Source organism: Urocitellus parryii, chromosome X, assembly GCF_045843805.1.
Source record: "Urocitellus parryii isolate mUroPar1 chromosome X, mUroPar1.hap1, whole genome shotgun sequence".
Classification (NCBI taxonomy): Eukaryota; Metazoa; Chordata; class Mammalia; order Rodentia; family Sciuridae; genus Urocitellus; species Urocitellus parryii.
The window spans coordinates 18127880-18272058 of record NC_135547.1 but is presented as its reverse complement, the minus strand read 5'-3'; the positions used below and the strand labels follow the sequence as shown (position 1 = coordinate 18272058).

At 37.5% G+C, this 144179-nt stretch overlaps 1 protein-coding gene across 1 annotated transcript in view; it reads left to right on the top strand.

Annotated features, from left to right (window-relative positions):
• Positions 1 to 140596: 140596 nt before the first annotated feature.
• Ccdc160 (coiled-coil domain containing 160) overlaps positions 140597 to 144179 on the top strand; it is a 10009-nt gene continuing 6426 nt past the window's right edge. Inside the window, exon 1 of the mRNA XM_026405598.1 lies at positions 140597 to 140647. The gene's annotated coding sequence lies outside the window, so the exon portion shown is untranslated. The remainder of the gene's footprint in view (positions 140648 to 144179) is intronic.

Sequence of the window (144179 nt, the reverse complement as noted above, 5' to 3'; positions counted from 1 at the left end):
TATATATAACTGAAGAAGTGTTAAAAGTATTTCTTTGAATTGTGTTCACATCCTCTGCAACACTGTTGCTCTCTGTTACCAGAGACACCTCCAGTTCACCAAACAGCCGCCCAAGAAGGGGATAAGTAAGGAGAAAGCAAATGATTACAAGAGTCACTCATAACAGTGCGCCCTCTTCTGGAGAAATGAAGGGACCTCATCTTTACAGGCCTGGTACTGTGGCACTCTGAAAATATTGAACTTCGGATACAAAAATTCCCCTTCCAGTGACTAGTGCAAGAAATCCTTTGGCGCTTCAAAACAGATCTGCACTTCCAGAGCATAGCTATTGGTGTTTTGCAGGAGGCAAGTGTGGCCTATCTGGTTGATCTCTCTGAAGACAACAATCTGTGTGCCAAACATAGCAACTATGATGAAAGACATCTGACTAGCACAGCACATATGTGGAGAATGTGCTTCAGAATGCACTATTATGTGAGTCTAATGGGATTAGTGTCTTTATAGCAGAGTGCCAAGGGAACCATATCAGGACACAGCTATGAGATGCCATCTATGAACCAGAGAGTACACTCTTATCAGACACCAGATCTAGTGATTTGGACATCCCAGTCCTTATTGTGAGAAATATATTTCTATTGTTTATAAGCAACCAAACTTAAAGTATTTTTTATTTACTTATTTAAAAAATTTTTGGTAGTGGGGAATGAACCCAAGGAAACTTAATAGCTTAACAACTAAGCTACTTCCCCAGCCCTTTTTATTTATTCACTTTTAATAAGAGACAGGATCTCAATAAGGTGCTTAAGGCCCTCACTAAGTTGCTGAGGCTGGCCTCTAACTTGTGATCTTTCTGCCTCAGCCTCCCAAGTTGCTGGGATTATAGGAGTATGCCACCATGCCCAGCTTATAGTATTTTTTGTAGCAGACCAAATGGAGATATGTTTTTCAAATGGTTTATTTTTAAAAATCTGTTACATCTGTTAAAAAATGATGCACTATGATGGTAAACATTTCATTCTCAAATTTTTTTTGTCTTTTCTTTCTGTTTTTGGTAGGGCTGAACATGGCATGTGTATTCCCCCTGGAGCCAAATGTAGCTAGATATGATTGCAATATTAAAATAGAGAATGCAAATCAGGTATTGGAAGTTTTCCATTTCCCTTTGCATATTAATTTTTAATATAAATGTGGGTAGGACTGGATGAGGTGGCACACGCTTGTAATTCCAGTGATTCAGGAGGTAGGAGGATTGCAATTTCGAGGCCAGCCTCAGCAATTTAGCAAGGCTCTAAGTAACTTAGTGAGAACCTGTCTCAAAATAAAACATAATAAAAAGTTAGGGATGTATCTCAGTATCCCTAGTATCAAAAACAATAAAAAATAAATAAATGTGGGGTAGGTAAAGCATTAATGCAAGTCAAAATGTTTCAGTTCAACTTTATAACAATTGTAAATAACCATATTACATTTTTGTGGACAATGCCAACATTTGCATTTTTTAAAAACAAGCAAATTTCCAAATGGTGTCATCTTCATCATGCTAGGTAAGTGCTACATCCCCAGGCCTAAAACAATCTCCAAAGGACAGACAAGAATTAAGGGTCCCAAGTTTGGTTTAATTAACAAAGGTAGAAGTTTTCCTTTTGGAATATATGAAAGATGAAATTGTTGAAAAAAATATATGCCATATTCATAGATGAGACTGCTAAATATTAAGGATATCAGTTCACCTTGACTGGACATATCATTTTAGCATCAAATCTCAGGACAAATATAACTCCAGAGATGCAGGGAATCTAGGTTAAATATGAAAATAATATCTTTGGATAGTATTTATTAACATATATTTCTCAACACCCTTAAGATGGATACCTCAAAATCCAGTAGGGGTGTTGTATGCAAATCCTGTCCAAAGTATGGAGAGTTCTATAACTCTAGTTTCTCCCCTGGTAACTTCATGCTACAACTTTTCAGAACAGAGCAAGATCCTTACACTTGGCTGGGTTAGCCTTCTCTCCCACATCTCAGCTCCTTTCTCCCTAAGAGATAGGGATGTAATCCAAAACTTCACATGTAGGGCTAGGGGTGTACTTCAGTGACAGAGTGCAAGCTTAGCATAGAAGACCCTGGGTTCCATCCTCAGCACCAAAACCAAAACAAAATGAAAAATCAAAACAAAAACAATAACAACAAAAACCCTTTGCGTGTTTTGATTCCATCTCTTTCAAGGTTTTCTCTTCTTGAAAACCATTTCCCCCTTTCTCTAATTACTTTTAACAGTCACACTCTTTTAATTTGCTTTATAACCCAGGTACTTTTCTACTGATGGGTGCTATAGAAGATAAATTACCCCAAATCATTTCCCTTCCACATTTTGGGCTTCTACAAGGTCAGAAGGGGTTCACAAATAAAACTGATAAGGCATAAAAAGCATAGGCTGGTCTAGTGATCATGAATTTCATCCTGGAATCGGTTTGGGAGTATAGAGATAAAATTGTTCTCCACTGGGGAATCTAAAAAAGATAGAGACAGACAGGCAGACAGACAAATGTGTGGTGGGGTAGCAAAATTAGCTTCTACTCAAAGAATTCCAAGGAGCTCAAAGCATTCTGTACACAAAATGAATCCTCATACACTAAACAGAATAATGGCAGCAAAAGAAAAGTTTTGGCATTGGGATGAAGTCAAAATACTGCTGTGTCTGGGCACAGTGGCACATGCCTTTAATCCCAGTGACTGAGGAGACTGGGGCAGAAGGATCACAAGTTCAAAGCCAACCTCGGAAATTTAGGCCCTATGCAAAGTTACCAGATCCTTTTTCAAAATTAAAAAAAAAAAAATTGAAAGGGCTGGAGATGTATCTCAGTGGTTAAGTAACCCTGGGTTCAGCCCCTGCTGCTACTGCTACTACTTACTACTACTACTAATAATAATACTGCTGTAACTCTTTTACATGGATTGAAAAAGACTGTGTAGAGTAATTATTAGGAGCACGGACTCAACACCAGACCTCCTGTACTTGAATCCTGGTTCTGCCACTCACTAGCTGGGTAACTTGGAAAAATTACTTAAGTTTTCTAAACAGTTTCCTTATTTGTAAAATGGGGTGATACTGGTAATTATCTTATAGAGTTGGTGTGAGGATTAAATGAATAATATACCTATAAGGTGGTTCAAACACTATTTGCAATTATTATATATTAATAAACTCAGCCTCCTCTACCAAGACACAATAGTTGCTTCTTCTGTCATTTTTTTTCACACAGATCCAATTTCTTAACTTTTTTTTATCACAAGCAATTCCACTGCTGATTTCTACCCATCTTTCCTTCTTCTTTGACTTTCCTATATCTTCTTCAAATAATCCCTCCCTGCAAAATGCCCTTTTGCAAGCTGCTGTTGAAGCATCCAAGTGTCAAGGCTCAATACTCTTTCCTATCCCAAGACCCAAGATTGCTTTTTTTTCCAGGAGCTCCAGCCTTATTAATGAAAAATAGCCAAATCCAGGGCACAGGGTTTGTTCTGTAGAGATTCCCAGATGTAAAATAACAGCTGTTCTACCACAACTGTTGTTTTTGAGAAATCCAAACTGCTCAGATTAGACCCATGCCAAAAGGAATTCTTTCAAACCGCTGAATATGGCCTAATTAATTTCCAGACTGAGTCCAACTCCATCAGTGACCTGGAGGATTATAAAATCTTCATTTACCTTACACTTTGTTGCCATCTTCTCCCAACCTTCCTATGTCCTCATAACAACTATCACTACATACTGCTGCCATCTGTTCTTCAAGTTCCTTCCATAAGCCTTTGAATATTTGCATTTTGTCCTTTGTTTTCAGCTACTCCCAAGTCCCAGAGCACATAAAAATAGCCAATCAAGAGTATCAGAATAAAATCAAATATCAAAACCAGTTAGGGAAAACATAACAGGAAATTCACGTTAAACAAGTTCCAAAAGCCTCATATGACTGACAACACTGCCCAAGTCACTGAGTATGGGATCCCCAAAACACTTCTAAGGCCAAATAAGAAACCCATTCCTCTCAGAATCAAGATCTATGGGTATAGTTGCAATCCAGGTGCAGGGGTAGCATATTTTAATGACAGTTCCATGTTCACATTACATTCTGGATATCACCCAATATCATTACAAGTCATTCCCAGCCACAGTTGGCAAAAATTCAGAATCAGATCTGACTAAAGCAGAAGAACGCATACTAAATTACAGACAAGCAATCTTCAAGCATTTTTTAGTAAAATATACTACAGTCCGGGAGTAAATGTTTCAGTTAACATTGATCATTAAACACTCCATTATGAGACTGTAAGTTTGAGAGTCCCAAGTGTGAGGATTTTTGTCTGTTTTGTTCACTGTTTGGTTCCTGGAACTTAGCATAAATAAGAGGCATTCAACAAATATTTGTTAAGCCAATGAATGATGGCAAACTCAATTTTACATTCTAGGTTATTGTACACTCTCCTGTTACTAACTCCCACGGAAATTAAGACAAAATACTTGCTACTCATTCAAAAAATTAGAATTCCAAAATTGCATGTAAGTTAATGGATACTGACCAATTTTCACAAAAACCAAAGTCACCATTTGAATAAATCACCAAATCAAAGAAGAATTTAATTAGACATATATTAACACATCTAAAAGCATATTTCCTATTGTAGATTATTCCTCAATTATAATATATCAAGTTCAATAAATGCTTAATCTAAATCCCAATGTTTGCTATAACATTCAACCAAATAATTGTAAAATTCACTGGGAAAAAAGTCAATATCAAAATAATTTTTGACACAGGAGGAAAATGAAGGTGGTACTAACAAATCTTACCAAATATTGGAACAAAATATAAAATATTAATAATCAAAACAGTATGATACTGGTTTTAAAAACAGAAATAAGGAGCAGCAGCAGAAAAGAAAAGTGATTCAGAAAGAAATCATTTATGTATAAGAACTACTATGTCATATAATGTAAGTACCATCAAACATGAAGAAATATTTACTTAATAGTTTTAGAATAACTACAAGCACCTTGAGAGAAAAATGGTTTGAATATATACTTTACATTACACACCATATATTCTGGATGGACTAAAACGTTAAGTATTAGAAGCTGAGTTAATTAAAAACAAACAGAAACTAGAAGAGAATATGTATTATTATGTATCATCTTTGGGTAGATGATATCTTTCAGGAAATGAAATTCAAAAAGAAATGATAAAGTGTTCTGGTTATACTGTTTAAACAAGTAAACTTCTGTACAATAAAATTTAAAGTATTTTTTCTTTTTGGTACTAGGGATTGAACCAAGAGGCACTTTGCCACTGAGTTGTATCCCCTGTCCTTTTTTTTTTTTTAAAGAGAGAGTGAGAGAGAAGAGAGAGAGAGAGAGAGAATTTTTAATATTTATTTTTTAGTTCTCGGCGGACACAACATCTTTGTTGGTATGTGGTGCTGAGGATCGAACCCGGGCCGCACGCATGCCAGGCGAGCGCGCTACCGCTGAGCCACATCCCCAGCCCCTCCCCTGTTCTTTTTATTTTACTTTTAGACAGTGTCCTGCTAAGTTGCTTAAGCTGGGCTTGAAATTGAGATCCTTCTACCTCAGCCACCTGAGTCTCTGGGATTACAGGTGTGTGTGTCCATACCCAGCTAAAATCTTTTTGATAGCCTCCAAGATCAATAAAATCTGGATTTCTGATTTCTTTCTGATCATAGGAATGTATAATATGAATAGTCAATTCAGATGAGAAAATAAAAATAAGAAGCAAACATATGGGGTATGTTGGGCAGCTTTTCATCACTATGAGTGAAATACCTGACAAGGACAATTTAGAGGGAAAAATTCTGAGAGGTCTCAGTCCATGTTTGGCAAGCTCTATTGCTCTGGGCCTGAGGTGAGAATGGTGTAGTGCAGAAAATCTGCTCAGCTTGTGGCAGAGAAGAAGCAGAGAGAAGATGCAAGAAACCAAGGAAGAAATCCCCAGGGCACACTCCCAGTGACTTACGTCCAGCCACACCCCATCTGCCTATAGTCACCACCCAATACTCCATTCAAATTATTAATTAAATGAATTAATCCACTGATGAGGTTACAATCTAATCATTTCATCTCTGGACATTCCTGCATTAACACATGAGTTTTTTTGAGGGGGGAGGGGGCACACATCTCATCCAAACCATATTTTTTGTTTACTAAAGTCAAGGTATTGTGAGAAATACACATATGAATTAAAAACTACAGTCTAGAAAAGGTATAGACCATATACACAAATAAATACAATAAAATTATGAAAATAAGTACCATCAATGGGATTAAATGATATGGGAATTCAAAAGCAGACCATTATTTCTAGCTGGTGACATTCAAAGAGGCTTCATAGAGAAGGCAATAGTGTTTCTAAGGCTTGAAAGATATGAAAGGTTTTAGTACACATAGAAAGGGGGAAAAGAATTCCAGCCAGGAGTAACTACATGGGAAAATGCATGGAGGTATACATAAGAATACCAAGTACTGGGCTGGGGATGTGGCTCAAGCGGTAGCGCGCTCGCCTGGCATGCGTGCGGCCCGGGTTCGATCCTCAGCACCACATACCAACAAAGATGTTGTGTCCACCGAGAACTGAAAAATAAATATTAAAAATTCTCTCCCTCTCTCTCCCCTCTCTCACTCTCTCTTTAAAAAAAAAAAAAAAAAAAGAATACCAAGTACTAAATTTCAATGAATCTAAGCCACTCATGATTTTAAGACACATTGCTACTTTATGTAACACTAAAAAAGATGAACACTCTCAATCAGACAGCACAATGCTTTCAATTCACTTGAAATTTTTATTCTGTTTATTGAAAGAGCTCTTTTAGACTTTAGACATAGACAAGGTAAAATAAAATGGTTATGCTATTTCTAAAATTTCTTCTCATTAAGTCCAACTATCTTCAATCTTTTTGTCTTACAGCTATCGAGTCCTGTGATTTCCACAACAGCATCCTCTGTGCCATCAGAGCATTAGAGATGCTAACAGAGTACTTCACTATTTTCTCTAGGATTATCTTTCAAGCTGCTCATACTTATTCTGCAAATCTTGATATTGGTGCTTTCTGGATCTTATCAGAAGGTCCCAGGAAATATTTTTATCAAGTTTACCTTTATATATATATAATGACAACTACATAATAAACACAGCAAGGCTGATAGTGATTGTAAGGCTTATCCCAATTTTGAAGATATTAACTGTAAGGAAAATGTGCATTTTGGAATCAACAAAATATGGAAGTTTATTTAGTGTTTCAAACCCTTCATATATGATTTAGGAAGAAGAATAGTTATTCCTTTCCAAATCATGTTACCTGGAATAAACATCCTAAAAACATATCTCTAGTTATACCATCATCTCAAAACTGCCAATAACTCTTCTATGCCTTCAGACTAAGGTCATACTACTGAAATCTGCCTTTAAGGCCCTTGTAACCTAACTTCAACCTACTTTACCAAAAAAAAAAAAAAAAAAAACCAACCTTATTTTCCATAACTCATACTCCGAACATAGAAATAGGGAGACCAGTTAGAAAACTATTGTAATAGATGTTGGGGGCCTAGTTACAGAAATGAAAGAGAACACACTTGAAATTATTTTAATTTAAAAGAGATAAGGAGTGTAAAGTGATTTGAAAAAGAATCATGTATACTATAGATGCATGAAAAAGATAATAGAATCAAAACTAAAATCACAATTGGTGAATTTGTCAACAGATTACAGATGAATCAGGATCTGGGGCCTGAGTGATGAGAACCCAGGATGAGAGACATTGTCCTTAGAGAAGCTGACTGAAGCAGCACTGGCTATCAGGATACTAAGTCTTCGGTCAAGGCAAGTAGAGACATTTGAGCCTGAATCACTTCAGCTCAGTTGAGATCCAATTGTTCTGGGGCTTTGGTGCATGTACATGTACAAGAAGAAGCATATCTTCTCAGGAGAAAAGTTTCCCAAATTTATGCCTATGGGACTTCCACAGTTTAAGGGCAAGCAGTCAATGAGCTTACAATTAAAATGATGTAGAAATAAACCATATGAATGAAGAACACCTAAACTAAACTAAACCACAAGTAAACTGCATTCTATTTATTCCACAATGATTTAGGGGGAAAATTGGCCAACTTGGTGATTATTAATGGCCAGATGCTCATACTTCAGAGAGGCTGCAGTTGAACTGCAAAATAAAATCCCCAGCAATATAGGAAAGTCAACAAACCTATTCTGTCATCCTAATTGATATTTAAAATACATAAAATTGCTTTTGGAAGAGAATTATTTGGATTTTACAAAATGCATATTTGACTGATCCCTCAAAAATGCTTTTGAAGTTTATAATATGCCCCCCAAATATATACAGCATACAGTTATCAAATATTGCTCAAATTAATGTACCTAACAGCTTTATTTTATGAAACTCGTCGTCTTTTAATCTTAATGTTTACATAAATGAAGTAACAATCCCATAAAAGCAATTTTATGCAATTTAACAAGGTCACAACAATCCTTTGAAAGCGAACAGCTTTTAACTGAGTAGTATAGCTTACCTACTTGGCATACTAAACAAATAATACACTAAAGAGTTTTCCTTACTGCTGAAATTTACTTAAAATAACCAATTATCTTCTTGCCAATACTTTTAATTAAAATTCCGGGAGTTTAAATATATACTAAGGAAGTTTATCTTCTTGACATATGCATATATTGTTCATAAAAATGACACTACTACAACATTATCACTGAGAAGAAATGTATTACAGGATTTAACAAAGGGCTCTGGAAAGTAATAGATTAAAAATAAGGGCAGAAATTATATTAAAATGAACTCACTTTCACTTTTTAAGATTATGATTACATGTATAATTAATCTATATAGAGAATATTCAACATAATACAATATTAAATATGCTGCCACCACCTTACTTACAGGCTGATTAAAGGGCAAATTAAAGTGTCATGAAGTCATCTTGCTAACCTTCAGGCGAGTGCTTTTCAGACTGTAATGTGCATGCCAAACACCTGCAAATCTTGTTAAAATGCAGATTCTGATTCAGCGAGTCTCGATGGGACCCGTGATTCTGCATTTCCAACAGCTTCCCAGGTGGTGCATATGCTGCTGGACTACAATTTGAATAGCAAGGCTTTAGGCTACAAGAAATTGCATTCTGCAACAAATTTTATAACAAATGTGTCTTTAGTCTCACTTCTTTCATTCAGACTACTAACAATTTCTACAAAAATTTAAAATGCTTCCTCTGAATGGAAGTGTTTTCCATTCATATTGCTGTATGCCAGAGAGTGACTTTAAGGACACCAACCTCATATCAAACACAGAAGAGAATACTTCTTGGATGATTGATTGAAAAAAAAAAAAAGCAGGCATGCTAGTGCACACCTGTAATCCCAGCTACACAGGAGGCTGAGGCAGGAGAATCTGAAATTTGAAGTCAGCCTGTGCAAGTTAGTGAGACCCTGTCTCAAAATAATTTTTTTTTAAAAAAAGGGCTGGGGATGTAGCTCAGTTTTCCCAGCATATGTAAGATCCTGTGTTCAATGTCCAGTACACCCCCAACACACACACCAAAAAAAAAAAAAACAGCTATTTTGAAATATAAGTCACATAATATAAAAATATTCACAGAGCTGTGCAACCATCACCACTCTTTAATTCTAGAACAAAAAGAGCCCTGTACTCATTACCAATTACCTCCCATTTTGCCCTGAGGTCTGTGAACCTTAGAGAACCACCAATCTAATTTCTGACTTTATGGATTTGCTTATTTGACATATGACCTTTTGTGACTGACTTCTTTCACATAACATAATGTTTTCAAGGTTTATCAGTGTGGTATGTATTAGTACTTCATTCCTTTTTATGAACAAATATATTTCATTGTATGGATATACCACATTGTGTTTATTCCATCATCAGTTGATAAGTATTGTGTTGTTTTCACTTTTGGGCCATTATGGAGTATCCTGCTATGAACATTTGTGTATAAGTTTTTGGGTGGATATATGCTTTGAATTCTTTTGTGAACATAGCTATTGCTGGGCCATGTTTTAACTTCATGTTTAATTTTTCTCAGGAACAACTTAAAATTCTTTTTTTAATATTTATTTTTTTAATTGTAGTTGGACACAATACCTTTATTTTTAATATGGTGCTAAGGATCGAACTGAGGGCCTTGCATGTGTTAGGCATGTGTTCTACCACTGAGCCACAACCCCAGCCCAACTTAACATTCTTAGCAACTTAATATTCACACCAGCAATGCACAAAGGCTGCAATATCCACATCCTGGATTATGTGATTTTTTTAAAATCACAACCATCCTAATGGGTGCAAAGTGGCATCTCATTTTGACTTTGATTTTCATTTCTCTGATAAATAATGATGTAGAACAGATTTTCATATGCTTTGGTCACTTCTATATCTGATTCTTTTATTTTTTTTTAAGAGAGAGTGAGGGGAGAGAGAGAGAGAGAGAATTTTAATACTTATTTTTTAGTTCTCGGCGGACACAACATCTTTGTTTGTATGTGGTGCTGAGGATCGAACCCGGGCCGCGCGCATGCCAGGCGAGCGCGCTACCGCTTGAGCCACATCCCCAGCCCCTATATCTGATTCTTTTATAATCTACATTATAGAAGTATACACCTGCATATTAAGAGGTATTATACTTTAATACTTCTCCAAACTATAAGGCAAAACAGCACTGAATACCAGCTTTTAAGATCATCCTTGCCAGGCATGGTAGTGTACACCTGTCATCTCAGTGGTTTGGAAGGAGGAAGAGGCAGGAGGATTGTGAGTTCAAAGCCAGCCTCAGGAAAGTGAAGTACTAAGCACCTGAGTGAGACCCTGTGTCTAAATAAAATACAAAATGGGGCTGGGGATGTGGTTCAATGGTAGAGTGCCCCTGAGTTCAATCCCCAGTGCCCCACCCCCCCAAAAAAAAGATCACCCTCAAGATTCCTGCCACATTGTGTCAAACTGTATAATCCCCTCCACTTGAGTATGTGACTGTGGTGATAAAGCAATGCTTCCCTTGTGAATGGGTTCTGTTATAAGGAGAAGGTAAAGGGATTTTTATATGTAATTAAGGTCCCAGGTATTCTTGAATTCATCAAAAGGAAGTTTTCCAACTTCGGAGGCTGAGGCAGGAGGATCATGAGTTCAAATCTAACATCAGCAAATTAGCGAGGCCCTAAGCAATATATTATTTAGAGACCCGGTCTATAAATAAAAATTTGAAAAGGGCTGGGAATGTGGAACAGTGGTTAGAGGCCCCTGGTTTCAATCCCTGGTTATAAAAAAAAAATGGGGAGAGTTTTCAAGTGGACCCAATTTCTTTAGGCAACAGCCATTTAAAAAGGGCATGGGCTTTTCTTAAGGTGAAAAGCACATTAATACTGGCTTTAAAGAAGAAAACAGAATGTTGTGAACTGTGTGTAGAGAAAGGTGATTTTCAGGAGTTGAGGCACAAAGAAATGAATTCTGTCAACAACTCCAGGGAGCTTGGAAACAGATATTTCCCTAGTTATACATTCAAATGAGAATGTAGCCCAATTTACACACTGGTGTCAGCCTTGTGAGACTTTGAACTGTGCCCAGTTTTTTGACTAATGGAAATGGTGAGATAATTAATGGGTGTTGCTTTAAGCCATTAAGTTTATGAATCTATGAAGCATAGCAAACTAATACTATTGTGGTGGGTTTAAGCTTTTGTTGTGCCAGTGTAAGATTAAATTCCTATAGTAGGGACCTGCTATACTTTGAATATTTGTCCCCTCAAAAGCACACATTAATTGTCATTGTAAATAGTATTAAGAGACAGACCTTGAAGACATGATGAGGTCCTAAGGGTTCTGCCATCATGAATGAGATTAATATCTTAAAAAGGGTTTCAGGAGTGGATTATCTCTCTTGGCACTTGGTTCTCCCTCTCTAGAAGGCACAGTAATCAAGGTGCCATCTCAGAAGTGGATTCTGGATACTCATCAAATGCCAAACCTGCCAGTGTCTTGATCTTGGACTTCCCAAGCTCCACAATTGTGAGAAATAAATTTCTGTTCTTTATATATTACCCAGTCGCAGGTGTTCTAAGTAGCACAAAATGGCTAAAACCCCAGTCTCTTTATGTCTCCTTCTATAATCCCTGGCTGTGGAGAATGTTTAGATTGCTTGGCACTAGATTATTTATAGTTGCTATGCCAGCTCTTTTATGGTACAGATCCAGGAAAGCCTGCTACACTATGCCTGGAACTTTGAGAACCATGAGAAAGTGCAGATTTCCCTGACAAAAGAAAAACGTCCTTATTTTGGTCAGTGATTGAGCTTGTGTGAAATCCTCACTCTGGGTGGTGGAAAAAGCAAGTGCTAGGTAGATGATTGTCCAGGAAAGCCTGGATTAATGCCTGAGTAATTTTCATACAACTCTACTTCCTGCATCCCTTTGCCTCCACTGATTTTTTTTTTTTTTTTTTTTTTTTTTTTTTTTTTTTTAGTACCAGGGGTTGAACCCAGTGGTGCTTTACCACTGAGCCACATCCCCAGCCCTTTTCATTTTTTATTTTGAGACAGGGTCTCACTGAGTTGCTTAGGGCCTCACTAAGTTGCTGAAGCTGGCTTCAGCTCCACTGATTTTTTTAAAAAAATATTTTCTTAGTTGTAGATGGACACAATACCTTTAATTATTTATTTCTATGTGGTTCTGAGGATTGAACCAGTGTCTCACACATGCTAGGTGAGTGCCCTGCCACTGAGCAACAACCCTAACCTCTCCACTTATTTTTTAACATTATAATTTATTAACTGCTGACCATGTGCCAGGCCATTTTAATTAACTGTCTCATTTCAACTTATTACCAGCCATATAAAAAGGTACTCTTTTTTAAAACATTATTTTAAAGATATAATTGATATATAATAAGTGCACATATTTCAAATGTAAATCCAATGAGCTTTGACATATGTACCTATGAAACTATTACCACAATCAAGACATGTAACATATCCATCATTTCATAAAGATTCCTAGCCCCTCTTTGTAATCCCTTCTTCTAAACCTTCCAATTCCTCCCACTCCCTCTCACCCCTACTCTAAACAACTAATGATCTGCTTTCTGTAACTATAGATTAGTATGCATTTTCTAGAGTTTTACATAAGTGAAATCATATGGCACATATTCTTTTTCTGTCTGGTTTCTTTCACTCAGCATAATTATTTTGGGATTCATCCAAGTAGTTACATGTATCAAATGTCCACTTTTTAAAACAATTTCATTGAGAGATAATTCATATACCATACAATTTTATTTATTTATATATTGGTGCTGGGGATTGAACCCAGGGCCTTGTGCATGCAGATGCAAGCACTCTACCAACTGAGCTATATCCTCAACCCAAATCTGCCTATTTTAAAATGTAAAATTCAATGGTTTTGTTATATTACATAATTTAAGTTTGGAATTATGCTAAAACATATATAACATAAAATTCCAATTATAGCTCACTCACTCCTTTTTATTGATAAGTAGTATTCCTCTGTATGGATCTACCTCAATTAATTTATCCGGTTAGACAGGTAATATATCTACACTCATTTTAGAAATGGAGAAAAGCTAATTTACTTCTCTGAAATCATGGGCAAATAAGTGATAGCACTGGTATTTAAACTCAGGTGTGCCCAATGCTAGAATCAATGATCTTAATGATTAAGCTATCCTGCTTTTTCCAAACTGACAATACTTAGCTATATTCTTAAACAAACATGCAGTTCCTCCAGCACACATTCAGCCTATATACATAATGTGTGTGTGTCCAACACACACACACACACACACACACACACACACTCACTCACACAGCTAATAACAAATCAGTGCTTGTCAAAGTTTAACTCTGGAGGTGGATCAAGTTTTTTCTCACCTAATAATCTAAAAGATCCTTTAGAAAAAAAAACTAAGGTAAAAGTCGTTATCAATATAAGCCACAGACATGGAGGTGACCATACTATAAACAGTAGGCAGGGTTTCAAAATTAAGGATCTGACGTAGGTCCATAATACTGTACATTAGGCAGGACCAGATTAAGAACAACTGTACTTTGTATAAGAACAAGTGTGCTTTGTCCAATCATCAGGAAATAGATTAGGTGCCTTCCTCAGTCTTGTGTAAAAGTGTTAATTGAATGCAAATCAGAGAAAGAAAAATATTTTTATGTGGTAATAGTCTAGTTGGGACAAATACCCCCCAAAGTCACTTCATCCCTCAAGGAAGTTAATTCACTTATATTTAGTGGTGCCTCAGATAGGGAGCATACTAAGATAAATACTCTTCCTAGAAGGAACTTTGCACTACACTACCTTCATAGGACATAAAGGCTACCATGGGAGAAGTAGTGGCGGTCTCATCTCTATTTTCACTAATTCAGAAAAAGAGGAAACGAGTTGTAGTAGAAATAGAAAGGCATTTCTTGACAATATCATAAAGCACTATAATATAAGCTGTCAAAAGAGGCTGTGGAATGAATCTCCTTCCCTGGAACTCATTAAGAATAAGAGAGATACCTGCTTGGAATAAATCCAGGAGTAGAGTCAGAGGAATGCTACCCAGAGACATAGAGATAAACTAAACATGGTCTGCAGCAAATGCTGGCTGAAGCCAACGAACTGGATCCCAGCCAATTGCATAAGCTAGACATCCAAAGAGTCTGTAGGGATCACTCACTTAACTCCAGTGTGGCCAAATAATAACCAAGAAGTTGTTCCTAGAGAACTGGACTGTCCAGCACTGCTTAATTTCATCTCTTTCTTTCTTTCTTTCTTTCTTTCTTTCTTTCTTTCTTTCTTTCTTTCTTTCTTTCTTTCTTTCTTTCTTTCCTTTCTTCCTTCCTTCCTTCCTTCCTTCCTTCCTTCCTTCCTTCCTTCCTTCCTTCCTTCCTTCCTTCCTTTCTTTCTTTCTTTCTTTCTTTCTTTTCTTTCTTTCTTTCTTTCTTTCTTTCTTTCTTTTTTCTTTCTTTTTGTAAGAACATGGCCACAATAGGACCACTGACATGAAATTGATTGATCTTAAGGCCCCAGGACCTTGGGTTAAAAATTGCATATTAGACACAGAAACAAAAACTGGTGCTTTTAAAAAACTTGAAACACATGAACTCCAGTCACTATATACAATATCCATAAAAATTAGGAGAGGAATGGTGGAATAGCCACAACCCAAGACAAAAGGATACCAATTCCTGGCCTTGACTTCTAAAGTCATTTATAAGGGCCCAATCCAGTCTCTGATTTCCTTTACCCATAGCTGAAGCATCAATTTGATATCAGGTGCTGGCTCAGTGTTAGTCCCAGATATAGGTTTGCAGGGCAGAGTTTTAAGAAATTCTATCCCAACACTCTAAGACTCAACATAAGCTTGCTAAAGGTTCTACACTTACATTGTGTCTTAAATGGAACTCCCTTCCTCATTTCCTTCTTCCTCATGGTCCAGCAATTCATTCCTGGGTTTTTACCCAGGAGAAATGAAAACATATGTGCACAAAAGACCTCTATATCAATTGTTCATAGCACTTCTATTTATTTATTTGGTACTGGGGATTGAACCCAGAAGCACTCAACCACTGAGCCATATCCCCAGCCCTTTTTATATTTTATTTAGATAGAGTCTTGCTAAATTGCGTGTGTAGGGGGCCACCTCTGAGCTATTTGCATAGCCTCCATTGGGCCTTGAAGCCAAGGAGATTTTGGTCTGGCTTTGCAAGTCATTTTGTGGCTTATTATACAAAGCACATGACCTCAGTCTTTGCTTGGCTACGGAGGCTGCTCTGTAGCTCTGGAGTTGGGCATTACCCATTGGGCTTGGACAGCCCACCCCCTGCATTTTTTGGTGAAGAATATTCTATGGAAAAGCCTTTGTGTATCCTCCATATAAAAATAAAAACATGGACTCACTCACTCTCTCCTTCCAGTGTAGAAGCAGGACCCTTAAGGTCGCAAAGCCGATCCACTTTGATTGAAAAATCATTTCTGTGTCTTGTGATTTTTCATTGTATCTCGCAGCTAGCTCACTACACGTAGGGGAACACAACTTATCTTGCCTGCTGCAGGTCACGGTCAAGCGCTGAGGCTGGCTTTGAACTTGTGATCCTTCTACCTCAGCTTCCCAAGCCAATGGAATTCCAGGCATGCATCACCATACACACTCCTGTTTTATTATTTTGTGTGGTGCTGAGGATTGAACTCAAAGCAAGCACTCTATCAACTGAGCTATATCCCCAGCCCTCCAACTTTATTTTTTTTTAAATGGACAGAATGCCTTTATTTTATTTGTTTTTTAATATGGTGCTAAGGATCGAACCTAGTGCCTCACACATGTAGGCAAGCACTCTGCAACTGAGCTACAGCCCCATCCCCTCCAGCTTTATTTTTTTTAAATATTTGTTTTTTAGTTGTAGGTGGACACAATAATCTTTATTTTATTTTTATGTGGTACTGAGGATTGAACTCAGTGCCTCATGCATGCTAGGCAAGGGCTCTACTGCTAAGCCACAATCCCAGCCCCAGCTTTATTTTTAATAGCTAAAAAACTATGAATTATCTTTCAACCCTCAGAAGATTAGATAAACTGTGGTGTATCATACAATGAAATACTAATCAGCAACACAAAGGAAATATAACTTATTAATAGAACTTATTAATGTGGATGAATCTCAACATGCTGAGAGAGAATCTAAACACAAAGCAATATAAACTATCTGGTTCTTTCATGTGAAATTATAGAATGTGCAAAAATCAGATTTGACAGTTGAATCTGACAGTGTGCTATGGGTTAAATTATGTTTCCCCTTGGTACCTATGAATGTGATCTTCTTGAAAAATAGGGCTTTTGAACATGTAGTCAAGTTTAGATGATGTTTTTAGGGTAAACCCTAATCCAATATGCCTGATGTCCTTATAAAAAAAGAGAAGAGACATAGATTTGCACAGTGGGAATGCCACATGATGATAGAGGCAGAGATTGGAGCATGTCTACATGCCAAAGAACACCAAAGATGGCCAGCAATATCAGAAGCTAACAAAAAGATATGGAGCATATCCTTCCCTAGAGCCCTCAGAGAGAGTATGGACATGCAAACATCTTAATTTTGGACTTCTAGCTTTCAGAACTGTGAGAGAATCAATTTCTGTTATTCTGAGTCGTGCAGTTTGTGGTAATTTGTGAGAGTGGCCCTAGGAAAATAATCTAGGGTTGGTGGGATAGACATGGCTGGGAAAGATCAGGAAAATTTCCTGGCATGCAGGAAATATTCTGTATCTTTTTTTTTTTTTTTTTTTGAGAGAGAGAGAGAGAGAGAGAGAGAGAGAGAGAGAATCTTTTTTGTAGATTGACACAACACAATGCCTTTATTTTTATGTCATGCTGAGAATCGAACCCAGGTCCTGAACATGCTAGGTGAGCACTCTACTGCTGAGCCACAATCCCAGCCCAATATTCTGTATCTTGATGGGGGCTTGAGTAACATGAAGGTATGCATTTGTCACAACTCCTCTAATAGCATACTTAGATTTCTGCATGTCACTATGTGTAAGTTTTCTCTCAAAAAAGTACCAAAAATAAATACTAAATTCTGCTTGACAATGTGCATGATAAAACACTTAAGTCTGATGTTGTTTTTAACTTACTGTGATAGAAAGATTACTAGATAAATGATAAAGAAAATGCAGCAAAATATTAACCACTATAGAATCTATGTAGTGGGTGTTTAGTGTTTGCTGTAGACTCCTTTCACTTCTTACATGTTTGGAAAATGTCAGAGGAAAAAATGTGTTTATTATGTAAAAGTATCTTCAAGACAAGTTTCTTAGCCCATTGTACCTCTTCTCTTTCTGATCAGACTAGAAATTTATCCCTGCCTTGGAACATTCTACAATTGTAAAATCTGAGCCAGTGGTTGAATGACACGACATTACAGCTGGTAGAATAACTGAAGACTTTTTTATTCCCCTACTTCACAAGGACTGGAATTATCCTGTTTCAGCCATATTCTCATACCCAGAACCAAACCCAGTGCCTGCACCTAGTACTTGGAGTAAGCCCATGACTACCACTAGATAGGGGAGAACATACTGCTCTACCTTAGCTATGCATAAAGCAGGATAAACAATGTTGACCTCAATCCCTATCCCCAGCTCTGACTCTAATTTAGCAGCACTGAAGGAGAATCTCAAGGAACTGAGTAAAGGACCATGCTAAAGGTGGAAAATAAATAGAGGGCAACCCAAAATTGTTTACTTGGCATAACATAAAACTATTGTCTTAGTGATTGCCCTTAGATTATTACAAATACCTTAATTTATAACAATTTTAGTTTGGATTATTATGAAATTAATTGCAAGTGGACATAAAAATATGACTCTCAGAAAATTCTCCCTTCCTTTATGTTTTACATGTTGTCCATCATATGCCCATGAATACAGACTTGGGATTATTACTTTTATGCAGCTCTTTTTTAAATCAGGTTGAAGAAAAAACAAGTTTCAAACAAAAAATATTTTCACTATCTTTTATGTTTATCTATGTAGCTACCTTTACTGGTGCTCTTTATTTCTTCATATGAATTCAAATTATTGTCTGGTGTCCATTTCATTTTAGCATGAAAGACTCACTTCATAAAAGATATTTTGGAAGGCGTGTCTGCTAGTGAACTCTCTCTTTGTTCATACTGGAATGTCTCAATTTCTTCTTTTGTCAAGAATAGATGTAGTGTATTTATTTTTTTAATAAATATTTTTTAGTTGTAGTTGGACACAATACCTTTATTTTGTTTATTTATTTTTATGTGGTGCTGAGGATCAAACCCAGGACCTCACCCGTGCTAGGCAAATGCTCTACCGGTGAGCCACAACCCCAGCTCTGGTAGGAGTGTTGTATTTAGACTTCTTGTTGGATAGACTCTCTTTTAGTGCTTTGAATATCCTTTTGAACAGACAATATGGCCTCCGTGGTTTCTTATGATGTTAATCTTTAACGTAACCAACAATCCCTTGTATATTTTAAGTTACATTTCTCTGCTGTTTTCAAGATCAGGTCTTAGTCTTTCAGCAGCTAAACATTGATGTACCTAGGCATGGATCTCTTGGATTTATCCCACTTGGAGTTGACAGAGCTTCTCAGGTGTGCAGAGGAATGTTTTTCATTGAATATTGGAAGTTTAGGGCCTTCCTTTCTTTCATCACTTACAGTTTTATTATTATAACTGGGCAAGATCATATCTTAAAAATTCATGTCTTAGTTAATGACTATTTTTATTTGTTCTAATTAGTTATAACTGACAGTAGAAGGCATTTTGACACATATTACATAAATGGAGCATAACTTCTCATTTTTCTGGTTGTACATGATGTAGAGTTACACAGGTCATGTAATTATATATACACATGGGGTAATAATGTCCAATTCATTCTACTATCCTTCCTACCCCTTTGTCCCCTCCCCTACCTTCACTCCCCTATGCCTAATTCAAACTATCTCTATTTTTCCCTAGCCCCACCCTCTTTATAGTGAATTAGCATCCACATAGCAGAGAAAACATTTTGACTTTGGTTTTTTGGAACTGGCTTATTTCACCTAGCATGATATTTTCCAGCTCTATCCATTTACCTGCAAATGCCATAATTTCATTTTTCTTTAAGGCTGAGTAAAATTCCATTGTGTATATATACCATATTTTCTTTATCCATTCATCTGTTAAAGGACATCTAGGTTGGTTCCATAGTTGTGAATTGGGCTGCTATAAACATTGATGTGGCTGCATCACTATAGTAAGCTGATTTTAAGTCATTATTTCTTGAAGTACTCCTTCTCCTTCCTTTATTCCTGTCCCTTTGGGTCTTCCATTTTGGCCATTGTTAATTTGATGGTATATCACAAGTCTCTGAAGCTGTTTTTATTTTGTTTGTTTTATTTTATTTTTTGCACTACTGGGGATTCAATCCAGGGCCTTGTGCATGTTAGACAAGTGCTCTACCCCTGAGTTATATCCTCAGCCCTTTTTATTTTTTTATTTCGAGGTCTTGCTAAGTTGCTGAAGCTGGCCTTGAACTTGTAATCCCCCTGCCTCAGCCTCCTGAATAGCTGGAATCACAGGTGTGGACCATCATTCCCAAGGAGGCTGTCTACTTCTCTTTATTGTTTTTCTTTCTGTTTCCTGAACTAGATAATCTCAATTGACCTATATCAAAGTTCATTGCTCAATTATGTTGTTGAGCCCTTCTAGTAATTTTTCTTTTCATTTCAGTTATTGTCCTTTTCATCTCCAGAATTTCTCTTGGTTCTCTCTCTCTCTCTCTCTCTCTCTCTCTCTCTCTCTCTCTCTCTCTCTCTCTCTCTCTCTCTCTCTCTCTCGGCAGTGCTGGGGATTGAACACCCAGGGCCTTGTGCATGCAAGGAAAGCACTCTACCAACTGAGCTATATTCCCAGCCCCCCTATTTGGTTCTTCTTATAATTTCTATCACCTTATTAATACTTTCTCTGTCAGTGAAACATCATATTATGCTTTCATTTTGTTCTATAGACATACTTTTGTTCTTTGAACATAGTTTAAATGGCTAATTTAAAGTCTATGTAGAGGCTGGGGTTGTGGCTTAGTGGTAGAGTGCTTGCCTAGCACATGCAAGGCCCTGGATTCAATCCCAGCACCACATAAAAATAAATAAAATAAAGGTATTACATCCAACTACAATAAAAACTAAATATTTAAAAAAAGAATATTAGGTTTAGTGCCAGAAGAACCAGGGTCATATTGACTCCAAACCTGGAACTGAGAATGACAGTAACATGCTTCTAGAGTTACTATGTGGTTCAAATAAAATAATGTTAAAAAAATTAAAAAATAAAGTCTATGTATAGTAAGTTTAATATCTGGCTTCCTCAGGAACACTATATTTTTTCTTTTTTACTACTGCAAATTTCATCAATTTTTTATTTTCAAAATATGTTAATTAACATAATATATTTGTGTATACAAGTTAATTAAAACATATAATAGCTGGCTGCAGTGGCACACACTTGTAATCCCAGCAGCTTGGCAGGCTGAGGCAGGAGGATCTTGAGTTCAAGCCAGCCTCACCGACTTAGTGAGGCCCTAATCAACTCAACGAGACACTGTCTCAAAATAACGTATAAAAAAGGGCTGGGGACGTGGTTCAGTGGTTAAGTACCCCTAGGTTCAATCCTCCGCATCAAAACAAAACAACATATATATTTGTGTAAACATATATTTGTATATATGTAGTACTGTTAACTGAAATGCTAACAGCCAGAATCCTTACTAAATAAAATGTGTGCTATAAAAGTTTATAGATTTTAATGAAAATGAATAATCAGCCATATAATATATAACCCAATTTAACTTTATATGTGTGAATATTTATCTGTTTCAAATAGCTCAAAGATTTTACCTGCAATCTTCATTATTAGATATTTTACTTAAATTCAACCATTACCAACACATCTGAGAAATCAACATGAAATTGTTTTTTATGTCAACTGTTTTTATATGATGAAAATAAAAATAAATAATATAAGAATTCCTTTGCATTCAACAATCTAAGTTGATTCATTTGCTTATTCAAATAGTATTTTTAAAGAAACTCTGTAGGACTACTTACATTGAGATCTACTTTCTTAATAAAATTTTAACTGCATAAAACAGGAATACTATACTTTTTCTTTTTTACTACTGAAAATTTCATCAATTTTTTTATTTTAAAAATATGTTAATTAAAACATAATATATTTGTGTAAACAGGTTAATTAAAACATATAATAGCTGGGTGCAATGGCACACACTTGTAATCCCAGCAGCTTGGGAGGCTGAGGCAGGAGAATCTTGAGTTCAAAGCCAGCCTCATCAATTTAGCAAGGCCCTAAGCAACTCAAAGAGACACTGTCTCAAAATAAAATATAAAAAAGGGCTGGGGACATGGTTCAATGATAGTATTACTCTTGGACTATCTGTCTCAAAAAAATCTCCCTCTGTGAACTTTTCATCCTAAAAATTAAGGCAAGTGTCTGGAAGGGAGATGGATCAGGAGTGATACATACCTTTTGAGCAATGAACTTTGATATAGGCCAATTGAGATTATCTAGTTCAGAAAACAGCATAGACAAAATGTTGTATAGCAGATCTCTGGAAATTATTCACCTTACATAACTGACATTTTATTATGACTTTTGACCAGAAAACCCCTGTTTCACTTTCCTCCCCCTCCTTGTCAACCATCACCCAGAGTCTGGAGGTGGACATCACGTCCCAAAGCCACAAAGGCAGGACCACCACCCAAACCCATAGGAGTGACACTACTATTCCAATAAGCCCAGAGGCCGAGCATTAAACCACAAGAGGATTATTATTCTTGAGGTTTAAGATCTAATAAATATTTTCCTTGGCAGATTTGAACTTTGTGATCTGTAACCCCTTTCTTCCTTCTAATTTCTCACTTTGGGAATGAGAATATATATCCTAAGCTTGTCCCAGGACTGTATCTTAGAAGCGCATATTCTATCTTGTTTCACAAATTCATAGCCAGAGAGAAATTTTGCCTCAGAATGATTTATAACTTGAGTCTTATGCATACCTGATTTAGATAATATTTAGATAGACTAGAAGGTGGAGTATTATGTACTGAATTGTGTCCCCTCCCAATTACATATGTTGAAGTCCTAGCTCCCAGTGTGACTTCATTTGAAGATAACTAGTATAGGCAAATAAGATCAAATGAGGTCATAGGGCAGGGCTCTAATCCAACAGGACTATTATCCTTACTAAAAGAAGACTACATCAGGAGTGCATGCACACAAAGAAAAAGTCGTGTGACAGCCATCTGCAAGCCAAAAAGGCCTGTGGAAAAAAATCAAATCTACCAACACCTGACCTTGGACTTCCAGTCACCAGAAGTGTATGAAAATGAATTTTCTGTGGTTTAGACCACCCAGTCTGTAGTATTTTGTTATGGCAGTTAGAAGATAACACAACTGATATCCTGGATGGGATCCTGGAAAAGAAAAAGGATCTGAGGGGGAAAAAATCAATGGAATCTAAATAAAGCATGTACAAGAGTTCTTTGTACTATCTCCACATCTTCTCTGTACATGTGAAACTATTCTTAAATTAAACTTTTATTTTCTCTAAAAAATTGAAGAAGTGGCCAAAGCCTACAGGTACAGAGCAGGAGAAACCTGTAAATGAGGTTCTAGACATCACAGGGCAGCAACATTCCCTTCATCACTACATTCTGTCCTTAGACATATACCAGAGCTCTTTTTAATTCTTCTCTTGGGCTACCTTCCAACATATGAAGCAAGGTATGTATCACTCCTGATCCATCTCCCTTGCAGACACTGCACAAATGTTTCTATTGGAAATAGATCATGCTGCAGGAAAATGGAAAATGTGACGTTATTTCCAGTCCCCAATCTCTGTAAAAACACAAATGCAGCTGTTCTTTTTCCATCTCTCAAAAGGAGAGGAGACAAGGTCTCTCAAATTCACAGATTCAGGGTGGTAGAAACCTATGATGGAGAAGCTAGTGTTAACAGGGAAAGCTTTGCAGTCCATCTGCTCCATACCAAAATAGATAGCATTACTCTTGGAGTATCTGTCTCAAAAAGTCTCCCTCTGTGAACTTTTCATTCTAAAAATTAAGGCAAGATTCAGTCATCCTCAATTCCCTTGTTTAGAGATTTTCTCTGCATGTGACAAGAGGAAAAACAAGGGCTGGGGATGTGGCTCAAGCGGTAGCGCGCTCACCTGGCATGCGTGCGGCCCGGGTTCGATCCTCAGCACCACATACCAACAAAGATGTTGCGTCTGCCAAAAACTGAAAAATAAATATTAAAAATTTTAAAAAAGAGGAAAAACAAACAGAAATGGAAGCTATCAGGAACTCCAGGTCTCTAGCTCTGTAAAGGGGCTACATTGTGAACTAATACAACAGGTCTCTTTCGGTCTGCCCTACACTTTTGTCCTTTAGACTAACTTCCAGCCCAACAGGTTAAGTCTGGATTCTTTGATCTATTTCTTTTACGAACAACAGCATACTTTCCCCTGAAAATCAAGACAACAAAGCAGATATTAGGCACCAGGAGCCCCCTGCTTCTCTGGAGGCACTAACACAATGTGCTAATGAAATGAGAAAGGAAATTGCCATGAGCCAGAGGCACAGAGTAGTACTGGCCTATGAAACAGAAGTTACCATGAACAGCATAGCAAGGCTACCTGTTCATTTGTCCCCTCACTGAATAGAAAGCTGTTAACCTGTGTCCCAAACAGAGTGCTAATAAACAACTTTCCTCATTATTGATCTATTCCCCATACTTTCTTTCCTTCGGGTATAAATAAAATTGAAAGATGGACAACATCAAGGAATCTTAGTTCTTTAGTTTTTTAAAACTCTACTACCCCTACACTGTAGGGAAAATAAGACTGAAACATGTAGAGCTTACAGCCCTTACAGATCATTTTCTAAACACATATAAAGAAAAGCCTAGTGAGCAATTAGAGAAATGCAAATTAAAACCACACTGAGATTCCATCTCACTCCAATCAGAATGACAATTATTAACAATATAAGCAACAATAAATGTTGGCAAGGATGTGGACGGAAAGGTCCACACATACATTGCTGGTGGAACTGCAAATTGGTGCAACCACTCTGGAAAGCAGATTCCTCAGAAAACTTGGAATGGAACCACCATTTGACCCAGCTATTCCACTCCTCAGCATATACCTAAAGACATAAAATCAGCATACTACAGTGACACAGCCACATTAATGTTTAGAGCAACTCAACTCACAATAACTATGGAACTATGGAACCAACCTACATACCCTTCAACAGACGAATGGATAAAGAAAATGTGGTACATATACACAATGGAATATTATTCAGCCTTAAAGATGAATGAGATTATGGCATTTGCAGATAAATGAATGGAACTGGAGACTCTCATGCTAAGTGAAATAAGCAGGGGGCTCCTGGTGCCTAATATCTGCTTTGTTGTCTTGTGGGTGTTAACAGACCATAAGGGGGTGGGAAGGAAGAATAGAAGTTCATTGGATTACACAATAGAGAATGAAGGGAAGGAAGGAGGTGTGGGGATTGGAGAGACAGTGGAATGAATCAGACATAACTTTCCTATGTTCATATATGAGTACATGACCAATGAAACTCCATATCATGTATAACCACAAGAATGCGATCCTAATTACAATAAGTTATGCTACATGTATGTATAATATGTCAGAATACACTCTACTGTCATGTATATCTAAAAAGAAAAAAGAAAAAAAAAACTCTAGTGGGAGTAAGTCAGCAAAGAAAGGATTTTTATTCTCCAGGCCCTTATATTGACTTTCAGAGCTCGTAGTCTTAAAATATATCCAGTGTCTTCCCAGTTAATCTTTTATGCAGCCCTGACTACACCAGCAAGTGGTCATGTGTGTATGACAACAATGTTATATATGCATGTATTTACATGAAAATGGATAGAAGATATTCGTGATCTGTGTTTGTACATTCTTGTGACACAAAAGCAGGTTAATGGATTTCCCACTTGCAAAATGGGAAACCCCTTAGCCACAATTAAAAGAAAGTAGAATACAAATCAAAACCACAGTGAAATATCACCTCACATCCATTAAGATGATTGCTATATAAAAAAGAGAAAATAACATGTTGGCAAAAATGTGGAGAAACTGAAACACTAGCACACTGTTACTGGGAATGCAAAAATGGTGCAGCTGCTATGGAACAGTATGGAGATTCCTCACAAAATTAAACATAGAATTACCATATGCTGCAGCAATCCCATTTCTGGGTATATATCCAAAAAAATTAAAAGCAGAATCTCACAGAGACATTTGCACACCCATGTTAGCAGCATTAATTATAGTACCCAAGAGGTGGAAATGGCCCAAATGTCCATCCACAGACAAATGGAAAAATGCAACGTGATATATGTATGTAATAGAATGTTCTTCAGCCTTAGAAAAGAAAAAACCCACCAGGTGCAGTGTTACACAACTTTAATCCCAGTGACCCAAGAGGTTGAGGGGACCTCAAGTTCAAGGCCCACCTAGGCAACTTAGGGAGACCCTTATTCAAAGTTAAAAATAAAAAGAGCTGGGAGCCAGGCACGGTAGCATATGCCTGTAATCACAGTGGCTCTCGAGGCTGATGCAGGAGGATCGTGAGTTCAAAGCCAGCCTCAGCAACAATGAAGCACTAAGCAACTCAGTGAGATCCTGTCTCTAAATAAAATACAAAATGGGGCTGGGGATGTGGCTCAGTGGTCGGGTGCCCCTGAGTTCAATGCCCAGTACCAAAAAGGGGAAAAAAAAAAAAAAGAAAAAAAAAGACCTTAAAAAGTACAATATTAGTAGAGGTCATGAAAACAAAGTTTTCAAACTTTTGCTGTCCTGATTCCTCTCTTTTCCCTAGTCTCCTTCATATGGACCTTTACTGCATGGCATCTTTGGAGGGGAGATTAGTGAGTAGCTTAGTGACTCATTGTTGCTGAGGTTGCCTTTGAATTCGAGATCCTCCTGCCTCAGCCTCCGGAGCCCTGGAATTACAGCTGTGTGCCACTGAACCCAGTTTAAGGTCTTGATCTCATATCTTTTTAAATATTTTTATTGTGATGAAATACATACAAAATTTTCCATTTTAAATATGTGTTTAATACTTTTATTTAATTAATTAACTCATTTTTTATGTGGTACTGAGGATCGAACTCAGGGCCAAGCATGTGCTAGGCAAGCGCTCTACAACTGAGCCACAACTCTAGCCCCCATTTTAACTATTTTAAGGGTACAATTCAGTGGCATTAATTATATTTACTACTATTTGTTTTCAATAATTCTCCATTTCCTCAATAGAAGCTCTGTAACCATTAGGTAATAACTCTTCTTTCCTCTAACCTGATAACCTCTAATCTATTTTACATCTCTATGAGTTTGCCTATGCAATATGGTTCAAATATGTATTTTCATATAACATCTGTCCTTTGTGTCTCACTTATTTCATTTAGCATTTTTTTTTTCAAGGATCATACATGCTGCAGCATATAGCAGAACTTCATTCCATTTTGTGACTGAATAAAATTCCATTGTTTCAGATATACCACATTTTGTTGTTTCCTCCTTTTGGGTAATGTGAATGATGCAGCAATGAACTTTGTTGTCCTAGTATCTGTGTCAGTTGCTGTTTTTTTATTTTTCAGGATATGTAGCTAGGAGTGGAATTGTTGAATCGTGTTAATTTTGTATTTAGTTTTATAAGAAACTGTCAAACTGTTTGACACAATGGTTGTATCATTTTTCATTATCATCAGCAATGTATGTGGGTTCCAATTTCTTCACATTCTTGGCAATACTTGTTATTTCCTTTCAAATTGTAGCCATCCTAATGTATTTTATTGTGGTTTTGATGTGCATTTTCCTAATAACTAATGATGCTGAGCATCTTTTCACGTACTTATTGAGCATGTTTATATCCTCTTTGGAGAAATAACTATGAAAGACCTTTGCCCATTTCTAGTTACATTGTTTTGTGTTTTGAGTAGTAGGTGTTTTTTACGTATTCTAGATAATAAACCTTCATCAGATATATTATTTTCAACTATTTTTCTGTGGATTTTCTTTTTGCTTTCTTGTTGATACTGCTTGCAACACAAAAGGCTTTGATTTTGACATAGTTTTAACATCTTTTTGTTGCATAATTTAAATTCTTCATAGTTATAATATATTGAACCTCCATGTACTCTGGCAAAAGATTTGAGGATCAGCCCTAGATCATTTATTAGAAACCAACAGATGGTACCCCATTGTCTGTAGAAGATACAGTAACATTACTCTAGCCCTATGAAGGTCCTAACACAGATGTTTAAAGAGGACTAATATGTAGAAACTAAAAAAGTCAATATAAATGTACAATAGTGACTACTAGAGACTAGAAACCTGGGATTATAAATATAAGTTGGATAACAACTTCCAAAAGTGGAACACAGCAAAATAGAATGACTGTAGTTTACAATAACCTGTATTATATTTTATGAGGATATAAAAGAGAGGAGTTTGAAGTTTCCACATATAAAAAAAGGGTAAGAGAGAAATGCTAATTATTGAGATTTGATCAGTGCATAATTTTATGCCTGTGCTAAAATATACTGAATCCCATTCATAATAATTAGATTAAAACATTAATCAAAAAATAGAGACTCAAATGTAGGAAAAAATGGAGTAAAGAAGAGAGCACTAAATATCAAGGTTTGTGAGAGTAAGAGTTTAGAGAATATATCAGCAAACATTTTCTGTAAATGCTAATTAGTAAGTATATTAGGCTATGTGGAATGAGAGATACAATTAAGGATATTAGGTAGGTGCTTATAAAATAAGAGAGAAAATAAATTTCCATAAATTTTTCAACAAACTTTAAAATATAATAATAATTGAGCTATTTTCACAATATACACATTTTAATAAGAAAAATGGAATATTTGGGGGGATAAAAATCCATTTAATTGAAGTTCAAAGTTAGTGTACCCTATCATTAAAATTGAGCACAGGTATCTATCTGTTAATGTTGATCTAAACTGAAATCTTATGTATTTTTGTCTTTGAAAATGTATTTTTAAGAGGTGAAGGACAGAACACTACAGAAAGAAATTGAAGAAGACCTTAGAAGATGGAAAGATGTCCCTTGTTCTTGGATAGGCAGAATTAATATTGTCAAAATGACCATACTACCAAAAGCACTATAGAGATTAAATGCAATTTCAATCAAAATCCCAATGACATTCCTCACAGAAATAGAAAAAACAAAATTTATTTGGAAAAATAAGAGACACAGAATAGCCAAAACAATCCTTAGCAAGAAGAGTGAAACAGGTGGCATCACTATACCAGACCTTAAACTATACCACAGAGCAATAGTAACAAAAACAGCATGCTATTGGCATCGAAATAGACTTGTAGACCATGGTACAGAATACAGGACATAGCAACAAACCCACATAAATACAGTAATCTCATATTAGACAAAGGTGCCAAAAACATACATTAGAGAAAAGATAGTCTCTTGATCAAATGGTGCTGGGAGAACTAGAAATCCATATGTAGCAAAATTAAATTAAACTCCTTTCTTACCCTGCTCAAAACTCAACTCAAAGTGGATTAAGGATTTAGGCACTAGAACAGAGACCCTGCACCTAATAGAAGAAAAAGTAAGCCCAAACCTTCATCATGTTGGATTAGGCCACAACTTCCTTAACAAGACTCCTAAAGCACAAAAAGTAAAATCAAGAATCAATAAATGAGATTGAATCAAACTAAAAAGTTTCTGCACAACAAAGGAATTAACAATGTGAAGAGACAGCCAACAGGATGGGGGAAAATCTTTGCCACATGCATGTCAGATAGAGCATTAATTTCCAGGATGTATAAAGAACTCAAAAAACTTAACACCAAAAAACTAATAACCTAATCAATAAATGGGCAAAGGATCTGAACAGACACTTCACAGAAGAAGAAATAAAATCAGTCAACAAATATATGAAAAAATGTTCAACATTTCTAGCAGTTAGAGAAATGCAAATTAAAACTACACTGAGATTCCATCTAACTCCAGTCAGAATGGTAGCTATTAAGAATACAAGTAACTAGCCAGGTATGGTGGCACACGGCTGTAATCCCAGTGGCATGGGAGGATCACATGTTCAAAGCCAGCCTAGCAACTCATTGAGACCCTGTCTCTAAATAAAATGCAAAATAGGGCTGAGGATGTATATCAGTGCTTGAGTGCCTTGAGTTCAATCCCCAGTACCCCCCTCCAAAAAAATACAAGTAACAATAAATATTGGCAAGGATGTGGGGGGAAATTGCTGGTGGGACTATAAATTGTTGCAACCACTCTGCAAAGCAGTATGGAGATTCCTCGGAAAACTTGGAACATTATCCCATTCTTCAGCATATACCCAAAGGACTTAAGATCAGCATACTACAGTGACACAGCCACATCAATGTTTATAGCAGCTCAATGCACAATAGCTAAACTATGGAACCAACCTAGGTGGCCTTCAACAAATGAATGGATAAAGAAAATGTGGTACATATACACAATGGAATATTATTTAGCCATAAAGAATGGAATTATGGCATTTGCCAATAAATGCATGGAACGGGAGACTCTCATGCTGAATATTTTTCGGATATGCAAATGCTAACTCTCAGTAAGGAGTGGGAGGTACGGAAGAACACAAGTACTTTAGATTCAACAAAGGGGAATGAAAGAAAGGAGAGATATGGGAATAGGAAAGATAGTAGAATGAATGGAACATTACAATCCTATGCACACATATGATTACACAACCAATGTAATTCTACATCATATACAACCAGAAAAATGAGAAGTGATACTCCATATATGTATAATATGTCAAAATACAGTCTACTGTCATGTATCACTAATAAGAACAAATAAAAATTTTTTAAAATAAACTTTTTTCATGAACATGTATTGTCAAGTACTGATATAAATTCATGAGCATATTATTTTGGGGTTTTTTTTTTACACAATTCAGTAGTTTTTACTACATTCTGGAGTCACACAACCATCACTACAACCAATTTTAGAACCTTTTAATACCTCCAAAAGAGACCCATACCCATCAACAGTCATTATTTCCTCCTAGCCTCCCTGTCCCCAGACCTAGGCAATCAAAATATGCCCTCTGTCTCACAGATTTGACTACAGTGAACATTCCATACATTCCTTGGTTACAAATATAAAACTATGATTTCAATTGCATATGTTCTTCACTTGGAAGGCATCTATAGAATTCTGTTAGATTCTTCTCTTGGTATTTGCCTTGTATCAAGTCATTACATTTCAGATTAATCACTTCCAATTGAAGGTTAGGTGGAAGATGCTCAATTGCACAGTTAAATGAATTTTAAAACTAAGCACCAATATGGCAATAAAATTTAACCAATGCTACACCACAGAACTGCTGTGAGGATGTTCAGCTTCTATTTATGACAACAAGTTTATGAAACTGGTGATGATTAAGTTGATGGGAGTGAATGAAGATCACTATTGATATCACTAGTTCAATAACACATGATAGATTCATATATTTTCCTCAAAATACCTCCTAATTAATAATAAAATGAAAATGATAAGCTTTAAACATCTCACATTTTCACAAGTTGCATAAATCTATCCAAATTTTCCTTTCTTTTCTTCACATATATCTTACCACCATCAGTTGTAAAACATCGTAACTGATTCCACTTCATGGTGAATTGCACAGTGATTTCCCCACTTCTTTTAAGATATTATCATCTGTAATTTTCTACACAGAGTATTCATACAGGCGAATTCCTCAGTTGCTTAAAGTTTGGCATTGACTTCTGAAATAAACAACAACAACTGAACAGTACCAGTAACATCTGTCAACTCATCAAAAGCCAAGAAAAACCACTCAATATTGCTTCCCTTGTTTTTAAATTGACTATTAATGTTGCTCCTAATAGCCTCAATTCTTCAAGCAAGTGTTCTTGCCAAAAGGCTAATAGTCTTAAACAAGTTTATTTTCTCTGGACACATTTCTTTAGCTGTTGCAATCAAATACAATTTAATAAACTCACCATTGGTAAATAGCTTTTGTTGCTTGGCTAACAAATGAGCCACTTGGAAACTTACTTTAGACTCATTTTCTTCTGTTTTATTTGTGAAGTTTTACTGTGATGAGATAGTTTGTTTTAAATTTTCTTATTTCTCTGACCATTGCTTTCCTGTGAGTTGAGAACATTGTTATCAGTGCTTAGTGTGGTAATGGCAATGTATATTGCAGCCTTTGAGCATAGTACTATGTTTTTGCATAATAAAAACCATACTTTGCCATATAATCTGTTAAGGAAAGAGTCTACATTTCATTGTGCCTTAAAAGTACAACGTTAAATGTCTGCTTTTCTCTTCTTGTATTGATATGATGAGTATACACTAGATATAGAAAAAAATGTTTCATTCCAGTGAAAACATTCTGCACTAGCAACACTGTCAAGTTATAGTAGTGCCACTGTGATTCACAGTGTACCAACCAACAGAACAAAGCAATGGGAGTGTCATGTATGTCTTCATTGCAACTACTAAACTCCAACAGTCACATGAAAGCAGTCACATTCAATGTGTAAACTAATGAACATGGCTGTGTTCCAGTAAAATTGTTTCTGAATACTGAAATTTGAATTTTATGTGATTTTCCCCTTGTCATAAAATATTCTTTTGATTTTTTCAACTATCTAAAAATGTAAAAGCCATTCTTAGCTCACAGAGCATATGAAAATAGACATGGACTGGATTTCACTCACAGACCACAGTCTGCTAAGCTGTGGTCTAAAGTCTCTAGAGTGGATACCTTGGGAAATTGCCAACATATGCCCCCTTCCATAGTTATTGTTGTTGCAATGACTATCATGGTATAACCTTTTCAAACTCTTTTAAAAGATCATCTTTGAGAATATGTGACTTTGCACATTGAAGTGCCCTCAAACAAGCTGTGGGAGAGATCTATAAAATAGCTCATTTCATTACCACCAGAAATTTCATTTCCATAAGTAGTAGAAAAGAAAAACTATTGAGGAAGGCTTATACACTCTAAAAGCCAAGGGAAATTGGAACTGGGTGTGGGCGGGTGTTGTTTGGCAGCTTTTTCCTCGCTCTGCCTGTTAGCCAACCTCAGGTTCATCTGGGAAGTTCATTCCCCAGCCTCAGGTCCACTGTGGACCCCACTTAACTAAGCACCAAGGGACTCATGCTGGCATCCACGTCCACACACCCTCCTGACTGGTGTGCTATGCATTTCTGGAACAGAGCTGCCTGCTGGGCCTTATACCTCTTGAACACTTGAGTCCAAGCAGGAAGAAGGCTGGAAAGCCTGGGGGTTTCTAACAGCACTCCACTGGGAAGCCATGTCCTGGTGAGGGTGGCTTTGGAGTGATAAAGTCTGGTTGTGCAGTGGACTCTTAGTCCTCACTCTCCCTGACTGCCCCTTGCTGGGGCCGAGGCCATATCCTCCCCACGGGGGACAGACAGGAGCTTGCCTCTTTGCTTTCCATGTGCTAGGCAATGCAGAGAGCTATTCACCACATCACTGGGCTGCAAGGAGAGCTTAGAGGGTGAAAACCAAGGCATCCTGAAAGCAATACAAAAAAAAGAAAATGTGAATTGAAGCACAGTAACATATTCACAATGCCATAGCAGGTCGTATGTGCTATATTTAGCAGAAGCCCACAGTCCCCTCATTGTACTTGTATGCATCATCCAGACCTTCAAACTATCTGTATTATCCACAATTATTATCTCAGCTCATCTCCACATTCATTTTCCCAGGAGGGGGAAAAAACCCTCTCCTGATACTTAAAGTTTTTGAATTCTGGGGAATCTGACTGGGGGAAATGTGGAAAAGCAAACAATTGAAAAGGCACATAATTATCACTTTCAAAGAAAACATTCACCTCCAGCTGGCCTACTTGTGTAGGTTCTAATGCCTGGAAAGAGAATTAATTAAACCAGGCAGGTCTCCAATGCTTGCATGTACTCCTTCAAACCTATTTACAAACCTGCTTAAAAATGCTGGGTTTTTGCAAGCAGAGAGTTCGCTATAAATACAGCTGCAGATGGAATTCTTTGAAAATGGAAATGGAAAATTCTAACAGGAATAACTTGACATTTGATTCTGGAACAATAGTAAAATGTCAACATCTGCCATGAAAATATAGAACGATAAAATAATGATTAAGGGTCCTTTCAGATTTTAAAAATATATAGCCCTGTTTTGGATTGTTGTTTTACAAAGCTCTGGGCACTATCACTTTGCTTCAACAAACTACCATTAAAGTAATACTATTTCTGCAAGTGAATGTTTAAATAAGCATACTCTAGACTTTTAATTTTATTGGAAAATAAGAATAGTCTCATTCTATTGTAACTGTTATTTGCCAGGCCAGAGTCTCTCATTTTCATTTACCGGAAGGTACGTTGTTTGACAGCCTAATGGTTCTCCGTGTAGTGATCCTATTAAAGCTCTCAAGTGTCACCCAAATACCTCGAATTTGGTTAAAAATCCATTTTAATGCTGTCACTCCTAACTTTATTTAGACCATTCTTAAACTTATTTTTAATTTTAATCAATGCCAGCTCTAGTGTGGCTCATTACATCCATGACTTTGCTGCCTCTGGTACAAAAGAGAACCTTGAGATTTTCTTCCTTTAATTTTTTTTTTTCTGTTGGTACTCAGGATTGAACCTAGGGCCTTGCACATGCTACATAAGTGCTCTACCTCTGGGTGACATTCTTAGACTTTTAATTTCTTATTTTGAGACAGGGTCTCACTGAGTTGCTGAGGCTGGCTTTGATGTTGCAAGCCTCCTGCCTTAGCCTCCCAAGTATCTGGGATTACAGAGTTGCACCACTGTGCCTGACTTAAAATTTTTACTTGTGATTAAAACAAACCAAAAACCTTTAACATAAAAGTTGCCATCTTTTAATTTGAATTCACCCTATTTATTGATTCTTGATTTTACTTCTTGTGCTTTAGAAGTCTTATTAAGGACGTCAGGTCCTAAGCCGACACGATGAAGATTTGGGCCTACATCTTCTTCTATTAACTGCAGGGTCTCTGTTGTAGTGCCCAAGTCTTTGATCCACTAACTAAAAAGCTTCTTCTGAGCAAGGAAACAATCTATAATGTGGAGAGCGAGCCTACAGAATGGGAGAAAATCTTTACCTCACGCACCTCAGATAGAGCACTAATCTTCAGGATATAAAAAGAACTCAAAAAACTTAACACCAAAAAAAAAAAAAAACCCAATAAATAAATGGGCCAAGGAACTGAAGAGACACTTTTCAGAAGAAAAAATACAATCAATCAACAAACATGAAAAAACATTTAATGTCTCCATCAATTAGAGAAATGCAAATCAAAACTATTCTAAGATCTCATCTCACTCAGAATGGCAATAATCAAGAATGCAAGCAATAATAAGTGTTGACAAGGATGTGGGGGAAAAGGTACACTCATACATTGCTGTTGGAACTGTAACCACTATGGAAAGCAGTATGGAGATTCCTCAGAAAACTTGGAATGGAACCACCATTTGACCCAGTTATCTGACTTCTTAGCATATACCCAAAGGACTTAAAATCAGCATACTACAGTGACACAGCCACATCAATATTTATAGCAGCTTAACTCACAATAGCTATACTATGGAACCAACCTAGGTGCCCCTCAACAGATGAATGGATAAAGAAAATGTGGAGCTAGGGTTGTGGCTCAGTGGCACAGCGCTCACCTAACATGCATGAAGCACTGGGTTATATCCTCAGCACCACATAAAAATGAAATAAAGATATTTTGTGTCCACCTACAACTAAAAAATAAATATATATTTAAGAAAATGTGGTACATATACACAATGGAATATTACTCAGCCTTAAAGAAGAATGAGATTATGGCATTTGCAGGTAAATGGATGGAATTGGAGAATATCATGTTAAGCAAAATAAGCCAAACACCCAAAAAACAAAGACCGAATGTTTTCTCTAATAAGCATATGCTGATCCATAATGAGGTGGGGGGCGGTTAGGGAAGAATTGAAGGAACTTTAGATGGGCAGAGGGAAGTGAAGGGAGGGGAGGGAGTGTGAGGATGGGAAGGACAATGGAATGAGACGGACATTATTTCCCTATACATGTGATTACACTACTGGAGTGACTCTATAGCAATGTACAGCCAGAGGAATGAGAAGTTGTGCTCCATTTGTGTACAATGTGTCAAAATGCATTCTACTGTCATGTATAACTAATTAGAACAATTTAAAAAATAAAAAGGGAGGAAAAAAGTTACCATCTTAACCCTTTTTAAGTGTACAATTCATCAGCAGAAGTACATTCACACTGCTGTGCAAATAATCTCCAAAACCTTTTCTTCTTGCAAAATTGAATCTCCATTAAACATTTATTCAGTTCCCCTCCTCCAAACCCCTGGCAACCACTGCTCTGTTTCCTCTATGAATTTGACTATTCTAGATACTTCACATAAATGGGATTGTACAGTATTAATCTTCTTATGACTACCTTATTTCACTTAATGTAATGTTTTGAAGGTTAATCCATGTTGTAGCGTGTATTAGTACTTCATTCTTTTTTATGAACCAATAGCATTCCAATGAATAGATATACAATGGTTTGTTTATCCATTTATCCATCAATGTACACTTGGGTTGCTTCCACCTTTCACTACTGTGAATAGTGCTGCTATGAACAGGAGTGCACACATATTTATTCAAGTCTCTGCTTTCAATTCCTTTGGTTATATGTCCAGAAGTTGAATTGATGGATATTATGTTAATTTTGTTTATTTTTTTAGGAACTCAAATACCATTTTCCAGAGAAGCTGCATGATTTTACATTCCCACCAGCAATACATTCCCACCAGCAAAAGGATCCTAATTTCTCTTTATCCTTACATTCTCACCAATACTTATAATTTGGAGAAGCATTTTCTTGCTTTTTCTATTTTTTGGAGGGCATGGTGGGATACTGGAATTGAACTTAACCACTGAGCTACATCCCCAACCCTTTTTATTTTTTCATTTCAAGACAGAGTCTTGCTAAGTTGCACAGCCTGGTTTAGAACTTGCAATCCCCTTGCCTTAGCCTCCTGAATCCCTGGGATTACAGGTGTGCACCACCATGACCAGCCTTGTTTTTTGTTTTTTTGGTTTTTGGTTTTTGTTTTTAACAGCCATGCAGTGAATGTGAAGTGATATTCATTGTGAGTTTGATTTGTATTTCTGTAATAGATAATGATGTTGAACATGTTTTTGCATGCTTATTGATTATTTGCATATTTTATTTGGAGAAATATTTATTGAAGTTGTTGCCCATTTTTAAAATCAGGATGTCTTTGTTGTTGACTATCTACTGGATATTGATTCTTTTTAAAAATATTTAGTTGTGGGGCTGGGGCTGGGGCTCAGTGGTAGAGCACTTGCCTGGCATGTGTGAGGCACTGGGTTCAATTCTCAGAACCACATATAAATAAATGAATAATATAAAGGTCCATCACATCTAAATGTTTTTTTAAAAAATGTTTAGTTATAGATGGACACAATACCTTTATTTTATTTATTTATTTTTATGTGGTGGTGAGGATTGAACCCAGGGCCTCACATGCACTATGCAAGCACTCCACCACTGAGCCACAACCCCAGCTCTGGATATTAATTCTTTAACAGACATATGCTTTTAAAATATTTCCCCATGTTCTATGATTTTACTTTTTATTCTGTTGGTAATGTCCTTTGGTACATAAAAAAATTAATTTTGATGAAATCCTTTTCATCTATTTTTTTTTCTTTAATTGCCTGTGTTCTTGGTGTCATATCCAATAAATTACTGCCAAATCCAATACCACGAACATTTTCTCCTGGTTTCTTCTTAGAGTTTTATAGAATTAGGTCTTATGCTTAGATGCTTGATCTATTTTGAGTTACCTTTTGTACATAATGCAAGGTAAGTGCATGGAGATAGGCCATTCTTTCAATACCATTTGTTGAAGGGACTACCTTTCTCTATTGGACGGATTTGGCACCCTTAATGAAACTTGATTGACCACACATATAAGGACTTACTTTTGGGTCTTCTATTCCTTCCATTGGTCCAAATATCTGTATTTCAGCACCACACTGTTTTGATTACCATAACCTGGCAATAAAGTTTGAAATCAGGCAAGAGGAGATCTCTAGCTTTTTTCTTCTTTTATTCTGGCTATTCAGAGTACATGAGATTTCATATGAATTTTGGGGTGAATTTTTCTTTTTGTGCAAAATATGCCATTGGGATTTTGATAAGGATCATATTAGCTCTGTAGATCACTTTAGCTAATACTGACATTTTAACAATATCAAGTCTGCCACCTCATGAACACAGGGTATCTTTCGATTTCCCACCCCTTGCAGCTTTATGCAAATATTCACATACCATAAATTTCACTCATTTAAAGAGTACAATTGAATGTTTTCTTTTTCAATTTGAATTTATTGAAATATAATAACCACAAAATTCACCCATTTAGAGAGTTGAAAGCACTATTTTAAAATATATTCACAGGATTGTGCAACCATTACCGAGATCTAATTTTAGGATAATTTAAAATCACTTTTAAAAGAAAACCCATATATTAGCAATCATTGCCATTTTCCCTAGAAAGAAGCACCTACTGATCTATGTTCTGTCCCTATAAACCTATTTTGGACACATGGTATTAAAGGACTTGTATAATATGTGGTCTTTTGTGTCTAGTTTCACTTGCAATGTTTTAAAGTAAATATGTGTGTGTGTGTGCGCGCGCATGTGCACATGCGTGCAAGCATGTGTGTCTGTGTGTGTGTGTGTGTGTGTGTGTGTATAGTTCTACGGATTGAGGTTCTCTGTCATGGAGTCACACCCCCAGCCTTTTTATCTCAAAATAAAGAGTCTTGCTAAGTTGTTCAAACTGTCCTGTAACTTGGTATCCTCCTGCTTCACTCAGCCTCTTGAGTTGCTGGGATTTTAGGCATGTGCCACCATGTCTGGCAAGGTTCATCTATTTTGAGCCATGTATCAGAATTCATTTCTTTTTAGTCATCAATAATATTCAATTGCATAGTGTGATACCATGTTTTATCCATCTATCCATTAGGTGATAAGCATTTTGGTTGTTTCTACTTTGGGGCTATTATGAATAATGCTGCTATGAAAATTGTTGTACAAGTTTTTGTTTGGATGTATATTTTCAATCCAATGTTTTTTAGTACATTCACAAGGTTGTGCAAATCAATTCCTAATTCTAAAACATTTTCATCACCCAAAAAGAAACCCCATTCCCATTAGCAGTCATTCCCTATTGCTAACTCTTCCCAGAGACTTTCTGTCTTTCTGGATTTGCCTATTTTGGATAGTTTGCACAAATTGAGTCATACAATATATGGACTTTGTGTCTGGATTATTTTATTTAGCATGTTTTCAAAATTCATTTATGTTATATCATGTATCAGTCCATATTCATTTTTATGGTCAAATAATATTTCTTTTAAAAAATATCTTTATTTATTTATTGTTATGTGGTGCTGAGGATCAAACTCAGTTCCTCACATGTGCAAGGCAAGCGCTCTATCATTGAGCTACAGCCCCAGCCCCCAAATAATATTTCATTGTACAAATACACAATGTTGTTGGAGGACATTTGAGTTGTTTCTGCTTTTAGTTTTTATAAATAATACTGCTATGAACATTCATGTGCAAGTTTTTGTTGTTTGTTGTTCTTTTTAGATATACATGACAGTAGAGTGTATTTGGCATAGTATACATACATGGAGTTTAACACCCCATTCTTGTGGTTGTACATGATATGGACGTGGACAAGTTTTTGTGTGGTTATCTCAGATGGAGGTGTGCTCAAAGTCTTCCTGCTGAGACTGCACTGGAATGAATTCATACATCAGGCTAGAGGAAGAATACATGGTCTGATTAAGGTGTTTGATACACATTTTCTGCTTTCTCTTTAGTTGTCCTCATTTAGGCATTCCCAGAGAAGTAGCCTTCCAGAATGTTTTCATCATCACCTTGTTGTATTATAATCTTTCAAAGGTGAAGGTCTGTTTCACCATACGAATGTTTGCATTTCTCCATAACTTCAATTTATCCTCTACCTATTTTACTGTCCACACTGATCAAAAATTGAAAGGGAAAAAGAGGGATAACATATTACATTTCCTTCCTTTAACTCCAACAGCCTTAGATTCTGTAATGGCCTTTGTAAATTCAAAATATTGTTACCTGGGTAACCGTAATTCTACATAGGAAGCTCCTGTTCTCTCTTTCTATAGTATTCACTCTTCTGTTTCTATTTTCTTTCAAACAATCAACACTTAACATGCAATGACAACACTCAAATAGGTAGGCACTGGTAAATTTTAAGCAATTGCAGCTCTGCTTAAAGTAGCTTTTGTTTATAAAATTTTGACTTTTAAAAAATATATTTTTATTACTTGTTGATGAACGTTTATTTTATTTATTTATATGTGGTGCTGAGGATTGAACCCAGTGCCTCACACATGCTAGGCAAGTGCTCTACCACTGAGCCACAACCCCAACCCCTTGATTTCTATTTGTAGGGAGAATGGTGGTTTTTATTTTTTTTTATTTTTATTAGTCATTTTAATTATAATGAATAATGAGTTTCATTGTAGCATATTTGTACATGCCCATAACACACTTTGATCATATCCACCCATGCATTACATACTTACTTTCCTCCTCCCTTATCCCCTTTTTCTTCTCTAATAGTCTACCTTCCACTTTCATGTCATCTCTTTTACCCTAGATTCCACATATGAGGGAAAACATGGAATACTTGTCTTTCTGAACTAGCTTATTTCCCTTAACATGATGATGTCCAAGTCCATCCATTTTCCTGCAAATGACATGATTTCATTCTTCTTTAGTACTGCATAAAATTCCATTTTGTATATCTACCATATTTTTTTCATCCTTTCACCCACTGATGAATACTTAGGCTGATTCTGTAACTTGATTATTGTGAATTATGCTGCAATAAACATGAGTATGCAAGTATATGCCATGCTGACTTTAATTCCTTAAGTATCAAATTAGTCAGATTTTTGTTGCTGTGCCCAAAATACCTGAGAAAAATAACTAGAAGGAAGAAAGATTTATTTTAGCTCATAGCTTCCGAACTTTCAGTCTATGGTAGACCAGCTCCATTGTTTTGGACCTATGATGAGAAAGAACATCACTGTGGAAGGGCATGGTGGAGGAAAGCTATTCATGTCATGGCAGCTGGGAAACAGAGAAATCAGAAGGGGCTGGGAGAAACATAGAGTTCCCAGGAGCATGCACACTCCCCTCAACTAGATCCTACCACCTACTGTTTCCACCACTTTTCGATAATTCATTCAGCTATGAGTCTGTCAATGGATTGATCTATTGATGAAATCAGAGCCGTAATGATGAAATCACTTCCCCAAATCCCCACCTCTGAATATTAAAAGTCTTGAACACATGAGCCTTTGGGGGTTTATAACCATAATAGTTATAAACCAAGGAGTGATGCTATAGTTAGATCACATAGTAGTTCTAATTTTAGTTATTTTTTTAGGAACCTCCATACTTATTCCCATAGTGGCTGTACTAATTTAATTCCCACCAAGCATAGACAAGGGTTTCTTCTTTCATATATTTGAAATATTTACTGCTTTTTATATTCTTGATGCTAGCCATTTGGACTGGGGTGAGATGGAATCTCAATATAGTTTTGATTTGCATTTCCCTGATGACTAATGATTTTGAACATTTTTTCATATAATAATTGGCCAATCATACTGTTTCAGGTAGCTGCAGTGTTAAACAATATCCACTGATTTTTTAAAAATACCTCTGATGAAAAGACTGTTTACACTGTGGCAAGTTCTGAATCAGGTAAAACAGAAACTTTGTGAGTGGGTTTTCTAGGGAATTGTTAGACAAGTTAAATAAAGACAATTCTATAAAACTTGGCTCTTAAATATACTCCATCCATTCTGATCCCTCCAGTAGCTGTTAATCTTCTGGTTTTCACTGTGATTATAGAGGGTTTCAAGTCTGCTATAGAGCTGGACAGAGAAGTATGGGAATAAGGGAAGTTCAAAGCTCACTGTTCTAAGATTAAGTCATTTTTCTGGAAAAAATGCTCTCTGTACTTTTGGAAGATTTTGGTTAATTTCTATAGCTCTGAAAAAATTGGGTTTTGACATTTTTAATGCTAGTATACTTATTGCTTTTGTGAAGAATAGGTTTTTTTTTTTTTTTTGGAGTTTCTCACCCCACTGTTCTTGAAGTTATCTAGATCTGAGAATTTAAACTCAATTACTATTTCCTTTGCATCAAATTGGTTTGCATGAAATAATATGAGTTTGTTAGGTCAACTCATACTATTTTCTAGAGATTGAATAGATAAAAATATTGCATGTGTTATTTCTCAGCATAAAATGGGATTTCTGGAAAATTAGGCTATATGAGTCAGGATTCATGTCTTTTGTATATTTATGTATATATCTCTTACTCATGAAGCAGAGTGTTAAAAAGGTAATTTTTTTAGTTCCAGGGATTGAACCCAGGGGCAGTTAACCACTGAGCCACATCTCCAACCTTTTTCTATTTTTTTTTATTTTGTGACAGGGTTTTGCCAATTTGCTTAAAGCCTCACAAAATTGCTGAGGCTGGCTTTGAACTTGTGAGCCTCCAAAGCCACTGGGATTATAGGCATGCACCACTATACCCAACAATATATTTATTTTTAAATTTTGATACAGGGTCTCACTAAGTTGCTTAGGGCATTGATAAATTACTGAGGTTGGCTTTGAAGTTGCAATCCTCCTGCTTCAACCTCCTGAGCTGCTGGGATTATAGGTGTGCACCACCATTCCTGCCAAATGGGAATTTCTATCTGAAAATTACTGCTGAAAAATTACAGCAATACTAAATGGAACACCTATCATACTAAATGAAAATGTTAAATGATCTAATGAAGGCCATACTCAATGCATTACAAAATAGGTTCTGCAACCCCTAGCCCACCACCAGCCTCCATTATATACAAAGGAAGATGACATTGATAGGGAAAGATAGCATGAGTGAGGAATACTTTGGATGTTGTCATAACACTGTGTTTTCCCTTCCCCACTTTTCCAATCTGCCAGTCAAATTAAGGGAGCTTCAAATTAAGTAACTACTCTGAGTTTTTATATGTGTCTGAAGTTTGGACAACCCTTAATTTTGTGTGCTTTGAAGAAAACCTAAGTGGTGGGGTGAATGAAGGTTGCCTAAAAATGTAAATTTAAAAACTAGTTGAAGTTGTTTCTGAATACAAAGCAAAGAGAGATGGTTGCAGTGGGAGCATGCTGAACTTGGTGGAGCAAACTATAAGGTATATACTATGGGCCAGAAAGGATTCTATGGAAGATAGCTAAGCTTAAAGCTTCCTGGAAGTTCCCCCCTGAAGAGTTATGTATGCTAAGGCAAAGTGACCCCGACCTTCAGAGTCTGGTAAATTGTGCCATCAGAGTTGAGAGATAAAGAGAAGAACAGCTAGCAAAGACAACTGTGTTATTAACAGAAACAGACAATGAGAGAGAAAATGGGTAGGAAAGAGAAGTTTAAGTGTAAGATTAGGCATTGTTTTCATGATTTAGTATCCTAATGATTATTTCACATCAGTTAAAGGTGTCTCTGCTAGCTTCTTTGTATATACTTAATATTTAGCAGTATTTTCATCAGGCTTGGCATGCTTCATTAAAACTAAGAATCAGAAAGTGTGAATTTTAGTTCTAGCCCCTTAATTAAGTTGTATGGTACCATAAATCTTTGTGTCTCAGTTTCTTCGGCATTAAACATAGATAATAACTGCCCTATCATCTCATATGGTTATGGTGTTGATGGAAGGGGATATAATGTAATTTTTGTTCTTTGAAAAGAACCAAATATAAGATCTATAATGATTTGGCCTAGTCTATTTTCTGCTGCTATAACAAAATACCAGAGACCAGTAGCCTATAAAGAATAGAGGATTATTTGGCTTATAGTTCTGGAGACTGAAAAATCTAAGAGCTGGCACTGTTATCTGCTCAGAATCTTGTGAGAGCCTTTGTGCTGCATCATAACATGGAGAAGAACATCACATGATGAGAAAGAACAAATATGAATCACCTCAGGTCTTTCTTCTCATGAAGCCACCAATCCCATCATGGGGCCTCACTCTGATTACCTTATCTAATCCTAATTATCTCCAAAGGCACCACCTCTAAGTATCATCAATATATGAATTTTAGGGTTAAGATTCCAGTATACGAAATATTTGTGAGACACGCTAAAGTCATAGCACAACTCTGTGTTTTATAATGAGTATATGCAGGTAATCTGGCAGGGTAGGGCAACAAGCTATGGAGCGCCAGTTTGTATTCTAAGAGAGAAACCTAATAGCCTTTGGTAATCTGAAATGAAACAGCACATAAAGGCTATTGTATGGTCAGTACTCACCCAGAACAAAGTGCTTACTGAGATTCAGGCTCTGAAGGACTGTATAGTTTTTGCTCTAGAACATTAAGGAAGGGGAGGACCTAGGAAGAAGAGATGCTGTGCTTCCCAGCATCAGAGAAATAAAAAAAGTAGAACAAACAAAACATTCCTAATTTCTCATTTAAAAGAATGTACTGGAATTCAAAGATTTATTTTACCCTGCTGAATAAATCTCATCCTTGGCCAGAGAAAACAGTTCCTCACTCCATGATTGGTGTCATGAAACTGTTCCTCCTTTCCTGAAGATGTTCCCTTTCCAGAGTAAGACAATTCCTTCATGCTCTACATTAAAAAAAAAAAAAATTAATCTGCTGTTTATTTATTTATTTATCTATTTATTTATTTAAATATTTATTTTTTTAGTTGTAGATGGACACAATACCTTTATTTTATTTATTTATTTTTATGTGGTGCTGAGGATAGAACTCAGGGCCTCGCACATGCTAGGTGAGTGCTCTAGCACTGAGCCACAACCCCAGGCCCTTATTTATTTATTTTTATGTCGTGCTGAGGATTGAACCCCATGCCTCACCCACATCAGCTGAGCACTGTACCAGTGAGCCACAACCCCAGCCACCATGCTCTGTATTTTATTCACAGTAGATCTATAACCAGAATCAAGACTCACCATGTCTTAGGGGAGTAAGCAAAGGCAAAGTTGGTGTCAAATATACTAAAAGATCTGTGGGAATTTGTTAATTTGTATGTATCAGAAACCTGGGTATTAAGGACGCTTTACCAGTAGTGGTGGCATTTTCCCTTATTTTTGCTAGCTAGAGTAACAGGATGTATTTCTATCTATTTACTGGTCTGATTAACACACATTTAAACTAGCTGCAGAGACCTGAGAAATGACCCATCATGATGCAGAGGAAGGAATTGAAAGATTTTGTGAGGGACATATGCTAGTGCACATTTATCACATGTGATTCACTGGTTCACTCCCTAATTGCATTCCCTGAAAGGCCAGCTGACTGTCTCTTCACTAAGGACTTAACACAAATTGGTGAACCCAAGTAGCTTTTCATTTTTGTTGAGAATAACGTAAAACTTTTAGAAGAGTTGCAAAAATAAGAATAACACAAACAACGCTCATATATCTTCTACCAAAATTTATCCATTTGCTTTATCATTCATGCACACACAAAATATAGACAGACACACACTTCTTAGAGAGTAACTTACATACCCCTAAATATTTCATGATATATTTTAATAATAAGTATATTCTCTTACATAACCATAGCACAGTTTACAACTTCATTGAATTTAACATTAATACAAAGCTTTCATCTAATCTAACTTCCACATTTCAATTCTGTGAACTCACCAATGGTGTCATGTTTATAACACTTTTTTATCCTTTAGCACAGGATCTAGAATAGGACCAGGTATTGAAATGAGTTGCCACATCTCTTTAGTCTGCTTTAGTCTGGAACATTTACAGTCTGTCTTTTTTTGACATTGAGATATTTTAAAGAATACAGCCACCCCTTCCTTTTGCTTTAATAAACTCTTCCTTATTTGGAGTTCATCTGATATTTCCTCATATTTAGATTCATGTTATGCATTCCTGGCTAGACAACTGCATAATTGATGCCATGTCCTTCTTAGGACATAGTACTGGGAAGCATAAGATGACTATCTACAACTCCATGGGTGGTATTATTTTTGATCATCCAATCAAGTTGCTTTCTGATTTTTCAACTTTATAGTTGTTATTTTTTTCCTGTGGCAACTAATAAGCAGTCTGTGGGGTGACACTTTAAGAACAACGCTAGTATTTTCTCTGCAGCAGTATTTCCCCTTCATTTTAGCTTTGTTTCCCTTCTGTGTAGTTGGTGATTGCTGCCTAAATCAATCTTTACTATAATGGTTGAAAAATGATCATACCTGAGTCTTCTTATCTTTTAAAACAGATTTATTGGCTGGTTTTCTCCAGCTGTGGATACTAGCATGATATATCATAGCAGAAATGAGCTTGCTAATCTCAATGGGGATCAAAGAGAGCCTGGGATGACACTAGCTAGCGGGGGCCATGACCCAGCATAGACCTGGGATGGATGAGTACTAGGAAAGGCAGCAGGGCCTGTACAGTAATCAGGAATTGTGTTTCACAGGCATCATTGGCATTATAGAATTGAGCAAGATCCCCAGGACATAAATAGCTGGGTATCCTGATGAGATCCTTTTATGACTGAGAAACGTCTTCTTTAGTGAATGAAGGAAGACCTGACTTGATCTACCATAATACAGAGTCATTGCCTTTCACCTAATTTCCAGACCTGAATAAATGAAGGAAAGGCCGGGTATGTCTGTCTGCCTTTTGTTCTTTGTTTTCCCCCCAGTGAGCCTGCAACCATTTTCTGTGGGGAAGAGAAATACAGCGCAATGTATGTATCCATGGGGTTCTACATCTATGAATTCAACAAACTGTGGATCAAATATGCAGTTAGGAAGGACAAAGAAAGTGGACTAAATGAAGGGTGCCATTTCCAGTTGCTCTGTGGTTTGGTCTTCAAGTAGCCAGGAATACTGCTTCCCAGTGAGGCAGAAATTCAGATGCTTTGAGCATAGAACAGGAAAGAATACCTCAGGAATCCAGCCAAAGCCTCAGCTCTGGTCCACTGTGGAGGGGAGGGCCAATCCGGGCACAAAGACGTAGTCTGGGAAGAAAATGTGGCACAGGGGAAGCTGTGTGACAGAAGGGTGGTCTTCGCGGGAGTAACTTAGAGGCAGGGTGGCTGGCTGGCATGAGGGGCACTTTGCAGATCTGATAGGGACACCATCTCTGGGTGGTGGCACAGCAGGTTTCTGATGTGGCAGGAACAGGGTGTTTATAACAAGCATTAGCTGATCTCAAATTATACTACAGAGTTATAGTAACAAAAATAGCATGGTTTTGACATAAAAAAAAACCAGATAAGAAGACCAACGCAATAGACTAGAACATACAGAAACAAATCCACATAAATACAGTCATTTGATCCTTGACAAAGAAGCCAAAAGAATATGTTGGAGAAAAAAATAGCATTTTTAACAAATGGTGCAGAGAAAATTGGATATCCATCGGTAGAAGAATGAAACTAGATTCCCAACCTCTCACCCTGCACAAAATTAACTCAAAGTGGATCAAAGACCTAGGACTTAGACCACAAACTGTAAAATGAATACAAGAAAACAGAGAGAGATCTCTCCAACACATTGGCACAGAAACTTTCTTAATAAGACTTCTAAAGATCAAGAAATAAAGCCAAAAATCAATAGGTGGAGAAGCATTAAATTAAAAAACTTCTTCACAGCAAAGGAAACAATTAAGAGTGTGAAGAGGGCTGGGGATGTGGCTCAAGCGGTAGCGCGCTCGCCTGGCATGCGTGTGGCCGGGGTTCGATCCTCAGCACCACATACAAACAAAGATGTTGTGTCCACCGAGAACTAAAATAAATAAATAAATAAATTTTAAAAAATAAAGTAAAATAAAATATAGTAGGAGTAGAGGAATAACTCTTGGTTCTTCTTTAGCCTAGGAGGGGAACCACTGGCCAGAACAACTTATGATGTATCTCAAAATGACTAGAAAACAAGAGTACATGTTTCCCAACACATAAAAATAATTGATGGTTGAAGGTATACAAATGCTTATTATCCTTGTTTCATTAACACACATTAAATTCATGTATTGAATTACCATAATATACCCCATAAAATGTATAAGTTTTACCAAATAAGTAGATAAAATTTAAAAGCATTTTATCTATATATCAATCAAGACTGGGATGAGGGTGAGGCAAATAAGGCACAAAATTTAAGGGGTGCAAAAAGCTCAATAACCAAAATAAATAATATTTTAATTCACTATTTCATAAAACTGAAATTAATACAAAAACCCATTGTACAGTAAATAGCAAAATTTTAAGTGGAGGATAAGCAAGAAACAGAGAATACCAGAAGCGGAACACTTTTGTTGTCTTGCCATAGTATATGTCAACTCTTCAGCCATGTGCCACAATATGCAGAGAATCTTGATCACCACATTATCTCACAGGATGTCACATGCCACCCTACCATTGATGACATCATGTTGGTTGAATCTAGACGGGAATCATTAGCAGGTACCCATTTTATGCTAGAAAATGGGTGTAATTTTCTAGAACATACAAGAACTTGCTGTCACTTAGATGAAATTTTGGTGGGACAACAAGAGAGGAGACAGACACAATGGGGAAGAGTAAGTATGTTTAGTGATCTATACATCTCTTCCAATGTGAACAAAAAGTTGTATCTTGCATATCTTACCAATAACTGGGCCTCAGTGGGTGCTGAACATAACATACATCATATTTGCCTGGTTGCTGGGTATGTAGCTCAGTTACAGAGTACAAGCTTAGCATGTGTGTGGCCCTTGGTTTGATCCCCATTGCCCCCAACCACAACACACACAACCAAATAACTTAGATTTCACATTTCACTGGTTGCTTCTAGCCCTCATCACCTAATAAATTCAATGGTGCCCAAAAACATTTAAGCAAATTGGGATGTTGTGACAGCTTGAGGAAGGTCTATATGGGAGAATAGCCCCCACAAAACCCCTGGAAGTCTGAAGGCAACCCATAGTACCTTAAGGAAGTAACTTTTAAAAAAAGTCAATTCTAGTCTTGCTTCTAGTTTCTGGTCAACCCTGAATTTCTAATGTAGAACCTCAAGTGACCATGTAATCTAAACTTTGCATCATAAATAGGGCACTGAGACTGAAACTTAATAAACTTATTTGTGTCTTTAATAAACTTATTTTGGCTCTTATTTCCATCTTCAATGGAAGCAGTATAATTTTTGAAAGTGACCAGAGAAATTCTTGAAAGTAGAAGCCCCAGCACACCCACTCTTGCCATACACACATTTTTTCCAATGACTCACAACTACAGCCTCATGGGGAATTCAAACTCAGTTTTTATAATTGGCTCTATACAATATACCTGTGACAGACAGAAATGAAGTATAGACATAAAAATTAAGCTCTTAAACTTTCATAGACCTTTGATAGGGCAATTTTTATGACTATAGAATCTAAAAAAACATTTGGGGATATTGCTTTTCTATACCTTAGTGCTATTTTTAAAGTTGTTTCCAGTAGATCATTTTTATTTTATTTTATAAAATTATTGGTTCACCATGAATGGGAAATTTTTAGAAAAGTTCTTTACCACATACTTTGAGAATCACTGTTTTTTTATACCACTCTATTTTTTTAGATATGAAGCTTTTCTTTTAAAGCTAGTCATTACAATTTAATTAAAAGGAATGAAATACAAGTGACATTTCGGGCAAAATATTATCAATATAGAAAAATAAGTAGTGTATATTATTGAAAATATAAAAAATAAGTAGTGTATATTATTGGTACTATGGCAGACACTGTTAGATATCTTTTACTTCAATTTATTTCAGTTGATGATCTTACAAATTACTTATAAGATATTTTGATTCTAACATGAAAATTTTTCTTTACAAAGAATAAGAAGGGGGCCTGGGGTTGTAGCTCAGTGGTAGAGCACTTGCCTAGCAATATGTGAAGCACTGGATTCGATCTTCAGCACCACACAAAAATAAATAAATAAAATTTTAAAAGTCCATCAACAACTAAAAATAATTATAATAATCTTAATGTTCTATTTGAAGCCTATGCCCTAGAAAAAAGAAAATTCTGAGAACCAAGCATGTCATCTGAAAAAAAGAATGAAATTATGTCTAATAACTAGATTATTAATTCATTCAACATGTATTGGACACTTTTGTGCCAGGAACCCAAAGATAGGCCATGGTATGGAAATGTAATTTTAACTTTCTTGCAACCAGAGATCTTCTTATTTTGTATCCCATTAATAGCCAAGTAGTATACCTTTGAAAAAGCTTTTGTTTGCCTAATATCAGAAGCCTAGTTCTGAATTCATAATTGCTGAAGAATGAGCTATTCTGGTACACTGAGGATTAACCCATTTCCATATTATAATACACTATAAGGTTAAAAAAAGCAGTAGATAAGACTATGTGCACTACAATTACAAAAGAGAAAAGCATGCATATAAAAATAGCCTAGAAGGCAATAAAAATGATAATAGCTATGCTGGAATATGGCATTATGGGTGGCTCATATTTTCTCTGTTTTTCAAGCCTTTTGTAATAGATTACTTTCATAACAAAAAAAATAGGGGCAGTGGAAATGAGCAGACATTTCACAAAAGAAGAAGTTCAACTAATAAGCAACATAGAAAACCATTCATGCTCACTAGTACATGAGTGTTCTCTTTCTCTCTCTCTCTCTCTCTCTCTCTCTCTCTCTCTCTATATATATATATATATATATATATATATATATATACACACACACACACACACACACACATATATGTGTATGTATGTATTTATTAAAACAACATTATGATGTAATTTTTCACCTAATCAGCAAGAAAATTAATAATACTACTAGGTATTATCATTATTTTTAGGAATGGGATGTTGCTATGTTGCCCAGGCTGGCCTTGGACTCCCAGGATCAAGCAGTCCTCCTTGCCTCAGCCTCCCAATTAGCTGGGATTACAAGCATGCACCACTCAGCTCCATTTGGTATTATTTTTGAGAATATAGGAGAATAAACACTCTCATACATTATGTATATGACAATGTAAATTAGATTGACCCTTGTTATGAGTTGAATTGCCTCCTCCCCCAAAACTCATATGTTGAAGTCCTCACCCCTGGTATCTCAGAATGTGACCTTATATGGAAATGGGGTCATTTGCCAATATGATTATTTCAGTTAGGATGAAGTCATACTGAAATAGGTTGGGTCCTTATTAAAAGGAGAAATTGGAGTCAGTTACACACAGGGAGAACATCACATGATATGATGTGAAAACAGGTGATGCTTCTACAAGACATAGAACTCCAAATATTTTTAGCAAACCACAAAGATTTACTAGCAAATTGAAACTTTGATTGTTAGCAAACTCCAAAGACTGTTAGCAAAATTGAGAAACAAGGAACAGATCCTTTCTGACAGGCCTCAGAAGGAACTGATCCTGCCAATGCTTTGATTTTGGATTTCTAGCCTCCAGAACTGAGACAGTAAGTTTGTGTTGCTGAAGCCACCCAGTTTGTAGTAGCTTAAACAACAGAAAAATTTAAGTCAGCCCTAGCAGACCAATACAACCTTTAAGTATTGAAAATATCAAAAAACTAAAACACAAAAAAAGCTCATGAAACTAAGTAGGGCGGCTGGGGTTGTGGCTCAGTGGTAGAGTGTTCACCTAACAAGCATGAGGTACTGGGTTTGATCCTCAGCACCACTTAAAGATAAAATGAAGATATTGTGTCCACCTAAAACTAAAAAAAATATATATTTTTAAAAATGCAAGTAGGTTGGGGCTGTTGCTCAGTGGCAGAGCACTTGTGTAGCACATGTGATGCACTGGGTTCAATCCTCAGCACCACATAAAAATAAACAAACAAAATAATGGTATTATTCATGTACAACTACAAAAAATTTTTAATGCAAGTATATATACAAAACTGCATTAAAATAACATGATAGAACTGTTTTTCTTGTTCTTTTAGCATTTTATTTAATATGCTCATTATTTTTATTGATTGACTGATTGATTACAGTTCTGGGGATGGAATGCAGGGCCTCAAACATGCTTGGCAAGTACTCTACCACTGAGTTGCATCCCTAGACCTAAATTACTTTTATGATAAAAGAAACATTAACAAAATGTTAAAATAAGGATGATTTATTTTGTAATACCCTTGCTGATTTATGGACCAGTAATTAAGATATACATCTATTTAATCTCTAAAGGACATTTCAGTTTTGAAGTGCTTGCTTCTGCAAAACAAACAAGAAAATTTCCCTGTTGGTGTATTTATATTCCTTGAAGGTTAAAAATCCATCTAAGAAACATGATGAAAATTCAATCAGAACCTTATTGGCAAATGGAACTCAAGTCAAATAAATGGCAGTGCAGAAAATGCAGGACTCACTGAATTCCTTGTATCATCCCTAACAGATGCCCATCTGGCTTCTGCCCAAGTGTTTATAATGATATGGAGGTCACTGCTTTCCCAATTAGGCCAAGCAATTGTTGCATAGCAAACATAGTTCAAAGTCCTCAGGATATTGAACTGAATTCTGCTTCCCATTGTTGCATTCAAGGTTCCCTTTGGAGCAACACACAATAAATTTATTACCTAATTCATATGGCTGTCTTCAAAATATATGAAGTCTTTTCTCTTTATAAGTCAAATGCCTCATTCCAGAAAGTATTCTTTATATGATATTGCTTCCAAAGATCCTATTTCCATGCTTCCCCAGTCATTCTGTAGTCTATCAGAATGCTGAAAAATATGATACAAAAATAAAGTTTATTTAGATGTAAGCTGAACAAAGCAGATTATTAAGGAATAGTCACTACCCTTGATTTAAGGCTAAACACTAAATTTATTATTATTGCTACTAAATACAGTTTTAGGCCTTTGCACTTCTTATCCTATTTTGATCCTTTTAATCACTACATACTATATTTTTTAGTTGTTGATGGACCTTTATTTTATTTATTTATTTATATGTGGTGCTGAGAATCAAACTCAGTGCCTCACACATGCTAGGCAAGTGCTCTACCACTGAGCTACAGCCTCAGCCCAGCATGTACTATTATTAGTCATATTTAATCAATAAAAAACCTGAGACACAGAGAAATGAAGTAACATGCCTGAGGTCACAGAGGTTAAGCTGGGGTTAGATGAAATCTAAAGTCCTATGTCTTAACCAACTGCCAACATGCATTTGTTGAATAAGAATTTAATAATTTCTTTTTTAAAGAATTTAATAATTTCTCATTGAATGAAAGAGGATTTATGTATTTATACTTCTAGTAGTATGTTTTAGCTCTGTCCTAACACTGGCACTTATGAAATTAGAAGTTAACTGAGATTTCCAGTGTTATTGCTTGCATCTGGAATGTTCCCGGCCTTCAACTAATGGGAGGTGGTGGAAACTATAGGAGATAGGGCCTAGTAGGAGGAAGTACGCTACTGGGAGCATGTCCTGGAAGTTTATATCTTGTCCCCAGGCCCTTCCTCATGCACTCCCTCTCCTTCTCCCTCTCTTTCTTTTTCCTTCCTGGTACCATGAAGTGAGCATTTTTCCTCTGCCACCATGAAAATTTGTCTCAGAACAAGAAGTAATGGAGTCAGCCACCCATGGACTGAAACCTCTGAAACTGTGAGCCAAAATAAGTCTTTCCTCCTTCAAGTCAATTTTCTCAGATATTTGATTACAGTAACAAAAAGCTGACTAAAGCACCCAGATAACTAATTAACTTCCTTCCTTCCATACTAGGGATTGAACCCAGGACTTTGGGTACTCTATCTCTGAGGTCTACCACCAGCCATTTTATTTTGTTTTATTTTAAGAACAAAGTCTCACTAAGTTGCCCAAGTTGGCCTTGAACTTGCAATTCTGCTGCTTCAGCCTCTCTAGTAGCTTGAATTACAGGTATGCACCATAGAGCCTGAATTCCTGTTTCTTATAAACAGCCTTTGGCCCTCATCCTAAACAGCCTTAACCATGTTCTCTTTAATCTATATGCAAAAGTGCTCATTCCTCTCTTCCATTTCACCTTGTTGTAGGGTCCTCTATCTCTTTTTTTCCTTGGTGGTGCTGGGGATTGAACCCATGGCCTTGGGCATGCAAGGCAACCATTCTACCAACTGAGCTATATCCCCAGCCCTAGGTCCTCTATCTCTTGACTGCCATGTCAATCTTCACTTATCTTTGTGTCATCTGCAAATTTAATAAGCACATTTCTCCAGTAAGTCTTCAGTTAAAGAGAGAAATATTCTGTCCTAATTTTCTATCACATTGACTATTGTTTTTATAACTACACAATTTGTTAATAAAAAATTAAAGTAACAACAGAAATTTTGTTTTACTGAAATTTTCAAAAAAATGTTATTTAACCTATAATCCAGTTTAAATCATTTCTTATTAATATTAAGCCCCAGTGAGGCTAAATCTAAGAAATTTCTGTGTAGGATTAGGAAACTCTGAGAATAGCATCACCAAATGCAACATAGGAACCATGTGCTTTAGGTAGTATATTAGTATGCCTGGATGTAAGTAACGAAAACCCAATCTAAACTGGCTTCAAAATTTAAGTGAGTTTATTAAATCATTATGACAAGGAGAACTAAGATAAAGCACTTTGGTAGTTCACTGGCTCAATAATATTATCAAGGAGTCAAGTTCTTTCCATTTTTCTACTCTGAGGTTCTCACTTTGTCTGCTACTGTCCTCCTGTTGGTAGAATGGCTGCAATAGCTCCAGGGTTCATGTCCTCAAACAATAACTTCAAAGGCCAGAAGAGAAGGCATCCTTTCCTAGGTTCCTTTTCCCAGAAAAAGCCTTCTGAGAAATTCTGCAACACAATTTTCCACATGTATTATTGACCAGAATTTTATTTCATGCTCATGCCTAGGCCAATCATTAACAGCAGTAATAAAATTACCCTTGTTGAATTACCCTGGCTAAGGGTTGGGACTGGGAAGGGGTTATGCCTCTGAAGACCTAGGGTACCTCATATCCATACAAATTGGGGTTTTATTATCATGGAAAAGATCTGTTAGTAGGCAATCAATGGTGTCTGCAACATAACTGGATATGTTCAGCCATTTTCAAATGTGGAATGAATAGATGATAGCCAGACGTAATTGCATAATTATGTATAGAAAAATTAGATACTACTTAGCAGTGGAACAAAGCTGTCAAAATGCAAATCCATTGGAAAAACTAAAATAGTGTAATTCTCTACTTGATGGGTATTATCATAGATGAAAAGCGTGGCTGATCTAAAAATGCTAGAAGTAAAATTACTACATATTTCATCCATTCAACAAGGATGGGATCTAAAAGGAAAAGGAAATGTCTTTCAGAAAATCCAAGCAGAATTCAGTAGATATACAATGAAGTAAAGTGATTTTGCATTTACTCCATAGAAAAATAAGCAATATATTTCAGGCTTCCTTATGTTTATATAAGTACACTCCATAGTTTCTTTGATGTCTTCAATATAAAGACACACTAATACCAGTTTTTAATAAGGGGTAAGAGTAATATAGTGAATATTTCATTTTGAGGAATTGGCAAAAAGATTATTTTTAAGTTTACTTCAAAGGAAAAGGATGAAATAATAAAAGATGAAAGACTGATTCATGCTCTCAGTGCTAGTTAATTCAGAAGACTCCACGGTCCCATTTATCTGCTGACTGCAATCTTTCTAAGATAATTGATCTAGGTTTCTGTTTTATTGCATTTGCTGTCACTCATTGCATTGTTTGCCAGATTAGAAGTGTTTGATATAAGTTTATGTACTATGTATAATTTCAATATGCCATGCAGTCTTTGTTCATCTTTCACTGCCAGTTGATGGCTTAAAATTGGCTCTCCAGGAAATCTTAATTCACTATTATCTAACTGCTGCATTAAAAGATAATGAGGGAGGAACTTCATCACCTGCCATTTCAAACATAATTCTATAAAACCCTATATACTCAGAACTACAGCAAGATTAGTTTGGTTGAATTTTCAATGATTGAGACCAGTTCACAACAATTTTATGAGAATAATATTGCAGGCCCCATGAGTCAGTTTCATTTCCTGGAATTATGAAAACAGGAAGTATTTCTAAAACAATCTAAGGACATCAGTGCTATTCACAGGATCAAATGGATAAGGAGTACAATATTATCAAATCTAAGAATATATAGGAAACTTTTCATTTGGCGATCCAGGTAACTTTATTTTATTTGTGACAAGGTAGAATGGCCCATAAGTAGGAGTCCAAGTACTTGTTACAGAGCTATCAGAAGGGATGTTCGTTCATTCATCCTTCATATGCCTCAACTGGAAATCAGGAGGAAATACTGAAGGGCACAGAAGGAACTTGATTCCAGTTTTCTCTGTGATATTGTTTTTCACATGGTGTGTGTCGGGGGGTGATCAGCAAGAGGGGAAAACACACAGAATTCAAGAAACAGAGCAAAGATACCCCACTTAGGTAATAATTTACTTCAGAAAAAATAATTTACTTCAGAAGAAATTTCTAAGAAGCTGTGATGAGTAATGCATTACTCAAAAGCCATTAACTCACAAGTCCCCCTGAGGGCAAGGCTGCTGGAGCCCACCCCCACCCCCACTCCCACCATCAAGTTCCAGAGGAGGGAACTTTTGTGTTTCAATTCAAACAAGCTTATCAAGACAAATATGGTTCAGGAAATGGACAACAAAGGAAAAGACAATAAATAAAGTGCTCTTCACAAAGAAATTTGTCACAACCTCTTGAGAAAAGTAACTATCAAAAGAATTTTGCATAATACCTTACCCCAGGGGGTTGAAATCAAAGTTTCACAAATTCTTATTCTTCCTACAAGTTAGAAAAGAAAGAATAACACATAATTAATACAAGAAAGCAATGGCATCCAGTTCATTCAGTAAGCATTCATTTAGCACCTACTCTGGGTAAAGCAGAGGATACAAAATCAAGTAAGTCACAGCCTTCAGGTTTCATCTCCAAAAGGAGCACTGGAGAGAAACAGATAAATAAACCAAACCATGATTACCACTGAGCATAGGGAGTTCTAGGATAGGAATCTGTACAGGGCAATTCCCTCTCTCCATTCTATACTTGCCCCCCATCCTTCCTCATCTATCCCCCAAACTGTGTACATGGAAATAAAAAATGGTGGATAAAACGAAGATAGAGCAGAAGACTTCTAAATCAGCTAGAAATCCAGAATGTAGGAAATTGTTCTGATCTGATTTATTCAACAAATGAATTGCAGAGGGAAAAAAGAGTGAAGGAGAAATCTTAGATTCAAAGAGACTTAAGCATAATAACCAAAGGTAATTTGTGAAATTCATTTAGATTCTGAGTCAAAATAACCAAATGCTATAAGACACCTAGAGAATATTGAACACTACCTGGATATGTGATATTAAGAAGTCATTGTTAAATTTTTAGGTGGATAATGGTATTGGTGTTACACCCTGTTTTTCAGAGTCCCTTTATTTTAGAGATATTTATTAAAATAATTGCTTTAATACTGATTAAATATTAAAGAATTTACCAGCTATGAAATATAGGATGGCTGGGATTAGTTTACTAATGTTCCAGTGGGAACAGGAAATGTGTCATGGTAGAGAGGAATCATTGATCATCATTAAAGTTGGGTGACAGTTACATGGTAGTTTATTATATTATTCTCTCTACTTATGTGTACATTTGAAATGTTCTGTATTTAAAAAGTCAGCCTAGGAGTCAGAGAAGGATTCCCAAAAGAAGTTTAAAATGAGCTTTGAAAGAAGATATGGCTATCTGCCCCAAAGTAAGATCCATGTTCTTATCTCAAAGCACTTGGAAGAAATACAGCTTTTTTTTAAAAAAAAAATAACTTTTGAAAATCATGAAGCATACTGTACATGTCATTGTATTTAAAGCAATGACACAGTTTAAAAATCAAATATCCTTCAAACTATTCCCCTCCCTGTGTTTGAAATCCTTAAGAATGAAACTCTGTGAACCCACTGCCCACCTTCAAATGCCTTCAAAAGCCCTCCATACCCCTCTTTCATCTACAATATTCTCTACCTCGCTTAACTACCTGCTCCCCTGAATTTTGTGCAAACTATTCTCTACTTACCTTCCTTTTATAACCTTTATTGCATATGTATTTATCTCTAATGAATATGGTATTACTTAGTTTTACTTGGTTTTGAACTCCACATAAATGGCACTATACTGCATATTTTCTTCTATTTTGTTCAACATTGTCTTTGAGATCTATCCATGGTTTTATGTGTGCCTTCAGATCATCTTTTGTTGTTGAAGGTGTTCTATCATATAAATATACCATAATTTTCTCATCCTTTCTACTCTTTTTTTTTTTGTGGTGCTGGGGATTGAACCAGGGCTTTGTGCATGCAAGGTAAGCACTCTACCAACTGAGCCATATCTCCAGCCCTCTTGATGGGCATTTGAGTTGTGTCCAGTTTGGGGCAGTTTACTACTATAACTAATCTTTCCTATGTCTTTGGAGAACATGCAAAAGAGTTTCCCTGGTGTCTTAAGAGTGAAATTGCTTGGTAAGATCAAGAAATATCAATTTTCATATTCCCATTCTCAGTCATCTATCAGGGTTACACTTCAGTTTGCTACCCAAAATATGGTACTGAGACATTTGAAAAATCAGCAGAAGCAGGAAAGTCACTTTTACCTTCCCCTTCCCTTTCTCCCCTGAAGCAGGTCATAAAACTTAGGGAAGATTTTCTGACCTTTCTATGAAGTAAGTCATAAGACTCTCATCCAAGAAGTTCCATATCTATAACCAGAGGAAAGGAACATCTTTATATCTGAAGACACAAGAACATAGAGAAGAATCGAAACAAGCAGGCATTGTTCTGCCTCCTCTCCCATGCCACCCCACCCCTGCTTCCCAGTTTATTATCGTTAGATCCTATATTTTTATCTAACCATATTACACCACTATTCACTTCTTCATAAAATCTAGCATAGCTAGGTGTGGTGGCACATGCCTGTAATCCCAGCAGCTCAGGAGGCAGAGGCAGGAGGATCATGAGTTCAAAGCCAGCCTCAGCAACTTAGTGAGGCCCTAAGCAACTCAGTGAGACCCTGTCTCTAAATAAAATACAAAATAGGGCTGGGGATGTGGCTCAGTGGTCGAGTGCCCCTGAGTTCAATCCCCAGTACCAAAAAAAATAAATTTGAAGGCATATCAGTAGAGTACAGGAAAGGGACAGGGTGGGAATGGTAAGGGGAAATACTGGGGAATGATATTGACCAAATTATATTATTACATTGTGTGCATGTAGAAACATGTAACAACAAATCCCCCCATTGTGGACAACTATAATGCATCCATAAAAATGGGGAAAAAAGAAAAGGTTTAGAGTAGGACTTCTAGACCAAATCCTGGAGATTCACACAGTAATAAATGAAAAGCCAGTCAATAATAAAACCAATTATTGAGCAGCCATTATGTGTTAGGCAATATGACCAGAACATTGCTATATTGTTTTTAATGTTCACAACAAATTTGGAAGTCGGTTATTATTATTATTCCTATTTTATAGAAAAAGAAACAGATTTAATATGGTAAGTGCTTTGTCCACGGTCACAGAGATGGTAAGTAGGGAATTCAGGATTCAAACTCATGCCCAGCTGATTTCAAAGCTCAGCCCTTTGCCATATATCATGCAGTTGAGGCTTGGCAAGACTTGTAGAAAATTATAACAAAATTAACTTTATGCTTGAGTGTTGGAGGAGTAGAGTTTTCCCATGCATAGGATAGGAGAATTCAGAGTTGTTAGGGCTGGTATGATAAAACAAAAGCTTATTTGAGAAGTAGTACAGCTAAAGGACAGTGTTTGAGGGATGGACAATCATCAAAACACAGAAAGGGATTGAAGTCATGGAAGAGGTAAGATCCAATGAAGAAGGTTGTGATAAAGATAAGAAATTCATTACTTGCAGTGAAATCTTAGAAGATATAATTCCCAAGGCAGGCCATATTAATTTTATACCATCTTAGTCTCCACACATGATTTTTCTCTAACTTAAATACTTTTTGCATCACCCCTGTCCTTGACACCAACCTCACACATACCTTGATATTGCCTGGTTAAATCTTACTTGTCTTGTAGGTATCAAATTTGATGTCCCAATCTGAATCAGCTGCTCCTCATCTTGTCCCCAAGTATGAGTCTGTTTTCCACTGCTATGACAAAATACCTGAGACTGGGTAATTTTTTAAAGGAAATATGTTTATTTAGCCCAGTTTTGAAGGTTGAAATTCCACAATCAGGTTGCCCTTTCCAGTTCAGCCTCTGGTGAGAGCCCCATGTTTCTATATCATATCATGGCAGATGGCATCAATGTGGCAGTATGTGTGCAATGGAAAGATCACATGAGAGGACAAGAAGCCAGAAAGGGTAGGGAGGGGCCAGTCTTGCTCTTTTACAACGACTTACTTAATCTTTTCTGAGGGCAGCACATTGAATGACCTCCCACTGGGATCTACCTTTAAAGATTCCACAACTACTCACACTGCTTCACTGAGGACTAAGCTTCCAACACATGAGTGCATGAGGAACACACATAAACTATGTCCAAACTGTAGTGCCCCATAACCCTCTGTGATTAACTATAACTGCACTAGCTGCCATTCATTATAACTGAGTATGCTTCTCTGTCTCCGTGAATGGACTGTGTGCTCCTTAAGGGCTGGAACAGTTTCTTCCTCATCTCTCTATATTTAATTGTTGGTATAGGATCTGACCTAGAGTAGTTGCTCAATAAGTATGAAGAAGTAATAAGATGCTGGAAACAGTGGCACACCCCTGTAATCCCAGCAGCTTTGGATGCTGAGGCAGGAGGATCTCGAGTTCAAAGCCAGCCTCAGCAACAGTGAGGTGTTAAGCAACTCAGTGAGACCCTGTCTCTAAATAAAATACAAAATAGGGATGTGACTCAGTGGTCGAGTGCCCCTAAGTTCAATCCCCAGTACCCCCGCTCCAAAAAAAAAGAAGCAATAGGTTTACATGTAATGTGGTATCTTGGATTAGATTCTGGAAATATATATTTAAATATGTATATGTATGTGTATATATATATATATATATATATGTATATATATGTATGTATATATATGAAATTCAGAGAAAGTCAGTAGTTCAGTGGACATTTAATAATAATTAATAAGCTATAATTTAGTTAATGCTAACACAGTATCAATGTTAATGACTCACTTGTTTTTTAAACTACTTTATTTTTATATATGATTGACATGTAAAATCTGAACATATTTAATATATATAACTCAAGGGCAAAAGGTGATGGATGTGTTATTACCTTGATTGTGGTGATGGTATTAGGGTGGATGCATATGTCCAAATTCACATGCACTTTAAACATGCCATTTTTGTACATTATCTCAACAAACCTGAAAAGAGTAAACAAAAGAATTTCCTGCTTGTAATAAATATCAGTACTTACTTATATAAGATGTTAACATTAAGCAAAGATGGATACAAGGAATATGAGAATTCTTTGAATTATTTTTGTGATTCTTACCTGAAAACAACAAAAAAAATTATTTAGAATGTAACAAAAGCAGAGGCAATATGTAGAGTGGTTAGGAGGGAAGGTTGTGTGACATTAAGAAACTTTGTCCCCTTCCTGAGCTTCTGTTTCCTAGTCTGTAACATGAGGATAATGATTATCTTCTTGATAGGATTGTGTATGTATATGTGTGTGTGTGTGTGTGTGTGTGTAAGTGTGTATGCTTTTATTTCTATATGTTTATATATAATAAATCTATGTTTGTGTATATACTATACATAATAATTAGAATAGGCACTGTTTTAAATATTTATATATATATGTAAAACACATATATTGGTACCAGGGATTGAACCCAGGGGTACTTAACCACTGAGCCACATCCCCAACCCTTTTGTGTATATATATATATATTTTTAAACAGACACTGAGTTTTTAAAAGTTTTTTTTTTTAGTTGTAGATGGACAAAATACCTTTATTTTATTTGTTTATTTTTATGTGGTGCTGGGGATCAAACCCAGTGGCCCACGCATACTAGGCAAGCACTCTACCACTGAGCTACATCCCCAGCCCTATTTTGTATTTTATTTAGAGACAGGGTCTCACTGAGTTGCTTTGCTTTTGCAGAGGCTGGCTTTGAACTCAAGATCCTCCTGCCTCAGCCTCCCAAGCTTCTGGAATTACGGGCCTGCACCACTGTGCCCAGCACATATATTGTTTTAGTCTTCTTGCATCATTTCTCTGAGGTGGGATTTAGCATCATTTTCATTATCATCCTCCTTTGACAGGTGAATAAGACACAAACTTCTGACTTTCAGTTTCTCACAGTGTGATGGAGAAAACAGAAATGTAAATCAACGTGTGAGAAGTATTCTTGGAGACATGGGTACAAAGTATGGCAGTGACAGCACAGAGAAGGCTTACCAGAGGAGGAGACACTTCAGCTGGGTGCTGCAGGCTGAGAGAATGCAAAGCACAAAGGTGGAACCAAAGGGTGGGAGGCAGCATTCAAGATGAGACTTTCAGACATAGGCCTCCTTAACCACACGCACTGGGCCAGCTGCCCCACGTCTGTCTCTGGGGCTCTAGCATTGCTCAGCTCACTGTTTGAGGCATACTTCTGCCAGGAGACTGGGAGCCCTGTGCCCAGCCCCAGCCTGCCAGTTTACACCATAGCTCTTGGCCCAGGGTTATACTGGCCAGCTTAAGCAAATTAAAATACAGAACATCCAATTAAATTTGAATTCTAGATAAACTGTAAATATTTTTAGTATAAGTATATCCTAAGTATATGCATGGTGTATATTTATACTAAAAATGTGTTGCTTATCTGAATTTCAATCTTAACTCAGCATCCTATACTTTATCTACTTAGAATAAGTGCTCAATAAATATTTGTAGGAGTATGGGAGTGAGAGTGGAAGGAAGGAAATAAGCAAGGAGGGAAAGAAAAGAGCCAGTTCACCCATTGGTGGAGATAAACAGGAAGAACCACACTTGAAGAGAGTGGTAGATTCATCAAGACCTAGAAAATACCCCAAATCTGGCCTTAACATAACTTCTCACTGATTTTCAGTTCTGTAGAGTACAAGATATATGGTCATTTCCCCCTTTTTTTGTTAAAAAGTCTGCCCTCATGTGGTAGAAAAAAAGTATTAGGCCAAGTGCCTTTACTCTGATCTTTCAGTTCATTGGTCATCTGGAAAGAAGGACAGGATGCTAGGAGTTTATTTCTTTGGGTGGGAGGCAAGCTGAATAGGCTCTATGTGTAAGATACCAAAATATTAGTGTTAAATAGGTTTTATAAATTGTTCATTTGTAACTGTGTTCAAGCCAGCAAAATCTGAGACTCCAAGCTGTTTTTATCAGAAAACATAGTAAGATACTCTGCCTAAAATTCTTGCAGTAGAATAGTTAATTGGACACAAACTTTAGAAATGATAAAGTGCTGTTTAAATACTGTTAACTAAAAAGCCACCTTGGATGTGACAAAAGTCTGGACTGCTTCTTATTATGATTCCCTTTGCAGGCACCTGACCCCCATGCTGAATCCACTATTTCCCACGTGAGGTCCCCACCAATGGAAACTGCTTAATCCTCACAACCACCAAGAGACAAGGCCACCACCTGCCTTGGCTCCAAAGCTCATATGCTGGATCATCCTGAGTAACCCCAAAGCTTCCAATGTAGACACTTCTCCAAAACCTAGAGTCCATGGTTCCTTTATCTCTTCACCTCAACAGCCTCACACACATGCCCATAGACAAGACTTTGGACTTGTCATCTCTGGGTACCCCTCTTCCAAAATTTCCCTCTCAAAACCATGACTTTATGGTTTTCCTATTTTCTCACTTTCCTGATGAGTCTATTCCTTAAACCTTCTGCAGACTCTCAGACTCATGAACAGTCCCCATCTGCCCAGCTTCCTTACCCCTTCCTGACTTCACACCCTTCCCTCAGCCGGGGCACCATGTGTAATCAGTTGAACTCCAGCATATGAATGCCTCAGCCTTTCAATCCTGCAAGGCCTGGCCCTCAGCTGTGTGTCATTCTGATTGTCTACTTCTCCCTAGGTTGGGGGGTGACCACAGCTGAAGTAAATGATACAGCTGAGAAGACTGCTACAGTCTTCTCAGTGGGCAGTTAAAATGACCCATCTCAGCTCAGCCTTAGAGGCTTTCCGACAGTTATTTTCTCTGCTCTTACTCAACCACTTCTCCTTTCGATTCTTTAGTTATTCCAAACTTTCTATGCTTCAAAGGACCTCAGTTCCCTCATGTATAAACTAGAGTGACAACACTTACTCCAAGGGCTGTTGTGAAGACTAACCAGGATATGAAAATAAATGGCCTAGTTGATTGCAGACTATGGGTACACATATCTTTTGAATTGCCAATTTCCTCTAGCACCCAGCTTAATCTGTATTCCTCTTGTTCTAAGCAAAAGACCTTGTCTGAGAAAAGAGAAGACCTCAGGGGTAATATGGTGGGAGTCTACTCTTCTCTACAAACTTGACTGATCCCCACTCACCCTTACTAACTTGTTTCTGATCTCAGAGAATGAGGGGGTCCCTCTTCTTCTCCCAGCTAGTCCCTCCTCTAGCACTTTTCTCAGAGATGCTGCTCAATCCATCCCTTCTCTCAATCTTCAGCCTCTCGTACTCCATCTCTCCATCTTCTCATTTCATGACCATGCTCAAATCCCTCCCATCTTAAAACAACAACAACAAAACCCTCTAAATCATCTCTCTCATTCCTTTCACAGTTAAACTTCTTCAAAGAGTTATCTGTATTCATTGTCCCAGTTTCTTCACCTCCTGTTAACTTCTGCTCCGGATGCAATCTGCTCTCTGATCTCACAGCTCTACTGATATAGCTCTCCATGAGGTCACCAGTGACCTCCATATTGCTAGAGACATTTCATATTTTTTGAATTTGACCGTTTGGCACTGTTGATGATTCCCTCTTTTTGACACACTGTCAACTCTTAGCTTCACACCACAAATCTCAAATAGGTGGAAAACGAGTATTCTCAGCCTCCTTTGCTGACCCTGATATGTTGAAGCTTCTGAGGGCTCAATCCTTTACTTTCTACATTCTTCTTTCTGCACTCTGGCTCAGTGAGCTCTCATTTTATCTCAGCTACTTGCTGATCATTCCCAAATATCAATCTGTGGCCCAATCCTCCTTTGAGCTATGGAGCCCTAATCACTGCTGAGACTAAGAGCCTTTTAAGAGAAAACATACATGCCTCTAACAGGAAACAGCCATTTATTTTCATATCTACCTACAAGACAAGGAATATGTCAGGCATCGTGGTGGTAGATCTCCTGCTCCTAACCAGTCCCTCTGCTGAGTTTAAATGTGATCTCTACCACTTTTTAGCTATGTGATCCTTAGTAAAATAGCATTAATAATTGGGTCAATCTCAACAGGTTATAATGAGGATGATCCATGTAAAGTACTTAGTACAGGGTTGGGGTTGTAGCTCAGTGGTAGGGCACTTGCCTGGCATGTGTGAGGCACTGGGTTCAATCCTCAGCACCATGTAAAATAAATAGATAAAATAAAAGTATTGTGTCCATCTACAACTAAAAAATAAAAAAAGTGTTTAGTACATTGCCTAGCACATACATGGTAAAAACTGTGTTTTATAACCTGTTAGTCAGTCTGCCTAGGCCTGAGTTTTGGCTCCTGCTTCCTATTGGTGTGCTCATAAGCATGTTATCTAACTTCTCTAAGCCTCAGTTTCCTCCTTTGCAAAATGGGGATAACCACATGGGACTGAGCTGGGCATTCAGTAAGTGGACATGGGTAACACTTAGAACTGGACTTGTAAAGTATTCAATGTTAGTGTGATTTTTATTCTCTGAGAAACAAAACATGCATTAGTGAGTTTCCCACAGCACAACCATCTGGGTCTCATTCCAGATTTCCCTTGCAATATACTAGATATATGGATACATGCTCCTTCCAGCCAGGAAGGGGAAGCAACATCAAGACAACAAATGTCACCTGGCAGAGCCCAGTGTCAAACTGCTTCAGGGGCAGCTCTTTGTGCAGGGGTAAAAAGCTTGTTTACCAAACTCTGACTATATGATCTCTTACAGCTGGACATTGCTACATGACACTCCCCTGAGGTCCAAGCGGCCTCTCCTAGACTGTCAGTATCTTGTTCTTTCTTATCTTGAAACTGTCTTTGAGGCCCTAAACAAGGATCTGCTGTTATTATTTTGACATTTTTTTTTAAAGAGAGAGTGAGAGAGGAGAGAGAGAGAGAGAGAGAGAGAGAGAGAATTTTTTAATATTTATTCTTTAGTTCTCGGCGGACACAACATCTTTGTTGGTATGTGGTGCTGAGGATCGAACCCGGGCCGCACGCATGCCAGGCGAGCGCGCTACCGCTTGAGCCACATCCCCAGCCCCTTATTTTGACATTTTTAAAAGGACTTTATTAACCCCTAGTAGTCTTATCTTCTGCCACAGCTTTAAATCCAGTTGCTGTCTGCACATCTCAAATAGGTCTTCCAGTCTTCCCTCAACCCTATTCTCTCTCTTTGGTCAACTTGCACTTTTACTTTCTCCAATGCCATTTCCAAGCTTTCTTCCATCTCCTTACATCTCCCACCCTGCCATCTCCCTAACTCTCCCCACTCCAGCCCAGATGACAATGCCTCCTGTGTCACAGATAAAATTAAAACCAAATTGAAGTAAAACAATCATTCAATGTTGCAAAATACACTAATCAGTATGTCCTGTCCTCATTCCTCTGGAAATATCAGCAACATTTGACACAGTCCCTCCCTGCCTGTTACACTTTCTTCCCTTGGCTTTCAGGGATGCCAAGGCCTACTTTTTCCTCGATTAGTAGCTGCTGCTCTTGACTCTCCATTGTTGATTCATCATCAGCTCCACTTTCAACATTGGGGGAGCCCCATAGCTATCTTTTTCTACCTGTCTTATTCCCTTAGTTGAATTCAGTTCATAGCTTTAACTATTGCTTATGTGCTGGTGACTCCCAAATTTAAATCTTCAACCCAGATTTCTCTGGAACTGCAGATTTGAACTCTGCTGCCTAGATAGGTCCACATCCTGGGTGGCTTAAACATTTATTTTCTCACCATCTGGAGACTGGAAGTCCAAGATTGAGATACCATCAGGGTTAGTAGATAATGAAGTCTCTTTTCCAGGCTCGTAAACAGCCACCTTCTTGCTGTGTCCTCAAATGGCCGTTTCTTTGTACATGAAAGAAGGAGTGAACCCTCTTGTCATCAAAAAGGACATAATTTCTATTGGACTAGGGCCCATTCTTATGATCTCATGTAACCTTAGTTACCTCCCCCAAAGGCTCTATCTATAAATACAGTCACATTGGGGATTAGGATTTTAACATGTGAAATTTAGGGGGATACATATCAGTCCATAACAGATGTCTGGTACACACCAGAAAGTTAGCTTGTCCATAGCATAACTTCTGATCAAGGGCAGATCCAAATGTTTGGTTCCTGATAATTATGCAATTTGAGGAACCCTCTTTAGGACAAAACCTTGGGGAAAAAATGATTTATCAATATATTGCTAAACCCAAGCAAATGAGAGAGAGGCCCTGAAACCTAAACTTGGTTAGTTTTATAGTAAACCTGTCTCTGCTCCTAATCTTCATTCCCTTCCCCCTTAGTACACACACCTTTCTCTTCCATAGTCCTCCTTCTCCCTGTCAACAACTCAGCTTTCCGGCTATTCAGGCCTAAACTGTTGGAGTCATTGTTTGCTCTCTCCCCCACCCTACAGGGAGTATGTCAACAACTCTTGCTAGCTACCCCTTTAAATGTATTCCAGAATCTTACTACTTCTTACCACCTCTACCACTATAACCCTATACCAAACTATGATATACTCTTCCTTGGTATATTGCAGGAGCGGGGCTGGGTTGTGGCTCAGAGGTAGAACACTTAACTAGCATGTGTGAGGCACTGGGTTCAATTCTCAGCACCACATACAAATAAGTAAATAAAATAAAGGTTCATCAACTACTAATAAAAATTTTTAAAAGGAATATTGCAGGAGCCTTTAACTGGTATCATTGTTCCCACTGTTGACCCCAAATATGTATTCTCAACACAGTGATTGTTGTTTAAATGTAAATCAAGTCATGTCGCTCTTGAGCCAAAAAAAAATCCTCATTTTTTTTTATTTCATGAAAATAATCAGGGCACCATGCTAAGCCCTAAGGATATAGTGGTAAACAAAACAGATAAAGATTTCTGCCTTCATGGAGCCACATTTGAGTAAGGACTTCCCTGTTCACTCAGAGTAAGATCCATGGTCCTTATTATAATAGATTTTCCTTATTTGTTTGTTTCCTGAATCTCCTCCCACTAGAATATGAATTTCATCATATCAGGAATTTGTTGGTTCTGTTGAGGAAGCCCTTGCCTGTGCCTATATTTTGGAATGTTGACCCTATGTTTTCTTCTAGTAGTTTCACTCTTTCTAATTCCTAGGTCTTTGATCCATCTTGAGTTGATTTGGGGGCAGAATGAGAGGTAGGGTTCTAGTTTCACTCTTCTACATATGGATATCTCCTTTTCCTAGTACCACCACTTTCCTTTCTCCAACATATGGTCTTTGGCAGCTTTGTCAAAAATCAGATGATTTTATCTGTGTGAGTTTGTAGACCTGACCTCTTAAAGGTCAGGCACCTTCCAATAGTGCCTCCCTAGGTACCAAACCTTTAACTCATGGGTCTTTGGGGGACATTCCAGAACCAAAGAACATCAATGTCTTTTGAACTCACATTTCTCCATCTTAGTCCAGGCAACCATTACCTTTCACTTGGGCTACAACAGTAGACTCTTAACTGATATCTCTGCTTCCATTTTTTTAGTTGTAGATGGACAGCATGCATTTATTTTATTTGTTTATTTTTATGTGGTGCTGGGGATTGAACCCAGTGCCTCATACATGCTAGGCAAGAGCTCTGCCACTGAGCCACAACCCTAGCTCCCCCTACTCTGCTTCCTTCCATTTTTGCCCTACTCTCCACCCTCTGACCCAGCAGCCCAAGTGATCTAGCCAAACACAAAAATGACCATGCCCTTCTGCTTACAACCTTCCATGTTGCTCCTTACATCTAAGATAAAGATAAAGCTCCATGTATAGGTGTATAAAGCCCACCAAGCTTGGAGACATTACATATATTTCAGGATCTTTGTGGTCTTTTCCCTGATTTTTCATTTCTGACTCCTACAAATCTCATTTTAGTCTACCTTCAAATCTAAGAATATGCTCTTTCTTCCACTAAGCCCTTTGTTTCCTGGCTTATTAGTGCTTACTTTTAGAAAAAAACCCAAGCGTGATTTTTACATTTCCTACCTCTGTGCTTCCAGATATTCTCATGCTTCCCTATCATGTCACTTACAACTCTGTATTTTAACCATCCATTTTATTTTCTGTTACTCATAAAAATCATGAGTTCCCATAAGACAACTGTGACTTATTTCTTTATCACCAATATTTATCCCAGCTCCTGACACACACACACACACACACACACACACACACACACAGCATTCAATAAATGTCTATTGAATGAGCTATTAATTAACTTATGACTGGTGACCTTCATATAGCAAGTTCAGAAAATACTCTATTTTCAGAAGTTTAAAATAAATTAAGGGGGAGTAAATGAGATGAGTTTTGGCCATACTCTTGAGAAGCTTGGTTATTGATAAAGAGAAAAAATGAAAGAGAGAAAGTTGAAGGAAGGTATTACAGAAATTGTAATTGTCTAACCCAGCATTTGTTCTTTCCCTTGTAGAAGATCAGAGATTTTTTTTAAAATTATACATGATTATATCAAAACGTAATACTCCCAGACAATAACTCAATCAATGAATGGGCAAAAGAATTAAACAGACACTTCTTAAAAGAAGTAATACAAATGGCCAATAAATACATAAAAAAATGTTCAACATCTCTAGCAATCAGGGAAATGCAAATCAAAACTACATTGAGATTTATCTACAGGTAGAATAGCAATCATCAAGAATAAAAATAGGGGCTGGGATTGTAGCTCAGTGGTAGAGCGCTTCCGTAGCCTGTGTGAGGCACTGGGTTCGATCCTCAGCAGTACATAAAAATAAAGAAATAAAATAAAGATATTGTGCCCATCTACAACTAAAGAGTATTTTAAAATGCTGGCAAGGATGTGGGGGGAAAGATGTACTCACACATAGTGGGACTGCAAAATTAGACAAAATTAGACAACAAATTTGGAAAGCAGTATGGAGATTCCTCAAAAGACTAGGAATAAAATCACCATATGACCCAGCTATCACATTCCTTAGTATTTATCCTAAAGAACTAAGATCAGCCTTATAGTGATACAGGCACACCAATGTTTACAGTGCAATTTATTGTGCAATTCACAATAGTCAAGTTATGGAAACAGCCCATGTGCCCATCAACAGATGAATGGATAGAGAATGTAGTATGCACAATGGAATTTTACTCAACCATAAAGAAGAAGGAAATTATGGCATTTGCTGGTAAATGAATGGAACTGGAGAACAGCATGCTAAGTACTCTCATATGTAGAAGCTATACCAAAACAAGGACAAAAAGGGGGGGATTCCATGAAAATGGAAAGGCAATCAGTACAGTACAGGAAGGGTAGGAACAGTAGAATGAAACTGACCAATTATACTAATTTACATATATGAATATACAACAGTGAATTTCACCTTTATGTATATCTATAAAGCACTCATTTAAAAATACACTATAAATAAATAGAAGGAAGACCATTAGAGTTGAGAAGGATGGACAAAGGGAGGGAAAGAGGAAGTACTCAGGACTGAAGTGGAGCAAATTGCTTTCCATGCATGTGTGATTATGTCAAAATGAACCCGAATATTATGCATAACTATCATGCACTAAGAAAAACACAAAAATACACAATTATGAATACAAAATTAAGTAGAGAATCTTGGAACTCACTTGTGAAAAAGAGGGAGCTTGAAGCTAAAGCTTCATTAGCTTGCAAGTAAATCAACCTCTGAATTCCTCAACCCACTTCCAGCCTTACAGCCATGTCCTGAATGTATACAGTCATGACAGGCAGATTGCTCCAGATCTGCCAGCTTCCCCTGTTTCCTGGATAACTTTAGTGCCTTCTTAGAGGTTACAGGAAATATTCAGCTACCCTCCCAAGCCAGCAGTATGAGAAGCTTGGGAAAATCAGGATGTAGACAGTTGAAAAGCAGCAGCATTATGGGTTCCTCACTAGGTTGTATCATGTCCTCTGGCAGTGTTCAGCCACTCAGGTGTAAGAGTAGAGAAAAAGAGGGCTATTATATTGATCCAGAGTTAAGATTTTACAAAATGGGTATGGTATCCTGACAGAGACAGGGAAGCTTGAGTTATGGAAACATAGATGTTGAATGGCTAGACCATGAGCACTAGGCTCAGTGATGAAGGTAGAGACATGACAAAAAAGTGTAGAAATGAGAGCTGGAGTGGACAGGGTTGAAGCAGATTTACTGTGAGGCCCAGTGCCAAGAGGTTCAGCAGTGATTTTCATGGCATCACTATCTCCTAGCCCTCCTCCTACCCTTGTGGCCATTCACTCACAGTCTCCTTTTTTGGACACTGTTTCTTCAACTGTCTCTTAAATATTAGTATTAACTGGCCATGTGGTGCACGCAGTGGGTTGGGACTGTACCTCAGTGGTAGAGCGTTCTCCTCACACATGTGAAGCACTGGGTTTGATCCTCAGCACCATATAAAAATAAATAAAGATATTGTGTCTGTCTGCAACTAAAAAAATATTTTTAAAAAATACCAGCAGCTTGGGAGGCTAAGGCAGGAGGATTGCAAGTTCAAAGCCAGCCTCAGCAAAAGTGAGGTGCTAAGCAACTCAGTGAGACCTTGTCTCTAAATAAAATATTTTAAAAGGGCAGGAATGTGACTCAGTGATAAAGTGTCCCTGAGTGTTCAATCCCTGTTTGTGTGTGTGTGTGTGTGTGTGTGTGTGTGTGTGTAATATATATCTATATAGCCAGGATTCTCTCTATATATTAAATATCCCATAGATATTTCAAATCCAACATAATTGAACCCATTTTCTTCTCCATCCCAGATTTGATGTCCCTATAATTTAAAGAGAACTTACTTTATAAAAGTTTATTTGGTTTCATTTCCATAATAACTCTCTCTCAAGTTTAGAGACAGGGAAACTTATACTCAGTTTAAATAACTTGACCAGTTTCTAGTTCTACTGAAAATGTCTGGGATAGGATTTGAACCCAAATCCAGCTGACTGAAAAACCCATCATGAATTCATAAATACTTTCTGTGTGTTCTATAGTTTTGTATACTTTACTTAAGAGTTACTGTTGTCAGTAAAACTACCATCCATCCTGTTACTTAAGGCAGAAATCTGAAAGTTATCCTTATCTCTTCTTTTTCACCTCCTCTCCACATATACTACCAACCAATCTATAAACCTGCACATTTTAGCTCTTAGCACATTTAGCTCCTTTTGAATCTATTCATTTCTCTCCATCTCTACCACTATCACTCTAGCTTAAACTGTTAGGGTCCGGCAAACGACGGAGGAAGAGACCACCAAGAGACCAACTCATGCAACAGCAAAAGGGGGTTTATTGCAGATCCAGCGTGCTGGGGCTCCAGGCTCACTCAAGAAGGGAGAGCGGCCAAGAGCCCCAAGCAGGGGTTGAGCAGTGCTTAAGTACACTTTTTGGGGAGGGCGGGGGCTTTGCATACATCAGAACAAATCATCATGAGGTGTGAGAAAATCAAACAACAACTCTCAAACATGATTAGTACATTCATTGGCTGGAACAGGTCGCGGACAGGGGTGATAGGTCAGTCCTAAAGCGGGGTGGACATTCAAACTGATTGGTTTAGGCCCTGAGGTGCCTACGTGCTGAGCTGCACTGGGTCCAAGTTATTAAACAACTAAGTGGTCAGGGGGGATTATCTAATGGGCAGTCCCGGGAATTGTCCTAACAGCTAGAGGAATTTTAGGCTTTGAGTGTAGCTTAGAAACTTAACAATACCTGGTCCTTTACATTTTAACTCAGGCTTTGCAGCTTAGAAACTCTACAATACCTGGTCCTTTACATTTTAACTTCAGTTTCATTTATCCTTTCAAAACCACCTGGACTACTACACTGACCTCCATACTTACTTTGGCCTATCCATTCTCCACTTGCAGCAAGGGATGAGTACATCCAGGGATGATGCTGGCAATGCACAAATCTAATCAGATCACTTCCCTTAGTATCTATACAATAAAGCCTGCTTTTCTGTGTGACATAAGTGTCTCTATTAATCCTCAACAACCTCTTCCTCTACTCTGGCCTTTCTTGAATAGGACATTCAAAGGTTAGTTAAAAGATGTTTGACATGTGAAGTATATGTCATTGGGTGAGGCCACTTTAAGAAAAAAACATACCCAATTACAAATACAAAATTAGGTAAGAAGCACTGTAGAAGAGGCCCTGTGAGTTACAAGCCCTGAAGCTTAATTTTTTTTTCATGTTTTTCAACCACAATTTATGAAACTCCTATTATATACTGGGTATCATGAAGCTCAAAACTGTTTAACATCACAATAAATCTGTTTCTAAGAACACTCACCAAACCACAGTACAATTCTCTAAATGCACTGTTACTTCAAATACCTCACTACCTTGAAACACAAGATTCCCTCTATCTGGAATGTATCTTCCCACATTGGGGGGGGGGGGGCGCGGTGAGGGGATGCCAGGGACTGAACTCAAGGCACTCAACCACTGAGCCACATCCCCAGCCCTATTTTGTATTTTATTTAGAGACAGGATCTCACTGAGTTGCTTAGGGCCTCACTAAGTTGCTGAGGCTGGCTTTGAACTCTCAATCCTCCTGTCTCAGCCTCCTGAGACACTGGGATTACACCTCACCTGGCCCTTCCCACTTCTTACCTGCCAATTCATTCTTTGCCAGTGGTGGACTGGAATCAGCTCATGGGCTCTTGAAAGCTGTTAAACACAAATTTTGTGAACCAGCTGTCAAACACAGTCATTATTAAAAGGTAAATCATATAAACTGCAAATTAAGAAAGCTATACTAAATCTAAAAGTAACAAACACTCAAATTCATCCCTTCCTAATAATTTTACTATATTTTATTATGTCTATACTTTTAATGTTGTTTATGCCCATTGTATCTGGGGGATGGGGTGCTGCTGTACATCGTTTCTCAACTCTGCATTTCAAAAATATTTTAGTTGTAGATGGACATATCACCTTTATTTTATTTATTTTTATGTGGTGTTGAGGATCCAACCCAGTGCCTCACACATGCTAGGCAAGTGCTCTACCACTGAGCCACAACCCCAGTCCCTCAACTCTGCATTGAATGTAATCACATCGGTAGCTTGAAATCGGCTATAGCAGGATTATTTTCTCCATGGAAATTGGCAAATGCTGCAGTTGGGACTCTCTTTTCCCTGGAGAGTCTGATATTAAATATTTACCAATCCTTCCGTATTTTATAACCCAATCCAAGGAGCATCTCTGTGAATCCTTCCCTGATTTAACACACTCTAGTTTAATAGTTGATTTAGTTCCAGGAAGGTACTATGTTTCTTCCATCTTTGTATCACAAATACCTCTGACATTGTAAAAAGTCAATAAATGTTTGTTGAAGAACCAAATTCAACCTCCATTGGTTCAGTTCCTCCCTATGTCAAATGAGAATACCTGCTTTCCCTGCCACACACAGACCTTATGAGAACAAATGAAATTCTAGACACGAAAGTACTTTGGGGGAAAATGTAAAAAGTATCATACAAGTGCAAGGTATTATTTTCACACATTCATGTGGTTTAATGAGTTTCCATCATAAAACACCTGTTGAAGCATATAATTCTAGATTTCCTCTGTTCTCTCTCAAGTTGTTCTGGTATTTAACTTCTAGGCTCCTTGGGCCTCTTTGAGCCTTTCTGATATAACAGTAAGGAGAAACCACTTTGTTTTAATAAAACTGGCTGTAAAGCAAGTTTCTGTAAAGTTGTTTTTGGAAACCCATGGGGAAATGACAAAGTCAGAGATACATTGCCTTTGAGAGAAAAATCCCAGTTGACAATTTAAGGACCCAAAATGATGAAATCATTGAGATGGTTCAAAATGCCTCACTTAAAACTCTCCTTCTCTGGACCTTATTTTTATTTGTACTTCTTTAACCATGATATGGCACTTACTATGTGTCAGACACCAGTCTAAGTTTTTACAAATATCAATTCATTTAATCCTCATAAAGCACTTCTAATTCTTATTTTACAGATAAGGAGACTGAGTCACACAAATATTAAATTGCCCAAGATTAGACACCTCCCTTCACTTTAAGCGATTTTTGGACCATAATCTCATGATTCCTATTCTACTCTTGCAGCTCCAAAATTTTACTCTTCTTCTGTATGAATGTTTTTAAGATAATTATCACTTCATATACTACTGTGTTGGGTAACTATAACAAACTATATCAGTATGCACTGTGAACTATACCTGTCTTTTAGCCAAGAAAGCTGAATCTGCTCTACCACTAACCAGTTGTCATTTGAGGGCCTGAAAACCCAGTAGAAGATGGAAGATGTCAGCATAGTACAAAAAAGAATTGCCTTCTTTAGAGAGGAGCTTCTTGAGGAAAGTTGTGGTCACTCCCAGCAGAATGTTACAGAAGGTGGTAAGCCAGGGCTCCTCCCACGTGACAGGTTTCTCACCACTGGAGGGCTGCCTTGACCTCTCTGAGGAACTAGCAAGACATTGGGGGCTGCATTCATTCCTTCATTCGCATCTTTGAGCCCAGATCCTTTGTGCTACTTATTTGATGGTTCTGTAGTAAACCAAAGTATAATCCACTTGGGTTCAGTGTGAGTCTCCATAACCTGTACCATGACCAGACTTTGTAGTCTGACCTGTATTAGGCCTCCTGGACATGTCATTCAACTCAACTGAATCTAAGATTTTTCATCTAAATGTGTTGGTCAATGTTATTTAATGGGAAGATAAGTTTTATGTCAGATAACCTTTTTTTATTCAGTCATTTACTAAAGGAATATATATGGAGTATCTATTATGTGTTGATCACTTACTTGGGTAGTAAGTCATGACTTAATAATGACACAGTAATGAAGATGGCTGATGTTGGGGTAGAACCTGCCTTTATGAAACTTACTTTCTAGACAGGAAAGCAAATAATAGATAGATAAACAAAGAAATAATTATAAATTAGGATAAGTGCCCCAATAGTAAATATTATGATACAAATGGTATATATGTGGGAAAAGGGCTGCTTTCCACAGGGTAACCAAATTGAGTTTCTTTAAGGAAATGGCATTTAAGCCGATTTTTTTTTTTTACTAGCTTTACTAGATTTGACCTTGGACAAAATAAGGAAAAAATTTTAAAATTGTAATGGGTAACTTGTGTGCTTCAATGGACATACCTTCTACCTTTCAGGATCCAGTGGTAATCCAATGAGATGACATGTAAAACATCCAGCACAAAGTAAGCCCTCTGGAAACCTTAATTCCTTTCCCCTTCAAGTACCAGTAGTAAATATTCTCCATCCTGAAAATACCTTAGGTCACATAATCTGGTTTAGTAGTTATTTACCTAGTTAATTAATTCAGTAAGTTGGGAATTGAGGAGACTAATCAAATTACTCCAAAATTAGCAAAAATAATATGTGCTTACACTTTAGGATTGAAACTAGATGCTTTAAATCTAGGATTTCCCCATCATCAAATTTGGTGAAATCTTCCCCTAACTAATCTGTTGACAGGGACTTGGGTTGTGGCTCAGTGGTAGAGCTCCTGCCTAGCATGTATGAGGCACTAGGTTTGATCCTCAGCACTACATATAAATAAATAAATAAATAAATAAATAAATCAAAGGTGATGTGTCCACCTACAATTTAAAAAATAAAATAATAATAATCTGTTGGCAAAGCAGCAAATTAATGTCCTATAATTTTCCAAATTGGTGCCAGCTGGTATCACTGACTCAACTTTCAGTCAAAAGTTACAAAAAAATATCTACTAGGTCTTTATATTAAGGATATGGCATCCTTTTAAAATTTATTTATTTATTTTAATTAGGTATATATGACAGCAGAATGCATTTTGATCCATTGTACACAATTGCAGCACAACTTTACATTTCTCTTGTTGTACATGATGTAATGTTGCACCATATATACAGTCATACATGTACCTAGGGTAATGATGTCCTCCTCATTCCACCATCTTTCCTGCCCCCGTGCACCCTCCTTACCCTCCCTCCCCTTTGCCCAATCAAAGTTCCTCCATTTTTCCAGTTCCCCCTCCCACCCCTGTTATGGATCAGCATCTACTTATCAGAACATTTGGTCTTTGGCTTTGGGGGATTGGCTTGCTTCACTTAGCATTATCTTCTGCAACTCCATCCATTTACCTGAAAATGCCATAATTTTATTCTCTTTTAATGCTGAGTAATATTCCATTCATCTATTTAAGGGCATCTAGGTTGCTTCCACAGTTTAGCAATTGTGAGGATATGGCATCTTCATTTCTCCTTAGGATGGAATAAGGAAACAAACCTTTGATAGGGATAGGTTTCTGTGGTTCTTGCTATTTATAGGTGAGGGACCAGCAGAGTTTAATCTGCATATCCAAGATCACATGGCAAAGCTACTAGCAAGCTTAGACCAGTATTCAAGGCTATGGTCTTCTTTATCACTATTGTCCTGCTTACACCAGTGGTTGCTGGGGGTCATAATTAAAAAATCAATTCAGCAGAACTAAAACTTGATTGGTTATCCTATCATAATCCTTCCATACACATACATATAAATTGATAGAATGAATTATACTATTTTTTAAATATTTATTTTTTAGTTATACACAATACCTATATTTTGTTTATTTATTTTTATTTGGTGCTGAGGAACAAACCCAGGGCCTTGCACATGCTATGTGAGCGCTCTACAGCTGAGCCACAACCCCAGCCCCATGCTAATTTTTTAAATATATATTTTTTAATTGTACATGGACACAACACCTTTATATTTTATTTGTTTTTATTTATTTACTTTTTATGTGGTGCTGGGGATTGAACCCAGGGCCTCACACATGCTAGGCAAGCACTTTACCACTGAGCAACAAACCTAGCCCCAAATTATACTAATTTTGTCAAGCACATGATATCATTTGTGGTTAACATTCACTATTCTATAGAATATATACTTAGCTAAGATAGAGATCATCATATTACAGGCCAGTCCCTAATATCACTTGATGGAACCTCATCTGACTACACTTCACAAGTTCCAGGCCAGCCTGGTCAACTTAGTAAGACCCTATCTCTAAAGAATAAAAAGGGCTAGGGGTGTAGCTCAGTGATAGAGCACCTCTGGGTTCCAAAGCACAATGCCGAACCTAATCCTACACACACACAGGCACAGGCACATAGCACTAAAGTAGTCAAAGTTTCTTTTTAGCGTTTATTGTTAACAATGTACACAAGTGGGCTGGGGATGTGGCTCAAGCGGTAGTGCGCTCGCCTGGCATGCGTGTGGCCCAGGTTCGATCCTCAGCACCACATACAAAACAAAGATGTTGTGTCCGCCGATAACTATAAAATAAATATCAAAATTCTCTCTCTCTCTCTCTCTCCCTCTCTCACTCTTTCTTAAAAAAAAAAAAAAAAAACAATATACACAAGTAAGTTTAAGCTATGTTTCAGCTATGATCTGACATGTGGACAGCATCACACTATTGGGCCAGGAATAAAGGAAATGGGCTAGACATGGTAGTGCACACCTGTAATCCCAACTGCTCAGGAAGTTGAGGCAGGAGGATTGTGAGTTCAAAGCCAGCCTCAGCAACTTCATGAGGCCCTCAGCAACTTAGTGAGACCCTGTCTTTAAATAAAATATTAAAAAAGACTAGGGATGTGGCTCAGTGGTAAAGCACCCTGGGTTCAATCCCTGCTATCAAAAATAGAAAAAAAGAAAGGGAATGGAAGCTGCTCAACTTGATGACACAAAAGCAATTTGTTGGTTTCTGAACTTTGTGTGCTTATGTGTGTGTTGTGTGTGTGTATGGTACTGGGGATGGAACCTAGGGCTTCATGCATATTAGGAAGGCACTCTACAACTGACCTATACCCCAGCCCTCATTTAAGGTATTTTAATAATCAAGAAGGAATCACTATTTATTCAAATAATACTTTCAATTATTAATATTAAATATATATCTAACTTTAATTTTGTATAAACGCACCAGGATATAACATAAATCAGCATGTAAAACCTTTATGAAGATTTTGTCTTTAAAAATTTTTTTCAAAAATACTGTTTCACCCTCAAACAGTATCTATTTATATTCAGTACAGTCAGTACTAACCCCAAAATTGAAGAGCTCTTTCAAAATTAAAACAACATACTTAAGTACAAGTTGAACCATAGTTGTTTTCAAATTATTCAATACAGAAAACCATGAGGTATGCCTGAAATAAATTAGAAGCAATGGATGTAAAAACCATTTCCCAAGTCGATGGTTTTGAGCTGCTCCTATAAAATAGATCCCTGGTTTGGTGGCCAAAGCAATTTCAGCAAATTAGAGATGCTTAAGCCTTTGTCAAATAACTGTACTAAAATCAAATTTTATATACTTTAAAAACCAATATTATAGATAGTAATTATTACTTTTGACAAGTCACTTAAGAAACTATCCTAGACCTCCAACATATACAATGCAGTGTTGTAGTGTTAGGGAGTATCCTTTTAAGCAAAATTCTACATAAATCAAGAAGAAAAAGAATAGGAGCCTCGCCATAAAACAGATACAGTTTGGCAACCTGGTCCTTCTAAAAGTTTATAAGGGCACCGGCATGTACTCAAAGTAATCTAGGGCTGGAAAAATTCTTGGTGAACAAGAGGAATTTCTAAAATATTATAGAAGAAATTTCACTTCATAATGAACAAAAACAATTTTCTCGTTTCCAAAGTTAGTTTTTTTTTTTTTTGTCTAGGTAAAAACATTCATATATGGTTCATTCAATATGGTTAATAATTCATGAAGAATTTTTTTTCATTTTTCCTGTACAAGATAGAATATGTAAAGTTATTTAGGCATAGCAGACATCTTCCAACTCAAAGGCCAGATACATTTTTTAAAATTTTTTTAATATTTATTTTTTTAGTTATAAGTGTATACAATATCTTTTTTGTTTGTTTTAATTAGTTATACATGACAGTACAATGATCTTGACAGTTCATACATTTGAATCAGATGGGGTATAATTTCTCATTTTTCTGAGTGTACAGGTTGCAGAATCACATTGGTTATACAGACAGTATATACATACAGCAATACTAGTGTCTATTTTATTCTGCTGCCCTTCCTATCCCCCCTTCCCCTCCCCTCCCCTCCCATCACTTCTCCCTACCCAATCTAATGTGACACATTTCTTTTTTTCCCCCCTCACATCATCCTACATGTATTTTGTATAACAAAGGGGGTCTCCTTCCATCTTCCGTGCAATTCCCCTCTCCCTCCCTTTCCCTCCCACCTCTCTTCCCTATCTAGAGGTAATTTTCTCCTCATGCTCTTCCTCCCTACCCCATTTTGAGTCACCCCCCCTTATATCAGAGAAGACATTCGGCCTTTGTTTTTTGGGGATTGGCTAACTTCACTTAGCATAATCTGCTCTAATGCCATCCATTTCCATGCAAATGCCATGATCTTGTTATTTTTATTTATTTTATCTTTATGTACTGCTGAAGATCGAACCCAGTGCCTCACGCATGCAAGTCAAGTGCTCCCCTTCTGAGCCACAATCCCAGGCCCCAGATACAATTTTTAAAAATATTTTTTAGGTATAGATGGACGCAAGATCTTTACATTATTTATTTATTTTTATGTGGTGCTGAGAATCTAACCCAGTGCCTCCACATGTGCTAGGCAAGTGTTCTGCCACTGAGCTACAACCCCAGTGCCAAGACCAGATATTCTTAAGTGAAAAAGACATGAAGTTGTGATAATCAACAAACGTTGAGCTCTGTGACATCACTTTCTTCTGCTTTTTCTTCTAACTTCATCTTGGCTGAATATATTTTGTCAGACTTAAAATGAGGTTTCTGTCCTAGGCAAAATTCTGTTCCTCTCATTGTCAAGGCTTCAGTGACCACCCAGAATCAGATCTGGAACTTTGGCTTTAATACCTGATGTCCACATTTCTCAGGGTATCCCCCCAAAACTCCTAAACTTTTATTTACAAAGTGAACTCATCTCCTTCTTTTATTTGTTGTTGTGGTGGTGGGCTAGGAGTTGAACCCAGGACCTTGTGCATGCTAGGCAAATACTCTACCAACTGAGCTAGATCCCCAGTCCTTAACTCATCTCCTTCTATCACCTTCACTGTTCTGTATATCACTTCCCACAACATTCTGTCTATCACTGCCATCTGCTCCCCCTACTCTGTATTCAGCTGTTCTTGACAGAAATTCGGATCTCATTCTAAAAAGACTGCAAAGACTAAGGATAAATTGTGTGTTCTTCACAGTCAGATGACTCCAGGTGCTACTGCCTTCTAATTAAAGGAATTATCAGTAAGATTATCCATCCCAATCTGGGGGATTCCATATACAACTTGGACCCTAGAATCAGACTGCATTCCAGCAATAGCCTGGCTCTCCTACCTGTGGTCTATGTCATTTTGGACAAGTTATTTAATCTTTATGGGCCTCAGTTTCTTCATCTGAAAAAAGAAATATAGAAGTTTTTACCTCAGAGGTTGTTGTATTAAAAGATGTTTTACAGGTGAGAAATGCAGCTCAGTGATTAAGCACCTTTTTACCATACATGAAACCCTGGGTTTCATATTCAGCTCTGCAGAAAAAAAAACAAAAAAACGGACTTTATTTCATGAAAAGCATTAGCACAGTGCCCACCACACAGGAAGCACTGATTAAATTGAGTCATTATTGTAGTTATTTATATTCTTTTTCCTTTTGATGATTTTCTATCAACATTTTATTTATTTTGGGGTACTGGGGATTGAACTCAGGGGCACTCAACCACTGAGCCACATCCCCAGCCCTATTTTGTATTTTATTTAGAGACAGGATCTCACTGAGTTGCTTAGGAAATCACTAAATTGATAAGGCCGGCTTTGAACTCTCAATCCTCCTGGCTCAGCCTCCTGGGCCACTGGGATTATAGGCGTGCACCACAGCACCCAGCTTCTATCAACATTTTATTATAAACATTTCCAAACATACAAAAAGCTGAAGTATGTTGAGAGCCACAGCCGAGTCGGGATGGCACCTGGCATTGCCAGAAGGAGTGGTTGAGAGGTGACGCCAGCAAGCCATTAAGATGAAGATAATTAAGTTAAACTGTGTATAATTGCTGTGACTGGATGATGCTGGATTGAAACAGGCTGTGTATTCAGTTGTATATGGACCCCTGCTGTCCGCTGCCCGCTACTTTTGAGTTCTCCTGGAGTTCCTGTTGAGTTCCTGTTGAGCTCTTGCGGGGATTCCTGGAGAGTTCGCTTTGGTTGGTGAAGTTCTGGTGGAGGGAGTTCCGGTGGGTGGGTAGTGTTGAAGCCAGATTTAAAGTTAGGTAGTCAGTGTAGTTAGGTAAATCGGGTCTAATACCCAGTGAAATCTAAAATGGAGGCCATGCTGAGAATGACTCAGGGAAAACAGGACAACTCATGGAATGTTAATGAAGTCCTGAAGAGGCCCCAGGCCAAAGTCCATCCCAAAGAAGTGATAATGAAGTCCTTCCTGACCAGATTACTTCTTTGGCCCACGGGCCTTCCAACCTACATTCCATCACCAAAACTATAAAAAGGGGAGACAACCGCACTTCCATGGATTCCACCTCTTGGGTCCCCTTCTTCCTCCGGGAGAAGTCTTTTCTGCTGTCCTTTAATAAACTCCTAATCTCTACTCTGACCTTGCCTCGGCGTGCTTCTCTGGTGTGATTCTTCAACATCGGGGAAGCAAGGACTCGTCACCAGTCAACAGCGGTAACAGTGTTCCTGGAAGGGCCGCGCGGAAGTTCGGGCAATAAAGGAGTTTCTGTTTGAACCTACAACCGCCGGCGGTTCGGTTATTTTGTGCCCAGCCAGACTGTGGCAGAAATAATTGTACAGTGAACATGTACAACCCTACCACCTAGATTCTACATTGTTAACTTGTTATATTGGCTTAAGTAATATCTATCCATCCACCTCATAATCCATCCATCAGTGCATCTTATTTTTAAGCATTTATTTTAAAATATTCATTATTAATATTTATTATTAATATTAATTATTAATATTTATTTAATATTGCTTTAGATGAACACAATATCTTTATTTTTTATTTTCCATGTGGTGCTGAGGATTGAACCCAGTGCTTCAAGCATGCTAGGTGAGCACTCTACCACTGAACCACAACCCCAGCCCCCATCTTATTTTTTATGCATATCAAGTGAGTTACAGCAACAGTTCACTTTATCTATAAAGGCTTCAGCATGCTTATAGTTAACTGGAGTTCTATATTTGGGCTTCTTTTTGGGTAAAATCAACATATGGCAAAATGTACAAATTATAGATATACTTTTTGATGAGTTTTGACCAATGCATATACCTCATGTAACCCAAACACCATTAGGATATAAAATATATTTTTTTAAAAAGAGAGAGAGAGAATTTTAATATTTATTTTTTTAGTTTTTGGCGGACACAACATCTTTGTTTGTATGTGGTGCTGAGGATCGAACCCAGGCCGCACACATGCCAGGCAAGCGCGCTACTGCTTGAGCCACATTCCCAGCCCCAGGATATGGAATATTTCCATCACTCCTGAAAGTTTTCCCATGCCCATAGATAGTTACAGTTATGACACTCCCACCTTTCCAAGAGGCAACTACTATTCTGTTTTTTTTCTCCTGCCAGAGATGAGTTTACTTTATTATAGAACTTCATATAGATGGGATTATATGTATGTACTGGTGAAAAATAGCTGTTATTTTAATTTGCACTGATTACTACTAAGGATGAACTTTTAAAAATTTATCACTTAGGAATTCTTTGTGTGTGTGTGTGTGTGTGTGTGTGTGTGTGTGTGTGTGTGTATTGCTAGGGTTACTCTATTACCGAGCTATATATATTCATACGCTTTTTGTTTTTTAATTTTGGGACAAGGTGTCACCAATTCATCAAGGTGATTTAGTCGGCTTTTTTACTGCTGTGACCCAAAGAGCTGACAAGAACAATTTTAGAGGGGGAAAAGTTCATTTGCGAGCTCACAGGTTCAGAGATCAATTCATAGCCAGCTCCATTCTTCAGGGCTCAGGACCAGAAGATCAGGAAGCAGAGACTCCACTGCCTGATATAAAAGATACCCCAAAAACATCCCATCCCATCCACCCCTCACCTCATCCACCCCACCCTCACCCCCGGTCTACCAGCCACAGGCTACCTGCTTTCAGTTACCACTGCTTTCAGTTAATCCCTATCAGGGGGATTAATTCAAAATAATTGGGTTAAGGCTGTCATAACCCAATCATTTCACCCCTGAATATTCTTGCACTTTCTCACACATGAGCTTTTGGGGGACACCTAATATCTAAGCCATAACATTCCATCCAAGCCCCTAAAAGTTCATGGGCTGGGATTGTGGCTTGCCTAGCACGGGTGGGACCCGGGTTCAATTCTCAGCAACACGTAAAAAAATAAAAGGCATCGTGTTGTGTCCATCTACAACTAAAATATAAATTAAAAAAAAAAAAGTTCATGCTCATCCCCCAATGCAAAATACATTTAGTCCATTTTCAAGAGTCCCTATAGTCTCAACAGTTCAAGATTGCCCAAAAATCCAAGTCCAAAGTCTTCACTGAGACTCAAGGCAAACTCTAAAGTGTGAGCCCCTGTAAAAATCAAAAGCAAGTTACATATGTCCGATATATAAAGGTACAGAATAAACATTACCATTCAGAAAAATAGGGGGATAAAAAGAAGAGATAGGACCAAAACAAGACTGAAACCCAGCTGGGCAAACAAGTCCTGTAGTTCCATATCTGGCATCTGGAGCACATGGCATTGTGATGTTCTCTCCAAAAGGCCTGTGTGGCCATGCCCCTCTGCCTTCAGTTGCAACCCACATGGCCTTTCCGTTGGTTTGTCTCTCCCCATTTCCTGCAGTTTTCCTGGGATGATGCCCCATGTTACTGGCATTTCTTACTCTTGGGGGTTTCCTCAGCAGCAGCTTTGGCTTCCTCCACCCATCTCCAGGCATCATTGTCTCAGGGGCTGCCTGCAGGGACTCTGACCCTGCTGCACTTTGCCTGGACTCCAAGACTTTCCTTTGAAGTCTCGGTGGAAGCCTCCATAACCCCTTAATTTCAGCATCCTGCAATCCTGCACCACGTGGCTGATGCCCAGGTGTGCCACCATCTGGAGCAGTAGCCAAGCCTCCAGGGATGCTGGCTACAGAACTCTGTGAGAGCCTGGGTGGCTGAGAAGGTTGAAAAACCTTCCTAGGCTGTGTAGTGCAAGCAGGGTGCCCCACTGTTTTCTTCTCAAAGGATTTCCTCTCTTGAGCTTGGGGTGGGGGTGGTCTTGCGGATTCCTGGGATACTCTCAAGCCATCTTTCTCACCATCTCTGGGAAAAGTCTTTTGCATTTCTTTAGTGGCAGTAAAGTCTTTAAAAACTGCAACTTCCTTAGCCCCAGTTTCACTCTGGCCTTTCAAGTCAACGTTTTTCAAATCTTTTTGCTCTGATTTCTGTTCCTGAATATCACAATAAACTTGGCTAAAAGCTGCCAGCAGTATCCAAGCCACATCCTGAATACTATGTTGCTTAGAAATTTCCTCTGCCAGATTAAGAAGACCATCATTTTTAAAATCAGCCTCATAGAAAGTGTCAGGACATGGGCAAAATGCAGACAATGTCTTAGCCAGAATGTAACAGGCATGGCCTCTAGTCCAATTGCCAATAGAGTCCTCCTTCTCCTCTAAAACCTCAGGAGCCCTGCCTTCGCAGTACACAGTCTTATAGACATTCTGGTCTCCTGAGCTCACACCAGAATCGCCCATTAAGCTCCACTTACAAGAAGCTAAATCTTCTCCAGCTTGCATTGCTGAACTTTCCAAAATTCCACAAATTTCAAAAAACTTCAAAAGCTTCTGAAGCACTCGTTCAGGTTAGACACAGCAATGACCCCACTTCTCAGTACCAATTTCTGTTTCAGTCAGCTTTTTTGCTGCTGTGACTAAAAGACCTGATGAGAACAATTATAGAGGAGGAAAAGTTTCTTTGGGAGCTCACAGTTTCAGAGGTCTCAGTCCATAGATAGCCAGCTGCACTCCTGGGGGCTCCAGGTAAGGCAGAATATCATGGAGGAAGAGTGTGGCAGAAAGAAACAGCTCACACGAGGATCAGGCGGCAGAAGGAGAGGCCCCACTCCCCAGATACAAAATATATACTCTAAAAGGCACGCCCCATGCTCCCTTCCTCCAGGACAGGCTACCAGTTTTCCATCATCACTCACTTAATCCCTATCAGGGGATCAATTCACTGATTGGGTTAAGGCTTTCACAGACCAATCATTTCACCTCAGAAAGTTCTTCCTTTGCTTCACTGGTGAGCCTTTGGGGGACACATTGAATAAGAATAGTCAACAGTCAGCGGTCAGCCTGGAGAAGCGATGGACCCCAACTGAGGTCTTGTTCAAATGCAGAAATCACACCTGCAGACTAACCCCCAGAAATATCCTAAAGCACCAGCAAGGTCTATTTCAAATGTAAGAGACCTTGCACTCACCTGTGGACTCCTCCACCAACTCCTTTGTCTCAGAGGTGGGAAGGTGGGTGTGACACCAGATGGAAGTTTATGCAGGCATTATCCTCATTATTTTTTCAATGCCTGTTTTACACAGTCTTTGATTAATTGGTGCTGTTTCCAGTGCCTGTTTACACAAAAATGTTTTTTTCTGCTGTCTCCTTCTGCATGGTGGCAGTTCTCTCTCTTCTTGCTTAAATAAATCCTACTGCATTTACTTTTCCCTTCTGTGATTGTCCGTGGAGTTTATTCTTCAAAATTTGCAAGACCAGAATCCAGAAGGAAATTGTTGAAGTGGAGAAGTAGTCTCATCTCAAAACTTTGGTTCCAACATCACATCCAAACAGTAACACAAGGCTAGCTTCGAATTTGCAATACTCGAATGGAATCGCTCCTTCGAAGTCATTGGGTTTACAGTGTGTGTCATCCCACCAGTCATCACTTAGGAATTTCTTATTATGTTGTATTGTTTTGGTTCAGTATCTAGAGGCACAAACATATGGACTTGCTTCTGGGCTTACTAGATGCTTAACTTTTCTGAGATTTATTTTCTTCTTCCTTGAAATGGAAAAAAATAATAGGTTAATCTCACCAAAGAGTACTGTCTTACAGCATTGTGAAAATCATGAGATAATGCATGTAAAGCCTTGATTATTGTACTGTCTGAAACATAGCATGTGCTCAATGAATGTTAGCCATTATTATTATTGTTTGGTTCTTATATGTGCTCTTCCTTCAATATCTCATTCCTTTATTAATTTCTCCCCTCTATTCAAACATCACCTTATCAGTGAAATCTTTCTGATCTTCATATTTTAACATAGCCACCAATGCCAGCACTATTTCCCTACCTTGCTATACTGGGTTGAATTTTTTTCCCCTGAGAATATATATTCAAGTCCTAACCCTAGAATCTTGGTAGATAGGATCCAATTAAGATGAAGTCATACAAATTTAATGTAGGCCCTGAATTTAATGATGGGTGTCCTTATAAGAGAGGAAAACAAGAAACACACCCACACACTGAGGGAAAGTGCTTTGTTATGATAGAGGTGGTGACTGGAGTTGATGCATCTACAAGTCAATGAATGCCAAGGAGTGCCTGTAACCACTGAAGGCTAGGAAGATGCAAGGGGGGATAATTGTCTAAAGAATTTAGAGGGAGAGCCAGGGACATGGTTCAGTTGGTACAGTGCTTGTCTGGCATGCACAAGGCTCTGAGTTCAATCCTCAGTACCACCCCTCCACCAAAAAAAAAAAAGAAAAAGAAAAAGAAAAAGAAAAAGAAAAACAAAGAATTTAGAGGGAGCATGGCCAGGTGGATATTTTGATTTTGAATTTTTAGCCCCCAGGACTATGAGAGAATACAAATCTGGTGGGTGTTTTTTGGGGGAGGAGTAGCATACGGGGCACTGAACCACTGAGCTACATCCCCAGCCCTATTTTGTATTTTATTTAGAGTCAGGGTCTCACTGAGTTGCTTAGGGCCTCACTTTTGCTGAGGCTGGATTTGAACTCGTGATCCTCCTACCTCAGCCTCTGGAGAAGCTGGAATTACAGGTGCTCAATGCCATGCTCATCTTGAAATTTATTTTGATGTGTGGAATGAAGGAGAGCTCTAGCTTTTTGCTTCATTTTTTTCCCCAAAATATCTAATCAATTATCCCAGCAACCTTTATTGATTAATCTATCTTTTTTCCAATTTGGAACAGCACCTTAATGATACTCTTAATATTTATATATAATTTAACCAGTAGAAGAGAACAGAAATCTCAGCAAGACATCCAATTTTTTATTAGCATCCTTTTTAAAATTCTACTTTTAATAAGTTTTAATATATATTAATACAACTTTTGTTTATGATTCCTTCTTTTCTCAATTTTGTCTTGACTATTCTTCCCCTGTTATTCTCCCAGTTGAACTTTGAAATTATACTGAAGTTTGGAAACCATCCCTTTGAGATATTGGTTGGAATTGGGTTAAAATGTGCCCATTTGTTTATAGGACCTCATTCTGCTTCTTTCCTGATTCAAATCCCAGCAGGAAAATAGCCCCCTAGCTGGCTTCTGGTTCAGTGTTCTCTAAGCCAGCCTGTTAGAAAGGTCTTATATAAAGGAATACATTTTGGGTTCTTTGCTTGAAAATGTTGACTTCTCTTCCCAGTCAGGACAAGGTTCTGTAATTTGCTCCTAGCTTATGTGGATCTCCTAACAGACATCAAATATTCTGAACCAAATGCAGATCTTTCTTTGTTTTTATGTGGTACTGAGGATCAAACCCAGGGCCTTGTGCATGCCAAGAACACTCTTTATCACTAAGCTAAAAGCAGTTCTTTTGAAAAGCATGTTTTCTTCCTTTGCTTTTCTTTTTAATATTTATTTTTTAGTTTTAGGTGTACACAATATCTTTATTTTATTTTTATGTATTGCTGAGGATCAAACCCAGTGCCTCATGCATGTTAGGCAAGTGATCTATCACTGAGCCACAACCCCAGGCCTTCCCTTGCTTTTTGCAAATAACTCTGCCTAAAACACCCTTCACTGGCCTCTTTGCCTGCCTTAACTCTCCTCAGTCCCCCTCCTCTGACACTGCTTATGAGTATTTCCTGACCTAGTCACAGGCCATTTCCAGCCTGGGTTTCATGCCTTCCTCTCTACCTCCAAACTTCTAGCACAACATTGATCATATTGGTCCCTAGTTATTTATCAAAACTATGAGCAAGTCTCTTCCTGGACCTGTTCTCTCAGCTAATAAAAAATAAAGCTGAAGTAGGACCTAGAAGTAAAGGTTTTTTTAGGAAAATAATTATATAATAGCTTCATCCATTTATGTCCCTTGTTTCAAAGTTAGAATGACTAACAATTGTACCCCAAATTTCTTCCAAGATACCATGATTGGTCTAATGTCACAGTGACTCTTGTGTAGGGGGAATTAATCCCCACACTGATGAGCTTGGAAAATTATGGGATATTAAAGTAAATCAAAGGCAAAAATTATTCCTAGTAGTTCTTCTACTGAATTTATTGTAATTCTTTGAACACAAGTAAGCTATATGCAGTATATGTATTGTTGATTTTGCTCGTATCTGATAGTTTCAATTACTCCATTCCCAAATTTTCTAGTCAAATGACTTAAGTGCAAGACAGTTGTATCTTGCATGCTAGGCAAGTGCTCTATCACTGAGCTACATCCCCCAGTCCCTGGTATGTTTAACAAAAAGAAAATCCAAAATCAGCATACTATGGTGATGCAGCCACATCAATGTTTATAGCAGCTCAATTCACAATAGCTAAAGAAACTGTGGAACCTAGATACCCTTCGATAGATGAATGAATAAAGAAACTGTGACATACATACACAGTGAAATATTACTTAGCATTAAAACAGAATAAAATTATGGCATTTGTAGGTAAATGAATGGAGTTGGAGAATATAATGCCAAGTGAACCAAAGGCCAGATGCTGATCCATAATGGGGGGAGGGCATGGAAAAAATGGAGGCACTTTGGACAAAGGAGAAGGAGAGGTGGGAAGGGGGGCATAGTGGCAGCAAAGATGGCGGAATGAGACAGTAATCATCACCCTAGGTACATGTATGACTGCACATATGGTATGATGCTACATTGTATACAACCAGAGAAATGTAAAGTTTTACTGCAATCGTGTACAATGAATCAAAATGCATTCTGCTGTCATAAATACCTAATTATAATTAATTAATTAATTTAAAAAGGGAAAATGCAAATTTTTGAGGCTAAGAAAGTCCCTGAGATCATCAAGTTTGGCCCTGATTTTAGATGAAGGAATTGGAACTCTACCAAGCAGAACAGCCTCCCCTGAGGAACACAGCCCTTGCACATATGCCTATTAAAAGTGGAAGCTGCAGTAACTGTCTGCATACTAGCCACCTCAGGTAAAGCACCAGTGAACCACACAGACAATAAACTTGTATTATTAAAGCGGAGGTTTGGGGGTGTTAAGGATTATAACAAATAAGCTTTAATCCCCTCTTTTACTGAGCTACTTTATTGGAGGGGAGGGAGACCTTGCTTTGCTGCCACATCAAACTGAACTATGATTAGGTACCAACAAAGTAGTAAGCATTAGACAGCACAGGAAATATCTGTAGAGTTCTTTATGTTTGTATAACTGCCTCAAGCATTAGTCACTTTAAAAAAAAAATCACACACACATACTTAATACTGCAAGACAGAATTTACTACCCTGTCTCTTTTCATTAACATTTCACTTCATCACTAACAACTAAAATCCATCCCCACCCCCCAACCACCACCACTGCCACCAAAGAGAACTTGCTTAACCCACATATCCTTGGGGTAGACCAATGTTATCACTGTTGTTTCTCCTAATGAGGAAATGGGAGCCTTAGGCAACTAGCTGAAGGCTAAAAAAGTGTTAATTCAGTCACATAGCTTCTCTTCCTGATTAATTTGGACCTATGTTATGAGGAAAAATTAAAAGGGTATCAAAATTAGAAAATTCCATAGCACGAGGAAATAAAAATGACACATATTGGTACCATCTTTAGTTTGCCAGCGTCTAGGATGAAAACCCAGTGCTCATGGTGGGAGACACTAAAAACACCACATGCTGGTCTCCCCTCCCTCACCCCTGTCCCCACCAAAGGCATGACAAGTTAGGCTTATGGAGTACACTAAAATATGACACATACAACTATGAAGTGAAGGAAGGCTTGCCTAGAGCTCCTTTAGACCCACTGAAGGATTCAAAGTGCCTTACCTAGATGGCACCAGGCCAAAGAAACTTGAAACACTGTGTTATTAATTCACTTTGTTTCAAACAACTAACTAGCAAGACATGGAATAATTTTGGCTTTAGGTTTCTCACCCTAAATCCCAACAGTAAGCCCATGTCCAGGTTTCCATCTACTGCCCTCCCAAAGCAAGGTGACATCTTTCTCAATGGCCCTTCTATCACTTTTCTCAATCTGGAAATCAAGCTTAAATGGACAAATCCATTCTTCTTTCCTGTTTCATCTCAAAATGTGTCCACCTCCTCAAAGGATTACAACTTTGCATTCCTTCCATAAGAATGAGCATTATTTTGCCCAAATATAACTAATAAAATTAAATTCCCCAAACCAGCTGTTACGGTGCTTTATGTAGAAGCAAACTTAAAACCAGCAAACTTAAAACCCAAGTTTTCTCCAGGATCTCCCCCACCAAGAGATATTTTTAAATTCCTCTAGCATTGTTAATCTTTAAAAAAAAGGAGCACAGTTTTCAAATCTATAAATTTATTTTGCAAATGGGGTCTTTTTACATTCAATAACAATAGATCACTCAAAGTGTCAAAACATTTCTCAATTTCAAATACATTTAAACATTTTTAAAAAATCAAATACCTTTCAAAGCATTTAGCAGCAATAATTAGAGAAAGGATTTTACCATCCTACATTAATACTGGCCAAGAATGTTGCCAACAAAGGTCCTGCGGTTTACAGATGGATACCGTGCAATTTTTCTCCTATTTTACTAATCAAAATTGCATCGTGATCCACCCGACAACAGCAAAACAGGTCACTTTACAATTTGTAAATCAAAACTTACAACTTATACAAATTAAAATAAGGTGATAAAATCCTCCTTTCTTCCACAGGCCGGGACAAGTGCAATACTTTACATATAACACAAGTAATGCAACAAATCCCCACCCATGGATGAATGGGCACAAATGCTGAAGATGCCTGTGAAGGTGTCCACAAAGATGTAAAAAGCACACATCACGGTCAGTTTTGCATGGATTTGCACAGCTATGTATACATATATGCTGAAATGCAAACCTGCAAAACTAATCGTAAGTAGCAGTGTCTGTAAATACTCTCTCCATAAACTAGAGATCCATTATCCAAGAGTACTGAAAGTGCCCACACTACAGTAGAGTGATGCCAAAACTACCTGCACTATGAGCACTTTGGTACTACTAGGACCCAATCTTATCTTTTGTATACAATTGTACACACAGTCCCCACCATCTGTTCCTAACAAACAAAAGAACAAAAACCAAACCTTTGAAAAACATGTCTATTCAAGTTGTTACTCAAAGCACACTTTTTAAACTGTTGTATATTAGGCAGCTTGTGCCAGAAGGGGCATTTAGGGCAGTAGATTCTGAACTGTTTCACTAACTGCACTAGATGCACCTTAGCACAAGAGACACATTATAAGGAGCAGCTCAAAAGCATCCACAACTTAATTATGCACAAACTACAGTCTCTGTAGCCATTGATTAAATCACCATGGTAATGTAAGAAGTGCTTGCATTGCAGTAGATCTCAAAAAGCTACCTGCACTGTAAGCACTTTTACATGGCCAAGGCCTATTCCATAGCATAATTTTTTAAGTCTTCTATGAGCTCTTCTTTTCCATCCGCACAGATCTATGCAGCCTCACCTGGTTGAAAGAAAAACATACACATTAGAAAAAAGTAAACTACTAATATTCTTGACATAAGCTTTCCTTTGGCTTTGAGTCCAGTCTAGATTTTACAGTTTCAACCAAATCCTGAGAAATATTAACAATCTTAATTATTTACACAGAATCAAACACATATAATGCTGGCAATTTAAGAAGTCTGATTCTTAAGTATAAGCAGATTTAGGACTTCATCTAAGAAAACATGTTATCTGCACCCAGCAAATTTGCAGGCCCATTACATCTACCCTGATTTAATTAAAAGGCATATTCAGAGAAAGAAGCATATAAAAATCAGGGTAAGTATTTGAGTCCTCAGCTCATCCAGAGCTTTTGGGATCCATACAGAAAGTGACTGTGTTAGATTAAATGAATATTCCCTGCCCCCACCCCATTAATAGAAAATGAGAGAAATTTTAGAGCTGGTTTAAGAAATACAGCCTTACGCTCTTCACATAATGCACAGATGGCCTAGAGATGTCACATTTTGATCTATTTCAAAGGGCTCTACTTCTGTTTAAACATTTATGGACCCATTTTCTCCATTAAACCCAAAGAAGGCAGATTAGCTCTTCTTTCCTTCATGTCATTATCTTCCATAAGAAAACCTTCTCTCATTTCCAAGTGCTTATTTTACCTAAGAACATGCAGCTAGGAAGGGAGCCTCTATTTGAAAAATGGTCACAAGGTTCCCCTACCTCTTCCATGATGGGGTAAGTGTGGCCAAAAAAAAAAAAAAAAAAAAACAAACCTCTTCAGGGACAAGTAATTTATGTTGGATTTTGGTCACTGTACCCTGTGGCCACTAGCTAGTCTCTTCTAAAAACTCAACTGATTCTTGAAAATTATACATAAATATGAAGTCAGTTTTAGAAGGGAAAATAGATTTACTACACGAGTAAGTATAATATCCTCTTAAAGCGGGTTTCTATTTTATGCCTTTAAAGATTTTTGCCTGTATTAAAAAATTCCAGGGGCTGGGGTTGTGGCTCAGTGGTAGAGCACTCACCTAGCATGTGCGGGGCACTGGGTTCATTCCTCAGCACGTACCTTTATTTTATAAAAATAAAGGTATTGTGTCTAACTACAACTAAAACAAAATATTTTTTAAAAATTCCAAAGTTACCCAAAATGCGTAGCATTTGCCCACTCAACTTGGGAAAACTGAGCCTTGTGCCTGTCCGAGAGCATGCCTTCTAGTTATTACCTTTAATTAACCATTCATCTGTTACACAGTCATGCAGCAGACTCTCCAACCTCTTTAAATTGCAAAAAGAAACGGAAAAAAAAAAAAACCTTTTCATTTTCTCGTTTGTGAATCCTTTGGGTCTCTTCCCATGTCTCACTCACCCTTACCTACCGTTCGGGTTGAAGTCCGGGAGCCGCAGCCGGCGCGTATGGGGTGTGCTCCAGCTGCTCACACCACGCGCTCTGGTCCTCGTGCTGCCGCAGCAGCCGCTGAGATTAAAGAGAAAGACACAAAGCATCATGGGAAACGGAGTTCTCCATTCAAAGCACCAAAAACGCGCCAAGCCCACGCCTCCCTCCCCCTCCATTCTCCGGTTGGTGGGAGAGAAGCCAAGGGGGAGGGGAGTCCTTTTTCCCCCGTCCACGTGCACCCCCCCATTCTGTACCCCACAAAAAAGTCATCCAGGAACCTAAAGGCCAGCGGTGGAGGAGAAAAAGGGGATAATTTCCCGCGCGTTCCCCGCTACCCCTCAACTGCACTGTGGTGCTTTGCTCAAGTCCCGCCCGCTCCGTCCCCTCCCACCCAGCCAGTCAACTCTCCCCGATCACAGCTGCCTCAACGAAGGTCCCCTCTTCAGGCTTGGCTGCCTGCCGGTGCAACCGCGCGAGGGACCTGGCTCCCGCCGGCCCCTCGCAGGTGGCGCGCGCGGCTATCTCGCACCGGCTACCCCTCGCTGAGTACCCTCTCCCCAGACACCCCGGGCCGCACACACCGCCCGAGCGCTTCGGACGGGGAGCGAGCGCAGCCTCCCGCGGAGCCCAAGTAGGAAGAGAAGCGAGAAAAAAGCGTTCAGGAAATTAACCAGGGCCGCGAGCGCACACCTCACTCCGAAGCGTCCCAGTCCAGGACGATGCGGGGCCAAGAACCTCCCTGCCACTACTTGAGGAGCGCTCGGTCACCTCAGCCCTTGGTCCGTAGCTATATCCCTGGGAAAAGCCCGCCCCTCTGCCTTTAATAGCCCAGGGAAAAAAGCCCGCCCCCGCCCACCCGGCCCGCAAAGGAATTAGGAAACGGAACCCCCACCCCGCCAAAGCGAAAACCCCAACGAGCCCCAGTTACCCACGGGCGGAGCGCAGTCGGCCCCTCCTCTCCCTAAAGTGGAGTCCTTAATTAAAGGCGCTCCTGGGATGCCGGCCCGGGCGCGTCCGGTGCTGGAGCGGGTGCCACTGGCGCCCGGCCCAGGATGGCGCACTCGCTACTACCTCGTCCGGTCCCGCTCCTGCGGTGCTCGCCCCATCCCCCACCGGAGATAGACCGCGGGGCCCACGGAGCCGTGGGACCCGGGTGTCCCCCCACCCCGCGCGCGCATGCGCACCACCTCGCCGCTAGATTGAAAGTGTTTCTAAGGCCTGAAAAGGAAAGAAATACATACACAGCATGTTCACTCTATGCATATGTGAAAGTTTTAACCTCTGGCACCTTGTGCTACTGTTAGGAGGGTTTCGCATTTGCCAGGCGCCTCCCTCACCCACTAAATCAGGGTTTCTTGGCAGGTATCCTTAACGGTAGCAGCCACCGAGTATAAGCACAAATGATCAGAAGATAGGGTGCAATTATCTTCCGTTTTCCTCTCATTCCACAGCTAATGAGAACCAATTGAGGGTGGGCTGCTTAAAGGCCAAAGACCAAATGTTCTATGAAATGATGTCTTAAGTCTAAGATGCACAATCAACATGGAACTAAGCACACTCTGCTTTGAAAATTGGACAAAATGAGACAGTGAAGATTATACCTTCTCCACTTTCCTGGCGGACATGAGAACAGGAGGGGTTTGGGGGGACGTGGGGGGTATAGGAGACTAGGTTTACACATCAGAGGCAGTGACGCGCAAGGTCCTGGGGGCGCGGGCAATGGAAAGCAAGAGGGGGTATGGAAGGAGAGGTGGGGTGCAAAATGAAGCCAGACCCCTCCTTCCCTACTATTGTTACAGTGGGTGATTTTGGCAGCTCAAAGCCCAGAAGGGGACAAGGGCGCCATGTGATTCTTAACCTGGTGCATACGTAGTACAAAAAGACTGGCCTCGCCCATCCCTGGCCCGCGATGGAGCCCAACCTGAACAGCCAGCGCTCCTCAGGAGTCAGCGGTGGATTGTAATAAAACTCACATTCATTTCTCCTACAGGAGTTACCCCAACAGGTGGGCTTCCTCTCCTTTTCATAAAACGCACAAAAAGACTTTACAGTCCACTCTGACGCATCTGCCTGTTACTTTCTGGAAACTACGCAGTCCGAAGTTTACTACCCAACCAGATCCCTTCTATGAGACTGCACCGACTGCAATGCAACTTTCGACCTTTAATGGTAACGACCAGCAGTGGAAAGAAAAGGAGGAGGAAGAAAGAGATCTCAGACCCGACTTTAAGAGACACTATATTAAAGCAAGATAAGAACAGTACCTTTGAGCTCAAGCAAAACCTGGAGTTAAAAAAAACGGGGGGGTTGCGAAAGTGGCGCGAAGATAATATCATGTGATCCGACCCCAGGGCGTCTCCTTCCCCTTTTGCCAAACTCCCCTCCCCCCGAAAAAAAGGGTGGGGGTTAGGGAGTTACATCCGCTCCTCACAAACTATTAGCATAATTAATTGTGTCCTGCAGCTGCAGCCAGAGCTCTCTCTTGGTCAATGAGTAAACATATCCTCGTCCTCTTCACCTTCAGAACAAAAAGACCCATTACCCTGATTTTGAAAAATGTTCCCAAATAAATCTCATTATGATCAGAAATCTTAATTTGGCATTCTGACATAACCTTATGTGTCTTGTTTCGAGAGATAGAAGAGAGTTGGAAAACATGAAATTGTCCTATTAAAAGGGAACAAATAGAAGTAGCTCCCTCAAAGTGAAATATTTCAGTAGAGGCTTTCAAATGGAAATACCATGTCTAAGGACTACACCAGCTTAAAATTTCCAAAAGTTTTAACAGTTCATTAAACAAGATATCCTCCCAGAGTCTTCCTAGTCACCCCCCCCCAACTCCCACCCCTCTTCCCACCCCTCCTTCCCCTTTAAAGCCAGAACAATACCCGGAATAAGGTATTTTGAGATTGCTTTACCAGGATATTTTCTTGTTCTTAACTTTTTTAAGGCTTGCAACATATAGAACATCTTGATCAAGTTCCCAACAGGCGAAAATAATTTATTCCATCTCAGTACCTGTGTAGTGCAAGGTAGAATTAAGTACAAGATATAGGTTATAGGAAATTAGGGCATTTTGATGTACTAAGTGATTTATTTTTATCTTTTTCTTTTGGAGAAAAAAGTTTAATCATCAGCTAAAATACCTAGAGAGTCAGGAAAAAAAAAAGCTAAAAGAACAAAGCATTTCACAAACACCACCACCCCCCCCAAAAAAGTCAGAATAACTAACAGCTCAAAGAGAAGCACGTGATCCCTTCATGCTTTAAAACTTGTGGTCATGCTGAGGCTAAAAGCTAAGAGCTTGTGACCCCGCAACCCTGTCCCCTCCCCCAGACCACAGCCCAGGGCTTAAGGCTCCAGGCTCCCACCAGGCTCCTGTTTGCTCCCAGTATTGTGAGACAAACAATACTTCAGCATTCTACAAAATAAAGGAGCCACAACTCCTAGCCCTCAGTCACATTATTTACGCCCAGATTGACCAATGTTTGTATGTGTGTGCGTGTATACATGTATATGTATATATTTATCCTATAGAACACATGCCTACACAGAAGCCCAGATGTTCTCTAAGAACGAGTGAGAAAGGTACAAAAACTGGCCAAAGAAAGGAAGAATGTGTTATCTTTCATGAGCCTAAGAATTCTCATCACAATTTTTAATTCTTGCCACAATTTGAGTTTATGGTGGATTAAAATAAAACAGATACCCAGCAAAGTATCCTACTTAAAATAAAGACACTTTAAGCTTTTATTTTCCTGAAAAGGGAAGGAGGGATTCATCTGCATTGACCTCTAGACTTAATTGTGCTATGTAAAGCAGCAATCTCAAGCAGTTTGGGTTTTAACACCTTTAAAAATACCAGTAATTGACATTTTACCCAGTTGAGAAATCATTTCACTTGATTTAGAAATAATATTAAGTTGCTCTGTTAAACCTAATGATTTGTATCTTAGAACAAAAAGGTCCCCATGGAAACCAGAAAGTAATTTAAGAGTATTATGTTCCTCACACAACCAGAATAGAGCTTTTGTTCTATGTGTATTTACTACTTTAAATTTTTGGACTACACTTTCAGTTAAGGTCTCTTACACTCTCATTTTGTCCAGGATCGAAAATTCAGTATTCTACTGAAATGTGTGTTTTGCTACATTTGTGTAATTCTGTGTTTGTGTGTGCCTGTGTATGCCCAGGAGGCCTAGAACAAAGCCAGCAGATCAGAACACTCACTGAACAAAATGAGGCAGGGGTCCCAAGGAGAAAATATTTCAAATACTGTTTTGCTATTTGATCCTAGAGCAGGAACTGTGATTTCATTAGAATTCTAGAAAGCTCCTCTTCCCTAACTATGGTTTTGTGAAAAACTGAGTATTCTTTCATTTACAAATACTGCATGGTTTTTAAATGAATCAGTCTTGATTTGAATGACTAGAATATTAACACAACTCAACCTGAAACAATTTTTGAGTTTTTTGGTTACCAAGCCTTAATTTGTTTATGAAAACTGATGTGAGCAAAAAGAAAAATTAAAGTTAATAATGAACTACTTAATGTTATTTCTTTGAAAGAGCACATACCAACATAAATCATGTAAATAAACAGAACATCTTCAACTAACTAGTGTCAATGTGAATTAATATCAAAGATTTACCCCTTGATAGGAAGCAGAAAATTTCTGTAATTGAACACACACAATTAGTATAATTTGGCTTAAAATGTAGAAAGTAAAAATATATTTACTACACTCTCAAAATATTTTATGAACAACAAATGACAACAAGAAGTGGAATAACTTTTCTGAAAGATGAATGTGTAAATGCACATTTTATTAAGTTTGAATTGTAAGTAAATTTTTATAAACTTGTCTTTGCAAACTTTGAATTTTTAGAATAACAAGTGTTACATTGCTAACAAACATTTCTTATTTTTATTAATGAATATTTTCATTAATAAATTAATCATATTTTCAGTGGTGAGACTAAATATATTACAATAGAATTAAATTACATCTTGCTCAATTCATATGAGGTGTGTTAGTACTTTAGCACTTATAACATGGAACTAATTTTGTTAATACGTGATGCTTTAGAATTATACTCTTCTGTGGTGCTTTGCTTCTCTTGGTAGTATGTGGAAAAAAATTGTTTTCTGGCACTAAGAACTTTTTTTTAACAGGTTGAATATTTTAAATCAAAATACTTATGCAAATATTAAAAAGATGTAAGAATAACCTGCTTTCCATCAGTAGAAAAAATTTTTCAAATTAATCCTAGTACCTTGAGAATAGACTCAGTAGACATTAAAGTGATTCACTATTAAGATTAAATAGTGTTAAAGGTATTTTTACACTCTGTTTGAAACACTTTGATTTTCTTGTTTATGTGACCTTAGAAGTGGAACTTCTGGTATTACAAACCATAAAATTGCTAGCAGACTGTAATACTATAATCAAAGAAAAAGCTATAAACCAGAAATGTTTTACAAACATCACTTTTTTTGCAATGGCTTTTTTGATTAAATTTGTCCATCTTTGCACCATTATACATTTTTTAAGTGAAAAAAAAAGTCATGGAATATGATAAAAGATATAGTTTTATATTCAAGCTGCAGTCTACAAAATCTTATCACCATAACTTTTTTTCTTCAAAAATAAGCAAATCCTTGTTAGAAATTATCTAATTGTTGAATAATCTTACACCGGTAACTTTGCTATTTGAAAATATTCTGATTAAGAAAGAAAAACATGGGATGACAATCATACCCTTGAAGTTAGGAAACCTTAAGTCATTTTAATATTCTGTGTGCTAGAACTGAAATAAAGCATGGTAATCTTCTATTACCTATGAGGGAAAAGAGCACATTGCCATTTTAAAAACTCTCCCTCTCTCTCTTCCGCCTCAAAGATAACGTTTATCCTCAGCTTGGTAGTTCTCTCTCCTAAGCTTAGAGATTCTCTTTAACTGTCTCCTGACTTGTGATTGCTGAAGGAAGTAGAACTATTGTCTGGCCTTTTTCATGCTGAGGAGGAAGGCGCAGTGAAATGTGTTGAATTATCCAGATGCCTGAAAAGACTGCAATGAAAGCTTGGAACAACCTAAATAACAGGGCTAACACTCACTGTAAAAGGGGATCTTTCAACAGATCCAGCCTACAGAGGACATCTACTTTAAAAATGGAAGTGAGATTTTATTCTCTCAAAACAAATGTAATCTAGTTTACTTTTGGAATTTTTGAAAGGGTGTCTAAATCAACAGGAAGAGTAATGATTTAAAAAATCAAAGATGGAAAGACACAGTTTTATTCTTTAAAATCATGTAATTCATGACCCTCCTTGAACTCTGTATCTATTTTTATTCTTTCAGAAAAGAGTGATCCATCCAGACCACTCTACACATTTTTAAGTCCTAATGAATTTTACTGCTTGAAAATGTATTCTCTAAACTTAAAAAAAAATGATTAACATTAGTAAGACAAATGACTCCTTTATGGCGTTAGTGATCCCATTTCTATAGCTGCTACTTATTAAAGCATCTTTAAGAATTAAAATGGTTTATGTGTGGGAAGATAAAAGCAAGAAGAAAATGTGGAAGTTATGATTCAAGGATGGGTTACATGTTTGTGAAAATGCTTAGGTATCAAATTGATAAACTTGCTAATCTAAATAAAATTATTCTAAGATGGGTTTTAAGTATTTAAGAAATCACGATTAAAGAAGCAACCATGCTATGTTGGTATGTATTAGAAAAAAATACTGTACAGTATGTTAAATCTTTTTATGTTTTTTTTATAATTAATTAACTAGACCAAAGTTCAGTGTTTCCTTGGAGGATATCAAGGCTAATAAACAAAGCCATTTTAAATTTAGAGTCTGCTTGTTGATTTTGGAGAAACAGCAAGACAAATAATCCTAGTGGATATCTAGGGTTAAATTATATTTTCAGAATGTAATACTTGACTAATCTGTAAATCCTTTCATAGTTATTTCATTTGCAACTTTGCTTTCAAGATCATTTTAAACAAAAACATGGAAACCACTAGATCTTGATGAACACAGTGTTTAGTTTCTTTAGAGTAAAATACACACCTTGGAAATGTTAACAATTTACACCCAAACTAACTCAGGTTTTCTTGTTTTCTTGATACTAGGGATTAAACCTAGGGGTGCTTGACCACAGAGCTACATCCTCAACTCTTTTTATTTAATTTTTAAAATTTTGAGGCAGATATTTGCTAAGTTGCTGAGGGTCTCACTAATTTGTTGAAGCTGCTCTCCAACTTGTGATCCTCCTACCTCAGCCTCCCAAGTAACTAGGATTACAAGTGTGTGCCTTCATGCCTGGTTTAGGCTTTCTTTAATTTGTTCTGAAATTTTCCTTTGTGTAGTTTAATAGTGTTTTTTTCCCCCAGTTAGAAATATACTCATTCTTCTGACATTTAATGTATTATCTGGATATGGTATCGTCTATTAGTTATTAAATGTAACTATAACTTTACATTTATTCCTCCACCCAAATTATTTTCTAAAATTAGATGTCTAAAGATAACAAATAAGCTAGAAATTAAATAGACCCAAACAATTTGGTTGATCACCTAACAAAAGCAAGAACCAATTTTTATTTGTTATATTAGTAGAAGTCTTTGTTGTTCCATTCAACTAGTTACCCCTCTTCATTAAGCTTTGTTCTTCTTTAAATAGTACTTCATAACATCCTTAAAATCTGGAGGGGGAAGTTCTACATTTACTTGATTTTTACTTCTGTGTCAGAAATTTAAATATTAAAATTATGAGAATTCATTCTATAATTTGGTTCCTAAACAAAGTGGCCTATTTAGCCTTGTTTTAGTCTACAGGCCCTTTGCTTTCTGCAATTTCAACTATTTCATTTATAATTCAACCCCCCCCATTCTTAAACTAATCTCTACACTTGATTAATTTCTGCAGGCACAGTGCGTGTTTCTTAAACTACAGTAACAGTGTTACCAAGTTTGCCTAAAAGTCTTGAAATGTAAGACCTAAAGCTCTTAGCAAATTAATTTTGCTGACTTTGAACAGTATCCCATATTTGCAGCTACACTTCTAGCATTTGACAGATTAGCACAATTTATGGAAAGAATCCCAAATTCCAATTTGGCTTTTATTTTGCCTGACTCCTGATCAAGTTCTTATGATCTTTCAACATTAAGTTTGTAATGAAATACGGTGCCTAACTGCACTAAACCTGGGAATGACTTAGCAGTTATCTTTTAAAGGGGGTTGGAGCCAGCATTGTAGGTGGGCAAGGACCTTAAAGGGCATGAAATCTAATTGCTTCATTTTACACATGAAGAAACTGAGGCTCCAAAAGAGGACTTGCCAAAATGCTTCCACCAACTGTCACAGTACCAGAATAAAGAAAACCACTGTTATTTGTTTGCTTGTTTTGCAGTGCTATGGATCAAACCCAGGGCCTACAGCATCCTATGCAAGCACTCTTAACACTGAGATATACCCCTAGCCCTATGGTCAATTTTAAAAGAAGCTTTAGATAGTCCTTGACTTATTTTCAAGCTCAATTTTCCTGCAGGGCTGTTGTGAAGGTTGTGAGAAAGCTACAGAATGGTCACAATGCTTTACATTTTAGAATAGTCAATAAATGTTCTTTTCCTTCTTTTCTCTCTCCTTCTGATATCTTATGCCCATTCCTCGGTCTCTTTGCCAAGATCTGCACCTCTTAGTGATAAGGTTTGAGGCACCAGTGGTAAAAGCAAGGCACAGAGAGAGGATCTGATCAAAAAATTTCCTAATCTCGCCATTCTTAAAATTTAACTACAATCTGACTTTACCATCTAAAAAGACACAGAAATTGCCATTTTCCTACCCCAGTGTTCACAGAAACCTGGCTGCTGCATAAGGAAATCAAATGCACTATTTATTGCCCTCAAACCCCCATTTTAGATTGGTATCCCAGATCATGGTATCAAATAATTAACATTTGACCATGGAAATGCAACCTTATGTTCAAATTCATAGCCTGCAGGTTGAGAATTTCCTCACATATTAATCGTTTCTTAGATTTTTCTTTAACTATATGTTTAAGAAGGGGAAGCCTTTATATGTACTAACTTGACATTAAAAGAACTGTTAATATTGTATAAACTGTTATACCATCTGTGTTATAATTCTGCCTCATCAGGTTTGATGGAATGCCCCCTCCATTTCCTTCATTCCACCAGGCATGTCATCAAAGGAGAATAAATTAAGTATTGTGCCAGAAAATGTGGTCTACTTTCTAAAAGGCATCTATCTCTAGCTTTCAGAAATGCCTTTTGGAATGAGCAATGTGGAAACAGTGTCTGCATTGTTGTTTAGGAATGTCATGAATTGGATCCCCACCCCAGCCTTTTATAGGGAAAAAGAATAAAAATCGTTCATCTGAGTTTAAAATTATCATATTTTATAGCATATGCTAACATGCTAATGAGGTGAGGTATTATCACATCTTTGCTAAGGCCATTATGGATAATTGAGCTTTGTCCATCCGCCCAAATAGATTGTAAATTCTGTGATGGTGGAGAGAAATTCAACTTTGTGGTTTTATGAGACTCCGTTCAGAGTGTGTTGACACTTGCATTGTTGGTCTAGTGACTAGGTTGAATATTTGCATTGAGGAATATCAGAAATGCCAGTTCCTCTCTACTTTGTAAATTCTATTTCAACAAAGAGTGTTTACCAGCAACCAGGAACCATATATAAAGTACTAGATAGCATTAGCAATTCTTTAACTCTGTTGAAAAATATGTAACTTAGAGATCAAGCAATGTTCCCTTAGTAAATAGAGATAACTCTAGGGAGTTTCTCTGGAAAGACCTAGAAAGCTTACAGACAAGGTCCTTTTGGTGATTTGGAGCAGAAAAGGGAAGATTAAGGGAAGCCAGTTCAAACTGTTTGTTAGAGAGGTTTTTGCATCTCAAAGAGAGGCAGGGACTGGGAATATAAGACCAAGGCTGAGGAATCTGGACCTTTCCCTTCCCACTGACTGATCAGCCTCCCAGAAAACCACGCCACGGGGACCTGGAGGGAGAATCAGGAGATCTCAGCTTGAGTCTGTGCTCTGTCACTAACTAACTGAATGACATTTAAGCAAATCACTTACTAGATTACCTCTGAGGTCTCTTCCCACTCCATAAATCTTTGCTCTTTATCTCATTCCCCCTCCTTTTTGTTCCTCTTTCTCCCCACCCCCACCCCATCTTCCTGGTCTTCCTTTTAACTTGCAATAATGGTAGTAATGAATTAGTTACCTCTGGAGAGGGAACTGAGATGGTGTGTGGATAATTAATGGAGACTTTGCTTTTTTTTAAAATCTGTGTCATGAACTTTTTTTTATTTCCATGCATTTTCTTTATCGATTCTGTTTAAATTTTAATTTCTCATAAATTTAAGGTGCCTATTTAAATATTCAATAATCTGCCCAAAATGTTCCTCTTTTGTAAATATAAATATTAACCCACAACATTCTGTCACAGAGAGTACAGTCAATCAGGAATTATTCCACATTTACCTATCACAAAAAAAAAATAATCCACAAAAGTAAGCATGAAAGCCTGGCCAGTTTCATTTTACCTCATCTTCTTTGCTGTAAATAAGGATTTACTTTCATGTAACTCAGCAGAAAGAGTTTGAGAATCTCTTGGACTATGATTGTGTCCAAAGGAGATTGAAATTTCACCTCAGGACACAGAGACATAGAGATCTGGGCAGATCAATGGTCTTTCATTCTCTCTCTTTCTATTGTTTAAGGGCCATTACAAGTCACACTTCCCAAAGAAAATCTTCCTTTTTTTAGGGCCATAGCATGGTGATTTTTACCTTCTCTGAACTACCATAGCACCCGAGCTTCATTCTCTTTGAATTGTGTGCTTGCATATTTAAAAAGAGACTAAGGAACTGTGGTTTACATCAGAGCACATCAACATGCATTTTAATCTTGTTTTATATTCACCTGAAACCCATAAAGTTGATGGTTAGAGTTATCTCTATTTTACACTGACAGAAAATGAAGCTCGTTCAAACAAAGACTGAACAAGCAACTCAGGTCTCCAATCGCCTTGGCCTATCTTCCCCTTTTTGGTAACCCTACACACCACAGTTTACCCCTTCAATTAGTTCACATTCGCTCCCACTGAACCCCTAAAAAATAACTTTGTTAGTTCTCCATCAGTTCCCTAAACAAGGGCTACCAGTACCTGAAATCCTAAATCTTTAATGATTTATCATTTATTAGCAGAATAGCTTGGGTAGATTTTTCACGTAAACTCAAAACAGATTTAACAATTCAGAAACACCCCAGGCAAATCTGGGTTTCATACTCTGTAGCATTGACTGAGTATTTTCTATGTGCCAGGCACTGCTCTAAATACTTTACCCAAATATTTCACTTCATGACTCTATTAGATAGATAATTGTTCATGCTACCCTTCTGTTCCAAATCATGAAGGGAGGCTGTGAAAGGATAGACAATGTGACACTGCTAGTACATGATGGAGCCTACTCAAAGTAATGAACTGTCACTCAGCGCTATTCCAGAAATCTTTATTTTCATCAAAAAAGAGGTACAGCAAAGCCATTAGCATTTGGATTAGAACATCGAAGTCAAGTCCAGGGCTAGAATGACTTCCCTCAGACCTTCTGAGAAAAGCTCATGATAAAGACATGTGACACATGGAAAGGAAGATAAAACTTTGTGGGGCAGAGTCATGTAGTGATTTAACTTCCAATGAAGGACTATTGGGGTAAAAGAGTTTTGACATAGGGACAATTGGCTCCTTTAACACTTTAAAGCAGTGCTATCCAATAGAAAGAAGATAATACAATGCGTGCGATTTTAAACTTCCTTATTAGCCATTTTTAAAAAGTAAAAAGAGGGCTGAGATTGTGGCTCAGCGGTAGAGCGCTTGCATAGCATGTGTGAGGCACTGGGTTTGATTCTCAGCACCACATATAAATAAATAAAGGTCCATTGACAACTAAAAATATCTTAAAAAATAAAATAAAAAGGATTAAAAAAAGTAAAAAGTAATAAGCAAAATTAGATATTCTTCAATAGAGTATTTCGTTTAATGCAGTATACCCAAAATATACTCATTGGAACATGTACTCAGTATAAAAATTTCTTGACAAAATATTTTGCCCTCTTTAGGGTACTGGGTCTTTGAAATTCAATGTGCATTTAGTACTTACAGCACATTTCATTTCAGACTGAACATATTTTGAGTGCTGAATAGCACATGTGGCTCATGATGGCCACATTGTATAGCATAGGAGCACAGGAAATTTTGCTGTGTTCTGGCTCAAACCATTTTTATTAATAGCATCAGCTACTTCTCCCTCTTGTTTCTCTTTTTCTTGTTGTGGTGATGGAGAATCAAACATAGGGCCTCACATATTTTAAGCAAGCACTCTATCACTGAGCTACATCCCCTTCTCTCTCTCTTTCTTATTCATCATCCACAGTGTGGCTATTAGTGGTGAATATTGCTTTGTCAATGTGTTCAGGTTATCAACTATCTGTTAATAAAGGGTTCACTCCATATTCACCACATAATAACAGCTAACACTTACTGACTGTTTCTGAGGGCCTTGGATTTCATATATTAAGTCATAAAATTCTCAGAACAATATTATGAACTAAACTTCTCTCTCTCTTTGAGGAAAGTAGAGCTGTTTAACCACCCAAAGAATCTTAGTCCATTTTCTGCTGCAATAACATTTTACAGGAGACTGGGAAATTTATAAAGGAAAGAGCTCTATTTTAGCCCATGATTCTGGAGATCCAAGATCTGGTGCCCATGTCTGTTCAGCCTCATACAACTTCAATTCATGGTAGAAAATGGAAGGAACAAACATGTGAAAAAGAACAAGGGAAGGTGGCAGGCTCACTTTATAACAGCCTGCTCTGGCAGAAACTAAACCATTCCCTGGAGAACAAATTCAGTCTCAAGAGAACTAACTCAGTCTTGTGAAGAAGACCTTAACCCATTTATACGGGTGGAACCTCCATGATGTAATTGCCTCTTGCAGCTCCCATCATCTCTTAACACGATTACGTCAGGAACCAGTCTTCAACGCGTGAATTTGGAGAGACAAACCATATTAGAAGTATATGCCCAAAGCCACATAATGATCTAATGGAGGAACCATGATTCTAACCACACAAGTGGAATCACTTTTCTGCCCACCCTCACTCCTGCAGTGCTCTAAAACCCAGGCCACAAAAAACTGGCTAGTATTTCTTATGAGTCAGTGACAGAGGTACAACTTAGTCTCAGATCCTCCCAGGCCCTCCAGACCTGTGAAAAATTTGGTCACAACTGCTTTCCTTTTCTGTGGTGGTTGCCCATAGCAACTAGTACATAGCACATATGTAGGTTGTGTTATGTCTGTGTGGGGCTGTACCTACACACATGCGTGCACTACCAAGATCAAACAAACTACCAAATGTTCATAAAAACCATAGAATTATAAATCCGGAAGGGCTCTTAGAGACCATTTTCATCAAAAAGTGCAGAGCAGAATATTCAAGAGACTGCTCAAGGTTACATAGCTGACCTAGAACCCAGATAATCTAACTTCAAGTAATTTAATATCTACTTGATACTTCTTATATGTAGCACTTCCTACTTGATAAATGAGAGATGCAACAGTGTAGTGAGTTTTTTTTCGTACTGAATACACTTTATCAAATGTTTATCTTCCCTACCAAAACACCAGTTTCATTGTTTCAGAATTATTTGCAAAAATATGTATGGTTTTTACAAATTGAAAATCACAGAATTCAGAGTTAAAGTGGATTCGCCTTGCCTTACCTTGCCTTGTCAGTGCCTCACTGTTAAACATTTATGTTGTTTTCTAAATGCTTTACCAGGCCAACAACACATAAACTCTTTGAGGGTTAAGATGTGATTCTGCAATCTGTATACGGGGTAAAAATGGGAGTTCATAACCCACTTGAATCAACGTGTGAAATATGATATATCAAGAACTATGTAATGTTTTGAACAACCAACAATAAAAAAAAGGATGTGAAAAAAAGACACTATGTACAATTAAAATTCCTTACTGCCCTAATATTGAGCCTTTGATACATGTGTGTTTTTCAAAAATTGAAATTGCATAATTATCAGTGTAAAGAGGCAGTGTTTAGCACTTTTATTTTACAGATTTAGTTTTTAAAGTAATGTTAGACATACTTCTGGGAAAAGTAGTGTTACCAGCTTGACCTTTAGGATTAGTGCTGGTCGCCATTTCAGCTAAAGGGACAGCAGTAACATCTCACAAAGATTCTTTCTTTCAGCAGCAAACTAGCCTACGCTCTTTATTCAGATCCTTCTATTTCAAAGTAGAGAGCTTGCCTGTGGTTTAAATGTTGAGACATTTCCCACTTAAGCACAAAACACACTTGATTTCTTATTAAAAAAAAAAAACGGCTTTTATATATTATGTTTCAAAGTGGAGATGGCTGTGAAACCTGAGCCCTGACATACAACCTCAACCTGACTTTCTAAAAGTGCTCAGAAAACTTCTTCTAATAAGCATGACAAGAGCCCACTCTTCAATGATATTTCTTGCTGGCCAAATAATTCATTTCAATCATTAAAAAATCAAAACAGTTTACATTAAATAAATCCCAAGTAGAAAGAGGAAGGGTTCACCCCTTGTTGGATAAAGACTGAAAAGCTTTCAAAGCCAGTCCCAGTGCAGAAGTGACTCCATAGTGACAGATTCATTCTTGGGAACTGTTCACAGGACTTTCCAATGAAAAATTATATATTCTTGTATGATTTATAAGATCATAAGGAAACCACTTTCAGGGCCAGGGGAAATTCGTTTTGTTCTCATTTTCAACATTTTCATCGAACAATGTGTGAAGGAAAGAACCAAATGAATTAACTTTTAGGTGGTTGAGTGAGACTCCTGTTTTTTGTTTATTGCTCTTTGATTTTTTTAGTAGCCCATTGTAAAAGCCCCGGGGCACAACTTAAGAATACATAAATTATGTCAGTAATAAGTAATAGAGCCTGCTATGGAAAATACTCTGTTTTCAAAACCACAGGTTAGTTCCTGGAAGTCAGCCTGTTAGAGAAAGGATGTGGTATATAGCAGCACGTTTAAATAGCTTGTGTAACAAAGGGAAGAGAGGTCTATTGACTTCTGCCTCCTGGAGGGTTGAAATTGGAAATAACAATACTTAAATAGCTTATTCCAAAAGTATGGGAGATGGAGAATTCATCACATTTTGAAAAGCTTCGCTAATCACTTTTGGAGAATCAGGTGAGAAAGGACCTTAGGTACTAGGATAATAATGTGATGAAAATAAATGTTAACTTCAGATTCAACAAATCAGTCTAGTTCATTTTGGTTGTGGAGAACATTGACATCATTTTTAAATTTAGCCCCCGAATCCCATTTCTCACTATTGTGAAAGGAAAAAGCCATCATAATTCACCTGGCTTTAAAATTCTGTGTAGCCAGAGCGCTCCATGGCCAAATAAGTTCCACAAAATAAACTCATTGCAGGCGCAGGAAAAGCAGCTCTTTTGAAAATACCTTGTGATCAGGCTCTAGGTCACGACCTGGGTCTTGAGAAACTTGAGTTAGTAGATGTTAGTTTTTCTTAGCTCTTTGTTTACCCTGGACTTAGACATTTTGTATTATTAAAAACCTGTGGCTTATAAGGACATTCTATTTATCTTTCCAGGCTTTTTTGATGGAAATGCCTGGATTTTCTTGGAAACAGGGATTTTATTGTGGATTCCTGGTGCCCCTTGGAGAGGCTTATTTTTCTGGACAATAGTTTTCCTTCGTGTCACTACTCTTTTCATCTCGAATGGTCACAAGCTCCCAAGGTCGAGAAAAGTGCATCCTTTTGTTCTAATGAATCTGAAATTCTATTTTTAAAAGTCTGCAAAAGGGACTCTTGATTAATAAGGCATATTTCCACTGCATGAATTATCCAGAGCAGTTAGCCCTCAAGACACTTGAAAAAAAAAATGAGAGAAAAAGAAAATCTCAGTTAAACTCAAAGAATTTAGCAGCAGTGTTCCTACTTTGATTATGGCCATTTAAAAGTTTTAATCTCTATCTGTGCTTTAAAGTATGTTGTACAGCACAGGCACACTTTCTTTTGTTACAAGAATAGGGTCCAGTAAATATTGCATAAAGAAGCGAATTACCATTGCCTTTGACTGTAAGTGGAATTCTCAGCGTGCGTAAAGTTCTATCACTCCAGACCACATCTCATCCTTGTAGAATAAACATAAAATGCTTTGTGAGTTGGTGCTATATTCGTTGTTGTTATTTTAATAACTCAGTATCCCAGGGAAAAGCAAATGACCATTTTTAGTTAAATGCTAGACCACTACTCACTACCCACATGAGGCTATTTTATATTTAAAATAAGTTCTTCAGTACCATTAGTCACATTTCAAGTGCTCAAAAACCACCAGTAGAGTAGAGAAAGGGGAAAAGGGTGAGGGAGGAGAGGAGAGAAAGGGCAAGTATTTGAGACTGAATTGGACAAATTATATTCCATGCTTGTATGATTTTGTCAAATTGAAGCCCAACATTATGTACAACTATAGTGCACTAATTATAAAAAAAAAGCCACATGTAGCTAGTGGCCTCTGAAGTGGACAGTGAAGCTACAGACATTTTCATTGTGTCGGAAAGCTGTATTGACAATACTACTTCAAAGGATACTAATTCTTTGAAACAAATCTTATTACTGGGCAACATAAAATGCTAATTATTTTTGTAGCTTGCATTCCAAAAAGTCGCAGCTTTCTAAGATGATTGATATCTCTTCTCCCCCATCACACTGAGGAGAAATTCACTTAGGCCATGGAGGTAGTGTGATTATTAAGAATTCTGGGACAGGAGATGTACCTCAGCTGGTAGAGTGCTTGCCTAGCATAAACAAGGACCTGGGTTCTGTTCCCAGCACACACACACACACACACACACACACACACACACACACACAAAATCAAAAAAGAAAAAAAAGAATTCTGAAAATTTCCCTCAAGAGCTGCTTTGTTATTCGAAATTGTTACTTTAAGACGCCATGTGCCTGAATGCCATTTAGTTTTGATTAAGCAAGGAAGAAATGTGGTTTCTTCTATTGTTTTCCTAATCAGGCTGTGTAGAACATTATAGAAACTGTATTACATTGATACTCATTGAATGTACATAAAATTATCATTGAAAATTGCTAAGAAAAGTTATAATGTTAACATGTCACAGTAACAAATGCTATTCAAAAGATCCGTGTGATATTATTATTATTATTTTTTAAAGAGAAAGAGAGAGGGGGAGAGAGAGAATTTTTTATTTTTATTTATTTTTTTAATTTTTATTTATTTATTTTTTTTAAAGAGAGAGTGAGAGAGAGGGAGAGAGAGAGAGAGAGAATTTTTAATATTTATTTTTTAGTTCTCGGCGGACACAACATCTTTGTTTGTATGTGGTGCTGAGGATCGAACCTGGGCCGCACGCATGCCAGGCGAGCATGCTACCGCTTGAGCCACATCCCCAGCCCTGATATTATTTTTTTAAAAAGTACCTATTTGCCCACATTCTTCACCAAAAAGAATTTGTCTGTTTGGACCTTTACTTTTTATAGTAACAATTATTTCCTCTTAATGATTCAAAATGTCGAGTCTCATAAATAACTATGCTAATGAGCTTGGCTTTTCATGCTTCTCAGGCTTGTGGTCCAACCACGTCCTCACAAATCCTTTATCTACTCCACGCTAAAGTGGCTTTCTCAGGATTCCTTGACCTGTATTTTCTTCATTGCTAACCTTGGCTTAAGCCCTTCCTGCTATCCGGAATGTTATCCCTATCTGATAAACCTTTCTGAGACTTATCCATTCTTCAAGGCCCTTTGGAAATACCATGTCCTCCTGATCTCTCCAGCTGAAGTGACCTCTCCCCTCCTCTAAATTTTAACTACAGAATGATTAAATATCTCATCTCCCTTGCTAGGCTGTAAGCTGTTGGCACAAAGACTTCAGTCTTAGACTACACTGTCCAGGCTTGGTATGGAGCTGTGTTCTAGACATTGGTGTCGAAATGAGGAAATTCAACCAATTTACTAACTATACACACAGCATTTCTTTGAGATGCATTTGCCCTGACAAGCCCAAGGCAGTAGCACTCCACACATGCTTTTACACTAAGTTTAAACAGATATTTTACCATGTCAATTTATTTTGTCTTATATAGATAATTTGTGATGTTACCACAGTTACAGAGAATTTTGACCTACAATATTGTACTCAAGTGAGATAATGTAGAAAAAAAATTGGGCTGCAAAATAAAAGAAAAAAAAAAGACAAGACAGAAATTGGGCTGCAGCAATATGAAATCCAGTTCCAGTCAAATATAAATTACATTAGCACTTGACAAGATAACACTTTCACATATCAGATTGGCAAAGACCAAGAAGGACTTGATAAAACAGTGTCAGTATGAGGAAATAGAGACTTGACTTTATTTCAGGTGGGAATATAAGTTGCTACAACTTCTGGATGGGCCTAGTATTTTATACCTGGAATCCCAGCAACTCAGTACGCTGAGAGGCAGTTTGAGGCCAACCTGAGCAACTTAGACAGACCATGTCTCAAAAAAATAAAAATGGCTGGGTATATAGCTCAGTGGTAGAGTATTTGCCTAGCATGTGCAAGGCCCTGGGTTTAATCCCCAGTATTGCAAAAAACTATTTTGAATAGAGAAATTTGGTAATATCTATCAAAATACAAAATGGAACAAGCAAATTAATTTAGACCAACTTATTCTACAGTCACATTCCCACCTTTATATAAGAATTCCTATTATTTTCCTGAAGGGAGTACACATTACCATTTAAGAAGTAACTTAAAAAAGCATTGAGCCTGAATTTGATAAAATCTCTTGCTCAAACCATCAGTTTTTATAACATACAGGGAAGAGAGGAGAACATATTAGACACCGTGCAATGATGCCAGCAAACCTTGGAATTTGGGAAAACTGTAGAACAAACAACACAGTTTTGTCACCAAAAATATTGCAAGGAAAAAAAAAAAAGAGGGAATGTTCATAAATTAAAAGAGATTTGGGCTGGGGATGTGGCTCAAGCCGTAGTGCGCTCGCCTGATATGTGTGCGGCCCAGGTTCGAGCCTCAGCACCACGTATAAACAAAGATGTTGTGTCCACCGAGAACTAAAAAAATAAATATTAAAAAAGATTCTCTCTCTCTATCTCCCTTTAAAAAAATAAATAAATAAAATAAAAGAGATTTAAGGCGGGGCTGGGGATGTGGCTCGAGCGGTAGCGCGCTCGCCTGGCATGCGTGTGGCCCGGGTTCGATCCGCAGCACCACATACCAACAAAGATGTTGTGTCCACTGAGAACTAAAAAATAAATATTAAAAAAAAGGAGACTTAAGGGGCATATCAGTTAAATGCAATGTGTGCATCTTGTTTGGAATCTGATTTTAATAAATAGGCTCTGAACATTAGTCCAAGAGGGCAAATATGAATGCTGACAGAAGGTTATTGATAAGAAATTATTGTTAATATTTTGGTTATGGTAATGGTATATGATTATATATATATATATATATATATATATATATATATATATATGAAATTTACCTCAAAATAATCTGGCAGGGAGAGTGGAGGGGTATGGATGAAACAACTTTGTCCATGAATTAGTTGGTTGTTGTTAAAGTTGAGAGATCATTGTGCTATATCTTTTACGTTTTCCTGTAAAGAGAAGGAAGGAGAGATGTTGGCAATATTCTCGTAATAAGAAAGAAACCTAGAAACAACATATATATTTATACTAAATATTGGCAAATAAATTAATGTGTAGATGCACCATGGAATACTGAAATATCATTAAAATATATATATGTAAATTAATTAAAAATATAAAGATAAAATAAATATTACCCATCTCCTGATATTTAACAGCATTCAAGATACATCAAGTGGAAAATAATGTAGAACAATATGAATGATAAACCCTCATTTATGTAAAAAGGACATAAATTTATGCTATGTATGTGTATTTCTGCAGGTTATTTCTAAAAGTGTTCTTAAGAAATTGCTGGGAGTGGTTGCCCTTGGAGAAGGGCAGGCGTTACAAGAGAATTGATTAAGAGAAACATTAACTACTTTTCTAATTTAAAAATACTTTTCAATGGATTAGCACTTTAAAATATAATAGCCCAGGCCAATAATTAATAACTGAGCTTCTTTAGTTGACTCATACTTATTGCTAGGAATTTTTTTTGCTGACTGGTAAAAGTTTGGGGGTTTGAACACATTTTGAAATTATCGGCAAATTGGCAAGCAATAATGCACTCCTTTGTGTCAAAGGAAATACATGCATTTCTCACTCACAAACAAGAGAAACATTCCCATTTGGAGATTCCCCAGAGGGACTTATGTTTATAACTAAACACATGTTTTCAAGGGCTACTAAGCTGCAGAGGAAATTCGACCCTCTAAGAGCAGTGACAGAGATAATCCAAAACAGCAGATAATCCAAACCTCATAATATTTTGTCTTTAAATGCACAATATTATTTTTAGAAGGAGCCCATTTATGTTTTTAATTATGTTTTGCTGAAGATAATAGACATATTAAAGTGAATTTGTAGTCTCTGTGCACCCACCAACAGAAGGTGGTGGAAGACATGGGCCAGAAATATGCTTTGTGGTAGAGGAGATACTGATAACCTATAACTAGGTCAGGAGGTGGTGACTGTAGATTTTTATTTCACTTCCCACCACCATTTAGACATTCTGCTTTTGCCTTCATATGCCCTTCTCTCTAAAAACTTTCCAAGAGCATTCCTTCTAGTTTTCCTCCCAAACCAAAGTTTAAAATAACAATGCTGATGTGTAAGAAGAGAAGAAATCATTAACATCCTTTCTGTTTATAAAATAAAAAGATTAGGGTACTTTTCAATTAATACATTCCACATGGACAACTCCATTATTCCTGCCTAGTGAATGATGAATGTCCTGTCCACCAATTCCTCCAGGTATACAGTTTACCAAGCAGGGCAGAAGCCTAAGATAGACTGTGTGGAAAGCTGTAGATCCCAGGTAACAGGGCATTGCTCAGTCGTTGTCTCAGGATGCTGTTATTGCTGTTGCTGCTGCCCCCTGGAACAAAAGCTGCTACAAATGGTGACAGAATAAAATCCCTTTGACCACTGCTTGCCCCTTGTAGGCATGTTACCTTGTTTCCTCTTCACAAAGACTCAGTGAAAGGGGTAAGGGAGGGGAGCAGCCCCATGGGGCAGAGAAAGAAATGGTGATGACCCCCAGATTTCTAGCTTGGAGAACTGCGTAGATGTGATGCCTTTAACAGAGATGGGGAACACCACAGGAGCTGCAGATTTGGGCAAAAGTTAGGAGGAGTTAGTGAGTTCCATTTTCCACAGGATAATTGGTGGGTCAGTAGGTCCTGACAGGTCACGTGGTGCACAGTGGGTCATAACCTTCTAGCCAGTGAAAGAAACAAGCCATCCTTTCTATCCCTCTGAAAATCTTAATTCCCACCATATGTTTTACTGCCCATGGCACATTACAGATCATTGGCGTATGTTTTTAAATGACAGAAAACCGTATTTCTATTGTTCTTGTCTTTATACATTTAACACTTCTATGAGCAATAGAAAAGTTTCATCTTTTTAGAGAGCAAGTAACATGGAAATGTATTTATGTACTGTAATAACTCTACTCCTTTTTGGTATGTATATCCACTCATTTTCAGCTCATATTTGCAAAGGAATTCTTTGAAAAAGTACAAATATCCAGTAAAACATTTTTAAAAGTGGAGACTTACTCACAGTTAAAAAATGTACCTTGAAACAGTATTATTTACCTTTCTATGTTGATAAGGGTGTGGAGAAATGGGGTGACCTCTTCTGGGCCATGGTCCATGACTTAACTATTCTATACTATCATGCTATCCTAGCTAGCTTCATGACTTTGTGCAAGTATGCGCCCACAAGTACAACAAACATTAAGAATGTTAATTGTTATATAGAAATAGCAAACAGCTGGAAATAGCCTAAATATCCATGAACAATACACCTGTTAAATAAATGAAGGTACATGAAACAATGGAAGTATACGTGGCTGTTAAAAAGAATAAAGAAGGTCTATTTGTAGTGAACTCTGTTTAGTATGATCCCACTGGTGTCCAAACAAAACAAAATAAACAAAAACATTTCTTTCCCCACCTGTATATTATTATTATTTTTTTTAAAGCTTTTTTTTTGAATTTTTTTTAATATTTATTTTTCAGTTCTCGGCGGACACAACATCTTTGTTGGTATGTGGTGCTGGGGATCGAACCCGGGCCACACGCATGCCAGGCGAGCGCGCTACCGCTGAGCCACATCTCCAGCCCCCACCTGTATATTATTAAAAAATTCAGAAATGAATTCATAAGAATCTGTTTAATGATGGTAACGCCTAGAGGAAAAATTACAAAGGGAAAGAACACACAGAAGCTTTTTTCTTCTTTCACTTTTTACTGCACCCAATTGTTTGACTTTAAAAAAAAAACACGAAGGATTGGGGCTGTGGCTCAGTGATAGAGCACTTGCCTGGCATGTGTGAGGCCCTGAGTTCGATCCTTAGCAGCACATATAAATAAAGAAATGAAGTAAAAAAATCACTGGCAACTAAAAAATAATTTTAAAAAAACGAGTATATATCTAAAATAAAGAAAAAAAGAAGCTGAAAAAGCTCTTTGATATTAAAAATATAAATTTTATATTCTTTAAAAATGCACGTTTCTCTTTGAATTCATGTAAAACTGTCATATCCTCCTTTAGGCTATTTCAAATTTCAAAATAAATTGAATATCGTAACTACAAATGAATCATGGCAATGCAACAAAATTATATTTTATTTTCAAAACACACATGTGGGGGCTGGGGATGTGGCTCAAGTGGTAGCGCACTCGCCTGGCATGCGTGTGGCCCGGGTTCGATCCTCAGCACCACATACCAACAAAGATGTTGTGTCCGCCGAAAACTAAGAAATAAAATGTTAAAATTCTCTCTCTCTCTCTCTCTCTCTCTCTCTCTCTCTCTCTCTCCTCACTCTCTCTTTAAAAAAAAAAAACAAACAAAAACACATGTGCCTGTTAGGGATTCTAATGCTATTTTGCCTACAATCTTCCTTAAGGAAATCAAACTATCCAGACTACTCGATATCTTTAGTACTCCTTGTACAATACTTCTATTTTTAAAAAACATTTTCAGTTGTAGATGGATACAATATCTTTATTTTATTTATTTATATTTTATGTGGTGCTGAGGATCGAATCCAGTGACTCACATGTGCCAGGCAAGGGCTCTACCACTAAGTCCCAGCTCCAGCCCCTATAATACTTAGCATTTTGTAAAACCTTGGTTATCCCTGTATATATGGGTCTATTTCTGTGTCTACCTTGGTAACATCAATGTATATGTTTTTCCACCCATATAACCTTCTTTTGATTACTCTAGCTTTATGACATGTCTTGAAATCAAGTAGTATTAGCTTTGTAACATTGTTCGCTTTTTAAAGTTGTCCTTACTATTCTAGGTCCTTTGTATTTCGCATGAATTTCAGAATTAGTTTATGAATATCTACCCCAAAATCTGTGAGGATTTGGATTAGTAATGTGTTGAAGCTATTGATCAGTTTGGGGAGAACTGATATCTAAAGAATATTGAGTCTTTTAATCCATGCACACACTATATCACTGTTATCTTTCCAAGAATTTGTTCATTTCATCTAAGTATTTAATTGATAAGCATAACATTTTTTTATAATATTCCCTTGTTGTTCTCTTAACATACGGAGATTCTATAGTGGTATCATCTTTCTTATTCTATTTTAGTAATGAGTGTCTTTTTTCTTTTTTTCCTGACCAGTCTGACTAGAAATTTGTCAATATTATTTATGTTCTAATCAAATTTGTTGACTTTCTTTTTTAATATTTTTATTTTATTGATATCTACCTTTACCTTTATTATTTTCTTTCTTCTGCTTACTTCAGATTTTGTTTTCTCTTCCTTTTCTAGGTTTTAAAAAATTTTTTTAGTTATTAGATGGACACAATACCTTTATTATTCTATGTGGTGCTGAGGATTGAACCCAGGGCCCCACAAGTGCTAGGCAAGCACTCTGCTACTGAGTTACAACCCCAGCCAATCTAGATTTTTTAAATGGAAATTGAAGTCATTGATTTGAGAACTTAGAACTCTTTCTCTTTCTCTAACATAGGCATTTAGAGCTCTAGATTTTCCTCTAAACACTGCTTTAGCTGCATATCAAAAATTGTTGATGTGTATGCTTTCATTTAGTTTGAAATACCTTTTTTTTCTGGTAGTGCTGGGGATTGAACCCCAGTCCTCATGTATGTGAGACAAGATCTCTACCAACTGGGCTATATCCCCAGTCCTAGTTTGAAATACTTTTAAAATTCTTTTGAGCTATACTTAGGCTCATTTCTCAATTAGAATTGTGTTATGTAGTTTTCAAACATTTGAGAATTTCCCAGATATCTTTCTGTTATTGATTCCTAACTTAATTCTATTGTAGTCAGAGAACATACATTTTTTAAGTCCTTCAAAATTTATCGAGTTTTCTTTATGCCCCAGAATGTCTTTTTGGTCCCAGGAATTTAACCCAGGAACACTTAACCACTGACCAATCTCCAGCCCATTTTTTGTAAGACAGGGTCTCGCTGAGTTGCTTAGGACCTCACTATGTTGCTGAGGCTGGCTTTGAACTCTCAATCCTCCTGTCTCAGCCTCCTGAGCCACTGGGATTATAGGCATTCACCACCTTCTTATGTCTTCTCTTGAGCAATACATGCACTTGAATAAAATATGTATTCTGCTGCTGCTAGTGGAGCATTCTGTAAATATAGCTGATAGTGTTGTTCAGGCCTTCTATATTCTTAATGACTTACTTATTTTATGAATTATTGAGAAAGGATATTGTAGTCTCTGACTGTAATTGTAGACTTGTCTATTTCTCCTTGTAGTTCTGTCAGTTTTTGCTTTGTGTAATTTTAAGCTCTGTAACTAGGCACATAAGTATTTAAGCTCCTTAGATTCTATTGAAGGATCAACCTCTTTATCATTATGATAATGATGATCTTTATTCCCGATTAGTAGTAGTTTTTAATCTGCAAACTAGTTTGATATTAATATAACCACTCCAGCTTTCTTTTCATTAGTGTTATTATGATATCTGTCTATCTATCATATATATATATATATATATATATATATATATATATATATATTTATACTGAGGATTGAACCCAAGGTCTTGTGCATGTGAGGCAAGCACTCTACCAACTGAGCTATATCCCCAGCCCATATGGTATATCTTGATCCACCCCTTTAGTTTTAACCTAGGAATGTCTTTATATTTAAAGTGAATTCCTTGGGTTGGAGGCATTGCTCAGTCATAGAGTATGTGCTTAGCTTTTGTGAGGTACTGGATTCAGTCCCAAGTTCCAAATAATTAAATAAATGAAGCAAATTTCTTGAAGGAAACACACAGTTGAATCATGTCTTTTAATAGGGATGTTTCTCAATCATTTATTCTTAATATAATTATTGATATGCTGATATTTGAGTGTACCTTCTCACTATGTATCTTTTGATAGTCTCATTACCTCTTTGTCTCTTTTTTTCTGCCTTCTTTCAGATTGAGTATTTCCCCCTTACATTTATTACTCCTCATCTCCTTTATTGACTTATTAATTATAACACTTTATATTGTTATTTTAATGGTTGCTTTTTAGTGTTTATGGTACAGGAAGTTCTCTGTTTGCATGGTAGAACATAAAAATGACCATGCAGGGCTGGGGATGTGGCTCAAGTGGTAGCGCGCTCGCCTGATATTCCTTGACAACTCAGTAGCAGCCACTTTGAGGTCATGATCTTAATTATAAATGGCCTGAGTTCAAGGAACACCCCAGCACTTTCTGAAGAATATATTTTTAAGCTTTTTTTGTAGTTGTAGATGAACAGAATGCCTTTATTTTATTTTTATGTGGTGCTGAGGATTGAACCCAGTGCCTCACGCATGCTAGGCAAGCGCTCTACTACTGAGCTACAGCCCTAGCCCCTGAAGAATATTTTTAATAAGATTGGGAATAAAGATTTAAACCAGGGGCTGGAGATGTGGCTCAAGCGGTAGTGCGCTCACCTGGCATGCGTGCGGCTCGGGTTCGATCCTCAGCACCACATACCAACAAAGATGTTGTGTCTGCCGAGATCTAAAAAATAAATATTAAAAAAATGACCATGCAGGGGCTGGGGTTGTAGCTCAGTGGTAGAGCACTTGCCTTGCACACGTGAGGCCCTGGGTTTGATCCTCAGCACCACGTAAAAATACAACTAAAAAATGACCATGCAAGCTTAACTGTGCAAAAAGATATTAACTTTGAAAATGTTTGCCAAAATAGTAAAAAGTCTTCTTGTAATTTACAAATGTAGAGTGGAATGGAAAACATAATACAGTAAATATGTATTTAGCACACTATAATTTAAAACACTAGAAATATTGAGAATTAAAGTGCTTTGTTTCTTTGTAAAAAAAAAAAAAAAACACATCAAGAAGAGTTTCTCTTCCAAAAATACGGAGTAGACATACTTTTCCCTATTCCTCCCACTAGGTACAACCAAAAATTATGCACATTATACAAAAGAAGACTCTGAATATTGGAGAGACATGATGTTGAGTTCCCCAGGTTTTCTTTTTGCCTTATAAATCCTAGACTTGGTGATGAAGAAACTGGGAACTGAGAAATACCAACAGGAACAGACACCAAAACAAGTCCCAGTAAAAGCCTGTGCTTTCTAGCCAAAGGACTAGGGAAACGTTGGGCTAGAAAGAAAAGGTGAACAAGTACACAAGCTAACCACCACAGCAAAGAAGAATGGTCTCACCCCCAGCAACACCAGCAAATGCACAGTGGGGAATCTGGAATTCCTTATGAGGAAGGCCATGAGGAGGTGCTATAACACCTCCTCTAGCATGGTGTCAGAGAATGTCAAGTCAGGAGCCAGGACTTTCATCTCTGTTGACCCATAATAAGCTCCCTCCCCCGCAGTGTGATATCAGTGAAGACCACAAGGAGAGCCTGAATTTGCCACTTTGGGCAGTAATGACTTCCTTTCCCTGCTGTGGTGCTGTCAGAGGTAATGCTAACTTCGTTAAATTGGGAAGTATTCCTTCCCCTTCCGTTTTCTGGATGGAACTGTACAGATTTAGAGTTAAATCTTTAAGTATTTGGTAGAACTCTCCTGTGAAACAATCTGGGTTTGGTGGTGTCTCTTCTCTCTCTCTCTCTCTCTCTCTCTCTCTCTCTCTCTCTCTCTCTCCCTCTCCTGGTATTAAGGATGGAACCAGGGACACATCCCCAGCCCTTTTTTATTTTGAGACAGGGCCTTGCTAAGTTGCCTAGGCTTGCCTTCAACTTCACTTGCCTCAGCTTTCTGAGTATGAGCTAGGAGTCTCTGGAGGGAATTAAATTACAAATTTATCTTGTATATAGAAAATCCTTAAAATATTTACAGGAGGAAAAAAGCCTCTTCAAGCTAATAAACTAATAGAGAAAGGTTGCATGATACAAGATCAATATATAAAATTTATGTGTTTATCTATACACTAGCAACAACACTCCAGAAATGAAATTAGAAAAACAATCCCATTCACAATAGCACCAAAAAGAATGTAATGTTTGGGAATAAATATGACAAAAAAAGTACAAAACAGAAAATTATATTGTTGAAGTAAATTAAAGGAGCCCGAATAAATGGAAAAGACCTCCCATAAATTCATAAACTGGAAGGCTTAATTTTGTTAAGATGGCAATATTCTCCAAATTGATCTATAGGATCAACCAAATCTCTATGGAAATCCCTGCTGACTTTGCAAAAATGGGCAATTTGGCCCTAAAAAAAATCATATGTAAATGCAAATGTACCAGAATAATCAAACCAATCTTGAAAAAGAACAAAGTTGGAGGACTCACACTTCCTAATTTCAAAATCAGGTGTGTTACTGGTATAAGGATATATAGGTCAACTGAATAACATTAAGAGTCTACAAATAAATCCCTATGTATATCGATTTTTAAAATATTTTTAGTTTTAGATAAACACAATATCTTTAATTAATTAATTAATTAATTGTGACACTGAGGATCAAACCCAGTGCTTCACACATGCTAGGCAAACACTGTACCACTGAGGCACAACTCCAGCCACATCTATTGATTTTTAACTCAGGTTTTGGGCTCATTAACCTGAGATTAAAGGTCATAGCCTGGCAAAGGCAGGAGCTAAGATCAGTTCCCCCAAAATGGAAAAAACAGGGATACTCAAGAAATACAATAAAGCTAATGATTTCAGTGATACAGCAAATTGAGATAACTGATGGGCACTGAATATGAGAGTGTCATCAATCAAGGAAATAACCTCAAAATAGAAAAAGAAGATAAAATTGAATAAAAAGAAGGAATAGTGAGAGCAAAGAAAACTAGGAAACAAAAACTAAATGGCTGTGGTGAAAATATCAGAGGAGATGAAGTACAGCCAACTAAGGAAAGAGAACCAATAAGCACAAGTGGCTACCACTCCACCTTGATGGTGTAAGATCAGAAAATTAAGAAAGACCAGTATTCTGGAATAGTTTATAAGATTCTGGAACCCAAAGAAAATGAATCAGCACATAACAATAGACAAAAAAAGGGAGATGATCAGGTTGATGCTTCCAATATCAGAGGTGAAGGTGGGAAATCCTTTAAAGGCTGAGGAAGAGGCCAACCCAAAGACAGGGAAAAGAGTAGAGCAATTCCTCAAATGAACTTAGATTATTCTCTTTTTTTATTCTTTTTAGATACACATGACAATAGAGTGTATTTTGGCATATCTTACATAGAGTATAACTTATTCTAATTAGGATCACAGTCTTGTGGTTGTACATGATGTGGAGATTCACTGTGGTGTATTCATGTATAAGCATAGGAAAGTTATGTTTGATTCATTCCATTGTCTTTCCTATTCCTATTCCCCCTCCCATGAACTTAGATTATTCATATGGTTATCAAGAACATGTGGAAAGGACGGAACAACCATCTCAAACACAACCGAATACCAGGATGATGTATTGCCATAATGATAGTACAGGCACACAGATATATCTGTGAAGAGGAATTACTTAAAGAGTATATTAAGCTACCAAATTGACTATTTCCTTAGTGTAGAAAATTTGGAGTAGCTTAGGAGAAAGATGTATGAACAAGATCTCTTGTCTATTTCCATGATTGCTGGTTTCTACCAGGTTGAACCTCTCACCATAAATATCAATCTCATTTTTTTTGGTACTGGGAATTAAACCCAGGTGTGCTTAACCACTGGGCAACATCCCCAGACTCCCTTTTATATTTTATTTAGAGACAAGGTCTCGCTAAGTTGCTTAGGGCCTCATTCAATTGCTGAGTCTGGCTTTGAACTTGTGATAGTCCTGCCTCTCCTCCCTAGGCACTATGATTACAGGCATACACCACTGTGCTTGACCTCAGTCTCATTTTAGAGGCACTGAAGGATAACCTTGATGTGGAAATTGCAGATGAAAATATGAGACAGGGGGCTGGGGTTGTGGCTCAGTGGTAGAGCACTCGCCTCGCACTTGCAAGGCCCTGGGTTTGATCCTCAGCACCACATAAAAATAAATAAGTGAAATAAAGGTATTGTGTCCAACTACAACTAAAAATAAATAAATAAAAAGAAAATATGAGACAAAAGATAAAATCAGACAAGACCAATTCCCAGCTCTCCCTTACCAAGTATGGCACAGACTTCTCTCAACTAATTGCTGAGAATTCATACCAGGCCAATATTTTGTCTCACATTGTCCATATTGTCCAAGAATTAGAAGTCCACTCAGTCCAAAAATATTGGAACAAGTAATCTCCAAGCAATGTCTAGAGATTTGTCTACAAGTTTGCCTGATTTGAACCTTGATGTTTGTAATTATGAGCATGTTAAACCATTCAGGATTCTATAACAAAACACTCTATATAACAATAAACTGGGTAGCTTATAAACAATAGAAATTTATTTCTAACAATTGTGGAGGCTAGGAAACCCAAGAGCAAAGCTATGGCAGATTTGATGCCTGTCAAAGACCTACGTGTTCCCTGGTTCCTAGATTACACCTAGTCTCCGTGTCCTCACATGATGGAAGAGGTAGTGACAGGTCTTTCTTCGGCCTCTTTTATAATGAGGGCATTAATCCCATTCATCAGAGTTCTCCTCCATGAATTGATCAACTTCCAAAGTCCCCATCTCCTAATACCATCATTCTGAGGGTTCTGAGGGCTATGATTCTAAAGCATGAATTTGGTTGGAGGGGCACAACATTCAGACCATAGCACAGGGACAGAAGTCAAAAACAGATGTCATCACTCAAACTGGAGGAACCAATGACTATAACTGATGAAATATCAAGTCAGCTACCTTCTCCAAAAGAATAAAAATGAGAACTTAATTTATTATTTGATGAAGAAATAAAATGTATATGAGGATGAGAAACACATTTGCTGATTGGTCTGATAATGATTCAGATTAAGGAATTGATGAGCAGAATTTAAACAAGATTTTGATTATAACTCATACTCCACTTTACACGAGAAAATATCCTTGAGGTTATCAAATAAGCAATGACATGTCTTGGGCAAAAGTTATATCCAAACTTGTTAAAGTCATCAATGGTATTATTGTCATATCTCAATATATGTCAATATATATATATATATATATATATATATATATATATATCTCAATGATAGTATTTTGAATAGAACTTATAAGTTGAAGAAATGTGTTTATAAAAATAAACAAAGGCTGGGGATACAGCTCAGTTGGTAGAGTGCTTGCCTCACATGCACAAGGCCCTGGGTTCTATCCCAGCACCACAAAAAAAAAAAAAAAAAAATTAAGGGTTGGGGTTGTAGCTCAGTGGTAGAGCACTTGCCTAACTTGTGTGAGGCACTGGGTTCGATTCTCAGCACCACATGAAAAGAAATAAAGGTATTGTGTCTATCTACAACTAAAAAAAATTTTAAAAAGTAAAAAAAATTAAAAATTTAAAATTAAAAAAATACAGCCACAAAGGTAATTTTTTTCTGCCAACATCTCTATCTGCTAACATTTAGGTATATGCTACTATGTACATTTTCTTAAACTTGAGGATTTATTCTATAATTTGTGTGTGTGTGTGTGTGTGTAGTGCTGAGAATCCAATCCAGGGCTCTCGCACATGCTAAGCAAGAGCTCATCATTGAGCTACATTCCCAGCCCTGAATTTTTTTTTTTTTTTTTTTTTTTTTTTTGTACTGGGCATTGAACTCAGGGGCACTCAACAATTGAGTCACATCCCCAGCCCTGCATTGTATTTTCTTTAGAGACAGGGTCTCACTGAGTTGCTTAGTGAGTTGCCTCACTTTTGCTGAGGGTGGCTTTGAACTCATGATCCTCCTGCCTCAGTTTCCCAAGCCACTGTGATTACAGGTGTGCACCACTGTGCCCAGTGAATGTTACTATTTTATTTATGACAATGAGGTTTTATAAATACTATCTACCTTAAGTACTTTTTAGGGAATAGTACGGAACAAATAAATTCTACTCACAATAGGGTGAAATGGCAATGCCCCATTCTTTTTCTTTGTACTCTGCTTTGTTTTTTCACTGTGCCATATATCCATTTACCATTTTGTATATTTTACTTGTTTCTTTTCTGTTTAATCACAAGAATATAAGATTCACAGCAATAGAGACTGAATGTTTTGGGTTTTTTTGTTTTTTTCATTTTCACTTTTATTTGTTCTTTTTAGATATACATGAAAATAGAGTGTATTTTGACATATTATGCGTACATGGAGTATGTCTTATTCTGTATATTTTGTTTATTATTGTGTCTTTAGGTATAGAGCATTTGTTAGTATAAAGTACCTTGAAATTTATATTTTTAAAATGGGTACATGGATTACGGATTATTTAATTAACCACAGGAATCCAACTACTGTGTTTGATGTTGGATCTGTGGGAAAATGTTTTTACAGTTCCAAACAACAAATGTCCAAGTCAACATGAAAAAAATAAAGTATTTGTAGGAAATTATTTATTTGCTTTAAGTGAAGTACACATAATAATAATAATAATAATAATACCCTGTATTGTTATTGATGAATATAGTGGTTTTATTCATTAACTGTTTATCAGAAGAATATAAGTGAGGTTATATGGTTTTAAGCATTATGAGTCTATGCACAAATATGTCATGTTATTAGCTTTGTCCCTTTGAGTGTCATTGACATCTAATTCATGCCCCTTGATTCCAATACTGTGATCAACATGTAATAATTGTACTTTTCATGCAGGTCTGCTTAAAGGGAGGGATATTAATCATGTAACATTGAGGGCTGGGGATGTAGCTCAAGCGGTAGCGCGCTCGCCTGGCATGCGTGCGGCCCGGGTTCGATCCTCAGCACCACATACCAACAAAGATGTTGTGTCCGCCAAAAACTAAAAAATAAATGAATAAATATTTAAAAAAAAAAATCATGTAACATTGAACTCTTACTGTGTGCCAAACTTATTGTCCTGGGCATGGAGTGGAAAGATAATCTATAGGTCCTCTATATTCCTGGCATTTACCTATTATTGTGGGAATAGATCCGAAATAAATAAACTCACAATAAATTATCACAAATTATGATAAATTTTCTAAAGGAAAAGGACAAGTTTCTATTGGATTAAGTGATCAAGGAAGGCCTTTGAGGAACTGTCAAAGTGAGATATGAAGTATGAGTAGAGACATAAGGAAACAATATTCCAATCAGAGGCAACAGCAATTCTCAAGGATTTGAAGTAGGAAAGAATTTGTCATTTCTAGGAAATGGGAAAAAAATCATTTTGTGCATAGCATTATACAAGAGGATAATTATAGGTATATCGGCAGCAGTCAGATAATCCAAGGTTGTATGGGCAATATTAAATAGTCTGTAATTTATCTAATGCTTGAATGCAGTGCCTTGAAGGACTTTGCCCTAAAATGACATAATCTAACTTTCTTTTTTGGTGTTACTGGAGATTGAACTCAGAGGCACTCGACCACTGAGCCATATCCCCAGCCCTATTTTGTATTTTATTAAAGACAGGGTCTCACTGAGTTGCTTAGTGCCTTGCTTTTGCTGAAGCTGGCTTTGGACTCGTGATCCTCCTGCCTCAGCCTCACAAGTTGCTGGGGTTACAGGCATGAGCCACCATGTCCAGCTTCTAAATTTCATTTATGAAAGATCAGTTTAGTTGCTGTGAGGAGAATGGATTGGGTGAAGAAAAAAAGATTGGACAGAAACATCCACTGAGGAAGTTATTGAAGTAATACAAGGTAGATAGATCTTGGTAGGTTAAGGCACAGTGGTGGCAGAGCAAGTGTAAAAATGAAAAGATCCAGATATGTTCCCTGAGGAAGGGTCATTTAGGTGTTGTATAGGAATGGAAGGGGGTGTGGAAGCCAAAAACTGGTTCCAAGAGGGAGGGAAGAATCAGGGTGTCAGAAACCATGAGAGGTTGAATTAGATAGGAATGAAAAGTATGTCAAATTGATATGGCAGCTTGGTGATCTTTTCTGACCTCTGTAAGAGAAATTATAGTGGATCCAGAAGTTATGTTGAAGTGGACCATACAGGGAGTATAGGTTTTCTGTTTCTAGTATGTCATCACTCCTGAAAACAACAGAAAATACCGATTAACTGATGAGAAGACCTCTCCTTATGAGCCTCAAAGTTATGCAAGGCAAGGGATTATCAAGATAAAGCCAAAGCCACTGCAAAAACGTAGATGTGAAGCACTGAAATCAGTTTTGTCCTGAAAACAATTGTAGAATTTGAAGAATTTCAAGATTTCTACTTTGCAAAAAAACAACCCAAGCCAGGCATGATGGCACACACCTGTAATCCCAGTGACTCAGGAGGCTGACGCAGGAGGATCACAGGTTCAAGGCCAGCCTCAGCATCTCAGATCCTGTGTCAAAATAAAAAATAAAAGGACTGGAAATGTAGCTCAGTTGTTGAGTGCCCCTGGGTTCAATACCTGGTACCAAAAAAAAAAAAAAAAAAAAAAAGAAAGAAAGAAAAAAAGCCGGGGCTGGGAATGTGGCTCAAGCGGTAGCGCGCTCGCCTGGCATGCGTGCGGCCCGGGTTCGATCCTCAGCACCACATACCAACAAAGATGTTGTGTCCGCCGAGAACTAAGGAACAAATAAATAAATGTTAAAATTCTCTCTCTCTCTCTGTCCCCCTCTCTCTCTCACTCTCTCTTTAAAAAAAATAAAAATTAAAATTAAAAATAAAATAAAAAGTGAAAAGGGCTAGGGATGTAGGACAATTGTAGAGTGACCCTGGTTCAATTCCAAATACAAAAAAAAAAAAAATCAAGAACTATGCTTACTGTGCTTAAAGAAATAAAAATACATGCTGGGAAAAAGAAATTGTAAAGAACACCCATATTTGAAAAATTGCTTCATTGAACTTCTGGAAATAAAAAAAAAATCATGATTAAAATTAAGAACTTAATAAATTCAAGAGATGAGCAGCCAATTAGCCATAATTAATTAGAGAATTAATGAACTGATAGTTCAGAAAAAAAATTAGAAATCAGCATAAAGAGGCAAAGAAATAGAATATGTAAGAAGGTACAAAATTATTTTCTAAACAAAATTTGCTATAATATAGTTAGGTTTCAAATTAAGTTGTATAATATAACATCTAGTAGAGGTTATAATGAAGTGTTTTCTTTATGATCTGAAAAAAAGAGATAATAGAAAGGAAACATGAAAAGAAACAGAATTTAGAGTGATCGTGTCAGAAGCAAAATATACGTTTAATCGGATTTTCAGAAAGAAACGAAAAAGAGAATAGGGCACAGTCAGTACTTTTTTTTTTTTTTGGTATCAGGGATTGAACTGAGGGGCACTCAACCACTGAGCCACATGCCCAGCCCTATTTTGTATTTTATTTAGAGACAGGGTCTCACTCAGTTGCCTAGCACCTCGCTTTTGCTAAGGCTGGCTTTGAACTCACGGTCCACCTGCCTCAGCCTCCCAAGCCGCTGGGATCATAGGACTTTTTGGAACTGAAGTGATACAGCCAAAGGGGGAAAACAAGACAAAGTATCCTCAAAGAAGGGACAGGTACTAGCTCACTAACAGACAGCTGACTGTAAACAGAAAGAGTGGAACCAGCAGACAGAAAGCCAATCCCAATAGGCCACACTCTAAAATGCTAATTGTATAACATTCCTGAAATGAAATGACAGTATTATAGAAATGGAGAACAGATTAGTGGTTCTCAGGAGTGAAGCAGACAAGTGGGGAAAGTGGGTTTAATCCTAGAAAGGCAACATGAGAGATCCTTGTGGTGATGGAGACTGGGGAAGAGGAGAATCTGGGTAAAGCATATATGGGATTCTCTATTTTTTATAACTGCATGTGAATGAACAATTAGGTCAAAGTATAAAAGCTTGATTTAAAAAGTTACAAAAGTAGTTTGAATAATGCTTGCAGATTTATTGTAGAACTCTTGGAGCAAGAGTCTTTTCTATACCCTGGCGAATTGTCATAATACTTTTTTTTCTCCATAGTACTATTTTTCCTTTTTTTTCCCTCCGTGCTGGGGATGGATCCCAGGGCCTTTTTTTTTTTTTTTTTTGTGTGTGTGTGTAGAGGGTATTGAGCCCAGGGTCACTTAACCACTGAGCCACATCCCAGCCCTTTTTGTATTTTATTTAGAGATGGTCTTGTTAATTTGCTGAGGCTGGCTTTGAACTCATGATCTTCCTGCCTCAGCCTCCCAAGCCACTGTACAGGTGTGTGACACCAGGCCTGGTAGTTCCCAGGAACTATTCATGGTAAGCATGCTCTCTACCACAGAGCTCATCCACATTTTTTTTAAATTTTATTTTACATTTTCAGACAGGTCTCACGAACTTGCTTAGGGCCTCACTAAGTTGCTGAAGTTGGCCTCAAACTTTCAATCCTCCTGCCCAACCTCCTAAATCACTGGGATTGTACCACCATGCCCAGCCTTTTCGTAGTACTTTCTAAGTTTAAATACATTCCTAACATTTTATTCATTGTGTTTTGAATGTCATGAAATATCCCCAAGAGCTCCTCTAATGTGAAGAGTTTTTGTTTTACATTTTTTTAGCCTCACTTCTTAAGGAACTTCATACTTTTCATCACAATCACTTTCCTTGCTTATGTTGATAAATTTGCCTTCACTAGCTTCCTCTGGCAGCATATCTAGACTCTATGGAATGTCATCAACATTCCATGATCAAGCGTTTCTTCTATGATTCCATATATGTTCTTTTTCAATTTCACCTCCAATGTTCTCACTTTCCATTTCTTTATTGCACCCTCTTCTTTGTTGGCTACTCCTCTCTTTTTCTTATCAATTTTTGCAAAACATCACTTTTAGGTTTTTATCACTGGGATTCATGGAGTCAACACAACAACATGTTTTGCTGTCTGTGCATCAAATGAATAACAACTGCACAGTGACCAATCACTGACAAGCTTTGAAAGAAGTGGTGGGATTGATCACTGATCAGGATGCACATCTGTTTTTTATGTAGTTATTTGTGGACTCAAAGTCTGTACTTTATGCAATTACTCACAGTTAATATACTGTGACAACTAAAATTCGAACCATGTTGTTGAGGATCTGGTGTTATTTAACCAAAGTGTGTTAACTGAAATTTGTGCATATTGGAATGATGCAAAGTGAGAACTGCCTGTATACATGCTTTACTTATTAGTATACCTTTAAGTGATTGATATTTAACACTTCACACATAGAGACTAAAACTTGGAGTACTATATTTCCTTTCCCTCCTCCCAATATTTGTGCTATATTTTTCATGTATTTTACTTTTGTATATGTTGTTGAAACATAAATTACCTATCATTTAAGTCAGTTGACTAAGACATGTAAATTAAAAATAATTGTCTTGGGCTGGGGATGTGGCTCAAGCAGTAGCGTGCTCGCCTGGCATGCGTGCGGCCTGGGTTTGATCCTCAGCACCACATACAAACAAAGATGTTGTGTCCGCCAAAAACTAAAAAAAAAATAAATAAATAAATATTAAAAATTCTCTTTCTCTCTAAAAAATATAATTGTCTTTATATCTGCCCAAGTATTTTCTATTTCCAAAGCTGCTTTCCTTTATGTAGATCCATACTTTTTAAAATCTGGACTTAGTACTGAAGGACTTCCCCTAACATTTTTGTTTTGGTAAAGGGATTGAACCTAGGGGAGCTTAAACACTGAGCCACATCCCCAGTCCTTTTTTATATTTTATTTAGAAACAGGATCTCACTGAGTTGCTCATGATCTTGCTAAATTGCTGAGGCTGGCTTTGAACTTGTGATTCTCCTGCCTCAGCCTCCCAAACTGCTGGGATTCCAGGCATGCACCATTACGCCCAGCCCCTTTTGCATTTCTTGTAGTACAGGTCTTCTAGTGATGAATTTTATCATTTTTATATATGAAAAAGCATTTTTTATTTATTTTTATTTAAAAAAATGTAGTTGGAAATGGACAGAATGCCTTTATTTATTTTCTTTTTATTTTTATGTGGTGCATATGATCAAGCCCAGTGCCTCACACATGCTAGGCAAGTGCTCTGCCACTGAGCTACAGCCACAGCCTGCTTTTATTTTTCTCTATTTTTGAAAGATATATTTACTGGGTAAAGAAGCCTGGGTTGATATTTTGTTTCCTTCCATTACTCTAAGGATGTAGTACCACTGGCTTCTGATTTGCACTTTTTCTAACAAGAAATCTCTAGTCCTCTGTATGTAATTTATTCCCCCTGCCTCCCAGCTGCTCTTAAGATTTTCTCTATCACTGGTTTTAAGCTACTTATTATGTTCCTTGTGCTTGAGGTTTGTTAATCTTACTAATTTTCAAATGCTCAGTACTTAGCACACAACTTATCAGGTTGTAGATAAATCTATAAATATTTCCTGAATCAAACTGAATAGTTTTGTAAAGTAAATCAACTGAAGGAATGCACCTATTTGCATTTTCAAATATTTTAATTTGTCAAACGAAAATCACTTCACCAACAAGTGGTACCTTTTCCTGTGGACTATCTTTTCCACCTCCTTTCCTTGCACTTTAAGTAAGAGTAAATAGATTTTTTTGACTCAAGCTCCTTTCCCATTTGTAAATATATCATTTGTCACATAATGATGGATACACATCAGCAGAAATGCATCATTAGGCCATTTCATCATTATGTGAACAACATAAAATGTACTTACATAAACCTACATGATATAATCTCCTACATACCCAAGCCATAAAATATATATATGTTGTCCATTGTTGACCAAAGCATTGATATGCTATGCATGACTGCATTTACATCATTTGCCATTAAAGTTCCATCATTGTTTTGAAAGATATATCTCCAAATACAATCCCACTCTGAGGCACTGAGGGTTAGAACCACAATGTAGGAATTTGGGAAGGATGCATTTCAGCCCTTACCAGTGTTGTAAGAATTTACAGAATTTCCACATCATGTACAACCACAAGAATGGGATCCTAATTAGAATAAATTATACAGCATATAATAGGTATAATATGTCAAAATACATTCTACTGTCTTATATATCTACAAAGAACAAATAAAAATAAATAAAGAATTTATAGAATTTGACCTAATTATGGAGTCATGGATTGCTTTGTGAGGAAGTCATGGATTGCTTTGTGAGGGAACTATTGAATGAAGTTAAATGTGAAGGATAGAAGTTAACAACAACAACAAAAAAGATATGGGGGTAGAGTTATGTACTATCAAGGAGGAGAAAACAATGACATCAAAGGCCTGTTGTGGACATGAGGGTACACGGCTGGTTTCCAGAGTACTGGGTGACTGGTGAAGAGATGAACAAGAAGACAATGAAGTAAAGTGTAGGACATGAAACTTTTGCATCAGAATCCCTCCAAATGCTTGTTAAAACACACCAGAAACCTGGCTCCCTTGAAGGTCTCTTCATGAATTCTCTAGGCACTGCAACTGGGAAGAGTGAACTCCTCTCGTTCATCTTTGAACAACTAAATTCAAAGCTCAGAATTCAGGGACAGAAAGTTGAATTGGCTAAGCTTGGGTCACATGCCCACTCCTTGGTTGCAAAGGATGAAGGAGTGGTGATGAGAAGACAGTTTGGCAAGAGGAATCTGTTTGGTTTTTCATAGTGGGAAATCAAGGACTTAGATTTATTGTTTCACAAAATCTGCACAAAAGGAAGAGTAAAGATAATTCCCCAAAATGGATCTGGGATCTGGAAATGTTAGAGACAGAAAATAGATGGTGGAAAAAAATAATAACCCAATCAATAAATGGGCTAAGGAAATGAAGAGACACTTCACAGAAGAAGAAATACAATCGATCAACAAACATGAAAAAATGTTCAACATCTCTAGCAATTAGAGAAATGCAAGCCAAAACTACTCTAAGATCTCATCTCACTCCAGTCGGAATGGCAATTATTAAGAATATAAGCAATAGTAAGTGTTGGTGAGAATGTGGAAGAAAAGGTACACTCATACATTGCTGGTGGGACTGCAAATTGGTGCATCATTATGGAAAGCAGTATGGAGATTCCTCAGAAAACCGGGAATGGAACCACCATTTGACTCACCTATCCCACTCTTCAGTTTATACCCAAAGGACTTAAAAACAGCATACTACAGGGACATATGCACATCAATGTTTATAGTAGCTCAATTCACAATAACTAAACTGTGGAACCAACCTAGATGCCCTTCAACAGATGAATGGATAAAGAAAATGTGGTGCATATACACAATGGAATATTACAGAGCCTTAAAGAAGAATGAAATTATGGCAGTTGCAGGTAAATGGATGGAACTAGAGAATATCATGCTAAGTGAAGTAAGCCAATCCTGCAAACCAAAGGCCAAATGTTTTCTCTGATAAGTGGATGCTGATCCATAGTGTGGGGGTGTAGGGAAGAATGAAGGAACTTTAGATTGTGCAGAGGGGAGAGAGGGGAGGAATGGGGATGTAGGGATGGGAAGGACGGTAGAATGAGACAGACTTATTACCCTATATACATGTATGATTACACTAGTGGTGTGATTCTGCACCATGTACAGCCAGAGGAATGAGAAGTTGTGCTCCATTTGTGTACCATGTGTCAAAAAGCATTCTACTGTCATGTCTTACTAATTAGAACAAATTTAAAATTTTTTTAAAAATCAAAGAGAAATCAGTAGAATAGAGGAAAGAGACCAGGGAGTGGGAGGAAGAAAGGAAAAGGGAACATGCTGGGAAATGATACTAACCAAATAATATTGTTATATTGTATGCATGTACAACTAAATTGTGCAGATAAAAATGTGGGTGGGGATAGATGGTGATAGCAAACAATTAAACAAACAAAACAAAACAAATCACCTATTTTTTTAGGAGAAATAAAGTCAATGGGAGCTTGCTATAAGGACATCATGTGATCTATTTTGTGAGATAGTAAATCATGAGGCCTTCATTCCAGAAAGTTCTGCCCAGAAAGAAGGAATGTCATACAGAGAAGTCAGGAAGAAGTAAACAGACAGACTTGCTATGTTTCTCTCAGTCTATTACCCTTAGCTTCTATCTTTTGGTCCAGTTTTCTATATTATGTCTATGCTTTATGGAATCTAAGCCTAAAGATAGTTTTCTCAGGGTCTTTGGGTCTTCATTTCTGAAGGCTCCTGTGTTATATATAAACGTTTGATTAAATAAATATGTTATGCCTTATGAAAATTTCCATAATTTCTTTTAATACATTTTGTCAATGTGAATACTTCTAGCTCAATATCAGGCACATTGGGATGCTCAGCAAATGTTACTTGAATTATGTGGGAGTATGGGAAAGTTTAAGAAAAAGAATAGAGAAATTTGGAGAAAGCAATTCAGTTGTTTTTAAATAAAATTTTGTATTAAAGTTTTACACAAACAAAAAATGTGCAATTTTAAGCATACATTGCCATGATTTTTCATAAACCAGTGTACAAATCTCTTAAGAAATAGAGTATTGCTAACCCCCCATAAACCTGCCTTGAACTCTTTTGCAGTCACTAACCCCTAACAACTCAACAATTATTCTAACACTAAGGATGGATTTTTCTTGTGTAATAATTTCTATATTCTAGCCAAGACTATTTTGGATCAAAATTTGTTACTTACCCAAGACTACTTAGTACTAATAGTTACGACATATTGAACATTTTCTACGTACCAAGCACTGTTCTAATCGCTTTACACATATTTTTAATATTTGTTTGTTTATTTATTTTTAGTTTTAGATGGATACATTATTTTGTTTTTATGTGGTGCTGAGGATTGAACCCAGTGCCTCATGCATGCTAGATAAGCACTCTACCACTGTGCCACAACCCCAGCCCTGCTTTACACATATTAAGTAATTTATTCTCATAGCCACTTTGTAAAGTAGGTGTAATAATTATTCCCAATTTACCAATGATGAATCTGAAATACAGAAAAATTAAGCAATCTGCTCAAGAACATGTAGCAACTAAGTGGCAGAGTTTGTCAGATGTCTCCAGAGTTAGTGTGATACACTGCACAAACAACATTAAACTGAACCTTAGCAAAATATGACATGTCAGTAGTTTAAAAACACTATTTATGGCCTGTGTTGGTAAATGTGAATGTCAGAATAAAAGATAGGTGGATATAGGGTCTCCTTGACACTAGTTGTCAGACGTCCTTTATATATCATAGCTGAGTAGTCACTGATAGACTCCAGAACCAGACGTGCCTGAGTTTAAACCCCAGCTCCACCACTTACTACCTATGTGACTTTAAGCAGTCAATTCATCTCTGTGTGCCTCTGTTTGCTTTTCTGTAAAATAGAAGCAATAACAGTAAATACATCATAAGATTGTCACAGAGGTTAAATGAAACACTCCTGTCATATGCTATGAGCTCAATTCATTCATTCATTCATCCATCCATCCATTCAACAAATATCTCCTCAGTGTCTACCATGTGCAAAGCACTGTGCTTAGTATTTAAGAAATACCAAGCTTAGTTTGCTGTGTGAACGAAGAGTAAGTCACATTACTTCTCTGGGTCTTAATCTCCTATATGGAAAAATGAGAAGGGGTGGCCTATTATATTTAAAATAGGATTATAGCAAGACCAAGGTAATTCACTGTGACTTTGTTTACTTTGTTCCAGTCTTAGCTTCTTGGTGAGGACTACCCTGACCCTTGTATTTAGTGCTACCAATCTTCAACCTACCAAAAATAAAGGTTTGGAATTCTGAGTCTCAAGATTTCAACCTCCAACCTACCAGAAATAAAGGTTTGGAATTCTGGGTCTCAAGATTTCAGACTCCAGGGCTGGGGTTGTGGCTCAGTGGTAGAACACTTGCCTAGCATGTGTGAGGCACTGGGTTCAATCCCCAGCACCACATAAAACATTAAATGAACAAAAGTACAAATCACAAATTAAAAAAAAAATATTTCAGACTCCATTTTCCAGAGCACACCCTGAATTATCAGTGTTAATGTGTTTTTATTTATATTTTAGGATAGTAATAAATTTACAGAACAAGATAATAATAGTAGTAGCAAACATTTACATAGGTTTAAATCTGTGTCAAGCACTGTTTTAAGGACTTTTTCTTTCTTTCTTCCTTTCTTCCTTCCTTCCTTCCTTCCTTCCTTCCTTCCTTCCTTCCTTCCTTCCTTCCTTCCTTCCTTCCTTCCTTCCTTCCTTCTTGCACTGGGGATTGAACCCAGGGGCTCTAAACGACTGAGCCATATCCCCTATTTAGAGACAGAGTCTCACTAAGTTGCTTAGGGTTTCACTAAATTGCTGATGTTGGCTTTGAACTCCCCATCCTCCTACCTCACCCTCCTGAGCTGCTGGGATTGTGTGCATGCACCACTGCGCCTGGCGTTTTCAAAATATTGACTCTCCCAATCCTCACAAAAGTCTTATGAGCGAGATATAATTATTTACACTGTGCAAATGAGGAAACTGAGGCACAGAGCAATTAGGAAATCTTCTTTAATATATTAATAAGCAAAAACAATTGGAATCCTTTGAGACATTGTGGAAAACACAAGGCAATTTGAAGGTTTAATATCGAGGAAGATGCCTTGTCAGAATACCAAAAACTAATTCTGATGGGTTGCATAATAAAACACATTGACATTAGACCTTTTCCTCTCGCCAACCTTTGTTGACTTTTGTTCTCTAAGAAGGAAAAGGGAGACTGAGAATTGGCCTCAGACACCTGAATGAAACCCTTGCCAGCTCCCTAACACCTGTTAGATCCGGTTCCCAAGAAGTTCTGAAGCTTTGAAATGCATCCTGGTATTGTTCCTAAGTCACTCCTTTGTTAGATCTTGATAATTAGATTGTCACTTTCTAAATGTGCTTAAACCTCCTTTCACTTGAGATCACAGAGCCAATATTTCCTTTCATCCTCACACTTCCTAGAAAAATACTAGCTTTCCCAAGAATCACTCTTATTACTATTTCAGATACCCCAGCCCCACAACTTTGGCCAGGCTCACCGTCATGACCAAAGAATCCATATTAAGTAACCAGGCTAATTAAAGTTAGAGAAGATCATTTATTTAGTCAACAAAATATGACTGAAATGTAGAATACAATGAGAAACGTGGGCTTATCACCCAACGAAATCCTGGAAGTTGAAAGGAAGTTTTAAAGCAAAAAGAGAGTATTCGGGAGGTGGATAAATGGTAACAATTTTACACTGCCAGTAGTTATTTGTTCCCAACAGGTTTAAATTTCAAGTAGGTTCAAGAGTGGTTTACAGACATTCTTGAGTAATAGATGAGAACCATGGACTGAGAAACAAAGCCCCATCTCCCAGAAGGGCACAGTCAGGGGAAAATGCTGTCCTTAGGACCTTGGCCCCAGGCAGAAATCCTGGCTAAGCCACTGCGCACTGACCTGCAAGAGTTTACATGGAGATGGGGGTGGGGTAGAGTGCAATTCCCACATGGTGAGGAATTCTGAACCAAATCCAATTGACCTTCATAATGAGCCTCCATAATGTCACCTTACAAACAAGCCCAGGGATTAACCCTATGCCACTCCCTCTCTGCTCCGCTACAGTCAGCGTCCAGGTGGCTTTGTGAGTCACCCAGACCCTCCGTAATAACCCCACTTGTGGGTGGGGTTGCCTTGTAGTTTCTTGCCCCTTCCCATCCTGACTCAGCTGCCTCTCACGGTGAGTTACTATTTCTTGCCAGGCAGAAGCCGCCGCGGTGCGGGTCCCACCAGGCATGCTCAGTGCTCTGGCTGAGCTTTGACTGCGGGACAGGCAGTACTGGCCTGTGGAGCGCGTCCCCAGTGCCCTGGTCCCTTTAAATCAGGCAGGTTGGTTGCCAGGCAACAGTGCGGTCCGCGCTGGCGCTGCACTGCGGAGACTCTGCCCCGAGCCGGCCCGGCCGGATCGCGGTGGCCGACACCGAACGAGGGGCTGCCGCCTGCTGGTGGTGCCCGGCTTCGGGGAAGAGGGGACAGGACTCCCCAGACCGCACCCACGGTTCCAGGTATGTCTGCGGACGGGAAAGCCCGCCCGGGTTCGCCCCTCTTTTTCTCTGGCTCGGGGTGCAAGAGGGCGGGGAGCCAAGGAAGACCCCGCTGTAGATTTTTTCTCTCTCTCTCTTTAGAGCCCCAGCCAGAGCTGGAGAGCGTTCGGAAGGAAAAGGAACGGGGCGTGGGAGTGGGAATGTGGAAAAAGGAGTGGGGTCAACCGTTTCGGGCCGCCCACCAGCGACAGAGTCGGGACTGGGGAGGTAAAAAGTACCACCTGCAGTGGGGGGTTCCAGTAGCACCCGGATCTGAGCCACCTTCTTTCCGCTGAAAGCAACCATGGCAGGAGTTTCAGTTAACCATTCACATAGAAAACCCCCAAACTATGTATACAAAGATACAGCTTTATAGCAAGAATGTGACTCCCATACTAATAAAGTCTCAGCCTTTGGAATTAAGGTGACTCTGTATCTTTTCTTGCAGAAGGAATAATTTCACACTAACAATAAATAATTGGGGGTTCTAACCGTTCACTGGGCCCAGTTTTCAATGATACTTTGCTTCCCTGTCCTTGTCTACAAACAATAGAGAAGACAATTTGTCCTGGGAAGTGACCACTTGACCCTTATTTTAGGACCCTGAAAGATTAAAGCAAAAATCAGGATCACTTCCCTTTTTAATGTTTGCAAATTAACTGCACTGAGGGAGGCAGGCAAGGCCTAGGCTCCAGCCCTTTGCTAAGGGTAGCTGGTGGCATGCTCATTAATAACAAGCGTGCCACTGCTGTTTCCACCACTGGTGGCTCATTTATTCAATACATGCTGAAGTTGAGGAGGTACTGTGTTGAATAAAATATCACCATGATCTTGTCCCATTTCAAATTTGTGTTGCTTGGAGAAGGAAGATTTAGTAACATAATTGTTGGGGAAATGGGTGGGCAACTTAAAAGGAGAAATTACCTCTAAATGTCTGGCATCACATTGCAGATACGCCAAATGGCATTTTTAGTGGATCACTGGTTACTTTAATATATATCTCAGATATAAACATGGATTTGGGCATTCTGATTAATTATATTTTCTGATGATGCTGACAAGAGTGGAATTTATTTTCCAGTACAAACTGGAGGACAAGGAGGAAATCCAGTAACAGACCTTGGACCTCAAATAGGGTAAGTACAGTTGTGTTGACTGATATGTTGGTATGTGTGTTTGGAAGCACAGACTCTTACCCAACATAAAACTTCAACCTTTTAACCACATCATCAGTCTGCATTGTCAGTACACTTTCAAGAAGGCCTCATAAAAATACAAAAGAAAAAAATGCCCCGAAGACTTTAGCAAAGCCAAATAAACTTCAAGGGAAAAATTAAAGTTCTTTCCCTCTAAAGTCACCCCCAAATGTCATAAGCTAGAGGAGAAATTGTAAGCACTTTAAAAAAAACTCAATTAAAATCAAAGCATTGTAGAATTTTCAGGAAGAATATTAATGAGCATTCCTTCAACAGATATTTATTGAGGGTAACTACAGGGACACAAAATGGATAAGATGTTAGGTGATCCTGTATGGGTATATATAATAAAAGTCTGTAGGAAATGCTTTAAAAACACAGGAAAAACTCAGAGTGCAAAATAATTCTTGCCAACAATCCTCAAATTAATATTCCAATTGTAATATTTTAAAGAAATTATCTGTGGCTCCAAAAAAAAAAAGAGTGGGGGGATTGGAAAGTTCTTGGGGAAAGCAATTGATGGAGAATGTGAATATGTTCGGTTATAGGGAAGACTACCACTTTTCTGCTTAGAATCAATTTAGCTTTAGAAATTTGGAGATGTCAACAACTAACAGAGGAGTTAGGGCTAATTCTTCCATGGGGATGAAAATTAAATTAATTTAAAATTGGATTTTAGGTCCCACTATTTACTTTAATTGTAAGTACATTTTCTGTGTGTTGGTGGGGATTGAACCCAGGGCCTATGGTAATATGCTATTCGTGTGCTCTACCACTGAGCTACACCCCAACCAAGTACCTACATTTTTTCAAACTTTTTTTTCTGAGATTTGGTAGCCTCAGGCTTGGCAACTATGGAACACAAATCTTTGGAGATGTGTTAATTTGCTTAAATGACTGGTTTGTATAGAAGGGAGGGTAAGAAAAAGCTAAAAGAAACAAAATCCATTGTTTACAGTACATTTTTTAAATTCTTTCTATTTTCAAGCCAGGTGCAATGATGCATGCCTATAATCCCAATGGCTGGGGAGGCTGAGGCAGGAGTTCAGAGCAGCAATTTAGCAAGAGCCTAAGAAATTCAGCTCAACCCTGTCTCTAAATAAAATGTTTTAAAAAGGCTGGGGATATGGTTCAGTGGATAGCACCCCTGGGTTCAATCCTAGGTACCAAAAAAAAAAAAAAAAAAACCCACCAAATTCTTTGTATTTTAATTTTTATTCATTTATCTTATTCACCTGTGAAATAAGCATATTGTCCCTATTTTACACCTGAAGAATCTGAGGCTTCCAGTAGGTAGATCTTCACTAGTTTCAAAATGTGAAAGCCAAGATACCTAACCTCTTCTGTCTTTTTGTCCACCACAATCCATTCTCTAACCTTTCTCAAGTATTTCCTTTTCCTTGTCCCCACCATTCTGCCCAAGAAAAAAATGATTTCATAAAAAGTCATTTGGGTGTTCATTTTGGTATTTAATGTTTTTTTTTCAAGTGAGCAGAATAGGGTGAAGAAGGGGGAAGTTCCCCTAGAGGGGCCAGATCAGAATCTTCTGAGGATAGAGGGTAATAATGACACTGTTCTGTACCTGGAAACAGTAGAATCAGGGGAAAAAAGGTTGAGAACCACTGCTTTTAATTAGGAAAAAAAATGAACAACTGAGCAAAGGAACAAGGCTGGTGACTTCATTTGGAGCACAGTTGTGTTTTTTTTTTTTTTTCATATTTTGGCTGAGCAGTTTTTCTGAGGGTGGAGAGAACTGAAACCATCTGAGAATAAAGGAAGAAAGTTTCTTGGGCTGAGAGGAGCCCTTTGTCTTTACCTTATTGCCCCTGGGCAGGGATGAAAGCCAGACCTTAAGTTGAGGGCAGCTGAATAGCTGAGGAGAGTGACAGAAGGTTGCTCAACATGGATTGAAGATGACCTTTTCCAACTATTATTCCCAGTTTACAAAATTTAAGAGGAAGGACCCCTATGAGGTGAGAAAAAAAAAAAAGCCTTTTGTGTTCTTCCAGAGCTGTTTCCCAGTCCCTGCCTACCTCTCCCTGGAAGAACAATCTCTTTTTTCAGGCAGATCTAGATTTATACAAAAAGTCCTGAAAATTTGAAACAAAATTCTAAGGTAAGTAGGATAAAGCAACAGAGAAAACATCTTTGACTTATGTCGGCAAATTTTTCTAAAGCATGTGATTTAAAATATAAATATTTTAGAAAACAAATACTTAAATTTCTTACCCATCTTGATATGAACATACTCTCCTGGGCCCCCGCTTTGAAAATGAAAGTGAGATGGGTTTTTGAATTTCTTCTTTTACAATAAACAGTAGTGTATTATCTTCTAGAGCTATTTGATTGAGGATAGATATGTGTTCACCTAAGATCTTTATGGAATGATATACCTAAAGATTCATAATAAATTATCACTCTGCTTAGTTATCAACATTTATATTATGTTACATCACATTACATTATAAATTAATTTTTTCAGTGGTTCCCAAATTTTTTTTGCTGAACTCCTGGGCGCAAGTGATTCTCCTACCTCAGTCTCCCCAGTAATCAAATTCTTTTTTGTTTGTTTGTTTTGATACCATGGATTTAACCATGGTGTTAAATTGTTGTTAACTACTAAGCAACATCCCCAGCCCTTTTAAATATTTTATCTAGAGACAAGATCTTAGCAAGAGACAATTGCTAAGTTACTTAGGGACTCACTAAGTTGGTGAGGCTAGTTTTAAACTCACGATCCTCCTGCCTCAGCCTCCTGAACCACTGGGATTTCAAGTGTGTGCCACTGTACCTGGCAGAATCAAATTCTTAGATAAATATAAACCACCTTCATGTAACAAGAGATCCCCTACTCCACAAAAATGTCCTAACTTTTTGCCACTGCATAAAAAGGTCACCAGAGGATTAGCAATGATGGTGGAATGTAATGGACATCATTATCCAAAGTACATGTATAAAGGCTTGAATTGGGTGTCAACCTACTTTATATACAAACAGAGATATGAAAAATTGTGGTATATATGTGTAATAAAAATTTTAATACAAAAAAACAAAGTACATGTATAAAGATATGAATTGGTGTGAACATACTTTATATACAAAAGATATGAAAAATTGTGCTCTATATGTATAATAAGAATTGTAATGCATTCCACTGTCTTGTATTTAAAAAATAAAATCAATAATAAAAAAAGGTCACCAGAGAGCCAGGCATGGCGGCATATGCCTATAATCCCAGTGGCTTGAGAGGCTGAGGCAGTTGGATTGAAGGTTCAAAGCCAGCCTCAGCAACTTAGTAAGGCTTTAAGCAACTCACTGGGACCTGTCTCTAAATAAAATACAAAAAAGGCTGGGGATGTAGCTCAGTGGTTAGGTGCCCTGGGTTTAATCCAAAAAAAAAAAAAAAAAAAAAAGGTCACCAGAAAATAAATGACGTTGTTTTCAGTGACATGCTAATAGGAACCATCAGAAG